At 44.3% G+C, this 136,125-nt stretch overlaps 1 protein-coding gene across 2 annotated transcripts; it reads left to right on the top strand.

Annotated features, from left to right (window-relative positions):
• The first annotated feature begins 15,565 nt into the window (after positions 1 to 15,565).
• On the top strand, positions 15,566 to 123,150 carry WASHC4 (WASH complex subunit 4). 2 transcript variants are annotated; one of them, XM_078860830.1, is made up of 34 exons: positions 15,566 to 15,664; positions 18,392 to 18,531; positions 20,043 to 20,096; positions 20,208 to 20,273; positions 22,226 to 22,271; positions 22,594 to 22,661; positions 24,774 to 24,856; positions 25,742 to 25,784; positions 27,276 to 27,379; positions 30,064 to 30,184; positions 32,433 to 32,550; positions 33,451 to 33,578; positions 34,789 to 34,952; positions 41,567 to 41,681; positions 42,415 to 42,540; positions 46,638 to 46,745; positions 47,270 to 47,416; positions 48,473 to 48,552; positions 50,126 to 50,231; positions 52,370 to 52,486; positions 60,086 to 60,254; positions 67,023 to 67,177; positions 69,348 to 69,422; positions 92,823 to 92,927; positions 94,347 to 94,481; positions 95,334 to 95,442; positions 99,290 to 99,356; positions 101,266 to 101,352; positions 101,792 to 101,939; positions 103,393 to 103,489; positions 112,989 to 113,185; positions 119,063 to 119,156; positions 119,509 to 119,565; positions 121,610 to 123,149. In XM_078860830.1, the coding sequence occupies exons 1-34, from the start codon at positions 15,616 to 15,618 to the stop codon at positions 121,699 to 121,701; spliced, it is 3,570 nt and encodes a 1,189-aa protein (XP_078716956.1). In that variant the 5' UTR covers positions 15,566 to 15,615; the 3' UTR covers positions 121,702 to 123,149. The 2 variants fall into 2 exon arrangements, with proteins under 2 accessions (XP_078716956.1, XP_078716957.1); XM_078860831.1 differs by lacking the exon at positions 119,509 to 119,565 and having other exon boundaries at positions 121,610 to 123,150.
• The last annotated feature ends 12,975 nt before the right edge of the window (positions 123,151 to 136,125 follow it).

Below are 136,125 nucleotides of genomic sequence, written 5' to 3'. Positions count from 1 at the left end.
TACAGTATGCATGCTGAACTTCTTTTGCACCCTACGTAGCCAATCATGGTAATCGAAGTTGGGAGAAATTTGTACAGTACTTGCTTACATTCGGGATTTCTGGCAGGGGAATTAAGCCTCCTTGTTAAAGTGGTATATGTATCCTTGGCCTAACTACCGCAATAAAATAAGTACGGAATATATATGCCGCATAATGTATTCCATTATAGTATCAGAACCAATTGCGACATTCACAACAGACAACTAAAGGCAGGAAGACACCTAAGAGATAGAATAGAAACTTCATGATGACTGTTAGAAACGTGGGTTTGGGCAGGACACATTGCTAGAAAGGCATGATATCAGATGGAGGAGACCACTGATAGAATGGCATCCAAAGGGGAAAAAAGCATGCTCCAGAAGAAAACCACTGCAGATATGGAGCGATGAGATCAGCACACGTGCCGGAAGTGAGATTAATTGAGACATTGGTCCAATAGTGGATAGATCATGGCTTATTGAGTTACTACTCAGTAGTCAGTGCATAACTGCCACACTGGACATTCATCTCAAGTGATGGCACTGCAGGCGACAGAATCCCAGGGCTATTCTATTCCTCCCAACACAAACACCATGCATGTTGTTTGGCTCTACAACGCAAGCAATATGATGGTATAACCAATGTTCAAATGCCAGTCAAGCGCCAGCTCAATATATTGTCCCACTAAAATGGCGCCCATCTTAGTAATGTGCCATTTCCACCACGTGCTCTGATCTACTACCAATAGAGATGTGCCACAACTCAGTGCTGTTTGAATTGGGAGACTTTATCTTAACAATGGACATGTGCGGCATCCACAGCATAACTAAGCTGTCAATTCCCTAGTAGGTTTAACATCTCAGATAGAATCGCACTTTACATACACAGTATAATATATGCACAGAGTAAGAAGAAGGACAATGGCAGAATTGTTATGTGTGGCAGTTAAGCAAAATGACATCTGTATAACTGTTTCAATGACTTTGGGACAGTAACATATTCCTGCGGAGGGAGCTGGTAGTTGGGTTGCTCGGTCAATGGCCAGGGTCAACGGCGGCGTGGTATATTCTGCAAATATGCCCGACTGTGAGGGCGGGCACAAGCCGGCGTGAGTAGGTTAAACGTTGAGTTTTATAAGGGCACTACGGGGTGACCAGCCCCTCCCCACCCAGCCCCACCCCTCCCACCCCCCACCCAGCCCCACCCTCCCCACCCAGCCCCACCCTCCCCATCCTCCCCACCCAGCCCCTCCCCACCCTCCCCACCCAGCCCCTCCCCACCCTCCCCTCCCCACCCAGCCCCACCCTCCCCACCCAGCCCCTCCCCTCCCCACCCAGCCCCTCCCTCCCCACCCAGCCCTCCCTGCACGACGGACACAATAATCCCCTATGGGCTGGTGTAACCAGGGGGTTCCTACCAGTATAACCCTGCTGCTCTATTGCCAGGAAACTATGGCCATTCAATAACATTTAAAAAGCCAACATTTGCAATGGGCATATTCTCATGCATTTATTCGTAGACTTAAATACATTCTCATACGATGTATACAGTTCATGAAATCTAACATGCAGGGTTTATGAACAATTTATGCCGATTGAAATGATATAAAAGAGGCCAAAACATTTGAAAATCAAACAAGATGGCAAAAATTTGTCCAAAAAAGTAAACGAATCAGTGAATCATAATTTGTCATATTTCTGTAGGGGAGAGGGGGTATAATTGTGCTCTGTTTGCTTTATATAGACACTTTATCGGGATGTACATACTAATAATAAACAAGTGCGTTTCTTCCTAGGAACCTTGCAGCATCAACTTCTAATATGTTGACATGCATTAGAACATGTTATTTTGTCTCAGCCTCCACACACATATTGCTCTTGTAAAGTATTCTTATTTCCTGAGAGGAATCTTATCTGTATACAGTTGTGGTCGGTCTATACTCTATACAGTATGTTATCGCCTCTGCTAATCTAAAACCTGACAGACGCAGGGTTAATTTACAGAGCTCATAACAATGAGAATCCATTAAAAACCTGGACGGTTGGATGCAGTTGAGTGGATGTAAGTGAGAAGCAGAGGTGTGGACTCGAGTCATGTGACTTGGACTCGAGTCAGACTCGAGTCATGATTTTGATGACTTGCGACTCGACTTGGACTTGCATAACAATGACTTTGTCCCACCTATGAGATGTGGACTCGAGTCATGTGACTTGGACTCGAGTCAGACTCGAGTCATGAATTTGATGACTTGCGACTCGACTTGGACTTGCATAACAATGACTTTGTCCCACCTCTGGTGAGAAGTCTATGGATATAATGCCTTCCCACCACGTCCAGAAGACACAGCTTCCCACATTCCTTATTACAATTGGTCTGGATTGCAGATGATGGTGGGTGGGTGATAGGTATTGTGATTAATTTATAACATGAATCATACTCTTTATTTAGATGCTGGTGAGTGTCCGTTAAGGCATTTTTATGTAATACAGGACCACTATACAAACAATTAACTCATATTTATGTCAACCAATTAACATGAAAATATGATACGATATAAAAAAAATACGATGAATTGACACTACAATCTGAGTAAATTGATGCGGACTCAAGTATAATTTAAATAATAACTGCTGTACAGTACTTACAAAAAAGGTTAGCTTACAGAATAGCTAAATGAAATATATGTATGACTGTGCTTATAGTGTGCATGCACATTGGCACTGCCATTTAACTGATATACTAACTAATGACAAGGCAATTACATGTTTCAGAGCAGATAATAATAATAACAAACAGGATATTGTGCTCATTTGTTATTCATAGGATAATAAAATGAGCATCAACACTAATTTAAATGTATATAGCCTCAAAATGCAACTGCGATCTCAATATACCAGTGGTCCTCACAGAGAAATCTTCCGACTTGCAACGGTTTTGCGTGGACTTCCGACGATTGAGTAAGGTGGCGTTGGCTGACGCCTATCCCTTGTCGTAGATTGATGACTCGTTAGATGTACTGGCAGGGGAAACATTTTCCAGTCCCTTGCGACCTCTTATCTGAATTTTGGCAGCTTCCTGTCGATGCAAAGTCCCGACCAACGACAACCTTTAGGACACCCCAGAGACTGCTCCAATGTAACTGTTTGCCCATGGGGCTAATGACGGCTTCCACTACTTTTCAAAAGTTGATGGAATTAGGATTATCGGGTCTCCAGTTGGATACATGGCTCATATCTGTGTAATAAAAGACTCGGACGCTTCTCTCTGTCCTGTGTCCTTTATTTGGGTTCGATCTCTTTTCCCTCACGGTACTCCCCTACAGAGGTGTGGACTCGAGTCATGTGACTTGGACTCGATTCAGACTCGAGTCATGAATTTGATGACTTGCGACTCGACTTGGACTTGCATAACAATGACTTTGTCCCACCTATGAGATGTGGACTCGAGTCATGTGACTTGGACTCGAGTCAGACTCGAGTCATGAATTTGATGACTTGCGACTCGACTTGGACTTGCATAACAATGACTTTGTCCCACCTCTGCTCCCCTATATACTCTCTGCTCTGCAGCCCCAGGCTGCTGTCGCTCACGTAGCCCAACTCCCTCCTAGCAGACCCGCTGCTGTCACGTCGTGCAGACCCCTGCTGCCCGACTCCTCCCTTGCAGACCCGCTGCTCTCTGCAGCCTCCTCGCTGCTCCTGCTGCCCCGGGGTCGGTCACCGTTGGCCGACGGTGCCGATCCTCGTGCTGCGGGTGTGTGGCGACCTCGCCACTCTCTCCTCACCCTTCGCCCTGCGTGGCCTCTCACTTTCCCAGTCCCCGATCACTCCCGACTGCTTCCGGTTACCCCCCTTATAGACCCTTACCCTCTCCCCCACGTGACGTAACTCCTCCCCCCATGACGTCACTTCCGGGAGGTCGTTTACGCCCGCATTACATCTGGACAAATTTGATTGTGTTTGGTCGCTCATTCGAGGAGCACCTAAACCGGCTGCGCCTTCACAGCCAGAAATGCATAGTATGCACTGACCACGTGGATATACAATAATACTCTCTTCCAATTGAACAGCCATCATGCTAGATGAAGCAATGTATTGAGCAACTGGAGGAATTTAATTACGATGTTGCTCTTCGCAAGGGTGCCTGCCATTCAAACGCAGATGCACTCTCGATTAAGCTCCCCGGTAGGGTGTGCGTGTATGACAGGATCTTCATGCTGTGAGGAGACTGACCCAGCAGGGAGCTGGGTTATTGCTCCAGTATCAGCGGGGGCCAGAAGAAGACCAGTCGGCCCTTGGGGACTAAAGGTTGGGATACACTAAGGCCAACTGGATTGAAGGTCAGGAGGACAATGCTTCTTCAAACCCCATTCGGGACTCCATCAATACAAAGAGACCTGCATCTCGATCGTTGGTCGTGTTGCACTTTTGTCGTTGTGGGGGGGGGGGGGGGTCTTCTGATCCATTGGGACGCAATCTCGCAGTTTTTATGCGTTCATTTTCGTTCCCAGTCCATGGCGCAGGAGGTTGGAAGAGGACATGCGGCAGCTCATGCATTTGGGAGACATAAAGTCTAGCACAGTGTTGAAAATCACTTATTCGCTGGGTATGTTTACAAATGTTCATTGCTGGGTAGCAGTGTGTGAGGATTGTCCAAGACACAGACCACCCCTTTGTACTCTCAAAATCCCCTTGTAATCCATCGCTGTCTCTAGGGTAAATTAGTTAGTTGCCCTATACATCCTGGGTCACTTCCCCACGACTCCGCAAGGGAATTGTTATCTGCAGGTCACGGCAAAATACTTGACCCGTTGGCCTATGGTGTGGACTCTCCCAGACCAAACGGCACAATCCATCACCGAGGCCTTTATAAATGGGTATGTTGTGGATAAGCCCCCCCCCTTCCCAGAACTCTTGTTGCCCAACCAAGGTAATTTTTTTCATTCCAGTTGCTGAAGGAGGTATGTGATATTTTGGGCACTAACAAGCTGCGCACCTCATCTTACCACCCGCAGACAAAGAAGATGGTTGATAAGGCTGAATCACACTATTTCGACCATGCTCTGCCAAGTAGTCAATGAAAAACAAACTGCTACGAGATTCTCCCCATTCTACTTGATTTACGGGAGGGAGCCCACACCCCCGACTGAGCATCAGCTGGCCAAAACACCTGCCCGCGCGAGCTCATGGTTGACATCTTTCAGCCACAAGTTAACTTCCCTGCAGGAAGTGAGAGAGGCCACTAGAGTAACCTCTGCTGCCGCCCAGGCCACAAATGAATGGGCTCGGGCAAAGACCGCTATGTGTACCCAGTGGAAAGTAGAGCATTTGACAAGGCTGCACTGTCCACAAGTGCCATTTTGAACGTCTCCAAAGGGGCATAGACCATAGAAGGGACCTGTCAAGGTCATCCAGGTTCTGCCACCGCAATGTGTATATGTTACATTGGGAAATCACCATTTGAATGTTCAGCCTTCTCGCTTGAAAAACCATACGTTCATGATTCATATGTCTCTGAACTCATCGTCACCTGCCTTTAGGGCATCAGTAACCTTGAAAAGTTCTGGGCTTGCACCCGTCGCACATCCATCTGCTGGCGCGTCGAGTTTAGCTGCATCCGCTCGATCCACAGAGCCAACTGTGAGCGACATCCGGCGACCATCCCCACATCAGTCAGGAAGATAGACCGCGTGGTGCGACGGACTCTGCTGAGCATCCTTGGGAAACCCGCCCCCCTGAAGCTGAGGGGCTCCCCATAAAATATTTGGTTAAGATTTCAAGACCCATTACAATGTTGAAGAGGACTTTTTTTTGTCTCTCTCTTCATCCCTCATTACTTCTTCCCCTCTTCGCCTTTTCCAGTTATTATTATGCAATACACGTGTAGGGGTTATTACGGGAGAAACGGCGGACGAGAAACACGGGTGGTCGCACCGACGTCCGCATCCGTGATCCCCCACGCCCCCAGCCCTCTGAGGGGATCCCTATAAAAGGCGGGGAGCCAGAGAGCTCGAGGCAGTACGACACGAAGCTGACCAGTGAAGATCGAAGACTCGGAGATTAGGCCCTGGGACTCCCCTGTCTCGCTGCCTTGTCAGGGCCGAGCTGGGTAAGCCAGCGGCGCGGCCCAAGAGCTCCCGGACCTCTGCCCTTGTCAGGGCAAGGCCGGCTTAGCTGGTGCCGAGATCTGTGCTTGCCAGGGCCAGATCAGTCAGCCTCCCGTAGCCCAGTAGAGGAGGACTGGGGAACAGGACAGAGGGCATAGTACTAGGGTGGGTTTCCCATAGTACGGGTGAAGGGGCCGTTACCCCTTCAACTATTGTGCCTGTCACTGAGTTAATAAACAGAGTGTGCCTCAACTCCGACCTCGTCTCCTCGAACTTACTACATCTGGCATCAGAAGTGGTCCAAGCATGGATACGAGACGGACGACTCGTGCCCAAGACCCAGGAGAGGATGACAACGAGGGAGAGGCGGTGCAAGACGTCGCCGCTGGCGTACCTGCACAACCGCTGCCGGCTCCAACACCTGCGGGGTCGTCGGAGAGGCTCGGGACGTCGGCTGACGAGTTGGCGTTGGCCCACTCGCAACTGGCGGAGCTCCTGTATGCAGCGGCCGCCATGCTGGAGCGGATAACTCGCCTGGGGCCGGGAGGAGCGACACGGCGGGAAGATGGACAACGCCCGCCAGAAACTCCCGCCTCTGCGATGGGCGGGAGGCTTGAAATTCCCGCCACGGGGACAGTAGGGGCCGAGGGAGGGGCCCCAGCTCGTCACGCGGGTGGCGGGGCCCAACCAGCGGGCGCCACGTCATCGGCGGGGGCGGGTCGCAGTGGCTGCCTATCAGGGGTTGCCACGTCACCACCAGCGGACGCCGGCACCGACCAAGCTGGAACCAGCGCGTCACGGACGGCGCGACCTCCAGTAGGGGCCGCCATTGCTCATACTGTCCATGGGGACGGTACGAGTGCTGCGAGAGGATCGGGAACGGAGCCGACATTTCAACAACGCCTGCCCGCCCTGCAGGTGTTCGTAGCAAGCGGCGGCGATTGGGGTGGGTTCCAGCGCCGGTTCCTCGCCCACCAAGAAATGGCTGCGTGGACAGACAACGAGGCGCTGTGTGCTCTCCCGGCGATGCTGGATGGCGACGCCCTGGGCACCCTCACTGCTGCACCCAGGTCGGCAAGCTCCACGCTTCAGTCAGCGCTGCAGCTGCTGGCCACGGTGTATGGGCCACCTTCTGATTGTCTCCAGCTCTTCTACGAGCGACAGAAGGGTGACAAGGAATCACCACTTGCTTATCGCACGGCCCTGCTGTCATTGGCGAAGGAGGCCTTCCCGCGTATGGACGAAGAAGGGATCGATGCGATGGTGGCCGAGAAAATTTTGCTGCTGGCCGACGACTTGGACTTCGTCATCCTAGCACAGGATGATGCGGACATGTCGTCATTGCGGGCTGCAAGGCACATTCATGCCAATCTCATTTCCCAGCGGAGGAAGGCTAACAAAGCAGCTGCAAGACACACCGTGGCGGCGACCACTTCCGACTCTGAGGGAGCCTTCGCCGCGGACCGTTCTGCGGGATGGCGATCTGCCGAGCGACCGGCTCGGGACGTACCGAGCCACCGAGAGCAGCCCAAGTCTTCGGGAGCGCTCGTCACGTGCTACAATTGTGGCCTCCGGGGCCACGTGGCGTCGGGATGCCGGGCTCCTCGACAGCGTGGAGCGAGACCTGGGGCTGCGGATGGTCCTCTTCACAAGCCTTCGCAACATCCTCGGGCAAGTCATGGCACCCCACACGTTCGGCCTGCACGCACACCCACTTCCCTCTCACATGGTCCGACACACGAGTCTCGGGGTTTGGGTGCTGGTGCGTCGGGTCGCGGCTTGTCGGGGAGGGCGCTCCAACCGGGCCAATGGTCCGAGTTGGCTCACCGGGTTGTAGCTGCGTCGGCGGGGTCGTCCGTTATCACGGGGCATGTTGACGGGGTGGAGGTACGGCTACTGGTCGATACGGGAGCTTCGGCGACTATCATTTCGGATTTGATTTATAATATCCTGCCCGTTCAGAGTCGCCCATTGCTCCCTGTCAACATACCGTTTTACGCTGCGAACGGGGGCTCGTTAGGTATTATCGGCCAAATTCGAGCGCAAATTTCTATCGGGGACATTAAACTATCTGGCCCGGTATTCGTCTCCTCCTCGCAGGCAATTCCGTGCCTGTTGGGGACAGACTTTTGGCCAAATTGCCCATCAAAATTTTGATTGACCAGCAATGCCTTCCACCCCTGCCTTGCATACTGCCTGTGCAACGGTACAGGCGCTCGTGGCTCAAACGGTGCGCGTACCCCCGGGGGCACAGATGCTGGTGCCCCTGCAGTTGCGTCGACCATTCGCTAAAGGGGTCTCAGACCAGGGCATTATGCTGGGCCCGTCTAGGGCCGGGGTGAATGGCCCAGATTTGGTGACGGCCCAGACTATTGTTAAAGGGGATGCGGACCCGTTTATCATGGTCCTAAATTTCGGAACACGGACGGCGGTGGTTTCGCAGGGAACCGTGTTCGCACATGCAGTCCCGGTACCTGCGGAGATGCCGATCATTGGCCAGGTGGCCACCGATTCTCAGTCGCGGCTGCCCTCAGACATTGACGAGGGTTGGCTCGAGGCGCTGTGTGCTGAGTCACCTGACCTGTCCGACTCACAACGTGCTAAATTGCGCACCCTTTTGCGGGAATTTTCCGACGTCTTTAGTAAACATAAATACGATATCGGATGTACCAATTTGCTGCGCCACCATATTGACACCGGTGACAACGCTCCTATCCAACAAAATCCTTTTCGGTTAAGTCCCGCCGAAAAGGATCATGTCAAATCGGCTGTAGATGACATGTTGACTTCTGACATCATTTCTCCCTCGACCAGCCCTTGGGGTGCACCCATAGTGTTGGTTAAAAAGCACGATGGGTCCCTAAGGTTCTGCGTTGATTTCCGGCGGTTAAATAAGATCTCGGTGGCCGATGCTTACTCGCTTCCTCGAATGGACGAATCGCTGGATGCCCTCGCGGGATCGCGATTCTTCTCCACTTTGGATTTACTCTCAGGATTTTGGCAACTTCCCTTGGACGACGAGTCTAAGCCCAAAACAGCTTTCAGAACGCCGCACGGCCTCTTCCAATTCAATCGGTTACCCATGGGGCTCCACTCCGCTCCCGCGACGTTCCAGCGCCTGATGGAATTGGTTCTCGCTGGCTTGCAATGGGAGGTGTGTTTGATTTACCTAGACAACGTAATCGTATTCAGTAAGACGTTCGAGGAACATCTTGATAGGCTTCGGGCAGTCTTTCTCAAAATGCGCGCAGCTAATTTGAAATTCAAGCCACAAAAGTGCCATTTGCTGCGCGAATCTGTAAAATATTTGGGTCACATCGTCGGCCGGTCAGGCATCTCAACCGATCCCGCCAAAACGCGTTGTGTCAGCTCCTGGCCAACTCCCACTTTGGTGGGGGAGGTTAGAAGCTTCATCGGATTTGCTTCATATTACCGCCGGTTTGTCGCGGAGTTCGCTTCCATCGCTAAGCCATTACATGCCTTAACGTCCAAAGGGGTCAAATTTCATTGGGGGCCGGAGGAGGAGGCCGCTTTTAACTCTCTTCGGGACGCCCTGGTGGGGGCCCCGCCGTTAAGCTACCCCGATTTTTCGATGCCCTTCGTGCTCGACACAGACGCGAGCAATACCGGGATTGGAGGCGTGCTGTCACAAATTGTGGGTGGCGTGGAGCGCGTTGTGGCTTATGGTAGTAGAGTATTGTCTCCGGCCAAGCAGCGATACTGCGTCACCCGCCGCGAACTGTTGGCTATTGTTTTCTTTATCCAACAGTACCGGCCATATCTGTACGGCCGGCATTTCACCGTCCGTACAGATCATGCGGCGTTGCAGTATGCCCTGCGTATTCACCAGCCATCGGGGCAGTTGTCCCGATGGCTGGAGATCATTCAGGATTTCGATTTCGAAACAACTTACCGTAAGGGGATTCGCCACACCAATGCCGATGCCCTGTCACGCCTGCCGGTCGCTTCTGATTGCACCTGTTTCTTGGGCTCGGGGCGTTGCAAATCGGCAAACGACGGCCACAATCTGGTCCTAGCGGCCGCCGTTGAGGCCCCTTCGGACGTTGACCCTATTGCGGTGGGAGGGAAGGATTCCCTGTTGGGCTTGTCATGTGCAGAGTGGGGGCGCCTCCAAATGGAGGATGCTTCCCTCCTGGCGCTACGGCGTCGCGCGGAAGGATCCGCTCAGGGAAAGTTGGGCGTTGACTCATGGGGGTTGTGCCAGGGCCTCCTCATGCATTGGGACGGTATGATCCGCCGCCACAGGCTGGTGGTGCCTTCCGCGTTGAGGGGTAGGGCTGTATGGGCCGCTCACGAGCGGCTCCTGCACCTGGGCACCCTCAAAACCCTTGCCATGCTCCAGCTTAATTTCTTTTGGCCGGGCATGGCAAGGGATGTGGACGATCTCTTGCAATCTTGTACCCAGTGTGCTCAACGCAAACTGCCGGCGAGGGGAGCCTGCCCACCGCTCCAGTCTATTTCGGTCACCCGGGTTAATGAGCTTGTCGCCCTCGATATTTTGGGGCCGTTTCCCTCCACGCCGAGGGGTAATAAGTACCTGCTGGTTGGTGTCGAGTATTTCACGCGATGGCCTATGGCTTGGCCCCTCGCCAACCAGTCAGCAGCGGCCGTTGCGGAGGCTTTTGTTCACGGATATGTCCTTGACAAGGGCGCTCCGGAACGGTTGTTAACCGATCAGGGAAAGAATTTCACTAGTGCCCTTTTACACGAGGTGTGTGAGCTTCTGGGTACGAAGAAAATTCGTACTTCGCCTTACCACCCACAAACGGATGGGATGGTAGAACGCCTGCATAGGACTCTTACGTCCATGCTATCCCACCAGGTATCTGAGTCCCAAACCGACTGGGACCTTCAGATCCCTGGAGTCCTAGCAGCATACAGAATGGCTCCTCACGCGGCGACCGGATTCTCGCCGTTTTTTTTAATGTATGGCCGCGAAGTTGACCCGCCTGTCGCGACTCAGCTGACATGTACTGCGCCGCACGCTAAATCTAAGTTGGCGGACCATGTTAAGTTTAACGTCCTCCGGTTGGCTGAGGCATGGGAGGCGGCCATGCAAAACTCTGCCTCGCACCAGAAGCAAAACGAAAAGTTGCGATCGCGCCGGTCACACACGCACGAATGGCACCCGGGTGACAGAGCGTGGCTGCACTGCCCCCAGGTGCCATTGGCCACCTCGTCGAAGTTGTTGAGGCCGTGGAGGGGCCCCGTGGAAATTGTGCAGGTTATGCGGCCGCAATGTGTTCGCATTAAATGGGGGAAACGTCGGTGGTTTGTCCACCCTTCACGGTTGAAGCCGTTCTTTGCTCCACATGCTTCCTCTCATGACTATGGCCGAACATGTGGGGGGTCCACTGACTCTGGGAGAGCGGGGTCGCCGTCTGCCTCTGATCCGCTGCTAACTGTTCCGTCTTCAGGGGTCCGAGGACTGATGCCCTCTCTGCCGCCAGCCTCCTCAAAGGAGGTCGACGCTGGCTCGTCCAGGATGCCGGTGCGCCGCGCACCTGTACATTCACCACCTGCCGCCGACCCTACCAGGTCGGGCCCTTGTGACGGGCCCGCTGCACGGACACGCGCCAAGACGTGCCGGTTATTGTAAAGTGCTTTCCGCGCGCGTTCCGCTGCTGGTGGGCTCACTCACCTGGGTTTTTTTTTTTCCTGTTGTGTGCATGGGGATGGGGAACCACGTTCGGTATATATGTTGCATTTTGGGGTAGTGGGTACGTATAGGGGACCGTCGGTTGTTGTTGTTGTTACACTTGTTCTTGTTATTGTTACGGTTACGAGGCACACGCGTGTTGATGGGGGTTAATCCTTATTCTTGGGGGTTGAGGAATTGTTGCAGCCGGGACGGCTGCGAGCTGTACAGGGGGGGGTGATGTAGGGGTTATTACGGGAGAAACGGCGGACGAGAAACACAGGGGTGTGTGGACTCACACACACGGGTGGTCGCACCGACATCCGCATCCGTGATCCCCCACGCCCCCAGCCCTCTGAGGGGATCCCTATAAAAGGCGGGGAGCCAGAGAGCTTGAGGCAGTACGACACGAAGCTGACCAGTGAAGATCGAAGACTTGGAGATTAGGCCCTGGGACTCCCCTGTCTCGCTGCCTTGTCAGGGCCGAGCTGGGTAAGCCAGCGGCGCGGCCCAAGAGCTCCCGGACCTCTGCCCTTGTCAGGGCAAGGCCGGCTTAGCTGGTGCCGAGATCTGTGCTTGCCAGGGCCAGATCAGTCAGCCTCCTGTAGCCCAGTAGAGGAGGACTGGGGAACAGGACAGAGGGCATAGTACTAGGGTGGGTTTCCCATAGTACGGGTGAAGGGGCCATTACCCCTTCAACTATTGTGCCTGTCACTGAGTTAATAAACAGAGTGTGCCTCAACTCCGACCTCGTCTCCTCGAACTTACTACACACGCTATCATTGGAATATCTAATTTTTTTTATTGTACAGCTTTCCTTTTATTGATTGTTATTTGTATTCTCTTTTTTCCACGGTATGGCATTAGGAGGGTTGAATTCGATAGGACGTTATGCTTCAGGGTAGTTATTAGGGGAGCATGGATTGGCGAAGCCGAAGATGGCTTGGTCTCAAGGTAGGTGATGTGAAGATCAGCGGCGGCATACTGAGATTAGGTGGAGGGAAAAAGGGAAGGATGAAGGCCTGAGAGGTCCACTGAGCTATATTTATATTTTTCAGAAGCAACCTGGTCACCAAATGATAGCTCAATGAAGTGGCTTATCACGCGGAAATCTATAGCAGCCAAATATTGTAAACGCATGTTTCTAAATTTAGAGGGAAAATTGGAGGCCCCAGAGAAAATTACACGGGTCAGGGTCGAACCCACGACCTCCTGTATACCAGGCAAGGTAGTTAACGTATCGCCACCGTGGCGAGACAGCCTGAGTAGAGAGCGAGGGAGACAGAAAGCGAGGTGGCTGGATAGTTTCGGCGCATAACAGGGTGCTGCATCAGATGTGTCTATTGACATAAAGGCATTGGTGAATCGGAGGTGGTGCTATTGACCTAAAACTAAGTGATCATTCTTAGTATCAGTGAATGTGAAGTAATATTGGATCGTTTCCTATACTTTGCACTCCTATCGTGTTTGTTGTATCATTTGTTGTTTGTAACGTTCTGAACCGCCCCTACTGGACATCTGTGTGTAAAAGAGCTTTAGAGCTCATCGGATTCCTCCGGTGTACATTTACTATTCGGAATCATTGGCGGCCATATTACGTAGGGGCGGTTGGTCGCGACGCTGGCATCTGCGGTGTCGTCACAGAGACCTTTGCCTCGCCTATACCTTACCAAGATGGCGGCCCTTCAACGCGGCAGTCACGTGCCGAGATCTACTCCGTACGTGACCACCGTTGGTGTCCTCGCACGTGAGAAGGAGCGGAGGAGGCCACGTGCTAGAGCGTTGGCGGAGCGGTTAGCGCTACGAACCTGACCACCCGGGTTCGATTCCTGTTCACGGACAACACCAGCACACTTTGTCAACCCATGCGGTTTAGGGGCCGTCCATAAATGACGTCACGCGATTTTGGCCGATTTTTTACCCCCCCCCTCCGCCCCTCGTCACACGGCGTCACAAAAAGTCAGACCCCCCCTCAAATATGACGTCACAAAGCTCTGCCCCCCCCCCAAAAAAAAATTTGCATTTAGAAAATTAAACTATTGTCATTGTAGTGCGTATTTAATGTGGCGCTGCGCTCTGATGTAGGAGAAAACATGTTTGAAAAAGGCGTTGAAAAGCTGAAATTTAGCATAAAATTCACTTGAAAATATTCAACGTCTAACTAAAACTGCAGATGTTCAGAATATTATATTGAAATTCTCTTATAATTATTAAATATAAAAGTAATTATAACAAAAAAATACTTGGAACTTTGTAGTAGAAGGAAGCAAAATGGAGAGTACAATTATAACATAATGAAAAAGCCCTGGTAGAATCATTAGAATCAAAATGTTTAATAACAATCATTAAAACAAATTACAAATTGTACGCTTCTCCATTCTCCCATGGAGAAGAAAAATGCTCCTTCATGGAACAAATAAAAGGTGACCTTAGTAAATTTAAATAATCAAATAGTTAATAATGAAAATGATCCAAATTAGCGTTGTTATAACAATTATATTTAATTCATATGTATTTAAAGTTGCGCATTTTGATTTGAAGTCACATTTCTCAACCCCCCCCCCCCTCGTCATACACCCCCCCCCCCCCCCTCGGTGCGTGACGGCATTTATGGACGGCCCCTTACCCCATATTCTTGTACAGGGAAATTTTGTTTTCAGGTCCATACGGCGTACAGCAGTTTCAATACGTAAAAAAAACACCTTTTGGTCTATTTTTTGTGTTTCTCCCTTGTGATGGGACTTTTTTGGATGAACGTTGAGATTTAATAGGAGCACGGGATGACTAATACGGTCTGAATTGGTCTGTAATAAGGTATGCACTGATAAGGGGTTGACAAGTATGCACCAGTGACGATTATTTGAACCGCTCGTGGGCCTCCCCTAGGTCGACTCAGCCTCAAACGAGTACCTGGTGCGGTGGTGTATAACATATCCACTAGGGATATAAAGGCGGCCGGGCGTGGTGTTGACCACCCACCCCCTCGTATGCCACAGTGGCGGCCTTCATAGGTGCTGCCTAATAGCACTTGCCCCAACAATCTGTTAAAGGTGCTAATGGATTTGCAGCATGTTGTAAATAGGGCTGCCAGGGTGTTAACACAAACACCATATTACACTCGTTTTGGCCTCCCTGCACTGGCTTCCAGTTTCACATAGAATACAGTTTAAAATCCTATTGTTATCTTACAAAGCAGTGAACCATCTTGGCTAAGCCTACATAATTGATATGCTTCACCCACATGTCCCCTTCAATGTTCATATGATCTGGGCATGCTGCAGATCTTCTCTGCATTCCCAGGTCGAGGTTTCGGTCTTCGGGTGACCGATATTTTGTCCCCGTGTTAGCCCCCAGGCTATGGAACGCTCTTCCACGATACATCAGAGGGATATCTGAGTCTTAAAAAACAATTGTATTAATTTTTGTGTTAATTTAGTAAAAAAATAATGTATTCGTAATACAGTATTATTTTTATGCCGAGTGTCTAATGCTGCTCCTGCATTAGACACTCGGCATGACGAAAAGCCACTCTAAATGTAATTATTGTTAAAAGCTACACGGGGTTATATTTCTTCTTCTTGGTTCTTTCGGTAAAGTCACGTAGAAGGGAAATAATAAAATAATAAAAATAAAACATAATAAAATACAATTCTCACGACGTTTCGGCCACAACGCAAGCAGCCGTCCTCAGGTGAAGAACAGGTCTGTCGGATTATCTTTGTCTGTGGTCACGTGCGACGCGAGTCACGTGGGTAGGGGGGTGGGGGTGTCACGTGGGTAGGGGGTGTCACGTGGGTTGGGGTGTCACGTGCTGTTGCTGCTGCGGCAGCGATGGCGGCTGAGGGATGGGAGTTTGACCGCTTCGATGACGGCTCCGTCAGTGAGTGCCTTCCTCGTCCCCTTCTCCGCCCGCCTTCACTCAAACGCCTCGTACTCTCTCGCTCGCGACCCGTCGCGACCAGCCACTTGTAGACGTGCAGCAAAACTACAGCGTGCAAGAGAGAGAGAGAGGGAGGTTTCGGCTCGGCCTCACGAGTAGCCGGTGCGGTGTGTTTAGTGAAACGGCGCCACTTGGGGGAGACAAAGACGGCCGGGCGTGCCGGCCTTCATAGCTGCTCGCTAACAGCACTTGCCCCTAGAGTCTGCGATGGCTACAGGGGGGACGACGAACCTTTGCCTCGGCGCTAGTCGGCGCGTTGTAAGATTGCCGCGGTGCTGAGACGTGGGATGTGGAAGCAAAGTCGGTGTTCTCGTTTTCTCGTGCTTCACGTTGTTGTCTTCTTGCTTTGTGTGTCACGCCGCTCAAGGTTGTGTGTGTGGCGAGAGCAGATTGCCTGCTTTGTTAGTCGTGGGCACTTTTTTTTTTGGGGGGGTGGGGGTCACGTAACCCTGTCATGTGATGTATTAGGGATGGGGCCATTTCCCTAAACTTTGCTCATACAAACATTAGGTAGATTTAGATTTGAAGCTTTCGTGACTGCAAGGATTCATACTCTTAGGTTTTTTCGGTAAAGTCACGTAGGTAAATTATAAACATTAAATGATAATAAATGAAAATCAATCGATTAAATCACGACGTTTCGGAGGCAACACCACCTGAAGACGGAGACTTGTGTTGCCTCCGAAACGTCGTGATTTAATTGATTTATTTTCATTCATTATTTTATTTTTATTATTTTTTACCTACGTGACTTTACCGAAAAAAACCTAAGCGTATAGATAGCTTTGCCTTTTTGAGGCAAGGCAAGCATTATAAATTCGCATTGTGTTTGTCTGCTCACATGTATGTCAATCTACTACTGAATTGAGGACCTCCTCTTAAGCCAATTTCAGAGATATATCGATTTCAAATCGGGTCCATCTTTTTGAAACACACAGTATTATGTGTAACGTGGCCCACCGTTGGCTTGTTACAGGTTGGTGAAGATAGGGAGCATAGTACAGTACTGGACACAAATATACTTTGCTGCATGTGTAAGCTCCTTACAACGACGCCCGCAGTCCAACATTAAATACAGGTTGCATGCGGTAGTTTAAATACGTGGTGGGTGAACGCAGCAATGGACACAAGTTAGAATTAATGTTCTAAGGATGTAGCTATTTCAAGTATCAATTTTTGTCATCCTTTAAAGGTCGATACAATTAGTACCAATTTGTAGGAAAGACATAAGTACTGTACCACCTAACGCTTGCTTCAGCAGGAATACTTTTTTTACACGCTTTTTATGAACTCACTCTGTTGTTGTCGTATCCTAAAATCTTGTAACTCAATTTTAGCCCACTTCCCAATGTGGTATCGACTGCAAACTTGGTACGTACTTATGTCATACTGATGACAATACTATATTCTATCATAATTTTTTAACATAATTTTTTATATGTTATGTTTCGGCTTGGATATAATTGTCCACGCTCAACTGACGTTGGCTGTAAATCACCACGGTCCCTTACGTTACGGCAAGCTTCAGGGCCACTTCCTGGAGTCGATGAGTTCTGCTATTACTAGTACATTTCATAAAAGCGTGTTATTTATTTATTTTTTATATTACTTATTTTTTTACTTGTGGTCAGATATATGGGCACGGCCACCTCTGTCACCCCATGTATGCAGTGTGGTCCTCATTGTTTTTTAATCATGATACCTATCACTAAAGCAGTACATATAAATTAGTCCTCATAGTATGAATCGGTTTCTTTTGACATCTCTAGGTGGAGATAGTAATATGCAGGCAGTCTTTATGTTCAAGAGGTGAACCGCTTGACTATCTGTGTGCAAACGTTAACCAAGTAGTGATCTGTGACCGCAAAGACTAAGAACTTGCTGCTCTTTGTTAATCTTTAGAGACTGCTTACTGTAAGACTTTTGTAATGTCATTTAAACTTCAAAGTTGAGCAGCCCACCTTCCCATGCCTTACATTTCAGCTGTACTTTATAACTGAATTAACTTTTGTGCTGTAGCTGCTGTATTAAAGACTTGAAAATTTGAATTGTCATTAGCGTAGTGCAGAGTCCAGATGCTTTATTACCGGCGGCACTTTGCTCGTTATATTACAATTTTCTTTAGGAAATAGCATTATTTATTTATTTATTTCAAAGCATTATCATTCTAATTTCCTGAAATATGGTGAATTTGTAAAACTGCAATTCTCCAAATCATTGCTCCCTTGTCCTAAATATGCAATAAACTTAGAATCAGAATTAGTATTGCACTCTTTTTTTATTCGTGTGTATTTATGACCATAAATGCTTCGTTTGTTAGTTGTGCAATATTATTTCAGGAACCTGTACTAATTCTCTACAATATTGATGTTTTCTTTTGTTTTTGTTCCTGTGCGCAATCAGTATCAATCTCCCTTGTAAAATACCTGGGAAAGTAACTAAACGGAATCATCTGTGTAACAAATCAAATTAATTCAAAACTCAAACTGCTCAAAAACTTTGTTTTCAAAAGCCTTCGGCGAATTGACCTAAATAAGTAAATTAGCACAAAACAGACTATCGTGTTTACTAGTTCATAGGCATTGTCATTCATAAAACTGGTGTGGGATTTTAATTTGAATTCTGGTCGTGTGAGTTTATGGACACGGACTACCTTTGAATACACAGAGGTGCTCGGGGAGGTACAAGTCAAGAAGTTTGGCCGCTTCCTCGAGGACTATGTGTCGCAGCTGAAGGGGATAGAAGATGCTCTGGATGACTCCATCGGTGACTCCTGGGACTTCACACTCGACCCAGTCGCCTTGCAGGTTTGTGGCCATGTGGGCAAGGTTGTCACCAGAGGAGCCATGTTACTGGCAGATGCATTTTTCACGGTTTTGAATCTGATCCAAAGAATGAAAGCACACAATGTTATCCAGGTCAGGTCCAGTTTGGCTGTAAAGGTAGACAAAAGTTGGTTGTTGGAAAATTCAACAATACTTTGCTGGGAAAAGGATTAGACAGCCTGGCAGGGATAAATGCTACGTTTCTGTACCAGCCACACACACATGAAGCACATGAAGAAGAACAACAATATATTTGACTTCAAGTAAAAACGAAATTACCTGTATACACAGGTCACCAAAGGCGATATAGGGCATTTTTTTCTAGGTGTTATCTATAAAAGTAAATATTAATCTTTAATATAAAAAAATTTGAGCTTCATCAGATACTGATGTTTTCCAAATATGCTATTAGTCTTTTCTCCAGTGATTCACACCATCTCATGGAATACCCCTGAAAGTTATCTTGAATCATCCAATGCATACATTTTAATTACATTATTACAATAATTTCATGAGTATTTCAATGAATGTTAATGTTATAATTGCATACTCCTTGGGTCTTTCGGTAAAGTCACGTAGATAGAAAAATATTAAAAAATCACGACGTTTCGATCGCAACACGAACAATCGTCTTCAGGTGAAAAAATACAGCAGGCGGACTGCTGAGGCAGGAAGAAATATAGACGATTGCTTGTGTTGCGATCGAAACGTCGTAATTTTTAATTATTTTATTAGAGTATGAATTCTTGCAGTCACGAAAGCTTTAAGTCAAGTTCTAATTGCATATACAGTAATATCTCACCAAATGCGTGGGTTACATTGTTGGAAAATGCAGTTTTGGCCAACACCGGATTTAACAAATAAGACCTCATGGGAAAAACAGCGTTTTGTTCCTGGGTCTGAAATTAGCACTCCCTGCCTCTTGGCCTAACTTATAATTCTACACGATTTCCCTCGTTGTCACATGAAAAAAACTTACATGGTAATTAAAATTCAATTCATACATACTATATATATTCATCCACAGCATCAATGCGGAGATTACAATCTTAGCAGCGCCAAACCGTTTAGAGCCGAAACTTCACCCCCGTGTTCTGGAAAACGTACCTCAATAAGTAAAACGTGTATAGCCAACACATATGTTCGTTTGTTTGTTGTAGTACGGAGTTAGACTGATGGCCTTAATCTAAGTTGTCTTGTGGTTGTTGTTGTTTGACTTGCATCCCACTGGCATTTTTGCACACAGCGTTGGTGTACGGTGCTATTTCTGCAATATTTTGCTGTCTTTTCTTGGATTTTCTGTTTGCACATAGTCACTTTAAGATGTTTTCTTGTTCATGTTTTGTTTGAGGCGGTTGCACCCGATTCAAGAGCCGAATGGCTCACAGGGCTATATCAAATAAATTAAACTGAAACTGAAAACTGAATATGTTCGCTATAACAGCGTTGCGCATGGTATAACTGTATTTAAATAACATGTGCTGTGTTTGCAGCTTCTTCCATATGAACAAGCATCACTGTTGGAACTTATAAAGACTGACAACAAGGTATGTATTTTCATATCACCAACGTGTAGCAATTGACAAGAATAATTAAGAGTGCAAATAAGTGACGACTTACAACTTAACAAACTGTTCCTTTCTGCTTGTCTTATTCAGGTTTTGAATAAAGTTATCACAGTATTTGCAGCCATTTGCTGTGAGATTAACAAGTTGAGGCATGAGGTAAGACAATTTAGCATTTACATGCATGTCTTTGGTTTTTGGTTTGTTTGAGAGCTTGGATACCTGCATCTTTGCCATTTTATGACATTAATCTTGGTAATATTGAAACCCTAGGCATAATGGTATTTAATAATAAATTTTTCTTTTCTAGAATCTGATTGATTGTGTATGTGGTCAATGGTAGAAAAAATACATATCTAAAAAAAGTTGTGGTTGATTGGCCTCAAAATATGCAAAGTATGCAAAGTATGATCTGTGTTTTGATTTAGTGTGCTGATCTTAAAGGTGCATTGAAAAATATTGATACTCCGACTGATGCTCCTACTGTTGTGGAGTGACTCATGCAGCCAGCTATGGCTGCAGAGTTTGGTAGTACATGTTGTTTATGTCGTTTATTGTGCAAATTCGGTCACAGTTCCTATGATCACTGTTTCATTGCTTTTATGGCTTTATTTTGGTGATTTTTGAAAAGTTTTTTGGTTTGGCCATGTTTGTTTGTTGTAGTACAGAGTTAGACTGATGGCCTTAATCTAAGTTGTCTTGTGGTTGTTGTTGTTTGACTTGCATCCCACTGGGATATTTGCACAGGGTTGGTGTACGGTGATTTTTTCTGCAATATTTTGCTGTCTTTTCTTGGATTTTCTGTTTGCACATAGTCATTTTAAGATGTTTTCTTGTTCATGTTTTAGTTTTTTGTTTGTTGCGGTTGCACCCGATTCAAGAGCCGAATGGCTCACAGGGCTATACCTAATAAATGAACTTTGAACTTTAAATTCATAATTCTTCAGTTCTTTGATGATAATTTTAAAATAATATTTTGCAATCTACGTGTAATTAGAGGCGAATGGGTGTGTACATCTCAAATAACATGGAATAAATGCTGAAAAATATACAAGTATAATTGGGAACTGCATAGTTCAATTGAGAGACATACTGAGATACAGATGGATTATAGAACAAGTGCAAATGAAAACCATAATATTGGCTATTAAGAAAATGTAAGTGGATCTTGACAGGCCACATTGTTAGAAAGGCCGATATCAGATGGACGAGACTGGTCATGGAATGGCAGCGTAATTTGAGAACATACCTAAGAGGATAATCAATGCATAGATGACGTGGGAAATTTCCCTTCTTCAAAGTACATCAAAGAAGGTCCATTGCCTCAAACATCACATATATAGCTTTCCTTTTAAGGCAGTTTGCCTGCTAAGATAAAAAAAATATAGTTTAGTTGTATTTGTATGTATATGTTTTAATTGATTTATTTACCTTTCCTATATGTTCCACTCCTCTCGTGTTTTTGTATTGTTTTTTGTTGTAACATTAATTATAATTATAAAATGAAAAGTAACAATTATTTGTTACTGAAAAATTATGAAATACTGGACATCTGTGAAAAAGAGCTTTACAGCTCATCGGATTCCTCCAGTGTTAATAAATATTCAGATTCTGAAATAATTAGTTTCATACTGAAGAGATGGATCGATGAGTAGAGTTTAGCAGTGAGATTGTGGTATCGCAGGCTCGTGGGGAACGACGAGATCATGGTGGAAACTTCATCCAGCAGTGTTAAGAACGTGACTAATTATTTTGATAATAAAGTTGCTTGTCAAAAGCAGTATACCTAAATTATCCAGGCTTTGTGGTATAATTAGTGTTGATTGCCGTAAAGGTTGGTTTAGTGTTTTTTTATAATTATGTTTATTGGATCATCAGAATGTAATGTTTTTTAAGGGGAAAAAACACTGCTAATTATAAAATGAAAGTAACAATTATTTGTAACTGAAAAATTATGTAATACTGGGTTTGAGCATTTAAATACAGTTTATACTTTTCTTTGAGACATAATTGCTGCTTTTGAATTGTACAGTGTGTGTTTGATCTTTATTAAATGGGTTGCAAAACATTTCATATTTCATAACCTCATTGTCATATATCCTTGTCCATAGGCAGAAACAACATTCTACAATGGACTTCTGTTCTATGGAGAGGGTTGTAAGTGTTTTTTTATTCTATGTAGCATACTTTAATAAAACTGTATAAATCTCACACGTTCATTTGACGTCCCATAATGTTTATAGCTGTGATGTATAGAAGTCTAAATAAATTAAAGTTAATTTGTGCTGTATGTCGTTTTTTTACTCCAAAACTACACTTGTATGGGCTAATGTCCACACCATACCAGTTATTCCCACGGAGATCTTAGTCGTTAATACATGGGAAGGTGGACATTATCATGATCATAATGACAGTTGCATACAAATGTGCACAAGAATGCAGTGTCTTACAAACAGTGTGCGGTTGTGTTTTTATCAAGGCCCCGAGGGTGGCATGGAAGAAGGAGAGGCACAAATCCAAATGGGACGGATGATAGCTTTCCTGCAGGTGAAGCTCATTTGCATACATATTTTTTCCATTAATGAAACTTCACTTTGACTGGCGAGATACGTCCACTTGTATTAAGTGTGACGAGCACGGCGCACAGAATGATTCATTGTAGCTACTTCCATGCAGCTCTTTCAAAATCTAATTTAAATTTCAGCTCTGAGATAGTCTATGCAGAACAGTGCAGTCAGAGTACGTACTTGGGGAAGTTCAGTATTTAATTATCCTGCCAGAATTTCCAACAAATGATATGTGTACCTTCTTGTCTTATACTTAACAAATGAAATATCAGTGTCTGTGCTCTAATGAGGAAAGCTAATCTCTTTTCTGTTAGCAGCCCCAAGTCTGTGCTTTTAAATTTTAAATTTCGTGCGGCAGGCAAACGCAGTGGCAGGCTAAGAATTTACCTTGTTTTTTAACTTTACATTGTAATTAATAAATACATACAGTATATAGTTTATACAGTACGGTACTGTAAATTGCTCTGTTTTGCTAAATTATCACCATTCTTTAAGACTCCTGGGTAGGCTAGGCCATCTTGGACTTACGATATTTTTGACTTACGATGGGGTCGTCGTAACGCATCTCCATCGTAAGTAGAGGACTACCTGTATAGACTGAATTGACCACACAATCTAGTAAATCAATGTAATATAGACCTGTGTGCATCTAAATCCAGTACTTTTGTACATTTTCTCGTTTAAAAACTATAAATATCTATTTCATATATGTCATCACAAGCAGCTATTTTGCATCAAAGAATGCTAACCTTCCTTACTGTACATTCTCTTTATGTTTACTGTTCGTGGAAGGTGAAATTGGAGTTGTTGGCTCTTAGGTGGAGCTTGCTGACATACCAGCCATTTGAAGGGAACTTGATCAATCATTACTTCTCAGGAGCAAAGGGGCAGAGCGAGCAGCTCGCAATCGGAAGTTTGCAAGTTTAAATCAGGGGTTGACTCAGCCTATCATCCCTCTGCAGTCGATAACATGAGTATAACTACGCGGAAAGTGAACACCGGTTATCCTGCGGGTAATCGCCGCTTCTGTCATATGAATGTGGAATTTTCACCACTGGCTCGGGCTTGTAATCAATAGATGAGCATCGCCCCGATGCTCATTTCACAAGGAAATCACTTTTTGTTTGACTTTGACTTATCGGTGCAAAAAATGCAGTCACTCGCCTCAATTGACATTTATAAGCCAGTGTTGTACATTCCATGTTCCCGTGGTGAGAGCAATATGTAAATAATTCGAAACCTGCCAATTTTTTCCCTAAAACCAGTAGTTTTTTTTTACCGACGTGCGGAAAGTTTATTACAATGTATACACGAGCCAGACTTTAATATTTGTCCTCAATTTGAGGAATGATGCTGCCCAGCCAGCTAATTTACATTCCTTGTGAGTGTATGCAGACATTCCACTTAAGGTCTTTTGATTTTACCATCTGTTTTGTCTCCATGTTTATGTATCTTTAAGCCGGGCTGCGGTGGCGCTCCTGTAATCCAGCGAGAGTTGGTGAATCACAAAAATGTTGTCCAACTTCTTTCCTGTGGGTGTCATGGTGCTATACCGTGGCTTGCCAGGAGAATGCAGTACAGCGATAATGTTGACTCCACCTTTGCCATTTGAATGGGATAGTGTTTCTCCAAGTGTGCCTGAGTTTTCGCTGGGTGCTACGGTTTCCTCCCACATGTAAACACTCTTTAATGGCTGATAACACCTTGATATATAGAGAGCCACAGAGATTGGGGAATATTTGGCACCGGCTCACTGTGTGGCTGCTTTCCTGTTTGTCTGTGGTTCCTCGTGCCTCTTGATTTTTGAGAGCGAATACTTTGCACATGATAAGTTGATATTATCTTCAAAGCCACTGCCTAATATACAATATATTATTTTCAGCTGTGCATTATGAAATGTGTTAACGGCATGAAATGTGAACACATTTATGGGTGTATCTGTTAGTGTAACCTTATATTTGACACGCTGTAAACAATGAGTGCCTTATCAGAGGAGACACCCAGCCAATTGTGCACCTCCGATTAGTACGGTTGGCTATGTACTGTGCAAAAGAAGTTCAACATTGCTACACTCACATGTATTTATTCACAGGAGCTGTCCTGCTTTGTGAATCGCTGCTACGAGGTGGTTATGAACGTCATGCACCAGATGGCATCGTTGTATTCCTACAGCAAGTAAGAGGGTGTTTCTTTCAGTGTAGCCCTATATTTGACACGCTGTTATCAGAGGAGGCACCAAGCCAATTATGCACCATTTTCCACATCACTCAGGCTGTCCTAACCAATTGGACATGCTTTACTGGAAAGCTCTTGGCATCTGTGCTTGATATTAAATTGTATTTGATTTGAAGAAACATTGTCTTGATAGTGTATTCATGTGCATCATGTGCTAAAATACATACCTCAATGCTCAAACAAGAATGTGACATGCCACATCTATTTTGGCACTTCTGAACCCTTGGTTTATATTGCATATTCCAGTGGAAGTGAATAGTCTCTCACCGAAGGGCAATTCCTGATAACTGCTCATGAAATGGTCATTGTGGTGTACATTTGATCAACCCCAGTGGGATGATGGGCTGAATCAATTCCTCACTGGAATTTGAATTGGCAACTTTCCAAGTTGAGAATACAGTAAAAACCTTGGATTGCGAGCATAATTTGTTCCGGAAACGTGTTTGTAATCCAAAGCACTCGTATATCAAAGCACTCGTATATCAGTTGTGATCCCATGCCGCTCGGCAGACAAAGCGTATAGTACGTACTACTCGTATTGCAAGACCTCGCTCGTTTATCAAATTAATATTTATTTTTAAAAATTGCTCGTCTTGCAAAACACTCGTAGACCAAGTTACTCGCAATCCAAGGTTTTACTGTACTGCCAAAGCGCCACCTGGTCAGATGTGTCTGCCTGTAAATGATGTTCCTGGAAGGATTGCAACAAAAACTATTTCAGTTAAGTTGATCTGATTATTTAACAGCGTAAAAACAGAACAACACGAATGTCAGTGATGAGCACTAAATGGTGAAGTTTTTAATGTTGCTTTGTATGCTTTTCAGAACCGCACCGAAAATAATCAACGTATCATCAGTACACTTCCAGGTATTAGTTTTCTCTTTATTAAAATTGTATTTTTGAACGCAGTTTTTGATTTGTGTTTAGACATTCAGGTCTTTATCTAGGCTAAATTTAGTGAATGACAAATTTGGTCAGATCAACAGTACAAAATATTATTCAAAGTGCTAAATTATATTTTCATGTTTTCAAGGTAGCAGGTGACGAGTTCATTTAGTATTGTTCCTGACATGCATCAGAGAATACTCATTATTGTGAGATGCAGTCAACAAACTGTTTAAATGTACATAATCATGGCAAATAGGCTGGGTTATAATTTAAAATAGAAATGCATCTGAGAGTTTATACATGCTTCATCATCATCAGCCATGGTCAGGATGAAGGTCTTCCCAAGCAGCTGTCACCTGTCTTGTTTCTGGGATATAACAATACATATAGCTTCTTCTTTTCCAATTTCATCGCTCCACCACCTCTGGATGTCTTACAGGACGTGCTCCATTCTTTGGCTACTACGTAATAATTCTTAACCATCAGCCATCATCCCTTTTCGCAAACATGCCCTTTACAAGCCTACTTTTCTTAACCATTTTAATTTTACCCTGCATATGTTTTCTAAGCCACGTATTCCCTTGCTGTCTCTCAATGTAATTCCATATGGTATATGTCAAATAATGTTTTCGTTTTCTTAAACAGAATTGCAATCACAAACCAATTTTTTTATTTTTTAGGGGTCAGTCATTGGTGACTGGGTTTAAGACCCTAAAGTCGCCATGCTTGAGGAACGATGCCATTAACCTGTGTTTGTTCCCTTTTACATGTGTTCTTCTTCTGTCTCGTGTCATTGCAAACATGCATCTCCACATTCTTGTTTGTACACTTTTCAGTTTTTGTTCTATATTTTCCATTGACGACCATGTTTTGTAAACATATATAAAAACTTTAAATATAAGCAAAACTTTGAGGCATGATAAGTATTCATAAGAGTTGTTTTGGGGTTAAAATGCACGATTAGTAATTTAACAGCATTAATCAAATCAGAAGTAAAAAAATTATAATGTGTAAAATATGCTATGGAATTAGCACTCGATATCAAGTCACATTAACTGCCTCAATATCAAAAGAGCTTGGAGCAGCTTTGGGCAGTGTTCATAATGATTTGCTTTCATGAACTTTTTACGAGTAATAGTGGAATTGAACTTGTTGGTGGAGATGTGAAATGTTTTAAAAAGATGTGAAAGGAATGTTATTTTCAGAGCAGAACAATGTGTAAGGTTATGAGGCTATACAAATTAGCTTAAACTCGAAGATAGCACCAATAATGCAAGCACCTTATTTTTTCAGTGCATATTGAGGCTAGAGTTAATGAATCGGACAGAGCAGGAATATGATTTATATGGCTTGAATGAACTTGCACCCAGTTGCAACGTATAGGCAATGCATGACACATAGTGTCATAGTGTTATTATTACAATAGATTGAAATCACTGCTTCAACCGAGGCGCCTGTCCTTTGCTGCAGACTGTGTATGAACACCTTGGGGATCTCCTGATGGTGCTGGTCACATTGGATGAAATAATTGAAAATCAGTCAACTTTGAAGGATCACTGGACGATGTACAAAAGGTAATGAATGCTGTCATTTGCACAGATGGCATTTTCACTTATTTAAGTGTAAATCAAATAGAAACCAGCTGCCAGGTCAGTCCGTTAAGGGAGCCGATCATTTTTTAGGGGATTTGACTGCAATTTGATTGGACACACTGCAACATGCAAATCCCACTTACGCACCTTAGGTGCACAAGCTTAAAAACACGCAAGGTGTTCCCAATGCATGTGGGAAAACTGCGGGTACACAGCACAGTCTAAATTGTCTTAGAAAAAATAATCTATTTGGAGGTATTTCTTGGCCACACTTGCCCACAATCTAAACAAACCTACGCATCGGTTTTGGTATTTTTTGTTGTTATAAGTTTGGCAGTGATGGGAATTTGGGTTTTGTGGAAGAGCTGGCCAAAATACCATCTCGAGGGGCTCTCTAGAGCTCCTTCTAGTGGATGCCCTTTTGTCAGCAGTGACATGAAATTGTTTATTCGTTGAGTGGCAATTGTTGGGTGCAGCGTGACTAGTGGGTTGAATGCTTTTGTACCTGCTGTAAACTGCACTCGTGGTAGCACCAATACGTATTTTATTATTTTGGTGAGGCTTATATAGTGTGCATTGTTTTAATGATAGGGATATATTTTTGTTGACTATCAACATTATTATCAGTACTTCCTTTAACTTTACACATGTGTAGTGAGTCACTTCGGAGACACTATTTAGGAGGAAACAACGTTTATTCTACACTACATAACACCGTTACACACGAGACTACCATCCACCTAACTCTTACACTCGTGACACATGGAACTATAACACGCCTATGTCTTGCGCACACGGGGTAACTATAACCGGGTCAGAACTGCCAACGTGCTGTCTGACCCACGACGCCGGAGACGGAGACGAAGGCGAAGCACTTGGGCTCCACTTCACCTGCAGACAGCCCCGATATTCAATCAGGGCTTCCCTTTTATCCCTCTCGGCACGCCCTAGCTCCACCCTCGGCCGCGCTTCCTTCTGGAACATTTCCGAAGGTTCCAGGCTACCTTGCCCTTAACCACGCCCCCTTCGGGAACTCTAGACGTTTCCTGGCTACTCTCCCCGTGTCCCCTCAATCACCTTTCCCCCACATTCCTCACCCCGGCCCATCCACGTGCTTCACCCAATGCCGGGGTGACTCATCCTCATATGCCCCCTTCTGCCAGCAGCCCGCACCACGCTCCCCAGTGACCAATTATATGGCAATTACTTGCTGCGCTGGCGGATTGGCTGCAATCCCCTACTCTGTCGGTAGGACCCATTTGCCTCTCTCTGCTAGCACCTGGTACCATGCCCCCAGTGACCCACTGTATGGTACTGCACAGTGTGCTAGCCTCTGCACCCATATTTCCTTGTTCTACAGCACTTAGCGCTACGTGCCGTAGTGATACATTTAACATCACTACACATGTGTAGTGGCATAGTGTAGTAGCATAGCGCTGACTGCTGGCAGGGAAGGGGATCTGCGGCGTACGGCAGCCCTGACGTCAGCAGGCCAGGATATACACCAGAGGTGGATTTAGGGGAAAGGTCACAGAAGGGGCACACCAAGAACCCGCTAGTAGGTTTCAGAAAGGGGTGTGGTCGGGGGTGGAGCAAGACCACGCTGACGGTATATGAGGGGGCCCTGTAGGGGACCTCGGGGCTGTTGTTGGAGTGGGATACATGCGTGCTGCTGAAGTCTTCGTCACCGTTCTTCTCGTCGTTTTCACCGTTCTTCTCGTCGTCTTCTCCGTCTTCACCATCTCGGGGTGTCACCAGTCAGGCAGCCTACCAACTGTCCTGGATGAGTAGCGTCACCGACAATAGAAGGCCACATTATTTAGAGTGTTAACCCCGATGGTGTTTGTTCATAAAGAAGTGCCTCCAAGTCGTATCGTCTCCAAGTTAGTCACTACACGTGTATTTAGAAACATTTGAGCAACGGTACTTCAGAGCTTTCAGAGATTATTACACTAAAGAAGGGCCATTAGGTAAACTTTTATCTTTCGTATATATTTTATCTCAGGTGTTGTTTGAGAATAACTAAGTGTTAAAATATGTTTAGCATTTGCTTCTATAGCACTGCTAACACAGACCCTGAAGCTTTTACACTTCCTTTTGCGCAACCTGTGGTCAAAGCTCCAAAAGTGGAGCTTTTAAAAAACGTACGCATTCCTTGAGAAATTGAAAACTGCATAGCTATCGGTTATAAAACAGCCAATGATGATGACAGTGATGATGTGTACTAGGCCTGCAAGGGAGCTTCTTTACATGCTGCTCCGTGCCATAGCCAAGCGGTAGTGCGCTCACCACTTATTCAGAGGCACATGGTTTAAGTCCAGTGGCCACCCTCGTTAATACTTTTGGTCTAAAAACCATAAACCTATGTGCCAACTACTTCACAGTGCCTTGACATTTGTCGAAGTAGGTAGACCATGTGTGCTGGAATTATGGACCATGCTTTGCAAATATAAAATAAATCTTCAAAATATTTATTTAGGTGAAACCGCACAGCAGCATCGCCCTCTGCTAGAATTCTATATCCATCCATGAAACGTACCGCCTTTGTGATAACCTTGTGTCCTACGATGGCGCGAATAACAAATGTATTACATAAAGTGTTTCATGTCTATCACTCCGGCCTCTGGTGTGCTGCGTGCGCACGTGTTTGGTGCTGCGTTGTGCAGGCTGCTCAAGTCCGTGCATCACAACTCCAGCCGCTTTGAGGTGCATGTGGACAAGCTGCGGCCGCTGGAGAAGCTGCTCATGAAGTTGGAGGCACAGCTGCTGGACGGCCTGATCCTGCAGGTGCCCATGTGCCCTTCTCTGCTGCACTCTCCGCGACCAGCAAACATGCACTCTTCCAGGTCATGAGATTTAAGCTAAATGGTAGCAGGGTGGAACACCTGGGTGAAACTTTGAGGATACAGAGTCATTCTTATGATCTGTGATGTGGTGCTCAAGTGTAGGATGTCTAACAACAAACACTTTTGAGTGGCAACATGAGTTTAGAGCAATTTTGATGGATTGAAGCCATCGTTACTATGAGGAACACATACATAACCACATTGTATAGGAATACAAATTGTGCAGCTGCAAATATGGATAATCATGGCATTAATCTGGGGCACATCTAGTTATTAACACGTGATATGTTTTAACAACCGTCAGGAGCTCAGTCATCATTCATCTGTAATATCCCCTCTTTGTCATATCACAACGGTGGGGAAATTGGTAACTGATAATGACCTTGATTACTTGGCTGTCGTCAGAAGATATCACCTATTAAATAAAAGGCTGGTTTGCCCCAAGTCGTTGTAAAGAATATACAAAATGCATTATATGATATATCCGACCAGTGGGTACTGTGGTTGGAGAAATTGACTTACAGTTGAAGGTTGCTCATTCACATCCGAGCCAGTGCTTTACTTTGTCTATGGTCGATTAAATTAAGTAGCCTTTCGTAGCAAGTCATCGATGGTCGTGCTATGTAGACACTCACTTCTAATTTATGTACCCATGATAATTTCTCATTTTTCATTCTAGGCTCAGGGCTGTCCACAGCGATGATCACGCCTCTTTACTAATTCGAGCCGGGAGACAGAGACTGACGTTTCATATTACCTCTGATGGGATCATCATGTATTTCATGCTGTGGAGGGACACCCATCATTAGTTTTTTTTGAATATCATAAAGAATTGCTTGGTACTGAATGGCTATCGGTAGTGATGCATAAAGCTCAGTAGGGGTCATCATTGCCTCAGGAATACAATTCATAATTGCTGTGCAGAGGTGCACTTCTATTTTAAGGTTGAGTTGTTCGTAGTTCGGTGTGAAAGTGCATCCCCATGCTCAAATTACCATTAAGAAGTGGTGACAATTCAACATTCCTATGGGGAGGGCTCTCTCACCACAGTTCACTTTTTACAGAGGGGTATCCATTTTACCAACCACGGTGGGATGGTCAACTGAATCAATCCCTGACATGACTTGGAACTCACAACCCATTGTGAGGCAAGCACTTGGCCATAATTCCCCTGTCCTGATTTGTTAAAATAATGACATTTAAAAATGTGCCCTTGCCAACTATGCTGCTGATTAAAATAGCTGTTTTGAGTCTATTTGCTGAAATCCTACTGAAGGTCATTCAGATCTATTGCCTGGCTAAATCCCCCTTCATGTTTCAATTGACGTTAATCATTCTTCTGCATCTGTTGGGCAAGCCTTCAACCATTACGGCATGTGTGTAACCAGAAGACAGGCCATCTGAGCAGCTTTATACAGTGATAATTGATAGTCTGTTGGTCTGTACACATGCTACTGTGTTAGTCTGCATGGGTGTGACAGTATCATAGCTGCCCATGACAACAGTGCTTTTGGAAACAATTTAAAGTAGAAATTGAAGACCCTGAAGCATACATTTAAACAAGGGCCATAACAGCAGGTGAAGCATTTGATTGTCCACCAAGCTTATTCAGTGTGTTTTCATTGTGTGCTTACAATTAAGGATCATGAAGTTGCTTGTGATTATACATTTTCCCATTTTAATTAGCACCAGGTGATGTTCCCATTGAGATTAAAAATGTCTGTTTTAAGGAGACCTTTTCAATAGTTTTCTTTATCATAATCGCATCTCAAACATAATAAAAATGCATAATCTTAACATCTCTCATGTTTGATTTAAATCAATCGTTCCCAAAAACTTTGAACCGAGGATCATTTACAGTTGCTACTAAAGGTTTTTCCAATCCCTTTAATAGCAGCAAGGCAGGATGATGGGTAGTAGATGGGTACTGGTATGGTCTCAGGCACTTATCCATGTGAATCCTGTTGCCTTTTGTGAACTCTTTAATAATGCATATTAACAGTCTAGGGATTCCTTAACAGCAGGTCCAAAACCTCAGGACTGTGTACTAAGGAACCAGTAATAGTGCATTATTATGCGAGTCCTGCTAAAAGATGGGCATGCTGACATTAGACATGATACACTGAGAATGTGCAGATGTATTGTTTTTAAATGAAATGACGTAACAAATGGCGGTATTTTCCTTTCAGAACTGCATCGAGCAGCCGTTTGACAACGGGACAGTTCTTGTCTCAAAAAACAGTGCCTTCGCCGAGGAATTCACCCAGAACATTCGGAACATGTTCGCCGCATTGGAGTCGAAGCTTGGTAAACCATATTCTGTTTCACAGATCACACCCATATTGTGGATATAGTGACTGTACTTAAAAGGGCATCTTCTGATAATTAATTTACTTACTTTGGCAAGCAGTGGCCTGTGGATGTGTCATAGACCATTGCTAGATGTTCTAAAAGGGCTTTTTCCAACCAGCTTGTTTTGTACTGTTTGGCTGTGCATATCTGTGAGCAGTTCACTGTGTGACTCTTATGTCAAATAACTTAAAAAATTTGAGCTCAGCCAAATTAAAAGAAGCTGCAAAGCAAGAAACAAATAGCTCTTATTTTGTAGATTCCTACATAGTTCAAGGTTGTCTGTTTCAAACACTGCAGAAGACTTTCAATTTACAGCCAAGTTTGCCATAAAAGCACACTCTAACGTCGTCATTGACTTAAAAACTGTACTGTTGTCACCATGGTGAGCATCGCTGTCGTATTATAATGAAATGCTTGAGCTTCACTTGATAGTCTTCGTTCGCATTGACAGAGTTGTCAACTCATGTCAGGTAGTCCAGAAATGCAGGCTAGGTATGTATCATCACGAGCAGCTATGTTGGGGGTGACATCTTCCTTTAAGTCCAAATGGAAAGCAATGTTTTGTTAGACATCAATGACTGCCGAGACCATAACACATTTTTCAGGATGGAAAGTTATTGAGTACTGGATGGCTGGTTTGATTCAAAGCCAGGATCTTATTTGTAGCTTAGTGTTCCAGCATGAGGGGCCTATGCTTCCTGGCCACCTCTACAACACACCCTTCAACTCTGCTGGTGACCCAGGGCTTGGACTTCATTCTGCCAAATTTGTTGTCTCAGTACATTGGCTTCTGAGTATGCAATGCATCTATAGTTACAAATAGACTACGTGTTGTTGTGTTGTCATGCGGTGCAGGTGAGCCCAATGAGATCGATCCGAGGGAGAGGTACGTCGGCACCTGCTGCCTGTTTGTCCTCAACTTCCAGATCTTCAGGACTGTGGACAAGAAGTTCTTCCGGTCCCTGCTGGATGTGTACAAGAAGGTAGCATAAACAGTACACCAATGGTGCATTTTGTTCATACATGTGTAAGGGATGCTGAGAGGCATACCTTATTAAGTAACGATGGGACCCTTTTTGCCGGTATCAAAATTATGAAAAAATAAAAGAGTTTAACCTTTCCGAAAATATAGACTTTACCCTTACTGGCAATATATTTACGGAAAGGGCCTGTTCTTGTTTCATCCTGTTAAGTAAATATATAAACAATTGATGCACACCTGGGTCTAATGAGTTGAGTTGAAATAAGTTGCTTAATTCCTATTGGCGACCTGTCACATGGAGAGCTGACGAATTGAGCACACAATTTGATTGGACGGTGGTGAAACACTCAGATCGGAATGGCGCAGAGATTCATTTGGAAAAGCCCAGGAAAAGTGAAGTGTGAACATGGGGTTGATTGGATGACTGTTTGGGGAAATTAAGGGGATTAGTGGAAAGACAGACAAAGTTGATAATGGAGGAGCAGAGGATCAAAGGAGCTGGTAAGGGGAGTTTGTGGCACCTGAACAGTAAATCCTTGGAGGTTGGTACGTACTGCGGGTTATACGCGTTGAAGAGTAATAAAGAACGAGTGTTACTAGACTAACCTGACTGGAACTCCTTTACACATGTGCGATGTTCATCTGTATATTAATTGTATGTCTTTATTCTATATTTAGTGACGGTTGCACAAGTGGGCCCGAAATATTGCATTACCCATTCTGGTAACACAACGTGAACATAAGACTGGCTGAGTAGTCTGGCACTTGTTTTTGACCTGCTCTCCCTCCACCCCCTACCATCTGCTTAGACCGTGTTTAACAATAGATACATGTAAGGGAATGTAAGAGCAATGAACCTGACAGCTTCCTGAGAGCAAAACATGATTTTAAGTGTGCTAAATTGATGGAAATGGCCTGGTGACCAAGCAGGCTATAAAAGCCATGTGAGCACACAGAACTAGCATTCCTGATGACACTGGGTTTTTAAGTAGCAATTTAGTGATCTCACTCCAACATCTAGATTGACTCAGCCTTAAATAAATACCTGGTGTGGTGTATGAACATCAATGCTCATGAGCAATAGGGGTCAATGTATGCTGCTGGTTATTAAACCTTATGGGCCTAAGTAGTAAATGTTAGCTAACAGCACTTGTCCTTCTGGTCTATTTGGCTAAACAGCGGGATTTAAAAAAAATCCTTGTCTCCTGCAGATGCCAGCAGTGACGTTGGTGGCAAACGTGGTGTGGTTTGCGGACAAATTTCTGCTTCTGCGCGTACAACCGGCTGACAAGCAGTTGGTGGAGAAAAAAACTCTGCAAGCGGTGCCAGTGCAGAGAGATGCACACCTGCAGCAGAAGGCTCAGACTCTGCCCAAGTACGCAACCCACTGCCGTCTCGACTGCTGATTTCTGCCACCTTGTATTTAATACATTCATTTGTAAAACATTATTTCGTGATGTTTATTTCATTGACAAATGTTTGCATAATCAATAGGATGACTACAAAGCTGGTATATGACCTTCCAGAACATGAATTCTACACGAAAAGAACATCACAATTTGTCCTTTAAATGTTTTGTAGTAAATACATTTGTAATGCGGAGAATGAGAATAAATGTGGAACAAGTTGCACTTGACAAATTCTAGCCAGTGAAAAGTTAGCTCAAATCAAGGAAGGTATTGCAAAAACCGTACCTTAATCAGCACACACCAATTAAGTTTAGGGTTGGTTGTTAACGAGAACAAATTCTGTATTGCAAAATGAAAAGTTAACTTATACAAATTGGACAATTTTAACTAGCGGGAAGTACCTGGCGTTGCCCGTGTCTTAAAAAGATTTCAAAACTACTCTTAAAAATCTAACAGCAGTGCGTACTGACTGTGGTGGTACCTGCTATGATTACAGCAGTGCATATCGACTGTGGTGGTACCTGCTATCACGACAGTAGTACATGCTGACTATAGCAGTATTTATCGACTCTATAGCACAAAGTACTCACCTGACAGAGTGGCGTGGTGAGGCGTAGTCCCGTGCAGAGCCTCCGGTCTCGCCTAGATTGTCCAGCCGGCCCGAGGTGGCACCTTGGCAGGCTGGGGCTGGGCTGCTACCCCAGACCCTCCCCCCCAGCTACGATCTCCCTGGCCGCTCTGCAGTAATATCTACTGCCTATGGTGGTAGCATCTAGCGACTGTATAGTAGTAATAACTGCACACATCGGGGTGGGGGGGACATCACACAGTGAAGAATTAACGTCAGCGTTTAGTGTATTTTTAGAGCATTTTTAACATGAAAGAAAATGTCCCCCTCACTCCCACCGAAGGCGTGCGACTTGGCATGGGCCGTCCCCCCCACCAAAGGCCAGTGCGTTGGTTTGGTCGTGCACGCATCATAAAAAAATAAATAGCGCACAAAAATCGCACTAAATCGCTAATTAAACAAATTTAAAGTTGACGGATGTGAAAAAGGAATAGTGCCTGCCGCGGGGCTTACGGCTTGGTACCTGGCTATTTTTTTTAACGTAAACCCCACCGTTGGAGAGGCAAATCGTTCGCAAGCGCGCGAACAGACACGAACCCACAAACAAACCCACAAACAGACAATTTTTTACTTTTATATATAATAAATAGATAAGGTGAGTTATTTTTTCTACGTTATGGAAACTCAGTAAACAGTTGCATTTAATCATCACACCAGTCATATACTGCTGGATGAAAGCTTCCCAGTGATGATGCCATCCCTCTATCTCACCCTTCACATGACCTAATTTCATCACCACATCTCTGCGGTAGTTTTCCTCTTGGCCATGTTGCCATCTTTGGCTGCCATTCTGTAGGCAGTTTCATCCATCTGATGTCCTTTCTAGCAGTGTGTCCTGCCCAAACTCTTTTTTTTCTAACAGCCATTATGATGTCTAATTTGCAATGGTTCTCTGATACATAAGTTCTACTTTCTCAATGCAATTAAGAGTATCTATCTTTCCATGTGTTTTTTGTGAACTGTCCTATTTTTGTTCCATGTTATTTGTTTTGACCTTCTTACATGATGCTGTGATGACCTCTTGACATTGACAGTGAAATGTGAAGGCGTGTTCACAAGTCATCTCGGGCTATGTAACACTTGATCATTCTCTGAGTCCTGGGTGATGAAACTTAATCATACGAATAATAAATCTATCTTAGTCAGACATTGGCAACTTGTTGGGACCCATTGGCTCTTAAACACCTCGCATTCTCTGTTGTGTATGGAGCGCATGTCTTATATTGAGTACAAAACGTATCTATGTATGTTGAACTTCTTTCACACCATACGTTTCCAATTGTGCTAATCAGAGGTGCAAAAAGCTATTCTAAAGAAATGCGTTTTCACATTCTAGAGTTGAAGTTTTCGTGACTGTACATGTTTAAACTACACATTTTCCACCTGTTTTCTTATGTGCCCCCTTATTGACACTGTAAAATCACAATTAAGTTGGTGCTAAGGATGTGATATTGTGGTTGGTTCATCTTGACTTTTGATACCACATAGCAGGATTCTTTGTGGTTTAGTATGTGTTCTGCATCTCTCTAAATATGTAACCAAAAACACCATAATTTGCCTGTGGGATAAACTAAAACCTATCCTGAAAAGCATAGTATGGCTCTGGACTCGCATCGTTTTGAGCAGGCTAACAACTTTCAATGCATAGGCATTACTTTGGATTCAAAACTATTTCCAGACTCACATTTACCATATGACTAAAACAACTAAATTGGATTCCTATACAGAAAATAATTCTGTATTCCATCTCAACTTCGTCTGAATATTGTTAAAGCCACCATTCTGCCCATATTTTATTCTTGTGACACCATCTACCGCCAAGCTTATGAATCTACCTAAAAACATCTAATTTCATTATACCACTCTGATCTCCATTTTTTTCCTCGACACACCCTGTAGAACTCATCTTTGCAACCTGTACATTGACTCAAATCTGTCCCTGCTACACATCTGGAGAGACCATCACTTGGCTGTCTTTATAGGTCAATTACCTAACGGTCTACTTAGTTTCTCCTAACTCTTTCCCATAGCCTCAGAAGTGCCTCCGTATTTCTACTACAATTTCCGTTTGCTTAAACTTGTTTGATAAAAAGTCATTTCACATTGCTGCTCCGTGTTTTTGCTCAACTACAGCTTGGTGCTCTCCCTAAACTCCCCCTCTTTGCTTCCCTATTAAACCAAAGCACAGCATACCTGTACCTAACCTGTTCTGGCACCTCTTGCTCCCACATGCTTGCATTGCCTTTTGACATGTTTTGTTAGACTGAAATATAGAGCTTACCTAATTTTTTCATACCAAACTTGCGCTGTTTTTGATTCTGACCGTCATTTACCTTGGGTGTTCATTGTCGAATATTCCTTAGGGAGAACCTGCGCTCGTTCTCTGCAACATTCACGTTTTTGTGTTGTTGCTGCTGTGCTCACGCACCACGGATCTCCCTCGTAAAATAGTCGGGCATCTTTAATGACGTACATAACTGTTACTGTCTGTATGCAATTGTCTTTGTATCTTTAGATGTATGTAGATATGCTTTTCTGTTTGATTTAATGTACACTTATTTATAATTGTTCCCTTTTTTCATTACACTTACATGTGTTATTTTTGTGCACCTACCTGCTTAATACTCTGCTGTTTTGACAGTTGAGGAAATGCAGCATTGAAGTCGCTGTATTAATACTGGATTGTATTTAATCACTTGTAAATCATTAATGTAATGCATTTGTAGTTGAGTCAGAAAAACTTTCATCTGGGTAGAGAGCTCTGTTAAGTTACATCTGTAAGAGGATTAAATTAAGTCGGCTATTACATGTTTTCAGTGTGGCCTTGTGAAAAAATGTCTAAGTTAATAACACGCAGAATTACATGAACCTACTTTTTGTGTGTCACTCTAAAAGTACTTAAATCTAGCCTTTAAAGTGTCTAAGAATGCATTGTTTGTGTAATACTATAGAATGTAACCGTCATACCTATTTAAATGTTGCGAGATTACTCTCAAACACAGATATGAGGAGGAATATTGTCTGATTATTTATTTTGTTACTTATATTCTGCACAACGACAGCAATTATTATTTTGTACCAGCAATAGGTTTGTTTGTCAGTGTGTTGAAGCAGTAATAAATTGGCACGATTGTTCACGTGACAACGTTATTAATTGGCTTTGTCGAGTGGAGGACAGTATACAATACATTTCTTAAAAATGTACACGATGTGACCCAAAACATCGATGATGAACCTGATTGACTTTACCCTATGGCACGAACTCAAACTCCTCAAATACCCTTGACAATTCAGTTTAACACGTGTAGGCTTTCGCGACCAATATTATTCATAATAAACGTTTGTGGGTTAGATCGTGTTATTTATAAATGTGTCGTAACCCTCCACCACCCGACACGGCCAATCAGCAAAAAAGTGTCACGTTGACAAAAGACAAATAGTTCACTACTTTAGCCCACCGTTGTGTTGAAGAGTGAATCCACAACATTTACAATTTTTGAGTACGACGTTTCGCTGGTAATTACATCCAGCATCATCGGGCAATTCGCCATTCGCCAGAATTGCCCGATGATGCGACACATTTATAAATAACGCGATCTAACCCAAAAACGTTTATTATGAACTCTTTACAATTGTCTCTGCATATATCCATATATTCAACAGTATCAGATAGTGAGCATCTTTTTAACTCCTCATGATTATTGGCCCTGGCTGAAAAACTTATCACTGCTGTCTATCCTCTCAATCATTATTTCTTGCCCTTTTCAATATCGCCTGGCCTTTGTCATGGTTTATTCAATATGATAACGCCACATACCAAGAATGTTTTAAAAGTATATCTCAAACTACGCTTTTTTGCAGGGTAATGCAAACATTTCTCCCCTAGTGCATATAAAAACAACATGAAATTACTTTTGCAGCTGTTCTGTGATGATTTCCCCTGCTATGGCGGTTCCCTGACACGAAGCAGTGTTCTGCTTGTGGGGAATATTCCAAATGGAAATTTCCTCGTCTCTTGATTTGATGCAGAGAACACATTCACTTTGTGTGTACAACAAATAAAAATGCCAAAGTAACAGAAGGAAACTTTGAAAAGATCCCCAGTCACCACACACTTTCCTTTTGATTTACCACCATTTCAAAAGCGTTTTTTCGCTTGGACGGTTTGCAGGAGCAGTGTGAGTTGGTGCATCAAATTTTACATAGCAGAGTAAAAATGGCAGGTGCGTGGTAGGGGTTATATGCCACAGCTACCACTTTGTCCACAGCATGTGCATTGACTTGCAATTGCCTAATTTAAGAAGTCTTCCATTTGAGGTGCATCTGTTGCCTACGTACATCAAATTAACAATGCCAGTGTGAAAATAGCGAGGACATTGCAGTCGTACAGAATTCCTCGTGAGTGCTAGAATTGATCGGGTCTGTCTGACTTTGCACCATTTAACCTTTTGTACATTTTTTACGGGTGCTTTTTAGGGCAAGCGGGCTTAATGGGTTTTGTCTTTTAGTCCTGGTAAAACGAGTGCTTGGACTGTATACGTATTATTGGAATAATGTATATGTAATGTTTTTATGTGGCTGAAATTGTAACATCAAATTTTAAGGAGGATCACATGTGATTAATATCTTACCATAGTTTGTGCAAAGATATTAGTAACATGAGTAAAAAAAAAAGGTAAATGTGTAGTGAGTTCAACTGAGTCACAGACGTACTCTTGGAGGCAACACATTTAATTAACACTAACACATGGGGTAACTGCCCCTTAACAAAATAACAACTTATGGTGGTGAACACCAGGCTAACTACACTAATTACAACGTAACGAGCTACTACGGACCGGACGACAGCTCGGGTCCAGGTCCACGTGTTGGAGACTCGTAGAACGTAGACGGATGTTTCTTCAGGATCAACAACAACAACTCCGGCCCCTTTGGGGGACCTGGCTTATATTATCTGCGGCGTGGCTGGCTCCGCCCTTGGCCACGCCCACCTTCCAGAATCCTCGAGCAGGATCTGGACCCCGACCACGTGACCACCCCTAGCCCCCCACTTGGGGCCCCTTTGTAGACTTCACTGGTCACATGTCTTCTCGGGTCAACCAGAGTGCCATGGCCTTTAGTAACTCCGGCACTCCCACACCCTATCCTGTAGGGCTGACACTGCATGCCAAGCGTGATGCCATCCAGCGCTATCAATCAGTGCTGACCGAACCCCTCTCGGGCCGGTACTACACCCACACCATCGTGGTATCCGCGATGTCGTTACACCGCACGCTGTGCCTCTCCAGGGCCGGCACTACACAGTGACATTTCGCGATGTCACTGCAAATGTATTGTGCAGTGAATAATAATCCTTGTACAAATGATATACAGTATTGAAGACATTTTGCAGCCTTTACTAAGACTAAGTTCTTCAATAATGTTCTTTAATTAATCGTGTTCCATTATTATAATGACTGTCATCCGCAATTCTGAGGTGGTTACAATTTTATGAATTTATGTTTATTTGGAAACATAATTTCGCAGTGACCAAGTAAGGCAAGAGCCTATCTAGTTGCCTTACTCTTCTTCAGGTTTTTATTTTGTTTCCTTCATTATATAATGCAATGAAGCTGTTCCATCTGTGTAAAAAAAAAAATTCCATACAAATGTTTTGGAAATTGCAATGTCATGGGTTGCGTGCTTTAACCACAGTGCTGCACAGCCAGGGAGAGTGTAAATAAATTGAAAAACAATAAAACTGACAACATGGATATATAAACATAATTCCTGGGTTTAGCAATAAGTAGCCAAGTTCCTTCCTTAAAATACTACATACAAGCATATCCTAATTGACACTGTCAGGCTTAATATGCATGAGTGCTTATTTTTTGAGGTTCATTTAAGGAATAATATTCGTGAGCATGCATGTTTCTACGTGTATTTATGTTGCTGTTGTCCACTGTCTCACAGAGACGTGCAGTCCTACTACTTGATCGTGAGTGCCTGGATGACAAAGATGGAATCGGTCATGAGCAAAGGACAAGTCTCCAGTGATCTGACGAACCGCTGTTCTCTCTTCATCCAGGTGAAGACAAACCATTCAATATAACAGGAGCAACAACATATCATAGTCTCGAAAGTGTCTGCCTGTGGGGAAGTGCTCAATTTAATTTACGGTTCTGAGATAGTGGTGGAAATTCCACTTGTTGTGGTAAGCCACTTCATTGGATAAGTGTTGCTTATTTTTTTGTCACTGGAAGGCTGATGGGCTGAGTCGATGCTGTGACTTTGCAGTGTTCACTAAATAATCTGATTGCAGGTCATACACGTTTTGTTGGCTACATTTATGCACGAATTAATAAGTGCGGATACACAGATAACGGGATGAATTTACACTTTTTGTGGATTACTTTTATCTACGCAAAGGCTTGGAAATGGCAGATTACGGAATAAAATTGCCTCTATGGATTGCACAAACTATCATGATTTCATGATTGTGGAAGTGCTTTGTGGAAAATGCCGATACAGTTTGTGTTTGCGTCTTTGCTTCAACTACAATTCATAAGGATGCAAGCACATTGTCTACGCACATTGCAATGTCTTAAGCAGCCTTGACAGTGAGTCTATAAACTATAATAAACTTTTTTTATTTTACAAGGTAAGATCCACTGAGCTATATAGCTCTTTCTCACAAGCGACCTAGCCACAAATGATAGCTCAACGAAGTGGCTTATCGTACGGAAATTTATAGCAGCCAGATACTCTAAACGCGTGTTTATAAATGTGGAGGGAAAAACTGTTGTGTTGTGCTTCCTCAGGGGATTCTCTATGCGTTCAACCTGAGCAACATCGTGCGAACCACCATGAATCTCCATGCCACGCTGCAGAAGCCCATGACGAAGACCACTGTGAAGGCTCTGTGTCGGCTTGTGGAGCTCCTGAAGGTGACGTGGACACTGATCTCTTAACGGGAGAGACTCCTGCACTGCTCAGGTCGCTTCCATTGAAGCATCAGTCTCAGCAATGTCCGACTGCATTTGACATGTTGTAAAATCTCCGACAGGGATTTAAACATTCGTACTTCACTTCAAAGATTAACATAATTTAGAATGTTCATTCGCACCTCCGATTAGCGCAGTTTGCTACGTGCGGTGCGAAAGAAGTTCAACATGCATTTCAGTGCATTGAATCATGCTTGTGTATAAGAATTGATTATGTTCAATCCATACATGTTAGTAGAAGGCTTCTTATTTATTAAGAGCACACAGGGCAATTCACTTCGTAACGCAACTACACCGAGGCTGTCCAAACACGCAGCCCATTTCCGTCCTGCGCTACGCTGGCTGTTTGATGAGCGTAGCGGCGCGACGGTCTTGTAGAAGAACAGCCACGTGGTTGAAGACGAAGAGATGACGACGGCAGCGATGCAACCAGGACCCAGACCCCACACTAACAGCCCCGAAGCTTTGGTTCGGTGCGCCTTATATCTGCCTGGCGAGCCAAGCTCTACCTCTGGCCACGCCCCCTTTCTAGAACCTTCTAGACCCTTCTGGATGGTTCCCGGAGCTTCTCGACTGATTCCGCCCTTCACCTTTACCCCAGATACGCCCCTTAATAAGGCACTATGTAATGCAGCTATAACCGTAATTACACCTTCAGGCCAGCAGGTGTGACCCTGTCATGAAACATGTAGCTTTTTTATTCTTAGGTTTTTTCGGTAAAGTCACGTAGGTAAAACATCAAAATTAATAAAAATAAAATAAAAATCACGACGTTTCGGAGGCAACACAAGTCTCCGTCATCAGATCTGGCTGTGACGGTCCCACCTGATGACGGAGACTTGTGTTGCCTCCGAAACGTCGTGATCTTTATTTTGTTTTATTTTTATTAATTTTGATGTTTTACCTACATGACTTTACCGAAAAAACCTAAGAATATGAATCCTTGCAGTCACGAAAGCTTCAAATCTAGAATTAATGTAGCTTTTTGTTCCATTTTCTGTTTTTTTTTTTGTCTGTGTAAATGTTGTTAATCCGTATGTTGGAGAAGATGATGTGCACCTTTAAAAACATTATTTCGTATGTACATTGATATGTTACTTTTCAATACCAATTTCAGTTTTATAACAGCGCTTCGACCCGCTGTCACTCATGTCTTTATTTTTATCATGTTGATTCTGGTCTTACTTCAATAATTGCCATAGGTATAAATGCTCGTTAGTCTTTCCCAGTTGTTTCCTCCAACAAATGTGTTCGTTAAAATAAATTGAATAGTGCACAACGAGGTATGGAGCGATGTATGATTACAATTATAGCTGAGAGATAGAAAGGGGAACAAGTGGATCGGAGAACAAATTCAAATTAGAAACATTGATTGTTTAAGTGAGCGTACTTGGGTAGGAAACATCACTGGAAGGGATAATGGCCGATGGTTAAAGAAGCCTTGAGAGTGGCAGTCACAGGAGAGTACGTGTCCGAGAGCACAAGCGCCATGGAGATGGAGCGATGATGCACAATGAGGAATGTCTGACTTATGCAGGCCATTATCTAGCAGTGGACAGATTATGGTTGATTATGATGATAGTTCCATAACAGAGATTTTTTAAAATTCTAAACCTATCATATATGTATGTTGAACGTCTTTCACACCATACGTAGCCAACCGTGCTAATTGGAGGTGCAGGGGAAGGATAAACTCAATGCAATAAGTAGTTCCTTCCATAGGCTTTCAAATATCGAAAGGAAGAGCGTTCCGCATGGCCGCAGAAGCGCATGTAAAAGCGCACAATGCAATGACCGTCTTTGTTAGATCGTTGGCCAAAAGCTGCTGCGATTTGATCAATTATAATTGGTTCCTACACTTGTGAAACACGCATCAAGTTGTACTTGCAAACATTGATTGTGGCGCACCAAAATTATGGAACGCCTTGCCACTTAAAATCAGGCAATCAAGAGTCGGTAAATAAATATATGAGTCTGATTTGAAAACCCATCTCTTTAAACTGGCCTTCCCTCTTTAGTTTCGTCGGTTGCCCTGGTTCTGTTTTTGTTTTCTGCTTTTCATGCATTGCCTCCATAACATGTGTTTAATTGAAATCACCCCGATCTTATTCACCTGCATATTTTATTGCAATTAAGAGACCTCCACATGATTCTAAAATGTATTCAGTAACCCTAGTGGTTAGAGACAGCATCAATTAAAATGTCATCACAGCCAATGCCACTGATGCTCACCTCAATTCACTATCACTTGCCAATGAAAGATCATCCAGCTATTGCACAGTCAATAGTCGACTTTCAAGATCTGGTCCTAGTCTCCCATTATCATCATCATGGAGGCTTTTGCTGTGGGGACCAAACACCGGGTCGCATTCCAATGGCTGCGTTAGTAACCTGCCCTCTTCCATGCTGCGCAAATGCCTCTTCCGTCACAATATTTTCTTCCTGGCTATTTATGGGAAAGTGTGTTGTGCCATGGTGGCAGGATGTTAATTACTTTGCCTGGTGTATAGGAGGTCATGGGTTCGATCCCGACCCTGACGCTTGTATATTTGGAGTTTGCATGTTTTCTCTTCCCTGGGTCATGTGGATTTTTCTCGGAGTCCTCCGGGTTTTCCCTCCATTTATAAACGTGGCTGCTATTAATTTCTGTATGATAAGCTACTTCGTTGAGCTATCATTTGTGGCCAGGTCGCTTCTGAAAAAGAGCTACATAACTGAGTGGGACTTACCTGGTAAAACATTAAGAATACAAAAGTTTTTGTATAGTTTTAAATACTTATCAGTGGTAGTAAATGGGGGTCATTTTTACTTGTGTCTGAAAGTGAGTGGAGAATGGTCTAGACAAATTCAGCATTTTTGCAATTACGTCACTTACTAGTGATGCATATGTCCACTTGTGTGCTCACTTAATGACCTGACCCAAGGTCTTATGCCACTTGAGTTTCAAACCACAAAGTGGTCTTGCTTTCCTATAGATTAAGCAAAGTCTCGGATTGTTCAATGTTATCAATATTTGGAAAAGCATAGATCGCAAACCCGTTTTTCCTTCTGACTTCACACTTCAGAGTCTATTGATTCTTGAAGCTTTGTTCGCATTTAATGCTTCACTGATTATATCCAGAATCGAATTGATGACGTCCATTTTGCTTAGATGACGATATTAGTTGTATTTATGGTAACGTGAAAAGGTGTAGCAAGTGGACCACAAGAAGGCTACCATCTTCTACACATGGCAAAACTACACAAACGAAGCCCTCTCGTGGCTAGCAGACCTCGACGTTGACATTTATCTCCTGAACATGTTGCCATGTGCAAGAATATCATTAAATCCATATTTCAAAATCATACTTTAGACGTCAAAACCCATACCCCTAACTATATAATGTTTTCATTAATCCCCCCCCCCCCACCACTTCACACTAGAAGGGCTCACAAGTTACATCATCACATCTATCCCTCGATTTAAGGAATGAAGCAGGAGTATTTCTCCACAAATCTGGTTGCCACCTGATTCCGGTTTTAATTACTGGCGAAACATCGTACTCAGATGGTAAATGTTGTGGGTTTACTCTCCAACACACCGGTGTGCCATACGAGTAAAGAATTGGCACGTTCTGTTTATGTGACACACCTTACTAATTGGCTGTGTCGGGTGGTGGCGGGTTTAACGACACATTTATATTTACGTGATCTAACCCAAAAAAAAAAATGTTACGGATGATAAATTACGTTGGATAATCTCCTAACATAATGTATGTTGAGCAATCGCTTATCCTGCATTCAAATAGTAACATGTGCTTTCTTGATTGATTGTGGTTTATCGGTAATATTGAAACAGGGCTACTCGGTAACATTGAACAGAGGTTCAGAATGCTGAAGCAGTCGAGTTTTCCTGGTTGAGCAAATGCTCCTTTAAATTTATGGTCGATAGTTTATATTTTATATTTTAGGTGAGAAACATACCCCTTGTTTATGTCTTATTTTATTACCCTGGGCAATCATAGTTGTTCTTAAATAAATGTTTTATCGTTCCTCTACAGGCCATAGAATTCACCTTTCACCGGCGGACAATGATGGTGGCTGAGTGCGTGTCGCATATAACCCAACACCTGCAGTACCAAGCCCTCACTGCCATTGCGTCTGCTAAGGTACATCTTAACGACAACTACAAAAGAACGCATGTACGTCGTAATGCGCGACTGCATAGAAATATTCAGGCATTAAATTGGCAGTGATGTGAATAGAATGTAACGTGTTGCCTTTTTCTTAGCTCCAGAGAAAGGCTGTTGGCCCCGGCATGTTGGCTTGATGTACTGAATGTTTTTTTAATGTTTAAAATGTGCTCATTATGAATGTATGCAAGCATCTTCTCATAGCTGTTTAAAAAGTTCCTTAGTGTTAATCAAAACTGAGGAACATACTTAAAATGTAAATCAAAATTAACCACTGAAGTAAAACCTTGCAATATGATTATTTGTGGATTGTGCATGTTATGTTCGGTTTGACTATTAACCAAATAAGTAATTTGTGCTAAAGTACCAATGCACTCTGCTCACTGCGGTAATGCAATTTTCAATTTAACATCGTTATCATTAACTGCTCTCTCCCGGGATTAGTGATAAATTAGACGATCAGCAAGCACCTTTCTGCATTGACGCCCCCTCGTCTGTAGAAACGCGTCGTCTCGGACAAGAAGTACAGCGAGCGCCGTCTAGACGTCCTGTCGGCGCTCGTCCTTGCAGAAAATGCCCTCAATGGCCCGGGCACCAAGGAGCGACGCCTCATCACTGCGCTGGCTCTCAGCATTGGCACACAGATGGTACGTGCCCACTTCTTAGTGCACGTATTGCTTGGCAGGGCTGATCAGCCGTTGCATGAACACAGTTGGAAGAGTAGTGGCAGGAGTGTCAGAATGTGGGAGTGATGGGCATGGGTTAAGAAAAATTGTGTCTCCATGCAATCTGTACCTCCCGATTAGTGTGAAAGAAGTTCAACATACATATATTGTGTTTATTTTGTTTTCCTTCCCCCGCACCTCTGATTAGCACGGTTAGCTACGTACAGTGCAAAAGAACTTCAGCAAACATACATACATACATGCATTGTGAGTCCTAAACCATTATAGAGAAAAAAATTCAAAAACAAAAATCAAAAACTGGCCTTAACACCCACTACAGTAAATCTGGTTGATGCCTAGGTCACCGACATTAATATCAATCGATATTCGTGGCATATATGTTTTTGCCCCTTGAGAGATGATGGGTTCAGTCGACCCTTTAACCAGCATTTGAATGGTGGACATTGATTATTAGAATGGAACCCGGCCAAATTGCCTATCAGCTGGATCCTATGCAGAAAATAAGCATTTGAGTCGTGTAGAAAAAGCTTTGAATGTAGCTAACCGTGGAGGATACCAAAATGTAGTACTGTGAATTTGGTGAGGAATGCTGAAAGTATTGTATGGGATAAGCAACTGCAAAGTTCAGAATACACTGTGGCAGGAAAGTACCATTAAGAGCAGGGTTGCAATGGTGCAGGATCGAGAAAAGCAGGTTCCCAACACAGATACTGAGTGGCATCGAGCAAGGGACATACCTAAAATCACATGGTGGTAGATCTTAAGAGCAGGTTTGGGAGGTCTGGTGTCTCCTGTGCAACAATTGAAAGGATGGCAAAGTGTGTGGTGGTATCAGTGACAAATTCTCATCAGTCATTCCCACTGAAGACGTATTTCAAGCTTGCACATTTTCAACATGAAAACCCAGCTCTTAGAATAAAGCCTACCGAGAATATAATCAGTAGGATATAGTCAACGTATGCATGTGATATGATTATTCAGGCATTTGTGTTAACGAGTTTCCAATTTATCTTGTAGAAAATTTTCCGGGAAGATGAGCTGTTGTCCCTGCAGCTTGTGATGAAAAAACTGGATTTGATCAGTGATCTGCGGGAGAGGTAAGGACACACCCCACTCATCGGTCGTGGGGGAACTCTTGCAATCGTTAGTGCTGTGGAGTTGCAGTAACACATACCTTCTGTAGTAAACAATGCTTCAAGAGTCTCTGCCCACCCGCCACTAGTCACCTAGCATTGCACATGCGCCTTGGTGACATTACTCTACCACTTAGTGGCAAACGTCGGTTGTTGCTTTTACGTGCTTTTATGTGTTTGTCGCTAAGTCGTATTGTTGAGCAGGATTGGGAGGTCTAGTGTCTCCTGTGCAGTCACTCGGTGAATCCCTTGTAATTCACAGTCAATGTGCCCTTAGGGATTGCAGCTTTTTAAACTTTTTTTTGACATTCAAGCTGCAAATTGAAAGTTATTTTTAAACTGGTTTCTCACCATTAACCGCTTCCTTGGGGTTTTTTATTCCGGGAAAAAAATATTGTGGGTTCAGTTTTTAGTTTTCACTTGGAAAAAAATACGAAACAAGTTGTCTCCATTTTTCGCCTCTGTTCTATTCATGGTTGAAAACTTTTGTTCACTAGAAACGTTTTAAAATGCTTCCGTGATGTTATTGTGCATCACTGCAGGGATATTTTAAGAAAAACGGAAGTAACAGAGTACCAACACCGGCACACACGCAGGTCACTTAAAGACATGTTTTCTCATTAACCAGAAAGCCCGAGACATACAAACCTAGGTATGTAATAAGAAGGCAACAGTTGGTTTCATTTTTTTGGGTTGCAGCTTCCATTTAGTTAAAATAATAACATGAATCACCTTTAACTCACGAGGCTACTGCTGAGGAAGGTCCATCTTGGGGTTGTTTCACCAAATCCACCTAAAGTGGCACTTAAAATCCAGTAAATGTGAATACGTATATTAATAGACATTAGGCAGGCGGGGGCGGCGGGTGGGCGGCGGTGTAGTGGACTATGGACGTGGCCACCCAAGTTTGAATTCCCGACAACGGCTAAAATCAGTGGCAAATAATATCTGAGCTGGTGTGCCCTCCCACTGCTTCAACAGTCTGCACTGCCAGGGGCGTGGAGCGTGATCACACAACTCCCATGATAGAAAAGTCATTCAAGCAGCAGTTGATTGACAAAGATTGTAAATGATTAATTATGATTAATAATAATATTAAAAAATGTACCATGTTACAACTACTCTATGGGTTGTTCAACCACCTGCTTGGTCAAGCAAGCATGATGATCCTCAGCCCATGGTGAAAATTCCACATTCTTTTTTTTATCTGGACCAGTCTATTCATGGGCACAACCATTGTGGACTTACACAATGTGGTACTCGTTTCAAGAGGCACAGAGTCATTATGGCAGCATCTCTTCACTAAAGGCAGCAGTTGAATACAAACCATCGTTTTAAGTATGTTCTCTTTCATTATGTGTCTAATCTCAGGCTTGATCATTTGAAAATTAATTTTAAAAGATTTTAGATAAAATGTGTGTATTTGGCTTAATTGGTTCACAATTCAAATAATTGCAATACTCATGCCCTTGAGATTTCCTTGTTTGAAGTTCACAGTGCTTGGAATATATTAACGCATGCTGCTCTCTCCCTTCAGGCTACATTCACTCTGTGACTGCAGCTTCTTGTACTGGCACAGAAGTGTGATTCCCATCTATCTGGACGACGTGTTTGATGGCGCGAGTGATTCATCGCGTATGCACGTACGTTATAGTAATAATATTCCAGTGGCTGGATGACTCAATGGGCTCATGCACTTGTCAGAATACTGAATAAAAACTACTTAGGATCCTGGGTTACAATTTTAGCAGTAATGTGATTATGCAACGTTCTCAGGTCTGATTAGTTGATCGTCTCATCCTGGTCATCAATGGCTGTACAAAAAAAAGTCTTCAATTATGTTTTTCCCATCTTATTATTTTAGCTCTGAGATGTGATATTTTGATTTGATTGATATGTGACAAAAATAATCTTTGCAGAGAACAGTTTTTGCAGAACACGGTTGTGCTCCATAGTTCTGGGATGTGTCTTCAGGTTGTACTGTGGCTGGGTGTATGGAGGTGGAAAAGGATGGCAAGTTACCATTCTTGGATGTTTTAATCGAAATGAGACCGGATGGCTCAATTGGACACTTTGTCTACAGGAAAGCCACCCATACGTATGCCTACCTAAAACCTGACTTCCACCACCATCCATCCTAGAAGAATTCCCTCATCAAAACTCTACACCATAGAGCTCCATGTATTTCCAACCGTCATCACCTAGCCAGTGAACTGGAGCACGTGTACACCAAGCTCTCAAGATGAATGGATATTCAGACTACACAATCCGTAAAGCTATCACCCCAACCGTTGGGAAAGAACCATCTGAGGACCCAATCAAAACCATCACCTTGCCATACATAGCAGGGGTCACTACATTTTCTTCCAAAATCATGAGCAAACACAAGATCCAGGTTCGATTTAACACAGTACAGAAAATTCGTGATCTGATCCCATCTGTGAAGGATGTGATCCCTGACATGCAATAACACGGCGTCTACAAACTAAGCTGTGTCTGCGGCAGTAGTTACATTGGGGAAATTAAGCAACATGTCTCGGACCGTGTTCGTGAACATAAGGCAGATCTGAAACACGGTCGGACCAATACCTCGGCCGTGGATGATCATTGTTTTAATGCGGTGGGCTCACACGAAATAGATTTCTCTAAGACGTAGGTACTTTGCAAGCCCACTGGCTATCAACAAAGATTCGTTCATGAAGCCATCCATATATATGGACACAGACACAATTTCAACCGAGAAGATGGGTACAAACTGAGCAATCATTGGAAGGACGTTATCAACCAGTTTAAGTCATAATTTGCTATAATGTTCCCATCCTACCACCTTCCGATGTTAGTTGTGCTTAACGCCCATTTCAAACTTGCGCTTTCACAGTCACTTCGTGAGCCAACCCCTTGGTTGCGGCTCTGCAATCCCTCATTAACATGCTAATCTCCCATTAACATGCTAATCTCTTGATTTGAAGCTTTCATGACAGCAGGAATCCATACTCTTTGTTTCTTTCGGTAAAGTCACATACTTATGTGACTTTACCGAAAGAACCAAAGAGTATGTTAATCTCTCTTTAACATGCTAATTTTCACCTGGCAGCCCTTTGATTGGTGGAAAACCAACCACCCTCGGGTTGACTGCCCACTACTTACATCATCATTGGCTGCTGATATTTGGGTGACGCCCATTATAAACCCTTATAAACAGTTTGCCTTGGAAGCTAACCCCCCTTTTCCTGAAGACGACCGCTTGTGTTGCGATCGAAACGTCGTGGTTTTTTGTTATTTTTTGTTATTTTCTTTTAACCTATCTACGTGACTTTACCGAAGGACCCAAGAATATAAACTATAAGCTATTTTAATTTTACAAGGCAAGGCCCACTGAGCGATATAGCTCTTTTTCAGATGTGACCTGCCCACAAATTATATCTCAAGAATCATATCTCAGCAGCCAAATACTCTAAAATGCATGTTTCTGAATATGGAGGGAAAAACTGGAGGACACCGAGAAAATTCCACGCCACCACGGGGAGAGAAACATGCAAACTCCAAATATGCAGGTGTCCGGGTTGGGATTGAACCCACAATCTCCTCCATACCAGGCGAGATATTTAACACCTTGCCACCGCGGCTCCCCATCATCAGCCATGATCAATCCACTGCTGGATGAAGCCCTCCCAAAGCCCCTGCCACTTTTCACTGTCCTGCATTACAATAATCCATCACCCATACATGAACTGATCTCATCACTCGATCTCCCTGGTGGATATCCTTTTTGTTGTTGCAGTACATGTTTGCAGCTCTGAGAGACTGCGTGCCGCCCATGACGTACATCCGTCACCTGGACTCCCCCCAGCCACTCCTGGATGCCTTCAACAAGGAGATCACCCAAGTCTTCAAGGAGGTAGCTTTGCTTGCATGGTGCCTTGAAAAGTGGAATCCACATCTTAATGCAATGCTAATCAAATAAATACACAAATAAATAATGGTTGCTGTGTTCAAATCAGCATTTGTAGTATGTCATTAATCCTTAATTTGTTTCTTTTGGTTTAGATCATGTAGGTATTATGTCACTTAGAGATATGCAACTATCACTACCCAACAAAGCCACGCAAATAAAGTTGTCGTATGGGCAAATGTGCTAATTGAATGTGTTTTTCAGCAAACCTGTCATGTTGAAAAGCAAGTATAAGATTTGACATTTTTTTATGCTTCATCAGCGATTACAACAGGCATCATCAGGTGTTAGCAACAGCTCAGATCTCGAGCGAATGCGCTTATTAATGTAGGTCTCTAAGTATATAATTTTACTGTGGTGAGTGGTATTTGAGCACTTAACTAACTAACTGAATACCACTTTATACTAGGTCAATGGTAACTTTAGTTAAAGATGCATCCCTGCAATTGCTTACTCACTCCACTGCAGGCAGAAGGGCCTCCACTAGAGGGAGCTCTAAAGAGCCCCTTGAGAAGATATTTTGGCCTACTCTTCTACACTTACCAGATGTCTTGGAAGTACCCCCAATCAATGATCCGGTATATCCATTTATACAGCTGGGTGTACAGAGATGGCAGAATTTAACGCGCAAAGTATTCGCTCTCGCTCGTGGAGAGAGAACGACTTAAGGAACATGAGGATTCACAGATTAGGAGGAAGGTAGTCACGTGATGAGCCGGCGCCAATAATTGTTTGACCTCTGCGTTCCTCCTATTATAAGGTGTTATCGGCCAATTAATGGGTATTTACATGCGGGAGGAAGCAGGAAGACCCGAAGAAAACCCACGCATGTGAGAGGGAAGTACTATCTCATACAGGCAGATAGGTGGAGTCCCCATTTGTGCACTGTAGCCTCCTAAAAGCCAGGATATGGCACCTTGATGTGCACGGGAAGGACGTTTAACAACAGTTTTCCTTGTGCCTCCATTGTACCGGATTATTACAGACGTGCACCACCACCACTGGGCTTAGTTTTAGTATATTAATTTATTACTATTTATTTTTATTCAGTGATTTGCTTACCTTTCCTAAACTCTGCACTCCTGTCGTGTTTTGTATTGACCCGCTCCTACTGGACATCTGTGAAAAAAATAGCTTCATAGCTCATCGGATTTCTCCAGGATAAGTAAAGATTATCATGCTGATATTATGGTTATCTCTGTATGGAGACACTGGATTCTGACCTTTTATTTCACACAACATCTTGAATGAAGATACCTTTCTGAGCCGATACAGAGTTAATTTATAAAAAAAAAACATTCCAATATAAAGTGGTTTAATCCTACTCGAGCATTTATTGCCAAATAAGTGATTTAATTTTAATTTCCGAGACCCTCTTATGGGTTGTTCACCTCTCGTGTATGCTGGAAATTAGAGCTCAAATTTGCTTTACATATATACAGGCTAGACGTTTTTTTTTGTAATATGCTTACATTATAGCACAGGCATATGTAGCTTATTTTTAATATGAAAATTATAGTCATGTGGAACACCTGCAATGATTTCCACTCCTTACAAATGGACACCTTACATATTACACACAATTCATTCATTTCTGTGGCACAAAGCACTTTGATCTGGAGGATGCACTCTATCATTAAAATAAACCCTTGGGCTAGCTTTGAGCAAACATTTTAAAACATAACTCAAAACATAGTGAATCCTTCCTGAAATGGAAGTGGTAGAGAATCTAAGCTCATTAAGCCATTCCTATCAAACTATTGAAGATATTTCAAGCCATTGTATATTGCCTGTTAGGATATGGATGTATTGGCAGTACACCAGTGCAGCATAACACACTGGTTCTCATGAAACAGTCTTAAAATAAAAATGTGAACTGACATTCGTCTTCCAACTGCTTCGACATCATGCAAACTGATTTTAACGCACCTACAAGATTTACTGACCGGGGTTGCGAATCGTGTGAAAATAAATAATTGTTGCACAAAAATGTGTTTTTATATTGTGCAAAAATGTGTTTTCATACCCGTGTACCGCCAATACGTTAATATATATGAATCAGAATCATGGATGATTACAAAGAAAATTAGGAAAATTATACAAATAAGGGTGGAGAGGTACATGCTTGGAATTAAAACTGAGAAACTAGAAGAGGAAAACTTGTAATAGAGCATATCCACAAGTTAAAGCCGGTGCCGTGGCGTTCTTTTCTTTAAAAATTTCATAACAACGTTGAAGTGAATCAATGCATATTAAATGAGATGATGTTCCATAATTCGTTGGTGACGTTATAGTGAAACAAGATAAAGAGCAGCAATCTAAATTGAGGGCTTGCTGTTTGATAGCCACGGCTGACACATAGTGGCAAATTATATCTGAATCGGTCCTGGTGCCCTCTCTTCAATAGCCCACACTGACCAGTGTGGTGAAGTAAAGTCAAGCTACCCCTATGATCGACGTGGCGTGGGGAGGCCTTCATCCAAAAGAGAATTGACATAGTGCTGCAAGTGATTAATTTCAGGGTTCTATTTCTATAACTGCAAAAGTAGTGCTGTGTTGTCATATTCCAGGGGCTAATACACTGCTCACTGGAATAGTTACAAGCGGAAATGTCTTTGTCTCTTGCTATGATGCTGACGGCACAATTGTAGAGATACAGACACTCAATATAGGACTTTCGTCAGTCATTATTACATAATTGGATAAAATATAATTATATATTGGGCGAGTTAAACCAAATTGTGAATATCAGTTGTTGTTTCTATATTTTAATGTTTCATGCTTGTGTAGTGGCGTGCCGTGCGGGGTTAGCAAAAGGGTGAGGTGACACTGGAGTGGCGCGGCAGCAATTAGGGGGTAAAGCATGGATGGATGGAATGCAACTGAGGTCGCGCAGGTGTAAGCGTGGAGACATGGATTCGGCACCGGAGCGGCGGCAGCAATAAGGGGAGAAGCATTGATTGGGTCGGTGCAGTTGGGGGCGAGCAGGTGTGTGTGTTGGGGCACGGGGTAGACGCCGGAGAGGCGGGAGATGGAAGGCGATAAAAGAAAGAGAGAGCACGTGCCGGAGGTGCCGTGGAGGCACCAGCTTAATGGGGGGGTAAGTGGGGACCCAACATGAGGAGGGATATATAAGGGAGTGTGCGGAGCAGCATGGGAAGTTGGTTGGTTGGTGCTCAAGGGGTGAAGAACACGAGTCGAGGAGAAGACGCCTGGGACCTCACCCTCCTTACCTCGTCCTCCCCAGCAGTGTTGGCTGATCCCCTGCTGGGGGCAGGGATAAGTCGGAGGTGTGAGGGAAGCAGGACAGGGTAGCGGAGTATAGAGTGAGAGAGAGAGAGCGGGGGATACAGAGTGGTTACCGCGCACGAGGTGTGCGGATGTGAGTAGGGGGAAGTTGGGGAGTTCATTACAAGGGTGTGTGTGTTAGTGTAAGTGAGGAGCATCCACACTGGAGGCAAGGTAAATACAGTGACACAGGAGAAAAGTTAAATGTCCGTGTGAGTACAACACTACACTTGTAGTGTTTGTTCAAATTGTAGGCATATTTCCTGCTATTTTATGAACAAATGTATGTGTCTGCTGCATCAGTGCAGATCTGTGGGGTCATAAGTATCGTAATTACTTGTTACAGTTAAATTAGACAACAGCAAACTGACGTTTTCTGTCCATCAGATGCATTAATTATACAGCACACGTTAATTAGCGAATTGTGTAATCTAACTTCCTTGATTAAAACAACAAGCTTACAATCTACTGGTCTATCATGAATGAGGTGACCTCAAAGACGTTGCAATCTCGCCGAGTATATGATGTATCCTTTATATTTGTTGGCCTGTCTATCACGTTTGCTAAATTCGCACCGTAGAGATCTTTGTATTATAATGTAGCTGTGTAATAAAATAACTGGGCTTGCTTTGATTACATTTATTTCATTTCGGTGGGGGTGGGGAAAAATTATCATTCACAGGGGGATGGTGGGGGGCTGTGTAGCAGTCCAGCCCCAGCCTGCAAAGGTGCCACCATGGCTGGCTGGGCAATCTATCCGAGGCCGGGGGCTCTGCACGGGACTAGGCCTCACCACGGCACTGAAGTTAGTAGTTAGAACTATGGAGTCGATATATACTATTATAGAGGCGGGAGATATGACTATGTGGTCGGTAGATACTACTGTAGAGTCGGTAGATACTCTTGTAAAGTCGGGAGATACTACTGCAGAGTCGGTAGATGCTATTGTAGAGTCAGTAGATACTACTATAGAGTAAATAGATACTACTATAGATTCAGTAGATACTACTGTAGAGTCAGTAGATACTACTCTAGAATCGGTATATAATACTCCAGTCAGTAGATTCCACTATAGTCAGTATATACTGCTGCAGAGTCTGTAGTTACAACTATAGAGTCAGCAGATACTACTATAGAGTTAGTTACTACTATAGATTCAGTAGATACGACTGTAGAGTCAGTATTTACTACTATCGGGTTGGTTCATACTACTATAGAGTCGGCAGATACTACTATAGAGTCAGTATATACTACTACAGTCAATAAATACTATTATGCAGTCAGTAGATACTACTACGGTGAGTAGATACTATTGTATAGCAGAGGTGTGGACTCGAGTCATGTGACTTGGACTCGAGTCAGACTCGAGTCATGAATTTGATGGCTAGCGACTCGACTTGGACTTGCATAACAATGACTTTGTCCCACCTCTGAGGTGTGGACTCGAGTCATGTGACTTGGACTCGAGTCAGACTCGAGTCATGAATTTGATGACTTGCGACTCGACTTGGACTTGCATAACAATGACTTTGTCCCACCTCTGTTGTATAGTAAGTAGATACTACTGTCATTAGAAACTGTAAGAGCCATAAGACAGAAAGAGAATGTATTATTTCTGTGTATACATTTAATGAACATCTGTTATACATTTGTTGACAGATTGGGCTTACTTGACTTGGAATATTCCAACTGTTTAGAACCCCCTTTTGGTTAGACTGGTTGAACCCATGACGTCACTTCCGGTCTGCCAGTATGTTTTTATGAGAAGTTTTTAGATATATATTTTTCCCCCGGGCAACGCCGGGTACTTCCCGCTAGTGCACTTATTTATTTTTCCTTCTACAGTCTCAATCGAGTCTAAATGTAGGAGTATCTGCAGAATATTGATATGATTCTGTCCAGTTAATTTAGGATGTAAATTAGCCACTGGGTCCAAGTCTATCTCTTTAGCTCTACTTTTTCCAAACATCCTTTTATACACCACACATTTAAGGCTTAAATATATAGTATATGGGGATGCTTCGGCCATTGGCCTTTCTTTTTCGCACATCATTTCTGGAAACGTCACATATATTATTTTCTTTTAAGGCAGTGTTACATAATAAATGCCACTATAGTAGTAAATACCTAAGTATAGTCATGATAGGAGCACATATATTTTTTCTTGCAAAGCTACCAGTGTTATTGACGAATTGACGGATGTTTTTGTTGTTAATTGTGCTAGTGCACTGCTGCCAATGAAGCATCACCGGATAATTTCCTTACAACACCAATGATTTATATTCTGATTGCATTACAGTGCCGTGACCTTCATCATCCTTAATTGGGAAGGTGGTACCATGTCTCAAGCACTGTACTCTTAATTGGAAGGGTGTGAGTTCAAATCAGAATTTTGCTCAGTCCGTCATTCCCCCATGGCAGAAAAAATGTGTTTGGAAGATCTTGTAGAAAAGTCAACAGCGGTTGCTCTGTGCAATACATTACAATTTTTTATTTATAGAACATCTAAATGCAAATGCATCGTAGGATGCTGTACAGAAAGTGTGGCATGCATCTCAAGGGTAAAAGTGAGGTGTTTATATTTAAAAATAGAGGTTTGATGGAAATCACTTAAGTGTGTCCCACATGCCACTTGCTAGTAATAATAGTGGATATTTCTGCTTTGGCTTTCATAAGAAAAACCCACCGTAAGCTGCTATTAACACCATATACAAAGAGCACCCACAAACTGAAAAGGTCAATCTTTGGGGGGGGGACAAGCAATTTGGCGCACAGCACAACTAACCCAATAATGACTCAACCCTTAACCAGTATTAAGCCTTTTCACTGACCCGAACCCCAAGTCTCTCCCTGGTTATTTACCAGAATCCCAGTTGTTTCCTTGTTCAATTTTGGTGTGAACATCACCCTTATTGTAAGATACATCCTAGTGCTTCGCTCCTGGGGACGTAGAGTTTCCGCCATTGACTCATGGGCCACCAATGAAGAAGACCACCACCCAGAACTCTGTTGAATATTGAGTGAAAGACTGATGATTCTCACTCCACCCCTAAAGCCCCCCCCCCTCCACACCATTGATTCAATTATAATTAGAAGTAACAATTCAATTCAATAATTTGTTTACATTTTTGTCTTCATTTCACTGCCTTGTTTGTCTTATCAATCCATGTTTGTGTCTTGTTTTTGTTTGCTTAAATATATCATTCACATACAATTTGCATAAATTATAATGCCTTTCATGCACAAATTGATGCATGTATTGTGAGTATAAGGCATTTAAACTGATGTCTGTCAGTCTCAGTGCTGGATTTTCACTAAATTAAGTGCAGAACCACATTTAATATGATTGGATTTTTGTGCAATCATTGGTGACCGGGCCAAAACCATCAATTTGCTATGTTTCAGTACCCAGTATAATCATAGGCTGCTGTAGTTGTTTGTGCTAGCGTGTCAGTTATTTGAAGCATACACGATGCATTATGTGTCACTACAGATGCACTGTGTGTGGCATACGGATACATTGTGTCGCATACTGATGCATTGTGTGTCACGCAGTCATCTCTGTGCTGTATCCCCACTCCTCTCGGTCCACATACATCTCTTCACACATCAGGTCATCGTGACTGGCTCATTATTGAACACCGTCCCACATTAACTTTTTTGACAATAATCAATATATGTCAGTGTGTCCCCTTCCCCAAAGAGCATGTGACGGTATTGGCAGGCAGCCTTAGTGGGAGTCTAAAACAGCTACGGCAAGGGCCATTCAAATAACATTTAGCCATCTTAACACGAAGACTTTTGCGACCAATATCATTCGTATTAAAGGTTTTTTTTCGTGGGGTTATATCACCTAAATATAAATGTGTTGTTAACCCACCACCACCCGACACAGCCAATTAGCAGGGTTTGTCACGTTAATAAAACGTGCCACTTATTTACTACTTCAGGACACTGGTGTATTGGAGAGTAAACCCATAACATGTACAATAATTGGCACGTCTTATTTACGTGACGAACCTTATTAACTTATGGGGTCGGGTAGTGGTGGATTAATGGCACATTTATATTTACTCAATCTAACCTAAAAAAAAACGTTGTCACGAATTTAGCCATCTGTTGTTTTCTTTTCTTACAACACAATGTTAATAATTTGTTTGGCTTGGTGTTCTTACTCTGCTGAGATTTTCATTGAAACAGGTGGGGAATTTCGTGTTACGTTATAATGCATGTGCTTCCTAATCCACCTGCCCACAGCACTTGCTGGACAAGCTGTGCAAGGAAATAGAGAAGGACCTCCGACTGTCCGTGCATACCCACCTCAAACTGGACGACCGCAACCCCTTCAAGGTGGGAATGAAGGACCTGGTGCCCTTCCTGGACATCAGGCCCGTGCGCTTCTTTAACCACTTCATCAACATCAAAGGTAGGACTCATCGCCTACTGCATTCATAGCACCGCATCCACACCCAGTGCATGGTGCTGTGGTTCTTTCGGTAAAGTCACGTAGGTATAAAATAAAATAAATTAAATTACGACGTTTCGGGCGCAACACAAGCATCCGTCATCAGGTGGGACAACCACAGCCAAAAACAATTGCTGAAGTGGGCAAAAGGGCTGCTTGTAACAAGAGGCTATATAGGTAAGAGAGGGTGGAGGAGCCAGGGAGGAGAGATAGAGAGGGTGGGGGTGTGGGGTAGGGAGAGTGGGGAGCTGCAAGCACGACAAAATGCCGGGGCTGGGAAGTGAACAGGGCTGGGGGAGTAGGAGGGCTGAAGAAACTAGAGATGCGGATATGAAGGCAAACTATAAAGCAGTTAAGGTTTTACCTGGTTAATAACATCCTTCCAATGATTGCTCAATTTGTATCCATCTTCTCGGTTGAAGCTATGTCTATGTTTATATATCTGGATGGCTTCATGAACAAACCTTTGATAGAAGCCTGAAGGTTTGCAAAGCACCTTGGTCTCGGAAAAAACAACATCATGAGAGCCCACAGCGTTATAGCAATGGTCAGCCACGGCGGAGGTATTAGTCCTGCCGTGTTTCAGATCTGACTTGTGCTCGCGAACACGGTCCGAGACATGTCGTTTCGTTTCCCCAATGTAACAATCACCATAGGTGCAACTTAGTTTGTAGACTGCAGGATATTGCATGTCAGGAATGACATCCTTCACAGATGGGATTAGATCACGGATTTTGTGTACTGTACTGAATCGGACCTGGATCTTGTGTTTGTTTAAGATTTTGGAAATCTTTTTGGTAACGCCTGCTATGTACGGTAACGTGATGGTTTTGATCGGCGGACCGTGTTCGCGAGCACAAGTCAGATCTGAAACACGCTAGGACTAATACCTCCGCCGTGGCTGACCATTGTTATAACGCTGTGGGCTCTCATGATATTGTTTTTTCCGAGACCAAGGTGCTCTGCAAACCTTCAGCTTACTATGAAAGGTTTGTTCATGAAGCAATCTAGATATATAAACATAGACATAACTTCAACCAAGAAGATGGATACAAATTGAGCAATCATTGGAAGGATGTTATTAACCAGGTAAAACCTTAACTGCTTTATAGTTTGCCTTCATATCCGCATCTCCAGTTTTTTCAGCCTCCTACCCCCAGCCCCGCTCACTTCCCAGTCCCGGCATTTTGTCGTGCTTGCAGCTCCCCACTCTCCCTACCCCACACCCCCACCCTCTCTATCTCTCCTCCCTGGCTCCTCCCCCCTCTCTTACCGACATAGCCTCTTGTTACAAGCAGCCCTTTTTCCCACTTCAGCAATTGTTTCTTGCTGTGGTTGTCCCACCTGATGATGGATGCTTGTGTTGCGCCCAAAACGTCGTGATTAAATTTATTTTATGTTATACCTACGCGACTTTACCGAAAGAACCAAAGAATATGGATCCCTGCAGTCACGAAAACTTCAAATCTAGATTCATGGTGCTGTGGTTATAAACAATGTCATCGAAGTGAAAGTTGGGTCTGATGGCAGTTGGTGGGTTTTTGGTAGGAGGTAGTTAGGTGGCTATGATGAGATGTTTGCACCATGTGTGACAATTATTTGTGGGTGTCTGTCTGTAATTTCTTGGTAACTATGCCTCGTCATTTCTATTGTTTAGTTTGTGTCTCTCCCCATGTATCTACCACTCCATGTGCTTCTGTGTCTGTGTTTTTTTTTTGTTTTTATATAATTATTCCTCCCATCTTACGATGGCTATGATTAGGATGCAAGGGTATTTGTAAAGAGCAGCCCAGATGTGTATAATTGTATGGGGGTGTTGGCAATTTTTTGGTTATGCCAAGGCTATGCCGCTCAAGCGGTCTTTGAAAGAAACTGAGTGAGCAGCTTAACGGCCAACCTGAGCCGCCGCATTTGATGCTGAGCCAGAGCCTAGCCCATACTCAGAATACAGTCTGGAGGGAGACGGACTCATCAGTTACTTTTTTTAAAGGATACAAAAAAAGATTAAAAAATAAATATATTTTGGTTCTAAAATTCATATTCACAGGAAACGTAAACACGGTATTTCGTATTTATCGGAAAAGTAAATAGTGCTGTTTGGTGCACCCCTAATTAATATCACTTTATAGGATGGTATATAATCTTATTTGGATAGACTGGCTCCCAAAATCGGAAAGTATCTTTTTCCATTTCAGACAAAGGGCTGCAAATAAAATATGATTGTTGCTCCATGCCTTTTTAAGCCATGGAGACATTGACATTTAACTCAAGAGATAATGCATCCATAAGATAAAAAAACTCAAGGAAAACAAGAACAGGATAATGACTCAAAGTATACATAATGTTCTTATTTTCGCTAGAAAGAAAGTACATCTGTCAGTTCATATCTTGGCCACAAACAAGGGGGCAATCTGCACTCACCGTTGCCTGCCTCTTGTTAAGCTTCTGTGAACTCGTTCACCTTGCAGCTAGATGGCTCAAAGTATAAGCTGCCTCAGGAAATAATTTATTTTATACTTTCCAACATAGATTAATGTTTTCGCGCATATTGGCTGTCGGTCCGTCTTAGTGCCTATCTAACATGGGTGGGGGTTGGGTGAAAAGATAACTCTTGTAAACATCTTATAGGGGCTTACGCTACGGAAAACCAGCCGCCATTGATAAGTTGCTTAAAACCTGGAAACAACCAACGCTAACATTGCCTCTGCATATTTTGCATGCCTTGCCCCCTCCCCTCTCAATTAGATCATTACGTGTGATTTGATCTGGATTGTGTTGTCTATCGACCTAAATGAAAACCCACCTGCTATTAATACAGCATTTATAACATCAACATCCTCAACAACGATCTACCCAATGCTGGATCAAGGCCTCTCCGTCTTCACCATCCATAACAGTCAAGCAATGCCACAATTTGTCTCGCTCCTGTGCATGAGTCAGTGCCACCTGCCACACTCTTTGCCAACATGGCCCTGCCAGAAGAGATTTGCTCTCGCCAGTGAAGCCACTATCCAATCCATTTGTTTCATTTGTGGCCTACAGATGTGCTGCTTCCCGAGTGCTTGGTGCAAATGAAACAATTATCATTTTGCGGTGAAATACTTCCTAGGACATATGTTGGAAATATTTATATAATCCTTGCATATGTATCCTCTTTCTCCCTTGTATTGTTTTCTCCTCTGTGTCCTTGTAGCACAACGTTAATGGTCACGTGCTATCGTGAGCTAGTCATGCAAGTCCATCCCCAATGCAACCACATCATCCCCTAATAGAGTGATTAGATGACTCTCACTGTTACTGTTTTTTACTGATGTTAAATTCCATTGTGTTTTTTTTACGTGTTATAAAAACATATTTTTGTTCATTATAATTTATAATGCTTCATAGAATATGAATTCGTGTTCATATTTTGTCTTTATTATACATTCCATACTGGTCATTACATTTATTGTTTTAATAATTTATCTTATGGTATGTCGTGTATTGTATGTACTTTTATTACTGGATTTATTATGTATTGTGTGTCATTGTAACGATTAGGTCTTGCATTTATTATCTTCTGTTTTTCTTCATGTGTATTGAGCATGTTAGGGGTTGTGTAGTATATACCTTGTACGTTAAATATTGGATGTTTTACTCAATTAGTACAATAAGCAAAACATACAATACACGATGCAATAATTATAATTATTAATGCATTCTGAATTTTATGTTATGTATTGTTAGGTGACTTGTAATGGGCCAATATCTATCAACTGCTGAATTAAGGCCTTCCAAATTTATCACTCAACCTCAGTCTTGGGATCCAATAAATCCATCTAGTTCCTGCACATGAGCTAATATGATCACTCCATCTCCTTGGTAGTTATCCTCTAAGGCAGGGGTCCCCAACCCCCGGGCCGCGGACTGGTACCGGTCCGTGGCCTATTAGGAACCGGGCCGCACAGCAGGAGGTGAGCGGTGAGACCGCACGTGGCCTGCCTCCATTAGTTTATTATTGACCACTTCCGTCCGTGCCTCTTTCCCGCACTGCGCACTTGTCTCAGTCACAGTTTTGGTAAGCCCACAAGCTCTAACCCCTGGCCAAAATGAGTAAAAACCAAACGTCGCTGGAGAGCTTTTTTGAAACGGGGGAAAGACCCAATGATGAACCCCCCCCCTCCCGCCGGTCCGTGAAAAAATTGTCTTTCACGAAACCAGTCCCTGGTGCCAAAAAGGTTGGGAACCGCTGCTCTAAGGCATGTTCCCTCCCCTTGGCTGCCGCTTTGTCTTTTGTAACACAAGGCAACTCCCCCCCCCCCCCCCCCAAGAGCCAATATCGACAAGCCTAGTGTCTCCAAGTTCCAATGAAGTGTGAGGTAGTGCTTTTCTCTACGAGTACCCCTGAGCCAGTTGTGAATATTCAAGATTTCCATTGCAGAGGGGCGAGTCTCTCCAGAGGACAACCACTGTGGAAGTTCCACAGAGTGATACTCGTTTCAACAACCCCGGGGTGATGAGAGACTGATTAAGCACCCGGTCATAACTAAAATGTGATTAAATAAATTGCACCTTTCACCGAAGATCTCAAAGCGCTCTAAAAGAAACACCAGCAAACGATGTCAGTATAAAACAACTTGTGAAAAAAAAGCAAATGCCCCAATAATAAAATCAATGTTTAAAGTCATTTACTGAAGTAACTAATGGTTGAATAAACAGAAGTGTGTAAATATGGCTCAGAGATTTTGATATCTCATGGAAGAGAGTTCCAGAGTCTGAGGGCTCCACGCCTATCCACTGAAGCAGATAAGATTTGCATTCCGAGATCTTGGAGACCTTGAGGGGACGTATGGCAGGTCGACTGGGGCACGGTGGTTCAGAGCTTTGTAGGTTAGCAATAAGATTTTAAACTGAATCTTATATGGATTTGGAAGCCAGTGCAGAGGCCAACACGGGCGTAATGTGATCTGAAGGTGTTCTGGTTAACACCCGAGCAGCCGCATTCTGAACACGCTGCAGATTGTTAAGCACATTCTAAACCACACCAGGGAGCAAGACATTGCAATAGTCGATGCGAGATTAAATTAAGGCATGGACCAGCTTCTCTGCATCCAAAGCAGATAGAAGGCATCAGATTTGGGAGATATTCCTCGGATGGAAAAAAATATTTTTTATGTTTTTAATATGAGCCTTTGAAGGACAAGCATGGAATCACAGATAACCCCTAGATTTTTGACTTCCTGTGCCAAACCGATTACCTGGCCATCAATCATGTTGAAGGCTGCTGCTTTTTGAAATTGGTGCGTGGGACCCAAAGAACATCACCTCCCATCTTGACACCATTTAATTGGAGGAAGTTTTATTGCATCCAACTTTTCATGGAAGTCAGCAACGAAGTGAGCATTGGGCAGATTAAGGGAGCTTAGACTCGGTGTGCACGGAAATTTAGTTGTTATCCGCAAAGACAATGACACTTTAAGCCGAGATGTCTGTATGCATGTGTCGATATAGTACAGTATGTGCAACTGTGTTTGTTTAGGTGTCATTGTGTGTTTGTGTATGGTAAATATATTACAGTATTGTAATGCATCTAATGTTTGTATGTGATTATATCTGTCTGTGGGGAGCGGTAGTGCTGTGCGACGAACCTGGCGAACAGAGTTTGATTTCTGCTTGCAACCAATAAGAATGACAATAATCTGAACCAGTCCTGGGCCTCCAGGACTCGGCCTCACATCAGTACCTGGTGTGATGTGTAAACATCACCACTAGGGAGACAAAGGCGGTCGAGCGTGGTGCTGGCCACCCAACCCCTCGTGTGCCGTGCCGATCTTCATAGGTGCTCGCTAACAGCACTTGCCCCAATAGTCTGTTAAGGCTATATGCAGTTTCTTGGTGTTTATTTATGTACGTGTGTGTAGAAAGCATGTGCAAATACGTGTGTATGTCTGTGTGAAGGTGTAAAATTGTGAAAATAAATATAAGCGTGTATATGTCTTTGTGTATGCAGTCCTGGTATTTATGTGTGATGACCGGCCAGGAGAAATAGGTTGAGTTTTTGATAGTCTTTAAAGCAATAAAAAAACTATTAAAAAACGATCACAAAATATTTATTGATATTACCTTTAAAACTTTGATGGAAATTAAAATATGGCTATAAAAGTAATTAAAATATTTTTTTTAAGTCAAAATAAAAGCGAACTAAACTGATAAAATAGCAAAATTTTATTTTTCCAGGTTAAACCTGGCCACAAAAGATCGCTCAATGAAGTGACTTATCATGTGGAAATTCATAGCAGCCAAATACTCTAAACGCATGTTTCAAAATGGAGAGGGAAAAACTGGAGGACCCGGAGAAAAGCCAAACAACACGCAGTATTACCAAAGGCACATTTGGGAGCTATATACTCTTTGCAGAGAAAATAAAAAGCGTGCACCTAATTTACGCGACGACGGGGACAACATGCAAACTCCAGACATACAGGCGTCAGGGTCAGGATTGAACCCACGACCTCCCGTATATATGGCAAGGTAGTTAACATCTCACCACTATGGTACCCAAGGAGCGGTGACGTTTCCCTCATCCCCTGCTGGATCTCTAAGGGCAAACCATATAAATGAATCTTGCAGTTGTGCATCAAACACTTTAACCACTGTGCATCTCACTAATGAATCAAACCTTACGCTTAACAGATATGGAGCTGATACCGAGTTTCACCGTGTCTCACTTTATGTTTTTCCACGCCATAGCGTACGTGACGCACTACCTGGACAAGACATTCTACAACCTCAACACAGTGGCGCTGCATGATTGGGCCACCTATAGCAAGATGCGAAATCTGGCCACGCAGCGCTACGGTCTGGATATGGCTGAACCACACCTCCCCAGCCAGACATTGGAACAGGTATTGCTTATCTTTGTCAAGCCCCAGTGTCTCCCTACTTGAACAAGACTGGAGCTGTGCTTATCTCCATTGGGCACGTTGAGCCAAAAGTGGAAATCCCACATTTTTACAGCTATGCTCATTTTCTACATAAGACATTCAATTGAATGTGTCTTAATGTTAAAATGAGCAATGGAACGGTGCCGATTTTCATCGGTCGCCTGTTTCCATGACAGCGACATTTTTAGCAACTGACCCATAGCAGCCAGCTTCCTGACAGTGGAAATGTTCGCATTCACAGAAGTCCGCAATTATGCCAGCCTTATCACCACATCAAAGATTACTGGTCTTGGTGGAAAGGCAGAATTTGTCGTCGATATTGGTGGCTGTGCCCAAGTCCAGGCTCAATAATAATAATAATTTACATTTTTTGGAGCATTTCATTCGTAGATCCCAATGCGCCATGTATGAAAAGCAGGAAATAAACAGAACCAAGGTAAATCGTCATAACTAGGGGGTAAATGCCAATTTAAAGGTGAAAGTTGAGTTTTCAAAACAGATTTAAATAGCTCTAACGACTCTTGCTGATTAATTACCAAAGGCAAGGCGTTTCATCGTTTGGGAGCTGCACTCTCAAAAGCTAATCACTCCAGGAAATTAGCCTTGACCTCGGAGTACTTAGAAGAAGGTGATCCGAATACCTCGGATACCATGTTGGTTGTATAAACACGGATCGGTTCCTGCAAATATTGTAGGGCTAACCCATTGAGAGCCTTGTAGGTCAGTATTAGGATCTTATCGTCCACTCTATATTTGACTGGTAGCCAGTGCAATGACAAGAGAGCGAGGTGTGATGTGCTCGCAAAACAGTGTGGGCGTAAATAGTCTAGCAGACCAGCGGATTGAGAAACAAACTAAATGAACAGTAACGCTTTGCAGTAATCAAGTCGGATAACACAAAAGCAAGGACCAGTCTCTCTCTAAGTCATGCCCATGATTGACTGCCTATATATAAACTAAATATTCCCACTGTTTTTGTACATTGTCTGGAGAAGCAGATGCATTTGCTTGCAATATAAATCCAATGTGCATTGTATTAGAAAGGCAATGGACTGATGCTAATCTTGTGATTTTGATTCACGGGCATCCCTGTAAATGAGGCAGTTGCCTCAATTGTCTCCATATGGCAAAATGCAGTAGTGATTCATCTGAGTCACATTTATAGGATGGTGGATTTCTCCTGTGAATAAAGTATTTTACTTACAGTTAATTGTGAATGGCTGGTTCATTTTTATTGGTGTATAAGTTATAAGCATCCGTGCTCACTGCTACTTTCAGTGGTATCCCTCTCGCACGCATCTCCGGCTCTGAAGTAGCTACTTGGATAAATAAAGCTCCTCATTATAAATTCTCAAGAAGCACACACGTATTTGAAACTTGGCCATTCAAACATATACCGTCTAATTCAATACGCAGTAAAAGGACTAGACTGGTGACGGATGGGCTATCTTTCTTACGACAATCATGCGATTGTGTTTTCATGAGAGCCGGTAGGCACAGGCTGTCTTTTATACATGATTCTTCCCCTTGCCTAAATTTCCACAATCACTTAACCGTAGCTGCCACGTTAATAGGGCTCAGCGGATTAAAATAAAACCTAACCTGTTTGGTGGTATTGTGCCACTCCAGGAGTTTGCTATCAAGCACTAATTGGGCAGTCCTTTTCATTCATTGTTCAACGTTTCTCGAGCGCACAGTCGGCACACGCTGTTTTCGCTTACAAAGTGTCTAATGCAGGCATTTCGTGCCAGCTCATAGCTGAGCTTTCAATTGCCGCTGCAATTGCACTGCTACAATGCACGCACGTTGTCGGTGGCATATAACCCTTAGACCCAGTGTTCTTTAGATGAATATGTCTGTAAACATAAGTGCAGTATGTCCAAACTGTCAAAAAATGTCACTGAGAATGCCCTTATGGCATTACTGGGTAGCTGCAGAATTGAAATTATTGATCCAGTGGTGATTTCCTGAGTGGCCGGTATGCTACCCACTAGGGTATCAGACCACTACCTGGAAAATAGCAGTGGCAGGTACTGGTAGCAGGGATAAGAAATGAATAGTGTATTTATTGTGTAGTGCAATATTTATGAAAGTGCATGCTATTACATGAATATGTTTGTTTTAATTGCAGGGACTCGATGTTCTGGAGATCATGCGAAACATTCACATCTTTGTGTCCAAGTATCTCTACAACCTCAACAATCAGGTGAAGTGTTTTACATTTCGATTTATTTTTTACACGCGGTGATCAAAATTGTATTAGCGAATATATGTTAAACGGATACGTGCAAACATAAAATAATTTGTCAGCGTAGTAACTTCTGAACATCAATACATATTTTCCGTAATATAATGCATCATTATGACTCGTAATCTTATCCTGTCAGTGTGACATCTTTTTGTGCTGTACATTCAAAGCTTTGATCGCACCCTTTATGGACATTCCGTTGATACTTTAACGTCATAGAGTTGGCTTGGTATATCACACACAAATTGACCATATGTGAGCTACCTACCTGCAAGACAATGAAGCAGTATAGCGAATAGATGTATGGCTGATGTGTGTGTGGGTTTTCTCTGGGCACTCTTGTCTCATGGCCAGCTATTCTCGTGCCTCCTTATTAGGGTTGCGATACATTTTTTGCTCGAGACGTTGACCTATTGTGGACGTGTAAATCAATGCACGCACTGCGTTGGCTGCCCCTCATGCATCATGGGTCGGGTCGCCACTGTAAGGTTACGTCCCAACTTGTTGGTCCAAGTCCTCTGTTCCTCACTACCACTCCCCACATTGACGTACCTAACCCTCATGCTGTCACTGTCATACCACCTGTCATTCACAATACCATCTTCAATCACATTTTACCAATTAACTTTACAAGAACAAATCCCAGCCAGAAAATCACTATTCCCTTAAAACATACTCCTATCCTTGATGACTCTCAGTTAATCTTGGGAATGAATGCTTTTCTCATTAATGACAGATTTTCAGCTAGGCCTGCTATCTCTTTATCAGAAAAAAACAAGGAGCTGAAACCCCAATTTCCCTGCCTGACAGAGACCTGGTTTCATAAATAATCCACTCCAGACATAGTAAACCTCCTTCCCCATGGTTATAAAATACACCAAGTGAATAGACTCTCAAAACGTGGTAGTGGTGTAGCTGTCATCTTTCAGGATCATTAGCACTGCACCTGTAGGTCTGCCATTATTTCAAGTCCTTAGAATATATATGTTCATTGCTGGTTTGAGAACAATTACTCCTTTAAACTGTCCATTGTTTATCATTTCCCCTGGTTCAGATTCTGATTGGGTGGATGACATTTTTGAGCTGAGTATGACCCTGTCACTGGAGTCCCCTTTCTCCCTGATACTGGGGAATTTCAGTGCCTGGGTCGACACTCCCCATGACAAGTTAGCCTGCAAGTTCATAGACATGCTTAGCCTAAACCAGGGGTTGGCAAGCAAAATAACAAGAAGAGACATTTTTCGAATTCATAAAAAAACTCTTTCAAGAGCCGCAATGCACGTAGTGAATACAAGACGGTGGTGCTTATTACATAATGTCACGAAATAGTTTTTAAAGAGCTGCATGCAGCTCCAGAGGCGCAGCTTGCTGACCCCTGGCCTAGACTATATGCAATATGTCAATAGTCCAAGCCATTGAGCTGGACATACACTGGACGTAATTTTTTTTGCACAGATCACATTTTCTATTTTGGGCTTTATTCAGGTCCACTGGTCGGATCATTTTCTGATTAAATTTTAACTTAACATAAAAGCTCGTTTTCATCCTCGTATAAAAAAATAAAACATTCTAATTAGACCTAATAAATTATTAACCACTGATAACCTGACATCATTTTTGCAGGAGGAACTGCGGACTATTAACTCCACAGTTCAGCTTGCCAAGTTAATAAACTTGTGTAACGTTTCACTCACCAACGTTCTTGACTCAATGGCTCCAAAAATAAGGTTTTGTCCTATGTGTTTGCCCCCTCAACCCTCGTTCACACAAAACTTGATTTTTCTCAGAAGGCAATTGCGCTCAGCTGAATGTCGTTGGTGTAAAAGCAGCCTGCTAGCTGACACGTTTTCACTCAAACTGATTAGGAAATAATATCACCAGGAAATCGTTGATGCCAAGTCAACGTATCCTGCAAACAGGATTGAAACAAGAGTCGACCTCAGGATTTATTCAAAGTTGTCAGTGGAAACCTGTCATGCCTTTCAATCATATTTTTTTTTACAAAATTCATAATCTGAGAATATCCATTCCCAATACTGTTGGTTCAGCCCCCTCTAGTCCCCAGCTGAGAGACTCTGTGGCTCACTGTTTACATGAGTTCAGACAAGTCGCTATGTCTGATCTCACAGAAATCTTAACAAAGATGAAGCCAACTTTTTGTGACTGATCCACATCTCTCATTACTGGGCAAACAGAGCCATAACATTATGGGTCCTATCTTGCTAAAAATCGTCAATCATTCAGTCAGGGTGTATTTCCTCATGACTTGAAACTTGCGTCTGTTGAAACATTACTAAAGAAACCAAACCTGGGCCATAATTATTGTAATAACTATCAGACTATATGAATTTAACAATTTTTAAGCAAACTCATAAAAAAACATGCTGCTATGCAGTTACAGAACCATTTGTTATCTGACAGACTTTTTGACACCAACCAGTCTGGATTTCAACCCTTTCATAGCACTGAGACAGCTACCCTTTGTATTGTCGATGAGTTATACCATGTGCTAGATAAAGAGGGATCAACTATGTTAGTCTTGTTAGACTTCTCAGCAGGGTTGGCCACATTAGAACATGCTCTTTTATTGCAAAGGCTAGAACAGAATGTGGGAATCTGTGGGACTGCACTCAATTGGTTAAGGTCATTGTTGATCAAGCACTCCCAAAATATAAATAATCGGCTCTCATTCTCCTTCAGCCCAGCCAATCACGTGTGGAGTCACACAGGGGTTGATATTATCACCCCTACTGTTCGGATAAGCAGAACTTTACTACCCTGTCTGCTTGTCTGTCAGATATCGACAGTTGGTTGTCTAACAACTGACTGAAACTCAATCCGGACAAGTCAGATTTATTGCTGTTTGAACTGGAGTCTAAACTTGTTGACTAGAGGCCCATGGCAGCGTCTTTAACTGTCAGTAGAACCTCACTGCCTCATTGGATGCTATGAACATGTGAACTTGTACCCGCACTGGGTCACACGGGGAGACAATATGGAGACAAAGTGGTGCGCGTATTCTTTCGCGGCAGCATCATAGCAAGCATTACACTTACGATGCATGCAGGGATCTTGCGGTCAACTGCGAATGGTCGAGCCACAGGGGCATGATCGTTGAACTAAACGTAATTATATTTGGCTTGAAGTGAAATCCGTGATGGAGAAAACCCACGATGGTCAAGGTGTTGGTGTATGCAGAAACTATCAATCCACTGCTTACCCATGGGGTCACATCTGGTGTGGCAGCTTGTTAAAATATGGTTGCATTTGTGATTATAGCTGACAGCTAATATGCAATTTCCAGTTTATAGCAGTCTAATTTGGCTGTATTTTTTATTATTGGAAATCTATTTGTTTCTGAAAAAGTTCCACTTGGAATAACAGTTTATAATTATCAAGAGCAATTAAATATGTAGCCCCGTATATTTGGAGTTTAGCATTTAATAAATTATGAAAAATGTTTCGATTTAAAGCTTTCGTGACTGCAGGGATTCATCTTCTTGGTTTTTTTTCGGTAAAGTCACGTAGAAGGGAAGTAATAAAATAATAAAAATAAAACATAATAAAATAATTCTCACGACGTTTCGGCTACAACGCAAGCAGCCGTCTTCAGGTGAAGAATGAGACACTGCCAAGCTAGGAGCTTATATATAAGCTGGGTTGGAAGTGGAAGAAGAGCGCCTTAACAAAAGAATGTGCATATCAAGAGGAATTTAGCATATTCATGGGAAATGCGTAGGAGGTGGGCGGGGGGGTTTCAAAGTCATATTATGCCCATGCATTATGCAGGATCAGCAGCACCAAAGGGAGGGGGGCACGGGGTAGCATTAACAAAGGGAGGGAATGTTAATAGTATGTAGAAGCAATGAAACATGTGAATGGGAGAGCGGTGGCAGGAGACCCGCAGCGGAGCAAATAATGCATTCCCTGTGGAGAACACAAGATACACAGTTAATGCCAGTGAGTGGACTGCGGTCTGAAAGTCACCGTAAACGTGAACAACAATCAGTTAATATCCTAAATGGTTTATTACGTCCTTCCAATGATTGCTGAGCCAAAATCCATCTTCTCGGTTGAAATTGTCTCTGTGTATGTATATGTGGATCGCCTCATGAACGAATCTCTCATGGTAGCCAGATGGCTTGCAGAGAACCTCTGTCTTGGAGAAGTCAATGTCATGTGAGCCCACTGAATTGTAACAGTGATCTGCCACGGCTGAGGTGTTTGTCCTACCGTGTTTCAGGTCTGCTTTATGTTCACGGATGCGGTCCGAGACATGTCGTTTGGTTTCTCCAATGTAACTGCTACCACAGAGGCAACTTAGTTTGTAGACGCCAGGGTACTGTATGTCTGGAACCACGTCTTTTACAGACGGGACCAGATCACGGATTTTATGTACTGTGTTGAATCGGACCTGAATCTTGTGTTTAATCAGGATTTTGGAGATCTTTTTTGTGACCCCAGCAATGTAGGGTAAGGTGATGGTTTTGAAAGGCTCCTCAACAGGATCCTTCTTGATGGTTGTAGTGATGGCTTTACGAATTGTGTAGTCGGAGTAACCATTAGCCTTAAGAGCTTGGCATACGTGTTTGAGTTCACTGGCAATGTGTTCCTTGTCGGAGATGCATTAGGCTCTATGGTATAGAGTCTTGATGAGGGAGTTCTTCTGGGATGGATGGTGGTGGGAATCCGGTTTCAGGTAGGCATCTGTATGGGTGGCTTTCCTGTAGACAGAATGGCTCATTGAACCATCAGGTCTCCTTTTAATTAGGACATCCAAAAAGGGTAGCTTGCCATCTTTTTCGACTTCCATGGTGAATCTGATGGCTGGGTGTATGGAATTGATGTGGTCGAGAAATTGGTCTAGAGCAGGCTGGCCATGTGGCCAGATGACAAAAGTGTCATCTACGTACCTCTTCCATAAGGTCGGGTGTAGAGTGGCAGTCTGGATGGCGTCAGTCTCAAATTTCTCCATGAAAATGTTGGCTACAACCGGAGATAGGGGGGAGCCCATTGGGGTGCCCTCAGTTTGCTTGTAGAAAGTTCCATTCCAGGTAAAGTATGTATTGGTTAAGCAGTGTCTCACCAGAGGGGGTACCCCAGTATTTAGTCCTTGATGAACCAAGTCTTCAATGATTGCGATGGTGTCAGGCACAGGAACCTTGGTGAACAAGGAAACCACATCAAAACTGACAAGCAGGTCGTCTGGGGACAGGGAAATCCCCTTGATTGTCGATACCAGGTCAGTAGAGTTTAGTACCGCAGAGGTGGTTTTTCCAGTGAAAGGCTGTAGGATTTCAGACAAAAAACGAGCCAGTTTGTAGGTGGGGGAGTTGATAGTAGAGACAATGGGACGAAGAGGTGTATCTTCTTTATGTGTCTTTGGCAAGCCGTACAATCTTGGTGGCCTGGCTGCAGAAGGTTTCAACGAGAACTTTTTGGTCTGATCAATTAATGCGGTTGAAGCAGAAATGATTTTGTTGGTTTTGGAGACGAGGCTGTTGGTGGTGTCTCTTTTTATTTTTGTATAGCTGCCATTGGTGAGTAGTTCCTGAATCTTGTTGTTGTATTCTATTTTGTCCATGATGACAGTGGCATTGCCTTTGTCGGCTGAGAGGATGACAATGTCATCCCTCTTTTTTAATTGAGCTAATTCAAAACGCTCATCTTTGCTGATGTTGCTAGCAGGCATCTTAGCGTTTTTGAGGGTTGCAGAGATTTCAGATCTTGCTACGTCTGCAGCGATGTGACTCAGGCCCTTGAGAGCTATATCTACTTGGGCAATTATATCATTAACTGGTATGTGTCTAGGTGTGACTGCAAAGTTTAGTCCTTTAGCTAGAACAGATTTCAGACCTTCAGAAATAGAACTGTTACTGCGATTAATTACGACTTTGTTAGCGTCTAGCTTTTCTTTGTGTGGGTCCGGTTTCTTGTTTGAGAGACGGTTGAATTTGGAAATCAAGTTGTCCTTACATTTGGTCGACATAGCGGCAGCTGAAGAGGTAGTCATTTTGTCTACATGTTCCCAATCCCATGTGGACATTGTTGCACTCAAAGATAAGTGTGATTTGTAGAGTGTCTTGTCTAACTGATCAAGATCGGTGCGCGTAAGTCTGATTTTCTCTGAGATAAGAGCTAAGTTAGTTCTAGACAGAATTCGTTTAGCATTCGAAGAAGTTGTAGCAGCAGAGGTTAGTGTAAATGCGATTGGATTTACCTTAGAGTCGCGGCATCTCTTCAGAAAGGTGAGAGACTCGATTAGCTGAGCCTTCTTATCACGGAGCTTGTTGAAGGATCTCAAAGTTATGTGGAATCCCTCCCCGTAGAGGCGGTTAAATTTCGATTTAAAGCTTTCGTGACTGCAGGGATTCATCTTCTTGGTTTTTTTTTTCGATAAAGTCACGTAGAAGGGAAGTAATAAAATAATAAAAATAAAACATAATAAAATAATTCTCACGACGTTTCGGCTACAACGCAAGCAGCCGTCTTCAGGTGAAGAATGAGACACTGCCAAGCTAGGAGCTTATATATAAGCTGGGTTGGAGGTGGAAGAAGAGCGCCTTAACAAAAGAATGTGCATATCAAGAGGAATTTAGCATATTAATGGGAAATGCGTAGGAGGTGGGCGGGGGGGGTTTCAAAGTCATATTATGCCCATGCATTATGCAGGATCAGCAGCACCAAAGGGAGAGGGGCAGGGGGTAGCATTAACAAAGGGAGGGAATGTTAATAGTATGTAGAAGCAATGAAACATGTGAATGGGAGAGCGGTCGCAGGAGACTTTACCGAAAAAAAAAAACAAGAAGATGAATCCCTGCAGTCACGAAAACTTTAAATCGAAATTTAACCGCCTCTATGGGGAGGGATTCCACATAACTTTGAGATCCTTCAACAAGCTCTGTGATAAGAAGGCTCAGCTAATCGAGTCTCTCACCGTTCTGAAGAGATGCCGCGACTCTAAGGTAATACCAATCGCATTTACACTAACCTCTGCTGCTGTAACTTCTTCGAATGCTAAACGAATTCTGTCTAGAACTAGCTTAGCTCTTATCTCAGAGAAAATCAGACTTACGCGCACCGATCTTGATCAGTTAGACAAGACACTCTACAAATCACACTTATCTTTGAGTGCAACAATGTCCACATCGGATTGGGAACATGTAGACAAAATGACTACCTCTTCAGCTGCCGCTATGTCGACCAAATGTGAAGACAACTTGATTTCCAAATTCAACCGTCTCTCAAACAAGAGACCGGACCCACACATAGAAAAGCTAGACGCTAACAAAGTCGTAATTAATCACAGTAACAGTTCTTTTTCTGAAGATCTGAAATCCGTTCTAGCTAAAGGACTAAACTTTGCAGTCACACCTAGACACATACCAGTTAATGATATAATTGCCCGAGTAGATGTAGCTCTCAAGGGCCTGAGTCACATCGTTGCAGACGTAGCAAGATCTGAAATCTCTGCAACCCTCATAAACGCTAAGATGCCTGCTAGCAACATCAGCAAAGATGAGCGTTTTGAATTAGCTCAATTAAAAAAGAGGGATGACATTGTCATCCTCTCAGCCGACAAAGGCAATGCCACTGTCATCATGGACAAAATAGAATACAACAACAATATTCAGGAACTACTCAACGATGGCAGCTATACAAAAATAAAAAGAGACCCCACCAACAGCCTCGTCTCCAAAACCAACAAAATCATTTCTGCTTCAGCCGCATTAATTGATTGGACCAAACAGTTCTCGTTGAAACCTTCTGCAGCCAGGCCACCAAGATTGTACGGCTTGCCAAAGATATATAAAGAAGATACACCTCTTCGTCCCATTGTCTCTACTATCAACTCCCCCACCTACAAACTGGCTCGTTTTTTGTCTGAAATCCTACAGCCTTTCACTGGAAAAACCACCTCTGCGGTACTAAACTCTACTGACCTGGTTTCGACAATCAAGGGGATTTCCCTGTCCCCAGACGACCTGCTTGTCAGTTTTGATGTGGTTTCCTTGTTCACCAAGGTTCCTGTGCCTGACACCATCGCAATCATTGAAGACTTGGTTAATCAAGGACTGAATACTGGGGTACCCCCCGGGTGAGACACTGCTTAACCAATACATACTTCACCTGGAATGGAACTTTCTGCAAGCAAACTGAGGGCACCCCAATGGGCCCCCCCCTATCTCCGGTTGTAGCCAAAATTTTCATGGAGAAATTTGAGACTGACGCCATCCAGACTGCCACTCTACACCCGACCTTATGGAAGAGGTACGTAAATGACACTTTTGTCATCTGGCCACATGGCTGGCCTGCTCTAGACCAATTTCTCGACCACATCAATTCCATACACCCAGCCATCAGATTCACCATGGAAGTTGAAAAAGATGGCAAGCTACCCTTTTTGGATGTCCTAATTAAAAGGAGACCTGATGGTTCAATGAGCCATTCTGTCTACAGGAAAGCCACCCATACGGATGCCTACCTAAAACCAGATTCTCACCACCATCCATCCCAGAAGAACTCCCTCATCAAGACTCTATACCATAGAGCCCAATGCATCTCCGACCAGGAACACATTGCCAGTGAACTCAAACACGTACGCCAAGCTCTTAAGGCTAATGGTTACTCCGACTACACAATCCGTAAAGCCATCACTCCAACCATCAAGAAGGATCCTGTTGAGGAGCCTTTCAAAACCATCACCTTACCCTACATTGCTGGGGTCACAAAAAAGATCTCCAAAATCCTGATTAAACACAAGATTCAGGTCCGATTCAACACAGTACATAAAATCCGTGATCTGGTCCCGTCTGTAAAAGACGTTGTTCCAGACATACAGTACCCTGGCGTCTACAAACTAAGTTGCCTCTGAGTTAGCAGTTACATTGGAGAAACCAAACGACATGTCTCGGACCGCATCCCTGAACATAAAGCAGACCTGAAACACGGTAGGACAAACACCTCAGCCGTGGCAGATCACTGTTACAATTCAGTGGGCTCACATGACATTGACTTCTCCAAGACAGAGGTTCTCTGCAAGCCATCTGGCTACCATGAGAGATTCGTTCATGAGGCGATCCACATATACAAACACAGAGACAATTTCAACCGAGAAGATGGATTCTGGCTCAGCAATCATTGGAAGGACGTAATAAACCATTTCGGATCTTAACTGATTGTTGTTCACGTTTACGGTGACTTTCAGACCGCAGTCCACTCACTGGCATTAACTGTGTATCTTGTGTTCTCCACAGGGAAGGCATTATTTGCTCCGCTGCGGGTCTCCTGCCACCGCTCTCCCATTCACATGTTTCATTGCTTCTACATACTATTGTAATAAACGACTGGACCACGATGTCTGGCTCAGTGTCCTTTATTCGGTTCGTGCTGTACACCCACACGGCTGTCTTTACTCTGTAGCTTCTCCACGGTGCTGACTCCAATGTCGGCCCGATCCACAACAGCAGCTCCGCTGCTGTTTCTCTCACACAGCCCCCCTTGGCTGTACTCGCTGCAACTCCTCTCCCTCCGCAGCTCTGACAGCCTCTTGCTGTCTCTCTCTCTCTCCGCAGCTCCTCCTGGCAGCCACACCGCTGCCTCTAACACGCAGCCCTCTCTCTCTCTCTCTCCGCAGCTCCTCCTGGCAGCCACACCGCTGCCTCTAACACGCAGCCCTTCTGGCTGTCTCCTCTGCAGCTGCACACCACTCCGCAGCTTCCTCTTATCTTCGGGGTTGGCTCCCGATGGCCGTCGGCGCCCCCCCCTCTCCACACTCGCCCGCGTGGCCTCACTCTTTTCCGCTCACACCCCGACTGCCTTCCCCTTCCGGTTTACCCGCTTAAGGACCCGAACCTTCCCCCCACGTCACATGACTCCACCCCCCCGTGACGTCACATCCGGAAGGTCGCTTACGCCCGCATTACACCACCCTCCCCCGTAGAAAAATCCCAGCCGACCTCGGCTGACCAATAGTAAATCGTAATGCGGCGAACCGAGCTTCCCCCCCTAAAGGACACTAAGCATACAATGTAACAGCAAAAACAACAACAACAACGCAATTAACATCAACGAACGTACAAAATGCATGCAATAAATTCAACTGTAAGAAAAAAAATAACAAGACAGCAACAATCAGCGAAACGTAAGCGATTTGGAACGTGTGCGGGTCGCCGGCCCGTCCCGGACGGTCGGCGGCCCACTCGCAGAACGGGAACGCGATGAAAGTCGAGGAATGACAGGGGGTAATCCCCCTGTCGCAGCTGGAAGTCCACCGACGTCCCGTGTCCCTAAAGAGTTAGTCTTGGGCTTGTCCTGTGACCGTGCCCGCAGCTGGGTCGGAAGGGCTGCGGGGCTCGGAGGTCCCGCAGACCTGGCAGGCGTCCTCCGAGCAGGGCCCCTCGTCCCCCGCAATGTCACGGCCGGCCTGTCTGGAACAGGTACGACAGGCTCTCTAGCAAGATCAATGGACGCAGGCAGGGGAGAGTCAGCAGCAACAGACCCCGGCAAGGCAACATTGGGGGATGACGCATCATGTAAGGGAGCAACATATGGTTTCAAGCGCGACGTATGCACAACCCAGCGACGAGACCCAATCTGGACGCGTGCTGACTGTGGGTTGGGAACCGCAATGAGGCGTACGGGACCATGCCAGGGTTTGTGCAATTTCGGCGAGGTCCCCGGACGTACCTGTGGACAATGAAGCCAGGCTAGGTCCCCAACCTTCCAAGGGCACTCCCCCTCAGACCGTCGCGCATATCGCTCGTTCCGGGCCTGGGCTTTGGCCGTAGCCACGCGGGCATTCTCCCGCGCCTCCGTGACTCGGCGAACCGTGTCCTGAATGTATTCAGGAAGTGGTTTACGAGGTCCCTTCACCCCAGTTCCCAATTGCACATCCACCGGCGGCACGTTTTCCCGACCATACATAAGGTAAAACGGCGAATATCCTGTAGCCGCATGAGGCGTCATCCTGTACGCCGAAAGCACCCCGGGGATGTGCAGATCCCAATCTGATTGTTGTTCACTCACGGTATGGCAAAGCATGGCAGACAATGTCCTGTTCAGCCGTTCAACCATACCATCCGTCTGCGGATGGTATGGGGATGTCCGTACTTTCTTAGTCCCAAGGCCCGCGCACACTTCCGCCAATAATTTAGAAGAGAAATTCCTGCCCTGGTCCGTGAGGAGTCTCTCAGGCGCCCCCTTATCCATAATATACCCAAACAAAAAGGCGTCGGTAATGGCCGCGGCCGACTGATCGGGCAACGGCCAGGCCATCGGCCAACGGGAGAGGTACTCAACCCCTACCAGCAAATATTTATTACCCCTCGCCGATGGTGGAAAAGGTCCCAATATGTCCAGTGCCACCAATTCATTGACTCGAGACACCTGAATCGACTGGAGAGGCAGCACGTAAGGATGTTTCGGCGGCTTACGTCGTGCACACGCAGGGCACGCGCGCACGTGCCCTACGACATCTGTCGCCATGCCGTGCCAAAAATAATGACGTTGCAACGTCAACAAGGTCTTCTGCACCCCTAAATGTAAGAGAGTGTCACAATGGAGGGTTCTAATCAACTCGAATCGCAAGGACGTTGGTACCACCAGGCGCCAACGTTCCTGGAACCCCTCCCGCCACATAAGCAGACCATCTCGGAGAGCGGTTTGCGGCCCCATAGCCGTACTCGGACTCCCATTGTCCCTAGCAGACCGCTTCCGCAAGGACACCAATGACTCATCCATCATCTGTTCCCGGATCCAGACAGACCGCGGCAGATTCAAAACCCCGTCAGCCGGTCCCGGTTCCATCGGAGTGTCCGACTTCTCGACGGCCAACGTAAGCGGCTGAGGGGGGTTTGGAATCGGCGAACACCTATGCGTCCCCGACTCACATTTACAAGGGGCGCGCCGCGGTAATCTGGAAAGTGCGTCAGCGTTCGCATGGCGCACTCCCTTCCGATGTTGAATTTGGAAGGAAAATTCCTGTAGCGTGTCCAACCAACGTGCCAACTGTCCGGATGGCTGGTCAATTTTAAGGGCATATTGCAAGGCCGCATGATCCGTACGCACAATAAAAGAACGACCGTAGAGGTATGGTCGAAATTTCCGTAGGAAAAAAACAACCGCCAATAGTTCTCTGCGAGTGACACAGTAGCGGGTTTCCGCAGGAGACAAGACTCGGCTACCATACGCCACGACACGCTCTACACCCCCTTTAGACTGTGATAACACCGCCCCAATACCTGTGTCACTCGCGTCCGTATCAAGAATGAATGGGTGATCGAAATCGGGATAATCCAATGTTGGGGCCGTGGCCAATAGATCACGCAGACTCCGAAAGGCCGCCTCCTCCGGCTGTCCCCAAACAAACTTCCGTCCTTTACCCGTAAGGAGATGCAAGGGCCTCGCAATCGTCGCAAAACCCGGCACAAATCTTCGGTAATACGAGGCAAATCCCAAAAACCGCCGAACATCCCCCACGGTGGCCGGAGTCGGCCAATCCCGGACGCACGCCCTCTTTTCCGGATCCGTGGACACTCCCTCAGCACTCACAATGTGCCCCAAATAGCGGACGGACCGTTGCAGTAGGTGACATTTCTTTGGTTTGAATTTCAATTTGGCAGAACGCATCCTCGTGAACACTGTCTCCAGCCGCGTCAAATGTTCATCAAATGTGCGGCTGAAGACAATAATATCGTCCAAATATATAAGACACGTCTCCCACTGCAACCCCGTCAAAACGAGCTCCATCAATCTTTGAAATGTAGCAGGGGCCGCATTCAATCCCATCGGGAGACAGTTGAATTGAAATAACCCCTGCGGCGTACGGAATGCGGTTTTCTCCCGTGAGGACTCGTCAAGGGGAAGCTGCCAAAATCCCGAAGAGAGGTCCAGTGTGGAAAAGAACTTAGCCCCCGACAATGCGTCGAGGGAGTCATCCATACGCGGCAGGGGGTACGCATCTGCCACCGATATCTTATTCAATTTGCGGAAATCAACACAAAATCGCAATTTGCCATCCTTCTTCTTAACCAAGACGACTGGAGCGCCCCATGGGCTGTTAGATGGCGATATAATGTCCGCAGCCAACATGTCTTCCACTGCCCCCCGTACGTGTTCTCGCTCCGCAGGACTCATCCGATGCGAATTTAATCGAATAGGGGCAGCATCGCCCGTCTCAATGTGATGGTAAAGCAACGAAGTGCGGCCCAAATCCAAATCATCGGAGCTGAACACATCGGAATATGTCAACAACAATTTACGCAGCGCACCACGTTGCTCCATGGACAGGGAAGAATTTTCGTCACATAAATGAGCAACCCAACGATCATCCGAACTCCTTGGCTCGGAAACCCCAGCAACAACTCCCCGGCTATGTGGACAATCATGGGTCGCAAACGCCGTAGTGGCATGTGCCACAACCGTACCGGCCGGGACACGGACGTTTTCTCCCCCCGCATTAAGCACCTGTAAAAACGGTAATTGATCCGGCCGGACGATGGTCTGTGCCCCCACTAACGCCAACCCGGTTGTTATCGCGGCGGACGGTGACAACAAGACCCCTACTGCTCCTAGCCGATCAGGCAGGGGCTTCCGATACCGCAAGGGTATAAGCATCTGTGTACCAGGTGGGATGTCCACAGATGCGACGGACAGCGCCTGCACTTGTACGGCCGAAGCAGGTCGCCCCCAGGGCGACGGCAGAAACGAGATTTGACGGCCCCCCGGCAGTTCAATACAATTCTCATTGATTTTGATCAAAATGGGCATCTTAGCCAAAAAATCGGTGCCTAACAAACAAGGAACCGCCAAAGATCTCGATATCAACACAACACCCGAGGCCGACACATCCCCAATAGATATCTTAGCATCCACCTGACCCACGATACCCATGCTACCCCCGTTCGCAGCGACGCACGACCCATAAACCGGACGCACAGCCCCCGGCGGGATGCCCAACAGATGAAAAATGACATCCGAAATAATAGTCGCAGACGCGCCGGAGTCGACCAAAATGCGTACGTCCACCCCTTGTATAGACCCCGGTACAGTGGACGAGCCCGTAGCGGCCGCGACGACTCTCCGTGCCAACTTGCGCCATTGCGTGACCGAGCGACAAGGCCCCGTCGAAGGGCATGCTTTAACCACAACGTTAGGATGGCGCAACGACGGTGATGGGTGAGGTGTAAAGCCTTGCCGAGTGTCTGGTGCGTGCCGACATGCCTGTTTCGGAGGATCTTTAGCCGACTTGACCGGTGCCGAGGCCTCCTGCTGCGGCGGAGCCGGGAAGCGGGCCCAGCAGTCTCTGGCGTAGTGGCCCCTACGCCCGCAGCGGAAACATTCGGCGTCGTTGCGCCGAAGCGCAGGCCTCGCCTCCTGACGGCCCCGTTCTGGTAGCGCCGCGCGCGGTCTCGGCCCGCCGCGTCCCGTCCATGGAGCGGAGGCGGCCGTCAGTTGTTGAGGGCCCCGGTCATCCGGAACATAGACAGCCTGCGCAGGGTTCCAACCCAGCGCATCCCCTTCTTTGACGGGCCCCCCCGTCCACGCCGCCACTTGTTTCCAGCGACGGAGGTTGAATTGCGCATCGAGACACTTAGCAGCCGTCCGGGAAGTTAGCTTCTCATGCCCACACACAGGCATGGGGATCCCTAGATCCCGAGACAGCTCCAACATTTTCCCTAATATGAGAGGCTCGAGCAGGTCCTGTGGCGTCTCAGGATAAGCTGCCATGGCCAGCTCCAGCACCGCACCCCTGAACGCCACGGGCGACTCCTCTGGTGCTCGTTGTCGTTGAGCGAATCGCCGATGCGCATCATCTGGTGGCTCATAAGCATCGGCCATTTCTTGAAAAACACCACATAAAGTTGCCTTCTTATCGGTCGTTATGGAACGGAAGAATCGGACAGATTCGTCGTCCAGGAGAGTCGGCAACACCTCCAAAGCCTCCGCATCGGTCCATCTTGCTGTGCGTACCGCCGCCAAGAAGCGGCAGGCGAACGCGCTCCAGTCCCCACCGACGGAAAATTCTTTAACCGTTGTAAGGTGGCGACTCCGACTCCTCTTCCCGCCGTCTTCCAATGGTGGTGGTTGTGATGGCAAATTCAAAATGGCGTCGGCCCGCGGCGTGGCCAAGATGGCGGTTTGGCGCCACGGAGCGCGCAAAATGGCGGCCTCTTGCCGCGTGGGCAATGGCGGCGGCAGGACAGGCAACGTGGCGGCCCGCGGAGCACCACTTGCAACATCCATCGTCCCTGGCGCGACGAGATGGCATAGATGCGCCAGGACGTCTATAAGTGCCTCCAGTTGTACCGCCATCGCTTGCCATCGTTGATCCGCGTCTGATGATGTCGACGGACCCGCCACCGCGCCAACATCCTCCACTCCCGTTCCCGTGGTCGCCTCAGCCGGGCTCTCCTCCACCACCCCAACAGGATCCGTGGTTGGAGGGAGTTCGTCGTCGTCGGACGAAGAAGCCGATGCAGGCGCCGGATTAACTTTCTTCCTCACTTGTTTCGACATGCCGTTGCACTTCCGACACCAGTGTAATAAACGACTGGACCACGATGTCTGGCTCAGTGTCCTTTATTCGGTTCGTGCTGTACACCCACACGGCTGTCTTTACTCTGTAGCTTCTCCACGGTGCTGACTCCAATGTCGGCCCGATCCACAACAGCAGCTCCGCTGCTGTTTCTCTCACACAGCCCCCCTTGGCTGTACTCGCTGCAACTCCTCTCCCTCCGCAGCTCTGACAGCCTCTTGCTGTCTCTCTCTCTCTCCGCTGCTCCTCCTGGCAGCCACACCGCTGCCTCTAACACGCAGCCCTCTCTCTCTCTCTCTCCGCAGCTCCTCCTGGCAGCCACACCGCTGCCTCTAACACGCAGCCCTTCTGGCTGTCTCCTCTGCAGCTGCACACCACTCCGCAGCTTCCTCTTATCTTCGGGGTTGGCTCCCGATGGCCGTCGGCGCCCCCCCCTCTCCACACTCGCCCGCGTGGCCTCACTCTTTTCCGCTCACACCCCGACTGCCTTCCCCTTCCGGTTTACCCGCTTAAGGACCCGAACCTTCCCCCCACGTCACATGACTCCACCCCCCGTGACGTCACATCCGGAAGGTCGCTTACGCCCGCATTACACCATTAACATTCCCTCCCTTTGTTAATGCTACCCCCTTCCCCCCTCCCTTTGGTGCTGCTGATCCTGCATACTGCATGGGCATAATATGACTTTGAAACCCCCCCGCTCACCTCCTACGCATTTCCCATGAATATGCTAAATTCCTCTTGATATGCACATTCTTTTGTTAAGGCGCTCTTCTTCCACCTCCAACCCAGCTTATATATAAGCTCCTAGCTTGGCAGTGTCTCATTCTTCACCTGAAGACGGCTGCTTGCGTTGTAGCCGAAACGTCGTGAGAATAATTTTATTATGTTTTATTTGTATTATTTTATTACTTCCCTTCTACGTGACTTTACCGAAAAAAAAAAAACAAGAATATGAAAAATGTTTCACTTAAACCAATGTTTTGTTACATTTGTAATGGGTACAGTTGAGGCGCACACGTGAAACTTGGAGGCAACACGTTTTATTAACTAACGCAACAGGTAACTCTAAACTTCAACAGGTTAACGACATAGGGTGGTGATCACCGCTCCTAACTAACTATATACACTTGGAAGGATGACTATTTACATATTGGATGGGACAACTATTAAATCGGACCAGGACAGCCAACACGCTGCCTGGTCCACGTGCACGAAGACCGGAAACCAAAGACCCACGAAGACGGAGGATTTATTCCCAGGGATGAACAACCCCGATCCCCACCGGGACTCGGCTTTTATCCGCTGCGGCGTGGCCAGGCCCTGCCCTTAGCCACGCCCCTTTTCCAGATCTTTCTCGACGACTCAGGACCCACATCACGTGTTCCTCTCACCTCCTCCCTCTCGGGTTCACCCAGACTGTCATCACCTCACCCGACCTGTTCCCTTTTATTCTCATGTAATGAGTGGCTCCGACACGGTAAGAACTTCAAGTTATTTATTAAGAAATCTTTCGGTACAGTTTCGGTTTCCTCTCTCTCTGCGGATGTTGAACCACTCGGGTGGCTGCGCTGCCCCGCGCCACGTGGCGCTCGCCCGCTCACCAACACGCCGCTGGCTGACGGCGCGCTAGGGAGCGGCTGGAGGTCGAGCCGCCACGTGGCTGATGGAGATGGCGGGGCAGCAGCGACGGGGAGCTCCTCTTGATCTTCACACACCGACCCCGCATGTTGCTGCGCCCCCGGCTGATATTCGCTCCTCGGCGACTAAGCCCCGCCTCTGGCCACGCCCCTCCTGGAACCTTCGGGAACGTTCCGGAGGCTTCCCTGGTGGATCCGCCCCATCACCTTTACCCCAGATACAATCCCTACTATAGATAAACCGTAACTGTATAAACAATGTACGCCCCACAATAATACAGGAGATGGTCGCTCTTATTACACTCACTCAGGTGCCAGGAAGAGAGGCTCCGCCCATACAGTACCACTCACTCGGTACTGTTGCTACACTATAAAGGTAGTCCCCGACTTACGATGGAGATGCATTACGACAACCCCATCGTAAGTCGAAAATATCGTAATTCGAAAATGGCCTAGCCTACCCAGGAGTCTTAAAGAATGGTGATAATTTAGCAAAACAGAGCAATTTACCGTATCGTACTGTATGCGTACAGTATATCCCGGCAGCGTCCCAACGTACAGTATCGTACCTCGTACGCTGCTGCGTTTGCCTGCCGTGCGAAATGTTAAATATTTTACAATTTTTGTTATATCGCTATCGCCATCGTAAGATCGAAATATCGTAAGTCGGACCATCAAGTTTGTTGCATGTCGGGATGTATGCTAAACATTCTGAACAGACACACATTCACAAATTTCCCTTTTATATACATAGATGATAAAACTGTTCACACAATGCAATACAATTTAGCTGTATAGAGTACCAAAATGTGAGCGTCCAAAACGTATTTGGTCACAAGCAGAACAAATATCCAACACGTAAATCATATTTCCATTTTTGCCCATCCTTTCCAAATAGAAATATCATTTGGATTTATCACAATGTGCACTTTCAATTATTCTTTGGTTCTTTGGTAAGAACCAAAGAATCATTCCTGCAGTCACAAAAGCTCCAAATAAAGTGTGCACTTTCAATATTTGTCATATTGTACCACTATTTAACACCGGTTCTCTTTAACTTAACATATGTGTCAGAAATGTTATACTCTAAGAATACGAGACGTTACTGCTGCACCATATTGGACAGAATATGGGAAATGAAAAAACATGGTTTGGTTCAGTGACTCATCCGAGATATCACTCCACTTAAGTGGTTGCTGCCTGGCAACGTATGTGGTGTCCTGACTTTAAATTTTGAATTTATTCCAGAAAGCCGAAGTCTACAGACTCCAGCAGCAAGGGAGTCTTATATTGCCTTGCATTGGCCATTTCATTTTAAAGGAATGTTTTACAAGTGGGAGGAAACCAGAGTACCTGCGAAAAACTCACGCACATTAATAGACAGACCTCTCACAAACCCTAGGAGCTTTATTTTCCACTTGACCATGATGCAGGCCTGTTGATTTGTGAGTATTCCAACACATTACAATATCTGTCTCTCTCTCTCTTTTGTATGGCAGGGGGAAAAGGTACATTTTTTAAACATTTGATAGTTGAATGGTAAGTTATTTCAACCAATCCAAGGAGGCAGTCAACACTATATGAATTGAAGTGCCACTGCCAGCATGTGTATGGATAGTGCATTAGCCGGTGATGTGGTTTGATGGTTTGGATTCACCACAATCCCAGTTTATTGATTTTTTTACATTCCGTTTGTGGAAGGTATACGCGCATTTCCCACGTTGCGTTCGAGTGTGGTTGATTTTAAATCTAGATTGAAAACTATCTTTTAGAACTACTTTTTACGTTTAGCTTTATGTTTTTCGCCCGCACCTCTGATTCACACGGTTGGATAGTTACGGTCCGAAAGAAGTTCAACATACATGATTGTCGTAGGACGGAGAAGCCTGGTCCTTCCACAGTCGGGTACTCGATGACCTTTTTGATTGCCACATCCAAAGTCATACCCCACGATTTCGTTCAACTTTTGCACGTGCCCGCAAATTTCTGTATATTGATCCCTCGTGGTTTTGTTTTCTTTCGGGCTTGTCCGATGTGGTGGCGATAGATGAGCATCTGGTCGAGAGTAACTCATAAGTAGCGGGGGTGGTGATCGTGTGTTAGCAGTGTTCCACAGAAGTTGACATTGAATATTTTCGTATATATATTGGTCGTTGTTCAGGTAGAAAACGGATAGGATGCTCTTGGAAGCATTGGGCTTAAGCCTCCAATTCTTAAAGTCTCCTTATAAGGTCTTTTTATCTTTTTCGATGATCTTTCCCATGTCCTGTTTTGTCTGGGCTTGGGTTTTCAGCGAGATGTCATCTCCGTATGTGAACTTGCGGGAGGATGTTGCCCGATTGTTGCTGGTGTAGAGTTTAAATCGCGCTGGGGCAAGAATGGATCCCTGCAGGAGTCAATTGTTAAACCTTCATGGGCTTCTGGCAGCTTCACCAAGGTGGACGGTGAACCATCAGCAGCTCAGAATTGCTGTGATGAGTCTGTCGGGCAACAAGGCACGGCTGTCGGAATATTTAGCAGGAGACCCTTCCGCCATACGGTATCGTATCCCGAGAGGAGGTCGATGACCGCCGTTGCTGTTTTGAGCGGACGTTTGAAGCCTGCCTCCGTATGACTTGTTAAATCAAAGCACTTTATCACAGAAGTTTGGGCCCATTTTGTACCCGGCTAGTTCCCTGGGGACTACATCCTTGAGCATAGGCTTCCACCTTTGAAGCAGGAGTCGCTCCCTTAGCTCGTAGAATGACGCTGGGGAGGGAAATTGGGCGGTATATTTTAGCATCAGATGCGTTCTTACCAAGTTTAAAAATGGCTACAATCTTCGCTGCTTTCCACCCCTTTGGTACGACAACTAAGCAGGGGATTTCGTTGAAGAAAGTGGCCAGCCATTTTCCCGCTTGTAGTCCCTGTGGCTTTGCCGTATTTCATCTGAGCAATACCAGAATCTACTCCCCCCCCCCCCCCCCCTATTGAGAAAGGACCGGAGAATGCAGAGTTTTGTTGCCAGCGGTCGAGAGTGCGGTTGAGGTTTTTTTTTGTAATATTTTAAGTGTTGTGTTTTTTGTCGATTGGCGCTCGTGAATTTCTGATTAGCTGTCCAGCAATGTCATCAGGGCTGACTCGGGAAAGTTTGTAATCTGGAGTCGCTGCTGTACATGGCACGTTCTTGTAAAGTTAAGCGCCTCTGCTGTTTTGTGCCACCTGTCTGTTCACCAAGCTCAGTGACTCGAGCAGGGCTTTTGCGGTGTCCTTTTTTCTGATTGATATTGAATTGTTGTATGTGAACATATCCTTGGTCTTAGCCACAGTTGACTCAATCTTAATGATGGCCTGTTTACGATGTGTAAACATCAGTGCTAGGAAACAAAGATGACCAAGCATGAGTGATGCCTGTTAGATTTGCACATTGTTTTAATTTCTAGCCAAAATAGGTGTGTAGTGAGTCCAACTGAGTCGCAGCCGTTGTTCTTTAGAGGCAACACATTTATTTGTAACATCAACATGTAACAAAAAGGGGTAACTGCCCCTACACTAGATACAGCCTAGGGTGGTGGCCACCCAGCTAACTACCCTATACGGAGGAGATACGAAGGGTCTGACCCTCACTCGGGTCCCGGCCACTTGTTGATGCCTGTAGAGCGTCCAGCTTGTAGGTGTAGAGCTTCCAGCTTGTAGAATGCAGCGACCCTGGTCCCTCTCAGGGACCCACCTTATATCCCCCTTGGTCGGGGCTGCTCCGCCCTTGGTCCCGCCCGCCTTCTCGAGCGTTCTAGCTGTCTCTCGATCCCTCTCGAGAGCTCTCCCCGGTCAACCCGAGTGCCATGGCCCGGGGCAACCCTGCCCCTGGGCTGACACATTCCCTCTTGTGGGAACCCGCATGACACGCTATGCGTGGTGCCCGAGCTATCCCAGTGCACGCCAAGCCCCGCTAGGGCTCGTACTACACCCGCCTACGGGTTGTACGCGATGGCAATGCATCGCGTGCCGTGGCCCTCTCAGGCCGGCACCATACAGTGACATGCCCGATGTCACTATAGGTGCTCACCAACTGTGTTTCTCCCTATCAATGAGGCTAAATGCAGGGATTCTTTTTAATTTCCCGTGTGTAATTTTTATATAATGGAAAAAAAAATCTAAATCCGATGCATAAGTTGAGTCCTACAAAACATTCCACGGAGTTTACCAGTCGCTGTTTTAATTGGAGTTTCAAAAGGATTCTGAAATTCTGAGGGTTTGTTATTAATTTTACAGAGTGACCAAGAGGTCGCTGCAATTGCTCACTGTTCATAATCCAGGCTAAGAATCTCTTGAGTCACCTCCTGAGGCTTAATGAGAATGTCACTACGTTTTACTCTTTGGTTCTTTCGGTAAAGTCACGTAGGTATAAATTACAATTAATTAAATCATGACGTTTCGGGCGCAACACAAGCATCCGTCATCAGGTGGGACAACCACAGCAAGAAACAATTGCTGAAGTTCGCTTTGCCATATAAAACTGGCATGCCAGCTTGGTTGATGTTATATCTTAAGGAAAATTATCATAATGGTGTCGGATTGACATCTGTGTAGCTATAGAGTACCTTTCCGTCACAGACAATAGAATGCCATTGATTAGGAACTAGGAGCTTGGCTTTGACTCGAGCAGGTGATGTTCTCTACCAGATTGTATCCATTTGATTTGTGGAGCAAAGCCTTTTCCAGAAATACCAATAGCATAAGTGAGGCCATGCAAGTGGTGCACATACAACAGTTGAGTTTGTTTTATTGCAGTGCAGGAGGCTTATGCTTATTCCATTGATGCTTCACGTATATTATTCTTGTTTTGTATTGCATCATAAATTTGTTTTTGTATTGTAACGTTGTGCCCGGCTGTACAGTACTGCAAATGAGGTGATGATGAAATGTGACACTGATAAAAAAGCATGGTACACTATTGTACGGAGCCATGAGTTTAGTTAAGCATATTTGACCCTGGGAGTAGGTCCTTACTGTCGGCATAGATGGAAATATTTTGCTTTTGGTGTCACTTTTAACCCCGTTTATTTGAATGCACGTGGCTGCTTTTATTCTCAAACATACAGAGAAGAATACTCTGAAGATAACTGCAACTGCTGATAGCTTTCAAGTTTCAGAGACATTTCATGCATTCATTGTGTTTTTTTTATTATCTTGTTTAAAGAACGGGGCTTTCATTGTGTGTTGTCTTTGTTTCTGATGTGGCTTTTTTTATAGACTATCTTTGTATGTGTGCATGTGTGTATGAGGAGCAGTAGCCAGCATTCTGCATTAAGATCCAAGCAACCTGAGTTTGATTCCTGGCCATGTAATAATATTTGAGTGTTAAGACTTTTTAAAAGGGTTCTTCATTTGGTTGTTTGGTAACCTCCATTTAAGGAGTGTTTGGCATGTGAGTAGAAACAGGAACTCGACGTACGTGATGGAATATAAACACTGAAACGCTTCGCATAGACACATTCAGTCCACACGGACTCAAATCAGTGAGTGGAACAAATCTATCGTGATGTCTGCCATTTTTGTACTGGCACCTCGCAGCCCTCAGCAATACGCCTACAACACCTATACACTTGTAATCAACCAACCAAGCACAAATCAGGCTTAGCTTCATTAGCTAGCATGGTCCAATGAGATTTGGGGCATACAGCATAATTTTATACGTACGTGTACATACATCGACCTACGTGTACGTCGTCGGAACAGAGCCGGAATAAATACTAGAATAAAATAACTTTATCGGTACCGAGGCTCCTACAAGGCCATGCGGTAGGGCATGTTGCACAGTTTGATGTAAGCTTATCATAGAGTGCGGTCGTGTCGATAGAGTTCTCTGCGGTCAGTACAATGTCTTGAAATGCTGCAGCGCTACCCCTCTCTTTTTAAAATTTACATAAAACCGCTTGCGTATTCCGAGATTCAGGGGTGAACAGGACCCACCCTGCAACTTGCAGTCTCGGAAGGGGAAAGGGTCAATATCTGACCTATTCTGCACCTCCTTTATTGAGGACCATGTGAATTTAGTACCATGCGAAGTGTATGAACATCACCGCCTGGGAGACAGAGAGAAGTGGTGCTAGCCACATAATTCCACAATGTTGCTTTGCTTGTCTTAATAGGTGCTTGCAAACGGCTCATTGTCTGTGCATTTTGTGTATTTTTTTGCAGATATTCATTGAGCGATCCAGCAACAACAAGCATCTGAATACAATCAACATCCGGCACATTGCCAACTCCATCCGAACCCACGGCACGGGCATCATGAATACTACGGTGTGGGGCAATCATTCACACTCTCCCTCTTTGTTAAATGAAAACTAAAGAGAAAACACATTGCTCTTATGGATACGCATGGGCTACCTGACACACGTTTGATCTTTAGCATTGCGTAAAAAAGACTTGAAGTGACGTTAGGACCACAAGTGCTGTATCCCTGTGTCATGGCACACTGTAATGTAACTTTGCATTTTTTTTCCATTATTGATTCGTAAAATGCATGTCAGATTGGTCACATAACCCATGTGCCAGTTCACACAACCTATGTGGTGTGTATACAGGGCACACACTCTGTGTTTGGTAGCATCTGCCTTTAAAATGCTTTTTCATAAAATTGCATTGGGTGTGTGGCGTGACAACTTCCCCAAAATGCAACACTTCTCCCAGTCATTCTCTTCACAAACGTAATTTTTTCCACCAATACACACGTATAGTCAGTTTTTACTTGTGTGCCACTGTTAGCCTCTTCCGGCTGTGGTTATCCCGATGCTGATTACTTTACCAATGCGATTCTCGCTATATGTCTGCATGCTACTTTGTGGTTTCTTTTAAATTAGGTATGATCCAGTGATACGTCAATTGCACTTTTGTGATCATCACTTCGCTTTGTTGGTGGAAATATATCCCGTGTTTTCTATGGTGTGGGCCTCTTCCTCAATAGGACAATGATTGGTCTCCTTCTACAAATTGGTACTAACTTTATCGATCCTGTAGAGATGATGGGCTGAGTTAAACTCCCAAACTGTGATTTTAACTCTCACAACCTTCTGATTGTGACTCAAGGATTCTTACCAAAATAAATTTATACACACATACGCAAATATTTTCCGTATTTTATTCAGAGGATTGGTCCCACTTATTTAATAATGTTCACAATTGCACAATCTGCGCCAATAACCTTTAGTCATACTGTGAAGGGCAGCGTATACATCAAGCATAATTTATTCCACTTCCTGCTCTTCATCTGAGAAACAATTTTTTCGTATTGCCTGAAACAACAAAGAAGGCATTTGGAGTAAGAGGAGAGTTACAAAAGAGATAGAAATGCATAATAAGATATTGAAGACATATATATAACTCTGTAAATTGATTCACAATGATTGAAGATGTCATACCAATGAATTGAGTGTATATCAGTAAAAATAAGGTTGATGATTGAGAGTTCACAGATGGTAGATCCTCTTAAAAGACACATAACAGAGATATAATCTTAAAATGAATGGAAGAATCCTATGCAGATCTTAGCAACAAATATTTCTGTCTCTGAAATAAAAACCCTTTCTCAAATCGCACGTATGTCAAATTAGTAAAAAAATTAGATTCCAGAAAAATGCAGTGATTTCATGTTTGCAGTGTTTGATCTCGCTCTGCAATCGCCTTCTTTCGCCGAAGCTGTGTTCCGGTGTCGCTCTGCAGGTGAACTTCACGTACCAGTTCTTGAGGAAGAAGTTCTTCATCTTCAGCCAGTTCATGTACGACGAGCACATCAAGTCGCGGCTTATCAAGGACATTCGCTTCTTTAAGGAGACAAAGGACCAGAGCAACCCAAAGGTGACCTCAGCATAATTGTCGCTGCTTGTAACAATCTCAGCCCAATCATAGATGACTGCACAAAATATGCCGTTGCATTTGGTTTTACACTTGGTTTGGCTAAATTCTGCCTCTTAGAATAACAAGAAATATCTAGTTTTACTGCCATGTGACAAAACAGTCCTTTTGGATAGTTTTTGGGAAGGTGTGTCCCCTATTGTGTCAAGGGTTAAGAGCACTTTAAGGATTTTTGTGAGAATTCCTGTGACAAAATATTTTTATTGTGAAATTCCCAACATAGGAATGTAGAATTTCTACCATAGGATTCAGTGCCATTTGCAAATGGCGTGGCAGACTTTACGCACAAGTTGAAAACCTCCATATTGCCAATTTCAGCAGACGTATGATTAGCTATTCACATCGTGGAAAATAGTCTAGCATAAACTCTTTTTAAAACATAAATATAGTGTCTATGCATCATGGATATTGATTCACGCATATCTGCGTGCAAATAAATAAATAAAACAGTGTAAACAATTAATCACGCCTGCACTAACATTCACAGCATTTCTAGGCTTTTAAGAAAATACCTGGACAAGTGCTATGGAAAAATGATTGTTTTGTGGTCATAATACAAATTATCTATGAGGTGTTGATTAATGTAATTTGGAAATACTATCAAATTTGCATATGCTGTATGACAATTGCATCAAAGTGAATATCGTATTTGATAGTTTAGTCAAATATACAATAACACATTTTAAATCACAAAATTAGTTGATTAGGATAAATTAGTATCAATGTTCACACCCTTCCAGCTTGTGTGATGGTCATGGTTATATGATTTACAATTCTGCTTGCTGGTGTTGGCAGTACCCGTTTGAACGTGCAGACAAGTTCAACCGCGGCATTCGCAAGCTGGGAGTGAGCTCGGATGGACAGAGCTACCTGGACCAGTTCCGGCAGCTCATCAGTCAGATCGGTAAGGTTGTGTTCTTTGTACGTCTGTGGTGTTACCTCGAATAGGCACAATGACGTATTTGTCTGACCTTTTTCGCCTCTTGCTGGAGGGAGGAAAAGTTGATTTTTTTATTAAAATAATACACTGAAAATTAGGTTTTGTACCCTGGTGAAAACGTGTTTCTCTTGTCCCATACTGCTGGCCACACCGGTCTAGTGTTATCAAAACATTCAGAAATTTCTCTCAGACCATGGAACGCGTTGCGGATGAGGTTTTTAAAAGCAGGCACTAAGTGCCCTTCACAACCATATTCGTGCTTCCCCATCGCCTAACTCTTTACGGACTGCTTCTTGACGATATGTACGTATGTACAGTATGTACTCAGATGCATTGCGGCTCTTGAAATACTGAATTTTGTACCGAATTGGAAAGAAATGGCTCTTCTTGTTATTTTGGTTGCCGACCCCTGGCCTAACCCATTAGCCTCACTATTGGTAGCAAAGCACACTCCCAGTAGGTGGACACACAAAGCATGAAATACTCTCTTTCCACGGACACAAACAATAGGCAGAGTTTGACTTCTATATTTGGGGGGGGGCAGGGGTTCGTTTTGTCTCACATTAGGAACCGCCGGTGCATATAAATTAATGTCTTTTTAATCTTAATTGTGGACTCCTGAAAATAGATTAATAATGGTGGCAAGTTTGGGGGGGAGGGGTAGCTGTGGGGGTGTGCCCCCGCCCCAAACGTCATCCATGGACACAACTTAGGCCATGTAGAGAAGAGGGGGAGAAGTGAGAAGTCTGACACTGAACAGAGCACAAGGAGTGGACACTCATATTGAAAGTGTAAGTATATTGAAAGGAGGCTATGGACACAGGCAGAACTAATATATGCCATTTACCTCTTCATCGAAAGATGAACCCTGGCAGACTCACCCAATGATCGCGAGAAGTAGCCGTTTGTGGGGACGCATGGGTGGGGAACTGGTGGCCAGCAGTATGTATGAGCGAAATGAGTTTTTCCAAGGTACCATGCCTCTTTTTTTCATTATCGTATACAGCCGGCCACCGGTCCAATGTTATTTGTAACATTCAGCAACCATAGCAGAGCTGGTACCTGGAGGAGGGAGAGGCTACTCATTAGATGGCAGCAGTCAACACCGCTCTTCCGAAGAAGGCGTCTTGCGAAGCCAAGGTGTCCAGTCTGTCATACTGGACAACCGTGTGTTTAAATTTAGATTTAAAGCTTTCGTGACTGCAGGGATTCATATTCTTGGTTCTTTCGGTAAAGTCACGTAGAAGGGAAATATATATTTATTATTTTATTATTTCCCTTCTACGTGACTTTACCGAAAGAACCAAGAATATCAACCGTGTGTTTGGCGACCTCCAAGTAGCCGCCTTGCAAATGACATCCACTGACACGACATGTTGGATGCCCTGGCCCATGAAATCGCCACTAGCCTAGTGGAATGGGCCATCAACCCCACTGGGGGATCCTTCTCAGCTGGCGAGTAGAGCAGTTCCTAATGCACTCCTTTGGCCACACGGAATTACAGGAGAAACAGCTACTGCGATTTCCGCCAGCCCGCTGTCCTCTGGAGATAGAATTTGAATGTTCTCACCGCATCTAAGGTGTGGAGCGCTCTTTTGTCCAAAGTGAACAGCGCAGGACACATTGTAAAATGCAGCTTCTGCTGCAAATGAAAGGTCGAGGCTACCTTAGGCAAAAATTGAGGAGAAATCGTCAACGCAACCTTGTCCAACTGGAAGTGCACGAAGCGGTATGGGCCGACAATGCCTGCAGTTCTGCCGCCCTTTTGGCCATTCACGATGGCCACCAAAAAGATGTTTTTTAACCCTTTCCCATTCCGATGACGTACTTCATTGAAATGGAATCGTAAGTAAAAGGCCACGTTAGAGGGCGTGTGGCACAGTTTGGCACCAGCTATCATAGGGTGCGGTCATGTCGCTACAATTCTCTGCGGTGAGTACAATGTCTTTAAAAACAGCGGCACTATGCCTCTCTAAAATTAACGCTAACCACTTACACATTCCGAGATTCAGCAGTGAATGGGACACACCCTGCAACTTACAGACGTCTCAGAATGGGAAAGGGTTAAGGTCACTAACCACTCTGAAACCGTAGCCATCGGTTCAAACGGGGGAGGGAGGGGGCACATGAGAGTATCCAGCTTAAACCCCAAGGGGCCACCGACGCTGGCCGCCTAGTAGGGCTCCCCAGAGCCGAGGCTCTCAGGAGCCGAGACAGCACTGATGAAGAACCCACCGGGACTCCGAGCACACGGTCGTGAAAGTCAGAAATAGCCAAAAGGCGAACCTCTATGGACGCTGTCGACCTGCCGCTTAACAACTGTTATCTCCGCCTGGAGATAGGCAGATTGAAACAGTGGCACATTTCTAAATCAGAGCAATTTGGTTATGAGCAGAGGCAGGAAGGATGTGTGCAGGATGAGAGGCTGGAGATGCATGGAGCAAGAGAGGCAGAGTGTGGTACAGTCGACGAGATGAATGCAATGAGAGAGAAACAGAGAGAAATGACAGGTTATTGAGTGCAAAGAGCAGAGACATGACGTGGAAATATATTGAGAGATAAGCAGATGGTATGAGAGAGGTAATGCAGTGAGAAACTGTATAGAGAGATATGAATCATCAGAGTTGTAGTTGGCGTGGGAGAGAGAGAAGCAGAGTATGAGAAACATTGTGTGTAATTCATGACTTTTATAGCCGAAAATGTAATTCCCTGAATCATGGATGTAATCAATTGTTATAATGCCCTGTAAAAATATTGCACTTTTTCACTGTATTATTCCATCGTGTAAGAAAAAAATTGGCAAAGCTCATTGCACCAGGTGTCAAGTGGAGTAGGTTGATGGTTTCAGCCTGGTCATCAACAACATTAAAAGCACCATTACATTTCTAAATCATATTTGGCTAAATTACAGCAGCGAGAATTAAAATATCAGTTTATCATGTGAAGAACGTTCCTGTTTGCAGCAAAGCAGATGAGAAATTGCTGCCCCCTTGTGTGGATAAGAAATCTTTTGAAGGGATCTCAGAAGTAGGTTTGTGTTATCTACTTCCACAGACCGTTCGCCAACATGCAGTTGGATTTTCTCATGACATGACGCCGATAGCACACTCGATACTATTGTGAAAAGAAAAAAAAAATCCTTGAAAAAGTATTCATAGTTTGTGTCATTCTAATTGAGTAATGTATTGTTGGACAAATCCCACTGTGATGCATTGGTTAAATATGGAAGCTTGTAATTAGCAGATTGCCATTTCAAATCACACTGGGGTGAAACAATTAATGAGACGTCACCAGCGGTTGTTCTATGGAAGAGACTTCCACTGACGCATAGGAATATGGAATTCACTTACTCTTGGTCATTGTTAAATGGAGATCGGCATCATCACATATTGATTTGGACAGGAAATCACTGTTGGCATGTTTGTTGTTGCAAAAAAAGAATCGCAAATATGTTTAATAACACATCTAAACTATCCAGTAACATTTCAAGTTAATTCACTTTTATTTAGGTATTTTCAATTACACATCCATATGCCTGGATATGCCGTTATTGCTTGAAATTATGCGAAATACAGGTGGCCACAGTACTTGCTTTGAACCAATGGCATGTATTTTTTACACGTAATACACTCGCAGTAATAACCAGGTCGGCCTGCTGGATTTGAACCACAAACACTTGGGCCATGCCACTGCCTCTGGCAAAGCCTCCCAAGCCAAGACCCTCCTGAAGCTGCTTGGGGGCTCAATGAGGTTTTTTTCTTGATAAAATTAACACGTATGAAATGTATGTCTTTTCTACACGGATATGCAGGGAATGCCATGGGCTACGTGCGTATGATCCGGTCTGGAGGACTCCACTGCTGCAGCAATGCGATCAGGTTTGCCAATTTTTCAGTTCCACTATGCATGTTAAGATAGTATGTGATTATATTGCATTTAGGCTAATTCAATGAACAGAATTATACAAACGAAACGGTGGGAAAAACATTATAAGCATCGCAAATGAGACGGTGAATATTACACGGAAAAATAAATTTGGCTCAATTGCCATATGATATATAATGAATTAATATACTCCTTCATCCTTTGATTGGAATGGCTTTTTATTCATTGCTGGTTTTGCTCTCAACTTTTTCGAGCAGCAAGTGTAAAGTATCGTCCGCAACTCTTACACCATTCAATCAGGCTGTCATCTCTGTCCTTTGATGAACATCAACTGCCCAGAAGAAGAGGCTAATATAGATTGTTATTTTATACTGTAGTGGTAATGACAGCGATGATGAGGTTTTTTGTGCTTGTGAATAGCCTCTCAATCAGCCATCCAGTAATTTACGCATTGAATTACCAAAGCATGCTGCTTCTTCTCACATGGCAATTAAAAGACCCTGTGACGTCAACATCGTCAATGAGAATGGTACACAAGTGTGCTGGGTTTTTTTTACAACACATGGTTAATTTGCAATATTGAGTGTAAACACTGTAAACTTGCCCTACAAAATTCTGGATACCCATGTCTCCTGCAAAATAGGGAATGCATATAATTGGGCTTTCAACTTGCAAAGTGCAGGACATTAGTGCCATTTCAGGTGAAGTAAGTATTGGTAAGGCAGTGCCTCACCAAAGTTGGTACATCAGGATTCAATCCATGTTGGACCAAGTCTTCAATGATTGCTAAGGTGTCAGGTACAGGAACCTTGGTGAACAGAGAGACTACATCAAAGCTGACAAGCAAATCGTCTGGAGACAGTGAGATGTCCTTGATTAGAGAGACCAAGTGAGTTGAATTAAGTACTGCTGAGGAAGTCTTGCCCGTGAATGGAAGCAAGGTCTCAGACAGAAATCGTTCTAGTTTGTAGGTAGGTGAGTTGATGGTGGAAACGATGGGACGGAGTGGAGTACCTTTATGGATTTTTGGAAGACCATAGAATCTGGATGGTCTAGCAGCAGAAGGTTTAAGGGAGAGCTGCTTGTTTCGTTGGATTAGAGAAGTCGAATTTGTGATGATATTGTTGGTTTTTGTAGCCAGGCGGTTGGTAGGATCTTTCTTGATTTTGGTGTAACTGCCATCATTAAGAAGGTCCTGGATTTTGTTGTTGTATGTGGTTTTATCCATGATGATAGTAGCATTGCCCTTGTCGGCTGAGAGAATGACTGTCATCTCTCTTTTTCAATTTGGCGAGTTCAGAGCGCTCGTCTTTGCTTGTTATTTCCCAGTGGTTGGGGTGATAGCTTTCTGGGTTGTGTAATCTGAAGTCATCTTGAAGGCTTTGTGTACGTGCTCCAGTTCACTGACTAGGTGGTGATGGTCAGAAATACAACGAGCTCTAAGGTGTAGAGTTTTGATGAGGGAATTCTTCTGGGGTGGATGGTGGTGGGAGTCAGGTTTTAGGTAGGCATCCGTATGGGTGGCTTTCCTGTAGACAGTGTCCCATTGAGCCATCAGGTTTTTCAATTAAAACATCCAAGAATGGTAAATTGCCATCCTTTTCCACCTCCATGGTGAATTTGATGGCTGGGTGTATGGAATTGATGTTGTTGAAGAATTGATCCAGAGCTGGTAGGCCATATGGCCAGATGACGAACGTGTCATCTACGTCGTGATATTGTTATCATTATTATATTCTTTTATATCTATGTGGCTTCACCGAAAGACCCAAATAATATGAATTCCTGCAGTCACGAAAGCTTTAAGTCAAGTGTTATAATCAATTTCGCACATTAGGGGTGGATGTCAGTTTGACTCCCAGTTGGCACTGTGGACCACTCACTGTTTGTAAACTCCCACAGATTTGTTCCAGACCTTGAGGACATTGTGAACTTTGAGGAATTGGTGAAAGAAGATGGGCTTTCAGCGGAGGCCATAGCAGCTGCGAAGTGAGTTCAGCGTTTTGTTCAGGTTTTAGCTCTGCAGAGCATTGTGATTTCATTTCATAATTTCATTGCTCAGATATAATTATGCAAAATATGAAATCACAAGAAGATTATAACAACTGTCCTTTAATTGGCACATGAAATGCTAGATTTTTAATTTGGGTAGTCACTCGTATTAAAATCACATTTTTTATTGGAGTGAGTTGATGTTCTCAACCTGTTAAACAAACTATCATTTGAATCTAGTGTTTTCTAGAGCCCAGCTCAGCTCTGGTCACTAAAATGAAATGGAATTTTGCCAGGCTGATTATAGGTTCGAAAAATGTTCCATCCTATTTTCTTGAGAGATAATAATTGAAATATGAAGCTTGAATTAAAATAAATTTTCACCCCATTGTCAACATGGTCTCTGTGTGTGTCCCTTTGAAATGTTCCTGGGCAGGCACCTAGATGCAGTCCTGGGAACCCTGACAAGGAACTTTGCAGAGGGAACTGAGTACTTTAAGATGTTGGTGGATGTCTTTGCTCCCGAGTTCCGCAGCTCCAAGAATATGCATCTCCGAAATTTCTATATCATCGTCCCTCCACTGGTAAAGGAATAAACAGCTCTCATAATGCACATCTAACAATAACATTTATTTTTTCCAAAAGAAATGAGTTTCAATATAACACTCTTTGAACATTCATGCTTAAGATGTTTGGCCATTTTTTTTTACAAGTGAGGAAATAGCACTGAGAAATTTCGATCAACTGGTTCATGAACCCATGTGCTGAGGTGTCATCGTCAGGCCACCTAGCAGGCCATTGGGTTGGAATTTTAGCAGAATATTATTGTGTGATCCCCACCAATCTCCTCCAGAGTACTTGAGTATAGTCAGTAGCTGGGCATTTTTTTCACTAATGGACCACGCATTAAGGTTTTAATGTCTCACTTGACATTTTAATTCGTGAAACTTCCTGAGGTTTTATCAAGAAGGTTTGGCGTAAGTTGCAATCGCTTCCATCGGAACATTTTGTATGTTGCTCTTGAGTTTAAGTTCTGCCAAAATTGAAATAATTGGTGCTCTTTCTGTTCCAGTGATTACCGTGTTTCATGGTACGGTGTTATGCCCTCTGGATTTGCCCCAAACACTACGCTGAATATAAATTGTTGGCTCCCACATATTACTTGCTGGGCTTACCTCTTATGCGTTTGTCTGAAGTACAGGGGTTGATATATTTTGCATTGTAGGCAGTTTATTTTGACAAGTGGTGAGAGATTAGGATGTAATCTAGAAAAGTTTTAAACGGCACTATTCTGTATGTGGATGACTAACTTTCATTCATAGCTGGCTCAAATATCAGATTTACAGTCCCCTATAAGTGCTTGCTTGCCTTACAATGTAATCTGTAGCTTGTGCATTCAAATCCTGGTTGGATGATGACTGAGCAAAATGTTGTTAAAATCAATACAACTTCGTGGGAAGTCAACAATGATCATCCTATAGAGATATTGGTCTCCACCATAGGAATGTGGAATTAGCATTTTAGGCAAAGGGCCAATAACAAAGATCACTTGAATCAAGTGGTTATTTTTATGAAGTTCAGTCATTTTTTGCCAAAATGAGCAAATTTGGACTTTCGAAGAGATATCAAGAATGTCTATCTTTCATAACCATCAAACTTTTATACATTACCCTAAGCATGTGCATCTCCCCATGAATATAATTCAAAGTCAAATTAAGGTGTATCTCTTCTTCATTAAAAACATATGTAACACTCATATATTTCTGTTGGCTGTGGGAGACCCTGAGCCGGCAAGGAAAATTCCATTACTGAAATAGTGGGGACCGGTTTGTTGGCAAGACAACTGCTGTTGACTTCTCACAAAGTGGTACACATTCTCAGCACTTTGGAGACATGATGGGCTTGCCTTGGCTACCAACCGGGGATTTGAGCTGGTACCTTGTCTATCAACACTGATGGCCATAGTAAACGTTGCATTGTTGGTTGAAGACTGCTGTATTATTGATTTTTTTATTTTATGCCATGGTCTTTTTTTAGACACTAAACTTTGTGGAGCATTCCATCAGCTGCAAGGACAAGCTGAACAAGAAAAATAAAGTGGGTGCTGCCTTCACCGATGATGGCTTTGCTATGGGTAAGCTGTATTTATTGAATACAATTGTGAACTTGAAAGCGATGCTTTGGAGGACAAAACACATCCAAAATTGAATACTCTTCACCTCGCTTTGAAAAATGTACTTGTGCAGCTGAAAAGGTTATTGCGATAGCAGGTTTGAGGATATTTGGTGCTGTTATTTTTGATAGCGCACTTTGCACAATGTTACATTCCAAGATGACTTCGTAGTTGGAGAATGTTGAAATGTATCCTCCTATGAAATTGACAATAGTTAACAGTGACTAAAAACACGTTTTCTCAGAGAGGTGGCCTGGTGACTGAGGGCTCAGAAGCACAAAGCCACTACTGCTGAGATCCACGAATAATATCCAGGTTCACATACCTGTGGATTCTCAAATGTAGCATAACCAATAGCTGCCCAAAACGAATATCACGTTCATTACTTTTTTTTACTTAATCTTGTCAAATTCCAGTTCTGAATGAAAACAAGCAAGCCATTTGACTGCTATGTCTCTGTCTTGATTTGAAGCTTTTGTGACTTCAGGAATCCATACTCTTTGGTTCTTTCGGTAAAATCACGTAGGTAGAAAAACAATAAATCACGACGTTTTGATCGCAACACAAGAAATCGTCATCAGGTGGGACAACCACAGCAAGAAAAAATTGCTGAAGTAGGCAATAGCTCTGCTGTGGCACGAGGTTATATAGGCCTCGGCAGTAGGGGGGGAGAGGAGGCGGGGCAGAAAGTGGACCCCGCAACAGCACCATGGTCACTCTCTTCCCCCCTGCAGCCGACCTCTCCAGTGCTGCCGTGGTGGCCTATTTTACTCCAGTGACCCTGGTGCTGCTGCTGCGGGGTCCACTTTATGCCCCGCCTCCTCCCCCCTTCTCTCTCCCCCCCTACTGCCGAGGCCTATATAACCATCTCCCGCCTATTCTAGATTTGAAGCTTTCGTGACTGCAAGGATTCATACTCTTTGTTTTTTTCGGTAAAGTCCCGTAGGTAAAAAAATTTAATTCAATTAATGAAAACAACTAAATTAAATCACGACGTTTCGGGCGCAACACAAGCGTCGTCATCAGGTGGTCTACTGTTTTACTGTCTGCCTCAGCAGCAGACCATGCTTTCCCACCGGATGACGGACGCTTGTGTTGCGCCCGAAACGTCGTGATTTGATTTATTTTATTTTTAAATCCTTTATATTAAGTTCACTTGCTTGCTTGCTTGCGCGCTTACGACCGTGCAAATCTTTCGGTCGTTTTTAAATCCTTTATATTAAGTTCACTTGCTTGCTTGCTTGCGCGCTTACGACCGTGCAAATCTTTCGGTCGTTTTTTAACCCACTTCCCGTGATCCAATCGAGCTGACATTTTGCACACAGACTCGTTGTGCGTGACAATGTATTTTAGTGAAAAAATTTTTCCAAAATTTTACACTTTTTAGGAATTTTTTTTTATATTTAATTACCAATTGCTTAATGGTGGCAGGCAATCATCTGACCCATAGGTGGCAGCCATCTCAAGCCAGAGGACGAGAGGACTCTAGCCGCCCGTTTCAAAGACCAATGTGGGCTGGGTTGTGGCCCATTGAACACGCATATAAAGGATTTATAGTGAAAAACTTTGTTTTTACGGATTAATTTTTATACCTACGAGACTTTACCGAAAGAACCAAAGAGTATAGTATGCCATGTCTCTATTCACGCATGTGGGAAAGTGAATTGCCTGGTGTGTGGATAAAAGTGGTCACTTGAAGAAATTTCAGAAGTTCTATAAAATTGCCTTCATTCTGGGCAATACACTGCTATGTGAGAGCTCAAATGTGTACCTCATTTCATGATGTGACACAGATAACACAAGTAGGATAAAATAGAGTATAAAGCAAACGAAATTAGCAATCAATGGTGGCTTTCCACATGAATTGCATTTAATATTTTGGGTTTTTTTCAACACTACACATTTTCAAAGTATTCTATCATGAAATGTGCAATGGCTTCATACAGAGTTATGTCCTTAGATGTTGCGAGGTGACACCAGACTTTTCAATAACGTTTTCACATATATAGAGATTTTGTCAATTGTTTTTATAGTTGAAAACTTAATTACAAAGGACTAAAAGTGCAGTGTCGTATTTAAAAGTATATAAATAGCAACCCACACATCCTTTGGACGCGACTGTCCATCCGTCCAGCCCTCCAAACTTAAATAGAGCCCTGTCTCTCTCCACCTTTACCTTGCCTTCTCTGTGACATGTATCGCAATTTGTCCTGATTATCTCACATTGTTTCTATCTGTTTCTCAATGTTGTCCCCTCTCCTCCCTTTGCTGTATGTCACCCACTTTCCTCCCCCTTATTTCTCCGTTTCTCTCTCACCTATCGCTCTCCTTATTCCCATCTCTCCCTTTCTCATCTCAATCTCTCTTGCCTCTCCCTAGCCTCTTTCCACTGCTCGCAACGTTCCCTCTCTGTCTTCTTTCCGTTTTGCTCTCTTTCTACTCCGTTACATGCCCTTTGACTCTCTCCCTGCCCATCTCCTCACCATCTCTCCCTCTCTCCCTGTTCTCTCTTCCTAATCTTCCTCTATATCCCTCCTCTGTCTCTCACCCACACCTTGCTCTATCTCCCTCCCTCACCTCCCTCCTGCACCTTCCTCTGTCTCTCTCCTCTCTTGCATTTGCGGGGGATACGTGTCTGGGGAGGAAGGTGGGTTGGGAGGAAGACGTAACGTCAGCATGCAGTAATCAGTCTCAAAGCTGTGGGATGCGGGTGATGTCATCCCGCCGATGTGCGTGATAACACCATCACTTCGCATGTGCACTTGGCACCCAGCATGACAGGTATCCACCCAGGCTATCCAGCTATAAAACGTCTCGTTTAATATGAAAAAAATGTCTTTGCAATACGCATTAATTGCAGACATGTATAATGTTAGTATATTCAAAACTGCACAGTGACATGCACATTTACAATGCGAAAGCAAATTTTCTTGGTTTGGTAATAAACACCCAGAGTTTTGTAGGCATGGCCATGTGGATAAATGTTTCCAAATGCATCACTTGAAGGAATTTTCACGGAAGAAGTTCCGTGAAAATCTTCTTACAGGCACATATTTTTTCCAACCTTTACCCCCATGACATCAAGAATGGGTTTCGAGGGTGTCCCAGGAAATAGTGTGTGGCTATCTTATGAAATGGACCTCCCAGGCCTCGTTTTCCAACTCCCTTCATGCTATTTCAGCCTATTGAGGTCGACTTACCATGCCCGGATTGTGAAACTAGCATCCTTTCCCGATGGCTGTGGATACGTGGCATACATAAGAAGGTAGCGTGAGTCGATAAAATAGCCCCGATGAAAGGGGTGGTAGATCTCATGGGATCAGTTCAGCCTGATAGGTTTGCTTTTGTGTAAATTACTAATTATTGAGTGAGGAATGCTCAGGGCTATGGCCGGATAATCTCTTTTTAGCAATGATGGAGGCAATGAGGACATGTAATAACTTCTCACTCTCATTAAGAATAAACATTTGTTTACGGTATTAAAGCCTTCAAGGTAATGTATATTTTAACACATTGGTATATTCAAACTTACTTTCCTTATATAGAGGCGTAGATGTGGTGACCACGCTTCTGCGCTCTTGTGCAAAGTGGGGGTGGGGGATTACTGAGTCAACGTACATTGTGCATGCGCATTATGCGAGCCCTTTGATTTTGTACTTCCTGTCCTTTGTGGGTATTAAAATAGCCGTACCAACGGTAATCCCTATTGAAGTATGGTGCCCTGTATACGCATGCATTTAAATAATGTATTATTTGATAATTCGCTTCCGCGCAGCACTAAGTGGGTAGCTATCCGAACGGTTAATATTATTTATATTTATTTCAATTTCGATAGATTCTCTAATTAGTCGTGGCCCGTAGTAGCTGGTTTTGCACAGTACTTCAACATTATCAAAATCAATTGAGTGTCCTTGTTGGCACGCGTGTTTTGCTACTGCTGACAGTTGTATTTGGGAGTATTTAATAGTTCTCTGATGTTCTTTTAGTCTCGTGCTGATCATTCGTCCTGTTTGCCCAACATAACATTTCCCACATGCAGTTCATCCTGTACACACCTGTTGATCGCTTCGGTAGATTGGAAATATTATGGCTTGGCTCTCCAACACACCGGTGTGCTGTAATGGTGACGAATTGGCACGTTCTGTTTATGTGACAACCCTTACTAGTTGACTGTGTCGGGTGGTGGCGGTTTTTAATGACACAATTATATATTTTCGCGATCTAACCCAAAAAAAACTCTGTTATGGATGATATTGGTCATGAAAGCCTAAAGTGTTAAACTCAAGTTTACTTTTATGCTGGTTGAGTGTACAACACCTGAAGGCAAGCTGTGAAATATATAAAACAAGTGTAATGATGATGATGAAATTTTAAACAGTTAGTCATGGTCTTTTCCTTTCGGAACTCATGGTAAAAATAAACACTGGCCCTATCCCAATACTGAGCAGTGCTCATCTCAACTGGAAGGCCTCAGCCATTGGTGGAAATTCCATTTGTCTATGGAGGGGACATAGGACAACTTTTTCTAGCAAGTCAAGCTCTAAACACAAAACCATTTGGCTAGACCATGATCAACATTGTCTTCAACATATTCAATGTGTTGTACTGCGGTGAATACAATTGTCATGCTGCTCAACTGTTTTATTATTTAAAATGCAGTTTTTAAGAGCTCAAGCAGTCATGATTTGCAATGTTTAAGTGTGCAGTTGATATGTTTGCTGATAAAAATGAATAGCAATCATGAGATGAATGAAAATAATTATTAGTTTTGATTGCTGTGGTGTTTGCAATTGCATATAAATGCAATCCTGCTGTTTAAACAGCATTACAGCACCGTCCAGCTCCACAATCACACATACCCACGCAGCCTTGTCAGCTCTGAGAAGCAATTATTTATACTCCCTGACGTGAAGATTACTTCCTCAAATTAGTTTTACCTGCTGGGACCTCCAAATTTAAAGTTTCTTAAGAGTGAGATGGCTGCTAAAAAAATTATGAAAAAGATGCCAAATGTGGTCCCGCCTGCCTCTTAACTATATTACTGTCACCATGCTTTTTAATTTCCTTTCGGTTGCTGGCTCCTGATTAACACATAGACAGCTGTGTAGCTTCACAATACACGATGGAATCATGTGCGTTAGCACATTTACGCCATCGTCGATTTTAGATGCTGTGCCGGTAGACTGAGCTCGTGTAATTGTACGGTCCAGGAATCACAAAACAGATCACCTGTTTCACTGCGCCACAACTTCCAGACTGTAGACCTCTTAATCTTCAGCATAAGTGTGTGCTACATTCCTGAGATTGCTGGCACGCAGATTCAGTCCAGGGCATCTTGGTTCTTCTCCCAATGCTTCACAATCCAACGGACTTCGTGGGCTTAACCCAGCCTACTCCATCTCCTCCGTTAACCTCCCCCTTCTTATCCTTCATGGCCAAGGGGGAAGCAATTGCAAAAATAAAGAAGAACAATCGTGCGTATGTATGGATTCTGTGACGCTTTCAATTGACGTGACAACAAATTCACACACGATGGCACCATGGTGGGTGAGCACACTGTGCAATGTCATCACGTTGGTCGAGAAGGCTCTTGATTAATTCCCGAATAGCAACACTTTTTTTATTCTAACATTTAATTCACATTTAATTATCATGAGTTATCATGGCCTCCCATGTTACAGACAGCCAATGCATTTGTAGTGTGTAATTACTGAGGCGCACACACTTTTTAGCGGAGGCCACGCATTTAATAAACAACTCAGTGATCACTGTATTCTCTTGTTAAGTGTGGCTATACTGTCCTAGACTGTTCACTATGTGTGTGTGAGTTAGCTAGCCAACGGGTTTGTAGCACACATGCTACCTAACCCACGATTCCCAGCTAAACCTACACGACGAACGAAGAGCAGGCAGCGAAGAGCGAAGTCTTCTTCAATTGATCCCCAAAACGAGCCCCGAATCCCCTCGGCGCTCTCCCTTTATCCCCTGGCCGCCGCCTCACGCCGCCCTCGGCCACGCCCCTCCTGTATTCAGACCAGGGCTCCCCGCTCCCGGTCATGTGTCCGTCAGTCCTCCAATGGAGGCTCACGGTGCTCAGCGTGGCTGGCGCAACAGCATAGAGACCCCTTTGTGTGTCTCTACACAATTATGTGTTCAAGCATCGTTTGAAAGTGTTTAAAAGGTTTATTTTATATCCGGGTTACATGCGATGAGAAAACTGCAAGCTAATATCTAATATTATTTTCCGCTGTGACCCCTTATTTTGTCTCTCGAAACTTTAGACACTTTCATTGACCCAGAATGCCCCAGTCATATAAGAAAACAAATGAATACAGTATAAACGAAAATGTACCATTATAGTATATACTGGTACATTATCGTAGAAATTGGTACATTATCGTATATACTGGCATATTATAGAATATACTCCCTCTTTATTTCTACCTCTCCCCTCTCCTATCTGTCTCTCTTGCCTCTTCCTAATCCTCCCTCCTACTTAATGTCGCTTTCCCTTGCACTCTTTATGTTTTGCTCTCTCTCCTCTCTGTTTGATGCCCTATCAGTCTCTCAACTCCCCTCTCCATTTCTGTATCTTCCTCCCTCTCACTCCGACACTTTCTACTTCTATCTTCCTCCCTCTTCCCCACTCACCGTTATCTCCCGACCTCACCTTCATCTATCTCTCTCCCTCACCTCCCTCCTCTATAACCCTCCTCTATTATCCCTCCATCACCTCTTTCTATCTCCCTTCCTCACCTCCGTTAGCGCGCACGAACCCGATTCAATGCTGTGGGATCCAGGTGATGTCATCATGCAAATTCACGTGCTGACGCCACCACTGCGCATGAGCACTTGGGCATGCGGCACCCAGGCAGACGGGAATCCACCCAAGTCTTTAATTAGTTTCGTTTGTTGTCCTTCCCCTGCATCTACAATTATCACGGTTGGCTATGTACGTTGCGAAAGAAGTTCTCCATACATACTGAAAACATTTTTGTATTATGATCACACGTGTGTGCAATAACGTGGAATATCTATTATCACTAAATATATATTTCAAACAATTTGCATTTAAATATTAAGCACTTTACTTATGCCAATAAATTATTTAAATTATCAATCAAATACATTTTTCAATCCACTTCACCATGCTGGCCAGTGCAGGTTTGTGAATGGTGTCGTGGGGTGGCCCCCACTTGGTTAGATATCACTTGCCACTGAAGTATGCTCTGGCCGGAAATGAAACCAGTGTCCTAGCCGTTGCGCCACCACTTAACTCCTCTTCACAGTCATTATTATTTAATGAAGTAATTAATATGAGGCAGTGGAGTAGAACCCTTCAGATTGGAAGTTTTAAATGAAAGTATAGTTGTAGTGAAAATACATTAACTAAACAATTTTCGTAGATGCTTTTCAGATTCGGAATTTGCAAATATTGTCTTTGTAGCCGAGCACAATGTTTGTCTATATATTTATACATAGCTTTAACCTTTGTTTTGTATACAAAGCTCTCGTTACGGTGGCTACATTCTGAAAAACAATAGAGCTTTGTGGTATGTGTATTTACATGTGTAGTGGCGTAACGCGAGCAGGGTTTGCAAACGGCAGTTGCATTCATGTACGGGGTTGCAAACATTGAGGTCAGGTCAGGAAGAGCAGGTGGAGCAGGTGCAAGTGTGAGGCCTGGGAGACTGCAGACAGAGAGACACCGGCTGGCTGCAAATGTAAACACGGAGTAGGCGCCAAGAAGGCGAGAGATAGAAGCGATAAGGGGGGGGGGGAGCACGTGCAGGAGACGCCGGAAGGACGCGGGCTTAACGAGGGCCACCTGAGGACACTTAATGAGGAGGGGGATATAAGGGGATGTGTGAAGCAATGGGAGTTGAGTTGGTTTACGTGACTTTCTATCTACGTGACTTTCTATCTACGTGCCTTTCTATCGGAGATGAAGAAGTGAAGAAGTCAATACAAGAGAAGTCCGGGATCTCGCCCTCCACACCTCGTCCTCCTCAGCAGTGTTGGCTGAACCCCCGCTGGGGGCACGGACGAGGTTGGAGGTGTGGGTGTAGTAACAGGCTAGCGGGGGAAAGGCTAGCGGAATCATTAGTGTGAGTGTGATAGGCTAGCAGGATATTCAGTGAGAGGTTAGCGGGGTGAGAAGCTAGCGGAGTATACAGTAAGAGGCTAGCGGAGAACAGGCTAGCGGGGCCAGAGAGAGAGAGCGTCCATGACAGGCTAGCGGAGCAAGAGAGGAAGAGTTCGCGAGAGGAGTACCAAGTGTTTGACGTGAATAAGGTCACATGTTTCGACTTTACAATTTGTATTTAAATTTCAAGTATTTATAAATATGATATATACACTGGCAGTGCTGAACGTGATACTATTGTTTAATTGTCAAACTGGGTGGGTTTAAACCTATTGGAAAGAGTAGTGAATTTCTGAAAATTGGTCATGTTATTAGAGTGAATAGTTGGTGATGTGTGCAAGTCATTATTTTTCACGGTAACTCCTGGCTGAAATTAAACACGAGAGGCAGGGTTATTAGGTTGGTTAGATGTGCATGAAATATCCGAGCCCTCAGACTACGAGGCAGTTGGCATATGGAAGTACAGCAAGTTCTATGGGGAGATATCTGACCACCATTTAAATACATGAATGTGAAATTTCAACTACTAGATCAAGATACCCCAGGTATTCTGCACTCCCAACTCATCCGCGGAGAGAGGCACATCATGTGTTAACTTGTGCACTAAGTGTGTTTACTTGTGTAGTGGCATAGAATAGTTGTGTGGCAGCATAGCGCTGGCTGCTTGCAGGAAAGGGGATCTGCTGCGTACGGCAGCCCTGACGTCAGCAGGCCACGTGTTACACCAGAGGGCGATCTAGGGGAAAGGTCACAGAAGGGGCACACCAAGAACCCGCTGGTAGGTTCTAGAAAGGGGGCGTGGCCACGCTGACAGTATAAGAGGGGCCCCTGTAGGGGAACTCGGGGCTGTTGTGTGGAGTAGGATCCCCGTCGCGCTGCTGAAGTCTTCGTCACCGTTCTTCTCGTCGTCTTCAGCATTCTTCATGTCATCTTCTTCGTCTTCACAATCTCGGGGTGTCACCAGTCAGGCAGCCTAAACAAATGTGCTGACTGAGTAGCGTCGTCGACAATAGACGGACTAATTATAAAGTGTTAACCCCGATGGTGCTTGTTAATAAAGAAGTGCCTCCAACTCTTATCATCTCCGAGTTAGTCACTACACTTGTAAACATGGAGGTTATTTTACATGCAAACATGCTCATTTAACGGTTTGCCAAATATCCAAAGCATTACACTCAATAAAAAAGCCTTGATGCTCAAGTGAGTTTTCCTGGATGAATGAATGACTGTTGTCATTATTCAAAAGCAATTTCTTGGAATGCTTCTGTGTCCCCTGTTTTTTCTCCCTCCTGTCCCCCCTGCCTTCAATCACAGGTGTGGCGTACATCCTGAAGCTGCTGGATCAGTACCAGGAGTTGGACTCGCTGCACTGGTTCCAGTCGGTGCGTGAGAAGTACCAGCGTGAGAAGCAGGCAGCATCCAAGCAGCAGAAATCGATCACCGGCTCTCAGGATGAGAAGCTCATGCAGACCATGAACCTCACCCAGAAGCGTCTCGACGTGTACATGCAGGTAACCTGTGGATTGGGCACAATTTTTATGGCGTCTTTTGCAGGCTAAACGGTGCAAGTTGAAATCCTGGACAGCAGTTAACTCGGCATGTTTTCTTCCCATGGTCGATAAAATGCGTGCCACATGTTGGGAAGTAACCATATTTAAATACTAGCCCCCGCCATGGGAATGTGGGAATTCCAACATTGGCTCAGGGCCACCAATGGAGATGACCATCACCATATTGCTCATTTGTACTGGAAGACAATATAGCTTTTACAAGTAATATTGCAGGGTTTACCATGTAATGAAAATGGTAAGACATGCTATTTCCCAGCATACATCTTTGCTGGTAAAATACAAAAAGCAAACTATCTCCTGCGAGTGTGTGGTATTGTTCATCTGTACTGTTGATCAGTCTATGTAATAGTTACATTTTATTCTTTTTTCAACCAATCCAAGGAGGAAGTAGCCACTATGCATTGCAGCAACACTGCTGGGATGCGCATGAATGGCGCATTCATCAGTGATGTGTTTTATGGTTTGGACTTCACCAGTCACAGTTTTGCGATTTTTTTTTTTTTATCCATTTGTGGAAGGTGTACGTGCATCTCCCACGTTGCATTCAAGCGACGTTTCGCGAGGTCCATCTTGGTCATGAGATAAAGGAGCCTGGTACTTCCACTGTCGGGTCCTCAATGAGGTTATTGTTTTTTCCGATATCCATCGCCACCCATGATTCCGTCCACCGAGTGTTTTATTTTGAGCTGATAGAATGGAGGCACGCATCCTGTAAGGTTTTCTGAATTTCAGCCGGTGGCGTGGGGGGTTCTCTATTTGGCCTCGCTGGAGCGGCAGATCGATGTCGTCCATTATCTTGTGGTTGCCCCCGGGTCGTCGCAGCATTGCGTTGGATGTTGGCCAAGGCGAGGTTCGCAAGGAGAAGGAAGGCACGGGAGTGGAGTGGACTTGAGGGCGGTGTCGCCAATGATCCGTAGTGCAGTGTTGATTTAAGTATCGACGAGGTTTGTGTGAGAGCTGGCACTCCAGACTGGGGCCCAGTGGGACTAGGTGGTGGAGTGGACCAGGGCTTGCATCAATATCTTTCACGTGCGGGTGTTGCTTCCCCACGTTGTTGCTGAATGTTTCTGAAAAACGATCACCCGTGTTGTTGTTTCTCTTTTGGCTTGTATGAGGTGGTGTCGGTAGGTGAGCATCCGATTTAGAGTAACTTCGTAAGTAGCGGGGGTGTTGGCGGTGTTCCACAGAGGTTGACATTTAATGTTTCTGTGGCTTGTTCAGGTGAAACACAGAGGTGATGCTCTTGAAGGTGTTTAGCTGAAGGCCAATGTTTGAAGTGAGCTTTTCGGGTCTTTAGATGTTTTTCAAGGACTTTTCCGATGTCCTCTTGTCCATGCTTGGTTGAGCAATGCGAAGTCATCCACATACATAAACTCGTGGGAGAATTTCGATTTAAAGCTTTCGTGACTGCAGGGATTCATCTTCTTCGTTCTTTCGGTAAAGTCACGTAGAAGGGAAGTAATAAAATAATACAAATCAAACATAATAAAATCATTTTCACGACGTTTCGGCCTCAACGCAAGCAGCCGTCCTCAGGTGAAGACCAGGTCTGTCGGGGAGACAGACCTGGTCTTCACCTGAGGACGGCTGCTTGCGTCGTGGGAGAATGTCGCAGGATTGTCACTGGTATAGGGATTGAACAACACTGGGGCAAGGATGGATCCCTACAGGAATCCATTCAATCTTCATGGACTTCTGGCAGCTTCATCAAGATGGATGGTAAACCATCGGTCGCTCAGAATGTCTGTGATGAGTCTGATTGTCAGGAAGCAGGGCACAGCTGTTGCGCGCATTAGTCGGAGGCCCTTCCACCATAACAGTATCGCAGAAAGTTTTACGGTCGTATGCTTCATAGAGCAGGTGCCAGTCTTCTGCCACTGCCCATGATGTCAGTTGTTCACCTGTTCGATGGTTGGCATTGTAACCTCACAAGGTGTGGTGGCTATTGAAGCTGCCAACATGAATGGTATTGTGGCTCGGCGGTCGCAGTGCTGGCAACGGCTATTCCATTCATGGAAGCTTGTAGGTGTTCACCAATGTTAAGTTATTGAATTTGGTGGTAAATGTAGTAGGGGTGAGTTGTTGGGCACGACCTGTATATCGAGTGCTTCATGTCAGTCTTTACACATATTTGAGGCCACATTGTGGATAACGGTTGTGGAAACGAGGGTGTAACCGTTTAAATCCGAGCGAGGGCACGCTAGGTCCAGATTGGTTTCTTCCAGCTCGAGGAAATCAGTGTCTTTAAATTTGAGAGCTATGCGAGACAATTGCATTTTTCACCAGAGTGCCCTCTGTTCAGCTGTATTATTCTCAGCGACGGGGACCAATGTTCACAATTCTTTGGCCTTGGGAGAGATATGTTTTACTATTGCTTTTGAGGCCGGGATAACTTAGGCATTCAGCCTAAGTTATTTGGCTTTCACATGTAGCAGGGAAGACCGCAATGCAGGTTGTCATCTTCTCCATCCTTGAGTCAGTGTTATTATTCTTATGGGAGTCTTCTGCTTGCCACTCTCATGTTGATAATGTTCCTACTCTATATGTAACAAACATCAGCATCAGAGTGTTTCCCTGCTCCGACATACATGGGGTGCTGTTGACATCTCCTTTGGCAGGCCTGTATGTGCCAGTGGCGGAAATTCCACATGTTTACAAAATCAAATAAGCTAATGGTTTCCAAATTGAGATCCAGGCCATGATTGGGAAGTCAAGAACGTTAGTCCCTTGGAGAGGCCGGCCCTCTTTAAGAAATGTATTCTTTGCTTGATTGGAATATTCATGAAACTCCAGCACACATTAACCTCGCAGTTAAGAATGTCGATATGTTGCTGTCAGCGGATCTGGGGGGACACGAACTGTCATGTTTTGCAAATTGATATTGTCAGCCTGGTCTTGTCACAAGGGGTCTGGGTGATTGGAGTGTGTTGTTTGGTGGTTTCTGTAAATAGTCACGATTGTATTATATTGTCTCCTGAAATGTTAAGCAGCTAATTCAAATTAGTCTGATGCGAGGGATACAAAGCAAAACAAAACGAATCAGACCAATCCGCCAATCAACAGACAGCCCAACCCTCCCACAATATTCTGTTTCACTAGTACTCCAATCAGTATAATTACGGACACTTCTTAATTACATTTCAGTGTGAATTCCAGACCAAGTAGTGTTTGATGTAATAATTCAGTGTTCTGTTTCTGTAATCTGGCTTCAAAGTATGCTCTGACATCAGTTATATGTATCTTTGAACACAAGTGGGCTTCAATAAGCCACGGCCTATAAGTATACCCCGTAACAGTCTTAAAATACATTTTGTTCTTTTGCCGTATACTGTGTATGTGCTTTGTAAAATTGGCTTTGGAAAGTGTCAAGTACGAGTGAGTCCGTGCTTAAGTGAAAAAATGGGCGCCTGGTGGGGGCCGGTTTAGACGTCCACTTTTTGACCGCCACAGAAGTGGCACTCGTTCGATTTAACAATTCATACCAAAGGCGTTGAATCCTTGGTCTTCACACCTGCATGCAAATTAGGTAATGTGCAAATGAGTATAACTTTATGATGTATATAAGACATTTAAATCATCATTACGTCATATCGTAATCGTAGGGGTTAATAGTAGGGGTTTCTGAATGTGTGTTGTGAGCCATGAGTTAATTAGTTGCAGCAGTGCAGTACAGACTTTTGTTTATCTGTTGCTGAATGAAGACCACCATGCTATGTCAGTCATAGGGGGGTTTTTTGACGATGCTTCACCATGCTGGTCAGTGACCATGTAAGTAACAATTCGTTGCAACATGTAAAAATACATGCAAAACTTTATTCTTACATCTGCACTTTTTTTTTCTCTCCCAAAGTTTCTCTTGCAAAATACACCGATATCTCCTTCCACTCTCACCTGATTACAAACACTTTACAAATTGTAATTTGTTCCAGCCCCAAAGTAGACTGTAGAGGATTTACACTCATGGCAATGTTAATACATACTATGTTGATAAATAATATCAATATTGATAAATACGAGGAATAAGCAACATGAACACTGGATGTAAACATTGTAACTAACTCTATGGTGCTGCTGATTGAAGCATACAAGGGTGAAGGTTCAAATCATGATCACGGGTCAATTCAAACTTCTTCCCCTCCTGAACCAATAAGATGTGTACCGCTGTGTAGGAAGTCAGTAGTGATATTTCAAAGGAGAAAATGGCACCTACTATGGAATTGTGGAATAATTACCATCGTAGGCTCAGGGTGAACAAGGGAGATCAGTTTTGCTTCATTGATTGCTATTTTGACTCAAGGGTTGGTGGATCTCACAAAGTTGTGAAACTCCCTTCTCATCGGTGTCAAGGTGCCCGAACCCCTGGCTAGCCAGCAGAAGGTGGTTTGGCAAATATGGACTCCACCTGTTTCAGCTGTATGGAAATAGTGTTGTCCCCTCTGCACGCGTGGGTTTCTCTGGGTGCTACAGCTTCCTCTCAAATGTTAACGCTCATTAATTGACCTTCACATATCATAGCCATCAACCCATACGGTTTACCCATATTCTTGAAGAGGGAAATTGAGTTTTCAGATCTATACGGCATACAGCCGTTTCAATGCAGGCCAATAAAAAATTTCTATTTGTTTGTTTCTCTTTTGTGATGGGACTTTGTAGGATGAACGTTGAGACTCAAAATTTCACACCAATAAGGTCTGAATTAATCTGTAATAAGGTAGGCACTGATAAGGGGTTGACAGGCATGGATTATATATTGAGGAACGCAAAGCTTGGGAGGAATTTGGCACAGGGTCGCCACCAGGCTGCCTTTCCCACTTGTCTGTGGTTTCTTGTAGCTCGTAGTCGTTCCCTCTCTTTGATCGTGAACGAATAATGCATGTGTTACAAGTTGAAACTATTATTCATATTAGAATGTATATTATACGTTGTTTTATTCTTTTCCTTTTCCCCATTTAATTTCAGTTGAGCGATTGGCATAATCTCACTAGATAAAAACGAATATTGAATTCTCCCAGAGGAGTGTGTCCCATGTCTGAGAACAAGTGTGGGAGAGACCCTGAACTGGACTTCTGAGAAATCTTTCCAGTGGCCTTTTGGGGTCTTTACACAACAGAGATCATTTATTCCCATACACTCTACAATGAGATTGTCGCATGGCTTATCAAACTGACATTTAATTCTCACAGCTTAAATTCAGCCGTGTGAAGTGCAAAACCATATTTTATTTTGGCTTTTTTATGCGTTCTTTTGGCAACTGCTCTGAGACCGTCACCTTGTTACACCTGAAAACCTCGTTTTTACTGGCAGGCACCACCTGGTTCCACCAGCCTACAGGGGATTATAGTGTCCGTCCGTCGTGCATCCAAAAATGGGAGGGGTGGGGCTGGGTGGAGAGGGGAGGGTGGGGAGGGGCTGGGTGGGGTGGCGAGGGGCTGGGTGGGGTGGGGAGGGGCTGGGTGGGGAGGGTGGGGCTGGGTGGGGGGTGGGAGGGGAGGGGCTGGTCACCCCGTGGTGCCCTTATAAAACTCAATGTTTAACCTACTCACGCCGGCTTGTGCCCGCCCTCACAGTCGGCCATATTTGCGGAATACACCACGCCGCCGTTGACCCTGGCCATTGACCGAGTAACCCAACGTTCCTACCAGCTCCCTCCGCAGGAATGTGTTTTGTTCATAGGCGGCTGCTTGGATGCGAACCAGCATCTCAGCTGTGCCAGCTCAGTGCCCCCGATCTCTGAGATACTCAGCCACCTCATCTGTCCTTTTTAATGACAAAATGAAATATAAGTTACCATCGGCCGTGTGGTGTTTTGTTTTGCAGGAGTTTGACTTGCTCTACTACTCCCTGAGCAGCGCGAGAATTTTCTTCCGAGCTGACAAAACGGCAGCTGAAGAGAGCCAGGAGAAGAAGGATGGTAATTATGAATTAACCTCATTCGCACCACCGTGGCAAGTCAGTGCTGGTAATTTGGATTAACCTGTCAAAATAAATTCTGCAAGTTATTACAATATCACACTGTTGCGACACATCGGAACGGCATATCAAACTGCATTGTTTGAACAAAGTAGTTAAATGTTCAGTTTTAATTGTAAAAGCTATCCATCTTGTTAGCCAGATATATTGGACAGCACTGGCATGTGACCTTTAAACCTTGCACACCTAATCTATGCTCAATTGCAATTAACCTTTCTAATTGATTTTTCGCCTGCTTGGTATTGTAGTGTGTAGTCAGACTAATGTCTGACCGACATTGACTTTTATTTCAGACGAAGCCATTAAGAATGGTGCTGGTGACAGTGTTCCAACGTCTGCGGCTACCACCGGTATTGAATAAACACGAATGAGAACATTAGTAGTGACACCGGTAACAAATATTAATAGTTTACACGTCAGCCTCAATGTGTCTCTGCTCAAACGTGTGCACTGGGCGACGCTCACCTTAACTGGAAATCCAGATTAACGGAAATTCTACGTTCTTTGGGCAAGGACAAGTATGTCCGTAGTACAATCACTGTTTATGTTCTACCAAGTGGCACATATTTGCCAGATAGTGCTCATTTTAACAAACAGAGAAGGCGAATGACCATGATTAGCCAAGTCAGCCTTGGGTGGTCTCTTGATGAGAAACCCTGGGGCTCTAACAAGTGAACTAACTTTTAGACACTAATAGACATTGACATTAAATTATCCCTAAAGAAATGCACTTGATTGCAGCTTTGGTGGGAAATTTAAATAATAAGTGGCACATTAGTTTATAAAAAAAAATCAGGACAGGCAGACCCTGACTCATTACATCTCGCGGAGGATCACTCCACTGAACAAAATAGTTCCGCGGTTCGATTCACAAGTGCGAGTTCACGTTGACAGGTCTGATGGTTAGAAAATAAATATCTTATGGAAGCTCGTTCGTAAGTGCAGATGTTCATAAGTCGTGTGTCCGTAAGTCGGTGGCTGCCTGTACTTCGTCTCGAAATATAGATTTGTGGCTTTTTTCCCACAATGATATCCCAGTGAAGAATTAATATGATGTCAAATACATTTCCAGTCTCAACTCATCAAATCGCCATTGCATACCCTGTAATAATCTCACTGGAGGATAATGTCACGTTAATACTTATAAGTAACATAATTGTTGGCCAGATATATAATTATTTCTGCAGTCACTTATAATATATATATTTACACATGCTACACACCCTTTATATGCCGTGCAAAAGAGTGTGTATCACACCAAGTCGTTTCATTCTTGGAGATGAAATAATGTACTCCAAATGAACTGGGACATTTAATACTGTGGGTTTTATTCAGCAGTAATTGATGACAGAGTTGAGATCGTCGATTTACTGCCCTTCATTACCCTGTTTTAACATGGGTGGCTGAAACCCAGACCCAAATACAGTATTACAGCCGTGCCGGCTCAAAGTTCTGGCTTCTGAGCCCCAGCCCTCTTACTTTGTTATTAATTTGAGCATCACTGCAATGGCAAGATTCGTGAATAGAGAGAAGGCTTGAAAGTAAGACTATTATCTACCTTCTAATTTAGAGTACCAAATTTAGCATTAAATCCTTTCCAATGTTTCACTTTACAAAAATTTATTTTTTCACTTAAATGTATTTTTGCGTCGCAGGGTATGTATTATGTTTAAATACAATGTCCTTAAACTAACTTTTGTAATAATACATTATTTGGTTTTTATATTGCGCCCTTCACGCTGGGGCGTCTCAGAGAACGCTTTCCCCGTCATAAGTGACTTACATCACATCTCATCTTAAACATGTGAAAGGGCATCCGCAGTGGCAGCTGTCTCTCTGCAGCACAATGTAACTCAGCACCTTGCATACAATCAGGCATTAGTCTAGGGGCCAATGATTGCTCTGTGTAATGCAATTTAATAAATTGCAATTCCTTTTTCAAATTTAGCAATTTTGGACCATAATGCTTGCACACAATGTAAACTGCAGTTTCTCTCCAAGTATCACTTGGTAACGTCCGTAATTTGTGTACACAACTCGCCACAATTGCTCTTGCTCCATACAGCAAAGGAAATAAATGCAGCGGAAAGAAATAAACTACGAGAATTAGGTAAATTGTGGTATGTTGTGCAGTACAACCTTCTGAAGCCTCTTCTGCTGCACAATTGCAAATATAAAACGTACTTATTTTTTCATACTGTGAAAAAGTTTTGTTTTAGGACCATGCATATACATATATTGATAAAGTTGTAAAGCAGAAATATAGATGAGAAACATCTGTTGCATCCCTCAGCTTTGTTTGTATAATTTCTCAAAATATTTAAACAAATGCGATTTTGTTTACAGTTACTGTGCAGTGTACATTTTTTTAAGCTGCTCTTTGTATTTGTACAGGTGAGGTGGTACCCACTGCTGCACGCCTTACCTCAATGGGGCCTGCAGTACCTGGTGGCCCACCGCCACCGCCACCACTTCCTCCAATGTGAAGTTCTTCCCACTCAACGACAGCTTTCACACCTCCAATTAGCACGGTTGGCTACTTACGGTGTGAAAGAAGTTCCAAAAAAATACGTAAATATATGCTGCCCAGACACCCTATATATTTTTACTTCTTGACTGAATCTGTACACAAAGGTTTAAGTATAATAAAAATTTATTTAGCACCCAAATGTTATAAGCATCTCGATTTGCTTCATAGGGCATGTTGAATAAACAACACGGAGAAAGAATACATTCTCATGCAAAATTGTAACAACAACTATTCAAATAATCCTTTCCATTAAGGCACATTTTTTAATTGTTAATATTTTTTTCTCTCTTCCTGCTGCCAGGCAGTTGCGATTAGAGTATTCAAATGTTGAGATTTCACATCCGACTTAGGGGCTCGAATGAGCTCATTCTCCCTCTGCAATCAATAAAAGTATTAATACTTTCTTTAAAAGTGAGCACACACCGTATTTCTCGTTTGGTCAGGGAGGCACCATAACCTTCCTCGTTGGAACACATTTTTCTGCCATTGAGAGTTCTTCACCAATTGATGCACTTTCCATTTTATAAGCGAATCTGCTGAAAGCAGTGCTGCATATTGCTTGTTGCTGACATTTGAATACATGCAATCCTGCCGTGAGCTCACCAGTGCTATTGTATTAATTTTCCTTTTTTCCATGTGCGTGACACGCGTGCAATTCTCATTATGCTTCAACAATGGTAGTTTTATGAAGTCGCTTAGAAATTTGCATAAACCAATGTCACACAACGGTTGTATATTTAACATTGAATTGTGCGTGACTTGATTAGCTATTTTGTGGACGTTGTGGCTTTAGGTTAAAAGGGTGATTTAAACCAAATATGAAGCCTCTACATAATCCCTGTACAATAATAGCGTGAGTGCAACGATACAATGATAATATTGAAATGTTTGCATTTATGATTCAAAATAATGCTTGGCAAGCTGATTTCAATGTTAAAGTGTATGGATAATAAAAGTATTAAAAAAGGCAATGTTTAATTTGAATTTTTTTACGACGACAGAGGTAAATTACAGGTGGCAATCTCTGTTTACTGCCCGTTTGATGCGACAGTCAATCTTACAAAGGTAATGAGTGGCGAAATGTGATTGGTCATTTTACTGCCATTCCAACTGAATTCCTGAAATAGGTAAAAATGTGCGAATTCCTAGGGCAGTGAACGTAAATTACAACTAATGGGCATTTCAGATCCTAATCAGTCCCTCCAGAAAAACGCGATTATGCGATCGCAAGATTTCACGCAAAATCAGCCAAAGTCCGCATATTTATGCGGGGGGCGCGTTTTTTCAAATACGCCGCACTTTCGCCGCATAAATTGCAGATTTCCGCGCGCAAAATATGCGGGCTTGCATGATTTCATAATCCCCGCATTTTCGTTGCAAAAAGTCACATATATCTTAGCAGAAAGTTGAAAAATGTTGCGTTTACTTCACACAAGCGCAGCCATTTCCCCTGTTGCCATGGGAACGTTATGAAGTGACGTCACTCATTACGCGACATCATTGAAAACCTGCAAACCCCGCGATGCCAATGAAACCATGATGAAGCCCGCAAATCTTTCTCATTTGCCAACAAACATAAGCGCAAAAGACCGCGCAAAGCAGTTTCCCAGTGTGTTACATGACAGTGGGGGCAAATTATTTAGCATAGCTACCTCTGTAAAACAGGAAGCACACATTTTATTTTTTAATATTTTATTTATTCATTTTTACAGAAGTTGTAGCATATTCATTTTGTAAAGCTACAGAACTTGTTCGACTCAATGTTTTGTAAGTTTGAGCCATCTGTTTGTTAAGGTCTGAAATAAAACAAGATGAGAACTTAAATATTCCCAGCACTTTCTGTGATGTAGTATGCTTGCTTATCATAGGAAGTAATAATAAATGACTCTTTACATTAAAGTAGTAGCCTAGTGAATAGGGTGTTGGGGGAATCACTTTTTTTCTCTTTTTCATCAAACCGCAGTTTTTGCAAGTTCCCGCAATTTTTGCAAGTTCCAGCAATTTTTGCAAGTTCCCGCAATTTAATCGCATAAAATTGCATAAATATCCCGCATATTCCATCGCATTTTTTAAGAAAACGTGCCGCATAATCAACGATTTTTGCCCGCAACAATCACCAAAAAACTGGGAAAATAAAATGTTTATCCTCTTAGGTTTTTTCGGTAAAGTCACGTAGGTAAAAAAATAAAAATTAAATAATATAAATAATAATAGTTTATCGTTTAGTTTGTTTATCGTTTAGTTTGCACGTGTGTGTGTGGCGTTGACGACTTGGGGGTTATTGGATCTCTAAACAAAAACAACATTCGTCATCTAACAATTAACGCAAGACACCGATTCTGTTCAACAATTGCTGCACTCATTTTTGTCTCGTCTCTGCTTGTGTCCACGTGGGCTCTGTAACTCTGCGATTAGCACCGTTGGCTACGTACGGTGCGAAAGAAGTTCAACACGTACACGGTTGCGTCTGCGTTTGAACTGTGGGTGGGTTGGGTTGGTGGATGTACATGCGTGGGCAGGCGAGTGTGTGTTTTGGTGTTTTTAGTACACTTGCCTTAAGGTGCACCTAGCCTGGCACAAGCGCCGTGGTTAACGTCTCACGCCAACTTAGTCGTGAAAGGCAGCGGCTGTTGTTGTTTCTAGGCACTGGTTGTTGAGCTGTCATTGAAACGCTCTACAAAGACACAGATCCCCCGTGTAGCCTTTACAGACTTTGGGGCAAGTGCTGTAAGTGAGCACCTGCGAAGGCCGGCGCTGTGGCACACGAGTGCGTGATGGCCAGTACCATGCCCGACCGCCTTTGTCTCCCTCTTGGCGGTGTGGCCATTACGGTATAAGGCCATCAATAATTCACCTGCACAGCTAATCGGCTTAAATGTGTTGTGAGACTCATCAAAGCTTTGCAGGACAAATTAATTGTATTATAATTGTTATTAGAAATAGATTTTAAGTGGGTGTTTTATTTTTGTTAAACATGTTACTTAAGTCGTCTTTAAAACACCACGATGTGAATACCATCGATTTGCATATGAAGAATGCAGTTCAGCAGACTTTTGACAATCCACTGTAAGATGAAAGCCTTCCTTTTGCCGTGTTGGTTATCAGGGTTGTTTCAAGTTCAAGTTAATTCATTTGGTATAGTCCTGTGAGCCATTCGGCTATTGAATCGGGTGCAACCGCAACAAACAAAAAAACAAAAACATGAACAAGAAAACATCTTAAAGTGACTATGTGACTATGTGCAAACAGAAAATCCAAGAAAAGACAGCAAAATATCGCATAAAAAGCACTGTACACCAACCATACTTCTTCACCACGCTGGTCAGCGTGGGTTGGCGAGGAACAGTGCTTGGGGTGTCACTCACCACTGATGTTGGCCATGGCTGGGAATTGAAGCCGGATCTCCGACTTTGTCGTGCATTGTATGTATGTTGAACTTCTTTCCCGCCATGCATAGCCAGCCGTGCTAAGCGGAGGTGCGTTAACCACTGTGCTGCACTCTTGAGAGCATATTAGCCATTGAATGTCAAATAAATTCTTGACTGACAATTAATCAATTAACCCTTTTGACGTAAGTGTACGTCATCTGTTCATCTTCCTATTCCATTCCGATGACGCAATCAAAACGAAACCGGAAGATAAACCAAGATAAAGTAACTGTATCGGTACCGAGGCTCTTACAAGGCCATGCCGGAGGGCATGTGGCACAGTTTGGCGCCAGCGATCGTAGAGCGCGGGTGTGTCGCTCCAGTTCTCTGCGGCGAGTACAGCGTCTTTAAAAAACAACGGCGGCGCTACTAAGCCTCTAAATTAGAATAAACGCTGAACCATGTGCGCGTTCCGAGATTCAGCGGTAAACGGGACCCCACCCTGTAACTTGTAGACGTCTCAGAATGGGAAAGGGTTCAGTGGGCTACTTTGTACGGCCAGCTGGTTAAGCGGTGGAGTGAAGTTCACAACCTGGTCGGGGGTTGACTCATCCCATTGACAATCTGGGGTCTTTTCGATTTAAAGCTTTCGTGACTGCAGGGATTCATCTTCTTGGTTCTATCGGTAAAGTCACGTAGAAGGGAAGTAATAAAATAATAAAGCATAATAAAATAATTCTCACGACGTTTCGGCCACAACGCAAGCTGTCTCCCCGACAGACCTGGTCTTCACCTGAGGACGGCTGCTTGCGTTGTGGCCGAAACGTCGTGAGAATTATTTTATTGTTTTATTTTTATTATTTTATTACTTCCCTTCTACTTGACTTTACCGAAAGAACCAAGAAGATGAACCTGGGGTCTATAAAACGAGTATCGGTTTTGGGGGGAATTCCACGGTGGTTGTCCTATGGGTAGACTCGCCGCTTCCCTGCCAGAAGAATGTGGAATTTCCACCACTGGTTCAAGGCCGTCATAAGCGAGTCATGATCACCAACGCATCAATGCTTATTTGACCTGACAATCACTTGAAGCTAGACTTGACCTTCGTGTCAGTCATGTGCAGGAGTGCACACACGGTTTATATATCATTGCATACAATGCAGCATGGAATGTGATGTACAGTAAAACCTCGTTATTTCGATATTTGATGATTCGTAATTGGGGGAATAATTCGGCAGCGCTGCGCTTTTGGCATATACTGTATATTAGTAATTCGCCATGTGACGAATTGTGGTACCGACTGGTCCAATTTCGGAATTTCGGCATGAATGTGGTGCGACGCCGTGTGCCACATCCAAAACAATGACTCAAGATTTGAAGCTTTCGTGATTACAAGGATTCATACTCTTAGGTTTTTTCGGTAAAGTCACGTAGGTAAAAAGAAAAATAAATGATGAAAAATAACAAATCACATTATTTTATTTCTATAATAATTTTTATTATGTTTATTATTTATTATGTTTTTTACCTACGTGACTTTACCGAATAAACCTAAGAGTACAAAACAATGACTCAGTCCAGTGGCGGCGCGTGTGGTGTGCGTTCGTGCAGGCCCGTTGCTTTGTACTTTACCTTCTTTATGCACTCTGTGCAAGCCAACACTTTCAGAATTGTCGTCTACACCTCCATCAAGAAGTAATAGAAAGGGGTTTGAAGTATAAATCCCTTAGTCTGTGAGAATTGATGCAGGTGTGTCAATGTGTATCGTGTGTGAAGAGTTTGGAAAACAAATTGGGGGGAAAAAAAATGTATTTGGACAGGAGGCACAGGGAAGTAGCATTGTACATCATTCAGAATATTGGATAATTTTGCAAAGGCCAGAAACCCCATATGTGTTGCATTAACAAGTGTTTACTGTCTATGCACGATGTTTAAGTGTGTGTGTTGAGCACATGTAATGCACCTTATTCTCATGCACCGCAATCCACATCCACACGTACGACGCGCTGACAACTGCGGTGAGGAACACAAGTTTTATTGTTTAAAATAAACTCGCCCACTCCTGCCCAAAATGGCAATGTCCACCAAAGGGAGCTGCACCCGCTTGTGCGAGCGTGTGCTGGTCTCGGTGGGTGCATCGCTGCGTGTTGTTCGTGCGAATCGTTCGCTACCAGACCACCTGGTATCGGGAGCGGTGTTCTCTTTTCATGTTAACGTAAATCCGTCGGGGTCTCGATACTCGAGCCACGGCGGGACGTCTTCAGCGTCACCGCGGGGACGCAGGGGACGCCGACGGCGCCGCGTGCGGCGCGGACGGGCAGAACACACCGGAGGACCAGCTCCGGCGAGCGCATCGTCGTCGTCGGCGGCGGATTGTGGCGTAGTGACCGGTGGCGGTGGTCTCTGTCCGCGGTAACCATAGCGAGCGCCGGTAACCGGGGACGATGTAACGAGAGACATCAGTGAAGGGATGTCTCGCTGGCTAGTGTCGCGAGCGCCGGTCTTTGCCGGTGCTGGAGGGGTGGGCAGCAGTGGAGATGGGCTGGGATGGTTGGGTGCTTGATCCTCGGTCTCCACCGGCGCTGGAGGGGTGGGCAGCAGTGGAGGTGGGCTGGGATGGTTGGGTGCTTGATCCTCGGTCTCCACCGGCACTGGAGTGGTGGGCAGCAGTGGAGGTGGGCTGGGATGGTTGGGTGCTTGATCCTCGGTCTCCACCGGCGCTGGAGGGGTGGGCAGCAGTGGAGATGGGCTGGGATGGTTGGGTGCTTGATCCTCGGTCTCCACCGGCACTGGAGTGGTGGGCAGCAGTGGAGGTGGGCTGGAATGGTTGGGTGCTTGATCCTCGGTCTCCACCGGCACTGGAGTGGTGGGCAGCAGTGGAGATGGGCTGGGATGGTTGGGTGCTTGATCCTCGGTCTCCACCGGCACTGGAGGGGTGGGCAGCAGTGGAGATGGGCTGGGATGGTTGGGTCCTTGATCCTCGGTCTCCACCGGCGCTGGAGGGGTGGGCAGCAGTGGAGGTGGGCTATGCTGGCAGGCATCCTCGGCGCTGGTCTCCGCGGGTGCTGGGGGCGTGGGCAGGAGTGCAGGCTGGGGGACGTGGGCCCGGTTGCGGCCGCGTCTGCTGGCAGCGTTGCGTGCACATCTTCTCCGGGCTGCAGCCGCCCGAAGAGCAGGGCCGAGGTCTCGCCTGCGACCTCTGACCCTGCCCACAATGGGCGCCGCCACCATCGTGGCCTTCTGCAATTCAGCACAAAACAAACAGGATTGAATATGTCTTCAATGGTAACAAAGATAAAGGTGTAAATCCTGAAACTGTCTGCTCAAGCCACCGCCAGTGGACGGGCCGACACTCTAGAGAACTCTAGAGAGAGCCTATTGTAGAGGGCATTTGGCCTACGTTACACTTTTGATCACTAAACAGTCCAATCGGTTGAATGGCTGTGGTGTAGCCATTTATGCTGCTGGGTGGATAGAGCCTGGGGTGCATTTAAATAAACTTGCCCCTGGTTTCAACGGAATGGAACCCGGGAACCTCTGCATTGCAAGTGCAGTATATGGTAGCAAACATATATGTGAGGAGCTGTCATCCTTTATATATATTTGTAATTTGTATTTAACGATAAGTGAGCCCGTTACAGCCTGCCGCGCATTTCGCAAATCCGGTGGGAGTCAACAGTCGCGGAGAAACCGTCTGATATAGGTGGCCAACGGCGTTTGAATCGGTCATTAACCTTCACCTTTCGAAGACCAGCTCGGACTAACCATCTTGGTGAAGTATGGTCAACACAACCCCACGAACAACACGGCATGGAGGGAGGACAACAACAACTTAGATACATTTTCGATTTAAAGCTTTCGTGACTGCAGGGATTCATCTTCTTGGTTCTTTCGGTAAAGTCACGTAGAATGGAAATAATAAAATAATAAAAATAAAACATTAAATAATTCTCACGATGTTTCGGCCACAACGCAAGAAGCCGTCCTCAGGTGAAGAACAGGTCTGTCGAGAAGACAGTCTGAACTTAGATTAAGGCCATCAGTCTTACTCCGTACTACGAAAAACAAACATGGCCAAACCAAAACACTTTTCCATCTCCGTAATCTCAACGTGCGCTTCTAACCGCTCGCTCGTTCACCTTGCGACGCACGGAGAACCACAGTTGCACGAGGGTGATGATGACGTGGTACAGAACGTTGAGGCCGTCGGAGGAGGAGGTTTCCACTTTGGCGCAGGGTGGGAGTCTGCCGAAGGGACGTTGAGCCGGGACGCTGCGGGAGACGGCCGAGGTGGCCTCGGCGGTTCTGTTGAGACAGCAGCAGACGGACAACGTCGACAACGTCAGACGGTGGGGGGGGGTTGGTGCCTTTGCTACGGGGGGGGGGGGGGGTTGGTGGCTCTGCTACGGGGGGGGGGGGGGTTGGTGGCTCTCCTACGTAGAGGGGGGGGGGGGGGTTGGTGGCTCTGCTACGTAGAGGGGGGGGGCTGCTGGCTCTGCTACGTAGAGGGGGGGGGGTTGGTGGCTCTGCTACGTAGAGGGGGGGGGCTGCTGGCTCTGCTACGTAGAGGGGGGGGGGGTTGGTGGCTCTGCTACGGGGGAGGGTTGGTGGCTCTGCTACGGGGGGGGGGGGGGGTTGGTGGCTCTGCTACGGGGGGGGGGGGGTTGGTGGCTCTGCTACGGGGGGGGGGGGGTTGGTGGTCACTGCTACGTGGGGGGGGGGAGGTCACTGCTACGGGGGGGGGGGTTGGTGGCTCTGCTACGGGGGGGGGGGTTGGTGGCACTGCTACGGGGGGGGGGGGTTGGTGGCACTGCTACGGGGGGGGGGGGGGTTGGTGGCACTGCTACGGGGGGGGGGGTTGGTGGCTCTGCTACGTAGAGGGGGGGGGCTGCTGGCTCTGCTACGTAGAGGGGGGGGGGGGGTTGGTGGCTCTGCTACAGGGGGGGGGGTTGGTGGCTCTGCTACGGGGGGGGGGGGGTTGGTGGCTCTGCTACAGGGGGGGGGTTGGTGGCTCTGCTACGGGGGGGGGGGGGGTTGGTGGCTCTGCTATGGGAGGGGGGGGGTGTGGTCACTGCTACGTGAGGGGGGGGTCACTGCTACGGGGGGGGGGGGGTTGGTGGTCACTGCTACGGGGGGGGGGGGGGGGGTTGGTGACCCTGCTACGGGGGGGGGGGGTGGTGGTCACTGCTACGGGGGGTTGGTGGTCACTGCTACGGGGAGGGGGGGGTGGTGGTCACTGCTACGTGGGTGGGGGCACTGCTACGTACCTGGCGTGTCCACCGCTGGGGCGGGTGGTCGCGTGCGACGCTGCGGGGCTGGCGTCAAACGCGACGGCGTCTTGGAGAGATGATTGGTTGTGGTGGTTGTTGTTGTTGATCATCAACTCGTAGAAGGTTGTTGTTGAGTTCTCGATCGTGGACATTCCTGGCTGATCCCCACGATGGATTAGGAGGATGCCCAGAAGCCACAAAACGTTTTTGACGCAACTCGCCATGTTGACAATTATATTTCTTTAGTTTGTTTTTAACAAAACAAAATAAAAATCTCTCTCAACGATGTCAAAGTTCGCGGCCGTCGTCTCGATGTGCCTCCCCTGGCGAGCGAGGGGAGAAACACGTGGGTCCCGCGTGACGTCACGCGTGACGACAACCAATGATTACGGCGTCACTAGCACGTGGCGGACACCACGTGGGGTGGTGGGGCGGTTTGAATGGCGTTGAAAAGAAATAGTTTACGGGTTACGATGGGGATGGACTTGTCCCCGTCGTACGAACGTGGAGATGCCATCGCTTACTCCAGGGCCTGTAAACTGATGAGATGAACACCGCCTCATGTTGTGTTTGTTTGATGTCTACCAGATAAGTTTACAATAGCTTTTTTTTTTACACATGTAGGGTCCTATCAAAATGAACTTTACTTAAAATTGTTTTGAAGTTTATAAATCGTCAAATTTTCATGGAAATGAAGTAATTTCAATAGTGTGAAATGTGCATGTAAGTTTTCATTATGTGTATACATTTCCATCTGAATTGTACATTTACATCTCATGTTTGAAGACTCTTAAGTATTTAACCCTCGGTGGCTCAGTAAGCAAGACCCATGCTAAACTTAGTACTGTGTGGGTAAGTTCACACCGATTGTTAAATGGATGGACTTAACCCCGTCATACGATTGTGGAATTTCAATCGGTGGACTGCAGGGCCAGGAGATGAACACCAACTCTGATGCTTCATTTGCGCAGCAAATCACCTTTACTTAGAATAAGAGTATACTGGACTGTCATCGAATTAATCTTTAAAAAAATAGCGGTTCCTCTACTCCATAAAGTTACCCCTTGCTCACTAAAGAGCCCCCCGTGTTTTCGCTGCACCTCGGAGTGAGCTCTTGGTAGTAGAGTTTTAACCACGAGCTAAAGTTAGCAAAAGTTATAAGCGCAAACAGTATTTTCTAGATTTGAAGTTTTCGTGACTGCAAGGATCCACATACTCTTTTGTTCTTTCGGTAAAGTCACGTAGGTGAAAATAAAATAAAATGAAAACTAAATACAATTTTAAATAAAATGAAAACGACTAAATACAATTTTAAATAAAATAAAATTAAAACAACTAAATTAAATTTCGATTTAAAGCTTTCGTGACTGCAGGGATTCATCTTCTTGGTTCTTTCGGTAAAGTCACGTAGAAGGGAAGTAATAAAATAATAAAAAGCAAACATAATAAAATTATTCTCACCAGGTCCGTCGAGGCGACAGACTCTGTCGCCTCGACGGACCTGGTTTTCACCTGAGGACGGCTGCTTGCGTTGTGGCCGAAACGTCGTGAGAATAATTTTATTATGTTTTATTTTTATTATTTTATTACTTCCCTTCTACGTGACTTTACCGAAAGAACCAAGAAAACTAAATTAAATTTTAATGAAATTAAATGAAAACAACTACATTTAATTTAAAATAAAATAATGAAAACAACTAAATTTAATTTTAAATAAAATAAAATGAAAACAACTGAATTTAATGTAGTTGTTTTAATTTTAAATTAAATTAAGTTTTTATTTTCACCTACGTGACTTTACCGGAAGAGCCAGAGTACTAACAGTATTTACTTGACCCACTCGTTTAGAGCCTCACAGAGAGCGTCACGCTGACACAATGAACTCCTCGCTGGCTCTTTACTCTGCCTCTCTCTTCCCCCCCCACCTCCTATCGCGGTGCGTGTGGTCATTAAAGAAAAATAATTAACTCGCGGTTACTGTGCAATTAGTTTTGTCCTATAAAATATCCACTTGATGATATTGGCCACTCCGTTGAGCTACTAATCATTTGTGAGAAGGCGAGTAGCTTCTGAAGAAAAAGCCACGATATTCAGTCCCTCCAGAAAAACGCGATTATGCGATCGCAAGATTTCACGCAAAATCAGCCAAAGTCCGCATATTTATGCGGGGGGCGCGTTTTTTTAAATACGCCGCACTTTCGCCGCATAAATTGCAGATTTCCGCGCGCAAAATATGCGGGCTTGCATGATTTCATAATCCCCGCATTTTCGTTGCAAAAAGTCACATATATCTTAGCAGAAAGTTGAAAAATGTTGCGTTTACTTCACACAAGCGCAGCCATTTCCCCTGTTGCCATGGGAACGTTATGAAGTGACGTCACTCATTACGCGACATCATTGAAAAGCTGCAAACCCCGCGATGCCAATGAAACCATGATGAAGCCCGCAAATCTTTCTCATTTGCCAACAAACATAAGCGCAAAAGACCGCGCAAAGCAGTTTCCCAGTGTGTTACATGACAGTGGGGGCAAATTATTTTGCATAGCTACCTCTGTAAAACAGGAAGCACACATTTTTTTTAAATATTTTATTTATTCATTTTTACAGAAGTTGTAGCATATTCATTTTGTAAAGCTACAGAACTTGTTCGACTCAATGTTTTGTAAGTTTGAGCCATCTGTTTGTTAAGGTCTGAAATAAAACAAGATGAGAACTTAAATATTCCCAGCACTTTCTGTGATGTAGTATGCTTGCTTATCATAGGAAGTAATAAGAAATGACTCTTTACATTAAAGTAGTAGCCTAGTGAATAGGGTGTTGGGGGAATCACTTTTTTTTCTCTTTTTCATCAAACCGCAGTTTTTGCAAGTTCCCGCAATTTTTGCAAGTTCCCGCAATTTTTGCAAGTTCCCGCAATTTAATCGCATAAAATGCATAAATATCCCGCATATTCCATCGCATTTTTTAAGAAAACGTGCCGCATAATCAACGATTTTTGCCCGCAACAATCACCAAAAAACTCCGCGTTTTTCTGGAGGGACTGCCTAATGGTGATTAAATAAGGTAATTCCGGACCTACCTGTCATGAGCATCCTCAGTCTCATGAGCAAGGTACGATAGGCTAAACCAATGGGACTTGGTAACCAGCCATGTGAAAGAAGAAGACTACATGTTATGGTGACCGAGTAGTCCTGATATTAAGCATTGCTCTGACATGAAAACAAATGCATAATTTTATCACCACTACGTAGAATGATTTATATGCACCCTAAACAAAATAATGTGCTCTAGCCTCGCATGGTCACACCTGTATTCGTCGCTTTGGAGGAAGGCATCAATGGATCATGCTGATTTCTCAACTTTCCAAACCTCTACTGCACTGAGGTCAGTGGGAGATGGCAGTACAGCAAGTGGGTGTCTTGTCCGTGTATTGTTAGAACATCATTCAGCGATCTCTGGGTGTTCTGGTTTCTTGGACAAAAATATCCCAATGAAGGACGCTGCTGAAATCAAGCCTTAGAGTGATTAAGGCCTTCCTGCGTTGTTGAAATTGTTTTACTATCATCGATGATATTACATAGCAACACAATTCTTGAAGCACAAGCAGCGCATTCCTATGTGTGATGAACAACATAATAGGCACATTTAAGATTGCTAACGTTCAATTTGCTGTTTGGTGAAGCTCAGATATTCTGACTGATGACGTCCCTAACAGGGGCAAACTGGGTTTGCTTAAGGATTGGTATGATTAATTGTTCATGCCTATATTTAGAGCTAATTTCAAGAACCCCAATTATAAAATCAAGTGGACACTACATCTTAAAAATACAGCATTCTTTAATTAAGACGAGTGCCGTTAAATGTATAATGATTTTTTGACTTAACAGCTTGCAAGTGTTGTGTTACCATTCACCTCCAAAATGGCCAATATTACATTATTTCAAATACACTTCTAAAATCAGATATTGTCGATTGCAATGTTCTGAGGATCTGAAGTGATGTGCTTAAGGCACCTTGATTGATGGTAGTGCAGATTGTATTATTTGGCACTGTCTCGTGAGTTAATTTACATAAGTACATGTGTGGGATATTAATGTTTGATCGCTGTGTTGTCCTTCATGATTGTTCTTTGCTGTGGATGTGAATTTCAATATATATAAACTCAGATGGCATTAACATTCCAAGTGCTACTATGTAACATTGCTTTTTTAGAGCTCGTGTAAACAGCTACAAAGTGTAGTTTTCAACAACAGACATTATTTTGCTCAAAGGATTTCAGATGACAACATTTGGGTGATAGATCATTTCATGTTGTGCATGCTGGGAATAAAACCAATTAAGACACTGCAGGTGACAAGAACACAAAGACAAAGATCCCCCGTATAGTCATACCAGACTTGGGGCAAGTGCTGTTAGCGAGCACCTATGAAGGGAACCACGGCACACGAGGGGCTGGGTAGCCAGCAACACACCCGACCGTCTTTGTCTCTCTAGTGGTGATGTTTACACACCGCACAAGGTACTCATTTGAGGCCGAGTCGGCCTAAGGGAGCCCCAGGACCGGTTCAGATGTCATCGTCACAGGTGTTGGTCGTGAGCAGGAATCGAACTCGGGGTCTACCGGGGTTCGTAACACAATGATAACCGCTGCGCCACCGCTCCCCACACTCACTGGCTCGTACAATAACATCGCAGTCTTCGCTCTGTATTTGGGATGTTGCTGTTTTGTGGTCGAGCTCTTGAGGTGACGATTCGCTGCCAGCCCCCTGCCTCGACCTTGGTTGTGGTGTTTGTTTTTTACTTTTGCAATGGTCGTGCGTGATACGTCCGATTAGCACTGTTGGCTACGTACGAAGTTCAACATACATATGAAGATAAGTGGCAGTTATGAAAAATTAGACGAGGGAAGAGGGACCTAAAAGGCTGGAAAGTAGGAGCTGAGAGTAAGTTGCGTAACATTCCAGAGATTTCAGGGAGAGGAATATAAAGGGTGGTGGGTGGTGTGTCCTCGGGACTCTAGGAGAGAAAGCTTTCTGTGTGTGCTCGTGATATCGAGTAGATGTGGGGTGAAGACCAGAATAAAGCCTTAGCCTTACATTGCGTGGACTCCCTTTCATCTGCTGACAGCGTTGGTGGGGGCCTTCATCGTTTTGGAATTCAGGGAAGCGAGTGAGGAGGGAGACGAGTGAGGGAAATGGGTCGGCCACCTTGGGCCAATAGCGCCAGATGTTATCTCCCTCGCCTGGTATGGAGGAGGTTGTGGGTTCAATCCCGACTCTGACGTCTGCTGTTTATTTCGAGTTTGCATGTTCTCCCCGTGGCCGTGTGGATTTTTCTCCGGGTTTTTCCCCTCCACATTTAGAATCAACGCGCGTTTTGAGTATTTGGCTGTTGTAAATTTCCACATGATAAGCCACTGTTGAGAGATCATTTGTGGCTAGGTCGCTTCTGAAAAACAGCTGTATAGCTCAGTGGGCCTTACCTGGTACAATAAAAAAATTTTTTAAATAGTTTGATAGCGGGAGACCGCCCCTTCCTCCCTGCGGGGTTCCCGAGCCCAGAGGTGGTGTTTGCAATGCTGGAGACGAGGGTGGACCGCCTGGTGGATGCGGTCACTCGAATGTCGACCCTTTTGGGAGGACAAGGACAACGGGCCTTTCTGCAAATGGAGGAGTCCGCATTGGACTTCGTGGTGGTGGAAGGCAACCATGCAGAATCAGAAAATTTATACTGGAGGAATCT

Source organism: Lampetra fluviatilis, chromosome 11, assembly GCF_964198595.1.
Source record: "Lampetra fluviatilis chromosome 11, kcLamFluv1.1, whole genome shotgun sequence".
In the NCBI taxonomy this organism is placed as follows: Eukaryota; Metazoa; Chordata; class Hyperoartia; order Petromyzontiformes; family Petromyzontidae; genus Lampetra; species Lampetra fluviatilis.
The sequence above is the reverse complement of the archived record's forward strand: the minus strand, read 5'-3'. Positions and strand labels throughout refer to the sequence as shown.

Coding starts and splice junctions, on each gene's coding strand:
- WASHC4 (XM_078860830.1), top strand. CDS start 15,616: ATGGCGGCTGAGGGATGGGAGTTTGACCGCTTCGATGACGGCTCCGTC. Junction 22,272..22,593: donor TCTGTTCTATGGAGAGGGTT/GTAAGTGTTTTT, acceptor GTTTTTATCAAG/GCCCCGAGGGTGGCATGGAA. Junction 95,443..99,289: donor GCAGCTCATCAGTCAGATCG/GTAAGGTTGTGT, acceptor ACGGATATGCAG/GGAATGCCATGGGCTACGTG.